This window comes from Trematomus bernacchii, unplaced genomic scaffold (assembly GCF_902827165.1).
Source record: "Trematomus bernacchii unplaced genomic scaffold, fTreBer1.1, whole genome shotgun sequence".
In the NCBI taxonomy this organism is placed as follows: Eukaryota; Metazoa; Chordata; class Actinopteri; order Perciformes; family Nototheniidae; genus Trematomus; species Trematomus bernacchii.
In genome coordinates this window covers 15,127,724-15,271,902 of record NW_022987648.1, presented here as the reverse complement: position 1 = coordinate 15,271,902, position 144,179 = coordinate 15,127,724, and the positions used below count along the sequence as shown (strand labels likewise).

Below are 144,179 nucleotides of genomic sequence, written 5' to 3'. Positions count from 1 at the left end.
GCGTCTGCCCCCCACCCTTCTTTCACATAATGGTATGATCCTAGTGTGTCCTCGCATATGATTGGCCGCATCGTGGCTCAGCAAAATAAAGTCCCGCCCCTGCCTGCATGGATTCTCAGCAAGAGTAGAAGCGGCTGGAGATTCTGCTCTCCCCGACGGGAGTCTGCTCTTCTAGCGGCATCTCGCGATCGGCGTGTTGGAGACCTCTGAATTAAATTATCAAGTCACCTCAAGTCAGAAGGCTCAAGTCCAAGTCAAGTCCCGAGTCATTGGTGTTCAAGTCCAAGTCGAGTCGCAAGTGTTTTGTGATTTTGTCAAGTCGAGTCCAAAGTCATCAAATTGGTGACTCGAGTCTGACTCGAGTCCAAGTCATGTGACTCGAGTCACCACCTCTGCCTACAACTGTTGTTATAGAAGAGTAAGTTATTTTTACCTGTAATAAACTACTACTGTTTGATGAGAAATCAAATCATGGTTGGCTATATATGAATGATATGTTATAGGAGCAAATAATTCAGGGAAGAAAGGATACTAAGTATTTCCATCAAACTTTATTTTTAGAAATGTACAAAATGAACATGTGTAAATATACATATATGCACTGTATATCCCCTTATAGGCGTTTTCGGCATCTTGCCTATCGCAGCTTTGTAACCGGCTGCCGGGGCTTTTTAGGACGAGGCATCAGAGTGGTCATCCCGTGTGTGTGTTGTCCGCCATATACGCCAGGAGTTTTCTGATCTGGCTAGACAAAATCAAATGCAAATCACAAAATATTAGAGAAACTTAGTTGTTTTAGATTCGTTAGTAGTAGTTATGGTAGGAGTGTGTATCTATCTAATCTATCTAATCAACACAGTTAGCTTGCCAGCTAATATGCTAACCTACGTTTGCTAGTTGTTCAGTGTAATATGCCAATCTACTATGAACAACAGCTAGTCTAGGCTAGCAAGAACATGTTTACAATTGCAATCTTATACGGGTAGTCTACGTTCGGTCATTCATTGTAGCTGGCATGAAAACAATGTTTTCCCTAGCATGTCTAGCTCTAGGTAGCCTTGTTGTTTAGCTATGTAGCATACACCCTATGAACAGTAGCTCGGTAGCATACACGCCAGGAACGCCAACTATAATGTACTGACCGTACGGTAAATCACCCGGAGTATACTGTCTATGAGTATTTCGTGTGTGATTGCAGACATTCTCCAGCTATGAGATACAAGGCCATCTGCTAACATTGGAGTTGATATATGGAAACGCTAGCAACTTAGTTAGCCCAGTTAGCATTGCTCGCACACACACAGACACACACACTGCTGGAGGAGCAGACAGGCTTGGCGATACAGCTAGAACAAGCGAAACTCATCCTGAGCACACACAAACACTCACAGCCGAAGTAAAAACAATAGGTGTGGCTTGATATTGAGTAAGAAAAAGGTTTATAACGCTGTGAGCATGGGTCTGTGGAGAGCATTTCAACGTAATAGTCCGAAAAACGTTTACCCATTTAAACAGTCGTGGTAGATACCTTGTTTGTTTTAAACATCATAAATACACAAACAACAATGAATACTTACAGGTTGTGTACCCGAACTCCCGCTGGTCCAAACAAAGTAGGAACAGCATCGTTCTTCAGTGCCCTACGCTGTACATATCCGGCATGAATCCTGAAAGGTTTTGGGAAGCTTTGTTACGTGAAAGGCTGGCAGAGGGTGCGGCCATAGCTCTGGGCGTGGCTACTGGCTATGTCACAATACCCAGGAAGTAAACAATGGAAAATGAGCAATCTCCAACGAGGCGTTTTGGGGAGGTATTTTCTGTGTTAGAGTTTTACTCGCTACAGGGTGTATTTTGAGGGTTTTTGACTCTGCAGACTGTTTACATGCATAAACCTTCATAACACACAAGGGGACGGGTAATAACCGGAAAAGCATGACATGGGACCTTTAAGGGTAAATACTCTGGATTTCCATCTATTCTTACTTTATTTAGTGGGAATGCTGTTATCAGCATTCAAACTATCTGTTCTTCTACGCACGGAATTCTTTATTCTTATTATTCCACCCGTTATTTTGCTGGTCTTCTTCTCCCACATTCCACATCGCAGAAACTCCGTTCAAACATCAAAATGTTCAGCTCGGTCGGGAATCGATTGCTATTACTTTTCTCATTCATAACTTTCATAATTCCAGAGATACATCCCATAATTCATCACATTTTTAACATGGAAGTCAATGGAGAAATTCTTCAGACTTCAACAAATCTTCATGCGACTTCAACTGCTAACTGTGCATTCATACTTTCACTCAGAAACCTCATTCCAACTTTAAAATGTTACACATCTTTCTGACATTATTCGTCTAAGACAACTTTTAAATCTGATTCTTACTTTTAGAGATATTTAACATTGTTCAGACCTTGGTAAAGAGGTCTTCTTCAGATTTTAACATTAACTAGAGTGCGTGATGTAGAGGGACAGCTTGAAATTTGCCTTCATATTTTTTTTTAAACCTGCCATAATTCCCAAACCCTACATTCCTGAGACATACTTTTTCATGACAAACGTAGGAAAACATCTCGTAGCTTGAAAAATGACAAATAATTAAGATAAATAATTAAACTAAATGCCTCTTGAGGGCATGAAGTGACAAAAACTTTCAACATGTCTCCATTAAAGCCCATTGTAATTTCAGGCTGATATTTCCTCACAGCAGCAGCTGCACACCTTTAGTTAATCTGCCAAAAAGGCCACATTATTGACCCGAAAGTACACAAAAAGCACACTTCAGATACTCAAGGTCCTTGAGATGCTTCACGCTTTGAAATTTCACCGATATCTGTTACGGTTCTTCAACAAAACGTTCACATGTAAGAGGTTTATCTCTCATTCAGAACAATGGAAACCTTTGATCTCTGGACACCTCGTTAGCTCAAATTTAAACACCTGTGTCATGGAACACGATGATGTCATAACTCCAACTGACATGCTCAGAGCAGCAGACTTCAGATAATGGTTAATGGTCCTACCCTCAACAGCTCTACGTCAATTATGGGGTGTCATCATATGCCGTTTCCATGGTAACACAAGACTCGCCATGAAACACGGTTTTCTCATAACTTCAGTGAAAATGCTCCAAACGGCCCAAAACTTCACAGGTTTGGTAACGATGCAGCCATCCACACATCTAAGCGTATTATGGGGTGTCATCAAATGCCGTTACCATGGCGACAGATCATTCGCCATCAAGTTAGTTCAAATGTTTGCAGTTCAAATATTCTGCTGCTTTTCCAAGCCTTTTTACTTTCTTTTCTCCTCTCATCACACATTCAAGCCCACAGTGTTCATGTATCATTTCATTCTAAATTATTCACTTTATTCTTACACATTACATTTCAGCATAACAGTTTAGCGTCAGCTTTTCAGCATAAAGCATTCCCACTAGCAATTTCTTCAGGAATTGCATTCTCTAGTTTTGTAATACTGTCCTGTTATGTGGGCTAACCTGCTCAACCCTGGTATGCTTGTAACATTCTGCTGCTTTATTTCCATGTTTTTCAAGTTCAGATGCTGTCGTTTCCCCCCAATTTGTGTCGGCTTTAGAATTATACTTTTTAAATGTTTTATAAGTATAATAACACATAATTAAAGTTCAAACCATATTTAGGTAACTTTTCAAAGGTTTTAATGTTGTATACACAGCTACAGTAGTTGAAAAGACTACAGCTACAGTGAAGTTGTAAAAACTTGATTTAGCGCCGTCTCATATTGGTCTGCTGTAAACATAGTCAACAAGTGTTTTTAACCAACTCACAGAATTATTAACATCACTAAGCTATTTTGCGGTGATACAAATGGCTCCCCAGTATTTGTCAATTAAACCAGCAAAAACAATCTGTAGTGACCAGCCTTTCCTAGGGGGGGAGGTCTTAGTAAATTGTCATTGAGGCTTGATGTAATTTCAACCTTATTGAACTACATTTTTACTCTGTCCTCTTTCAGAGGACTCAGGATTTTATTTCAGGACTGTTTCAGACCATAACTGCCGCAATCTATGTTTTGTTCATTTACAATAGAAAACCAAGACAGATTCTCTAGATACAACTTACCTCTACAGTACATGCCGTTTCTCAAAATACACCCATGCTATCCTTGAATACAACACTGAAGCCAATTGAAAACATGATCAACAATAACTCTATAGTTCTGCTTATTCCAATTGTGCTATACTTCTTATAGCCAACTGCGGAGTGCAGGACAATAGATCTTTGCCACTAAAGCCTCAGAAGAGCCATTAGGCCTCTTCATGGGAACGAAGCCGAGTTCAGAGGCTCTAACTCACCTTGAAATGTCTAAATGGAGACCTCCTGTTGCCAAGCTATCATCAGCTTCTCGACACTTTATCCTTGTGGAATGTCTCTGTTTATTATGAATAAGATGCACCTAAATGCTAGCGTTAATGCTGGCGATTAAAGGATTCAGAAGAAAGCATTGAGCACTTTGTTTCTTTGTTTATGTTAATGAAGCGTTTTATTGCACATCCTGCATACGGTATATGTTTTTAGTTCACTCGTTTTAATTCTCACATTTCACATGGGCACATTGTGGTAAAGCCGAGTGGTTTCTTTATACAATACTCACTTTGCCAACCCCCTATTCCATTCTCTCTTTGTTGTATCCAATTATGTGGCTGAAAAGACCAACTGCCCCCTCAGGGATAACTAAAGTTTCATCTTATCTTTCTCAGAACTCAGTTCAGTAATCTTTCTCAATTGGTTGTGGATCACAGAGATTAGTCTCCATGTCTCAGTGGTAGACGACGGTGAAGACTATCTGTCTGCTTCTGCTCTCCATGTTTGCATACATGTGTGTTACATGATATGGGTGACCATTCCTCATAACCAAGTAGCCTGAGGGCATCATGTGGGAAGACATGGTTTCTTTGAGATTGCATATTATATCATTTTCAATTATTTTAATCACGTCATTTAGGGTTTGATGTTATATCAGAAGCTATAAATAAATTCAAATGATCCGTCTGAAAATCATAATTTTTGAAGGAAAACAGGCTTTGCAGTTATTGTAATGGTATCTAATTAGATTCTTCCAGACCATGAATAGGAACAATGGTTACAGATAATTAATGGAAGGATAAGTGGATTCTAATAAAATGAATAACACCTTAATCTAAAATATATTTTCCACTCTGCATCAAAAGGGATTCGGCCCCGCACATTATCTATCATAATAATCCAAATATCTATTTCCTTAAATGGGAAATTATCCAACATTTTTTGTATCTTGTTCGGTTCAATTTTAAAATAAAAGCTGGGTTGCTACTGTTTAGCACACCATGATCAATATAGTAGGTAAAAGAAGATAGTAGTCACAAACTGTCCTTTTTACAATAAACTGTAGTTCCTTTTTCACTTGACATTTTTTGTTATGCACCTGTCTTCAAGAAATTGAAGTTGTGCATTATGATTTACATTCAATACAAATGTGGTAAAAAAAAGTATATTTGAGATTAGGGCTGTGCAATTAATCATATTTTAATCGCAATTACCATTTAGGCCTGCCACAATTACGAAAAAAACATAATCGAAAAAAACGATTATTTTGCTTTGCTAGGTTGTGACAGTGCACTAGGACATATTTGATCTAATTCATTTTAGTCTAATTTATTTTTATTTATCATATTTATATATGTTTAGTAGCTTGTGGAAGTGCACTCCAAAGTATTTGTTGATCTTGTTTATTGGTATTTATTATTTTGATATTATTTATTTAAATTTAAATATAAATGTATCATTTATTTTATTTATTTTTGTATTGGTTTTTCAGTTGAATTATACGTTCAGGGTAAGTGGGTCAAAAAGGACCTGTATTAGAATAATGTTTTTATGCCATTTCTGTCATTAAGAAACATCACTTTTATAATATTTAGTATTATATTTTGGTTCACACTAGAAATATTTTATATTTCATTTTTCACTATTTATAATTTTAGACATTTTTTTTACATTTTGAAAAAAACGTTTTCCCATAGGATTCCATAGAAAATGCATGCGGTTCATTTTTTACCCACTTATGGAAGCTTGGGGTAGTAATACAAAAACTACAATTTCTTAAAATGTACATTTAAAATTAGAATGGCATGATATCCAAAACATGTTTTTTGAGGAATAGCTGGAATATGAAATGATAAAAAAAATGTAATTACAAAGATACTTCAAGAAAACCACCTCACCGGGTCAAAAAAGACCCACTTATGCATCTCAGGGTTTTAATAATCGTGATATCAATTATTGACCAAAATAATCGTGATTATGATTTTTGCCATAATCAAGCAGCCCTATTTGAGATCCATATTTGAACTTTTTTCTTGTATGTCAGTCACTGATGTGAGGGGGGATTTGATCATTCGTGAGTTAAGGTCACCTACTGTTTTCCTGTTAGCAGTACCTATCACCACACAAGACCCTTTATAAAGAGACCTCTGCTGTCCTTTGAGATCCGTCTGTCCCAAGCAATCAATAGTCCAATCTGAGTCTCCTTGTGGAGGTAGTTTGTGTGTAACCCTATACCCAGACAGAGGCCACCAATAGGGGAAATGCTCCTGTCTGACCTCCAACATGCATCATTTTCTTCCTCCTTTCTCTCTTGGCTTTGTTTCATTGTACATTTCTCCGTTTGGCTCCTCTGATCTTTTTCTTCTATACCCCCAACCGTCCCTTCACCTGTCTTCATGCATCAGCGTGTCCATCTGTCTATCACTCAGTCACAGTCAGTAATAAATTGGTTTGCTCTCCAGAAAGTCTTTCTTCACATTCTGCCCTGATTACTGTCAGTGTATCTGTCATCTTCGGTGTATGTCACACTGATCGATGGAGTGTGTCTTTAACTGTGTGTGTGTGTGGGACATCAGTGGAGCCACCTTGCTGATTATTTGGTTGCTGGATATAAGAGGGTCAGGTCTGATTCGACCTGATCAATGCCTACAGAGCCTGGCTGTCTATTCCTTTATTACCCAAAGAATGAGCACATACACAGACACGCTTTACAGTAGCAGATAAATCGAAGCTCAACGATCAGACACTTAACAAGGAGGTAGGAACTGGAAGTTTTAGGTCACCTCTGCTAAATATTTTAATCATAGGGACCATGCTGTGTATGTGTGTGTGTGTTTTATATGTGTGTGTGGATAGACACCACTGGTTTCCACAAAGGATGAGATCAAAAGTCTAATGAGGCTCATGTGCGGTCCAGCATAATAATATAGCTGCTGCTGTTCAATTTCCATCTTGAGTGGGTATCTGTGGAACGGATTAGACAGAACACCTGCCTCTCGTTTGAATTTGTGTTGTATTTATCTGCACATAGACGAGGACAATTAAATGCCTGCACCTCATCTAAATCAGAGGTCACCAATCAAATGCGGAAAGAGAAGCAGGAATTGACCGGTCACTTGTGTTGCATCTGCAAACCTTAGGGATTGTCTTTTTTGTGTCTGGTTGCGACTACAGACGGTTCTGAAAAGCCTTTTAATTAATAGTCTCATTACCTTCCAATCTCCCTGTGCCCTTTCCTCTGTGTTGTCTCTGCCTCCAGAGGGAAGCTTAGTGATTCTCCTCTGGAGTGAAGGATCACATCCCTGGAAACAAGACCCTGGAGTGACCCTGACTTTGCCAGCTGTGCCAGCGAAATGCAGAGGATAGCAGGTGTCGTGCGGGTTAAGATTCAGAACAATTATGTAACCAGATGAAGAGGAGACAGTGGCCTTACACAAAAAGATGGATGAACTATAATCTTTAGCACAGGCAACCTACAAATACAAACACATAAGTAGATACTGTAGATAACATCTAAATTGTATTTCAAGGTAAATGCCAATACATTTCCTAAATTATTAAAAAGAATGAAAATGCTTACAAAAAATGGTTAGGATAAGAATGAAAACAGAATATAAAATGGTAGGTGGTAGAGGGCAGACACAGTACAAGATGAAGAAATGACCCAAGCTCCAGAATGTATTTCTCTGGGTTCGTGTTAAACCCTCATTATCAAAGCATTGGCAGTCTGAAAAAGACATTCACATGCAAACCTTTCCATTCAAGCTTTTTTCACTCAGGGAATCATACAGGAGGTATCCTGATCAGACGCCTGAACCAATGACATTGACGATCTAAGCTTTCTTCAGATATCTGAACTTTACCTGAGGGGGAGCCAAGATATCCTTCAAACAAAACTAATTTGGCTTCTTGTATCTGTGATGTTCTTCCTCTATTCACTACTTGAAATTATATCAAGTAAAATAAGATATCTTTTTATGATAAAGCATTTTCTCTGTCAAAGCTGAATTAAGGAACTCTTCATCATGGTCTTTGTCCGTCATAGTACTAAACATTTTCTCAGCACTAAATATCAGATCCCTTGAGTAGTTGCCATGGTGTGTACTATAATAAGAAAGTTGACATGCAAATGCGGAAAAGATGAGCTGGACAAAGCGTGACACCTGCTAAACAAGGTAAACGCTAACAACAGCTCTACAGGGACGTGTGTACTTATGTAGATTTGTGCAAATTTGCAAGACAGTTTATGAATCCTAAATTATGCATATTGAGATGCTTTTTACAGCAGACCTGAACCCATCCCTATCCTAATGACCATTGTGGGGGAAACTTCTGAAGCAATTGGAAACAGGACTCAGAGAGACACGAGGAGAGCTGGAGCTTTGATGGCAAACACTGATGGTTTATTTGGAGTTACGGCCGGAGAGTTGACAAGACAGGTGGTGTGTCACGAGTTGACACAGCGGTTGCCAAACCAATTCTGAAGAACTCTTTCTGCAGCTCAAGGTTTTAACTAGTTCGGAGTGTAATAATCAACATTCTTCATCAGTGAGACTAAACAAATATGGACCCTGAATCTAACTAGAGCTCTCGTCCATAAGAAAGAATGGGCGCCTGAACAGTAAACTACCTCATGGCAGCTTGTGCTCTGTCATAGACAACAACAATGCGCCCAAGCTGCCCCTCCTTAAGAGAGATAGCAGCAATACCCAAGGCCGTAGAATTATGCCTTGAGAAAAGAGACAGTAAAGAGAGAAAACGATGAACTGTGTCGAAGGTTGAATACCTAAGCAAATTATTCCTTAACAACCATGACTGCAGACAGTTTCATTAGCGCTCAGTTGGTTTACCATCTCTTGCTGTTTGCTTTTGCTCACTCCATCATCCAGGGCCATTTAGCTTTCATCAGTGTGCCCTTTCTCATCACCTTGTTTTAATCAGACCATTGTGACCTCGAGTAACAGTGGAGCCGTAGGAATTGGGTTGAATCATTAGTTTGATATCTTGTTTTGGCTGTCATGAAACCATATTTGAATCAGTGTTTTAAGTTGCATTCATTAATTAATAACCCTAATATTGTGTTCCTTATTTTATTGCGTTGTTTTTTTGCGTGCACACAAACCGCCCAACTAGACTATGACCACTACCTTGGTGCTGCCACTTGACCCAAATCCCATGATACTCTGCCATTGGCACAGACACAGTTTTCTTTTTGTAATTACAGATTACTGCCAAACTGCATGTGCAATTCATTTTGGCTTCACTTTAAACAAATCCTTATTCTAGATCGATAATCTAACTTGTACTTGCTGCAGGTCAAATGTAACCAAGTTGCAGGTCTTGAAAGGGTTGTTTGTTACTTTTAATGTCTGCATTTGTACACGTTTTCGTCTCTGCCCCTAATGCGTTGAATTAATTGGGCTGCTTGTTTAGCCCACCCACACTTTAGCAGTGCTATGAATTGGGTAGCTGCAAATCTAACAAACGGGAGCTCTAATGGAGTGATGGATAGTTCCCAGCTGTCAATGTGACATTTGAAATGGTCCCATCCTTTGTCACAATGAAGGAGGGGAGGAATAAATGGAGGGTGAGGAATGGAGAAAGAGAAATGTTTCCTTTGGTTCTCTGTGTCTCCATGTACATATTAGGCTGTAAGGAGCAAGACAAGGGCACAGCAGACATGATTCACTTTGAAGACTGAACAATGAATGCAAATTGCAACCAACAGTTGTGCGCTCCCTACGTAAATCTTTTTTTTCTCTTTTTTCTCTGTATGTAACTACATTCCATTCACGTTCCTGAACACAAGCCAGCTTTCTCATTCACTAGCTCAGCAATCTCATTCATCTCGAAGGGTTTATCATTAGAATAAATAACAGTTCAGTTGATTTTTCACAATTTTCTGTTGGTAACAGGTCATGGGGGTTAAGTATGCTTTTCACCTCCTCAGGTGGAACATAGTTATAAGTGATGCATTCTTTTAAAATATACAGAAAGGGCCGCAATAAAACCAATGAATGGATGGCTAACATCAGAGTGTAAAGATACATTTTTGGGGGATTTGATTATTTTCTTCAAATGCTTCAGTACTTCTCACCATCCTATACTCTTCCAGCTTTCCTAAAACAGGCACATGGAAAAGAAGAAAGCTATTTACATTATGCAAAATTAGTTATTAGCAGTTCCTGTTAGCAGTACTTCTATGGATGTACAGTTCAGTCACTCTGTCACTTTTTTTACGAGATAATGAGATAATTTGAATGTGTCACACAGAATTATAAATCAGAAGTGTCTTGTGGTGGTCTCCAGATTTATTACTGTTAGAAAGAGCATATATTTTTGCTGCAATCGTACCAGTGTTAAAGGCTTTCAAGTAAAGTTATCTTTACGGATTGCGTTTTAGTGCTTATTAGAAAATATTAGTGCTCTAAACTTAGATAGTGAACATTGAAAGCGTTATATCTTCTCAACAATGTTATCATTGTCATGATGATAATGTTTAAAATCCTGAGGTTAGTATTTGATAAACCACTGTGCCTCCACTTAATTGAGCTGCTAGCTGTTTAGTCTTTGTTCTGCAAAAGTGAATTTCGTGTGCATTAGCATCATCTGTATTTTTACTGTGTCCGTGTCAAAGTAAATGGCGTAATGGCTCATCAAACAGATCTTCAATTAGTATAATCCATTTGATTATTTAAGAGAGACATTACCTTTTTTGATCTTCAGGTGGACTGAACTGAATTCAAGGGTTTTCCACAAAAAAATAACCCAACATTTAAAAATACAAAACACTATTAGAAGAAGCATGAGATAGGCCAAATAAAACAAATGTTTTCCACAACGATAGAAGCTGGGGGAAAAGCATATGTCATTCACAATTGATCCTTCGGGGAATGTTGATTAATTTATTCCTCATATAAGACCCATGTACTTCTGACTGGGGATTTGATCTTTAAATGTAATTTTTATCGAAATAGTTTTGTTGCCCCGATGGATGGACGGATAGAAAAATAGATACATATATCTCATCTTTGACAAACTTTATCTAAATACAATGGAGTGGTACGGCTATGTGGTTACGAAGGAGCTGAAAGAAAAGATTGCATGTCACAGCAGTATCTATAAATACACCCCGCTTGTTTCACATGTTCCTCAACGTGCGGCTTAACGTAGGAGAATATACATTTTTCGCTGTCGACTGGAACAGGAAAGGGTTGAAAACAACTGCTTTGTCCTTGTGGAGAGGTGTGTTTCTGCTTGCGTTGGCCAAAACCCTCAAAGAGTGTGTGTTCCTGAGATAGCTGAGTGAAGGGCGAGTCAGTGAGGGAGGAGAGGGAGGACTGAAGTGGTAATTGGTGACTGTTGTTTCGAGCTGCTCTTATAAACACTGCAAGAACATATCGGAAAAGATAAATAAGGGTGCAGACCCACAGAGTACATTTCCATCCAGCTGTCAAGTTGGTTTGAGTGGATTCTTGAAATGTAATGATAAGCGTGTGCATCAGATACGTTTAAACCTTTTGTAAAATTCATACACCAAAGAGAAATATATAAACATCATTAAATGTGTGCAAATTGTTTATGTCTGCCCAGGCAAATGTATTCAGGTAAAGTAGCACAATTAAAAACGTGTCCAGGTTTCTCCTTAATTACATCAGATGTGCAGGTAAACAGGTGTAGCGTTTCCCGTCTGTTTCGTAATTATAAAATAAATACTTACACCTCCTCTGCTTAAATGTTCTCACATTTACAATCTGTTTCAAACTCACTGCTGCTAACCATATAATCACAATCATTTAGAGCTATTCAGAAATAAGTTGTACATGTATGTGTGTGTTGCGCTGTGTGTATGACACAACAAGGAAACCTTGGCTGTTTTTAGCAGTGTGTTTGTGTAGCATACCATGTCCAAGCACAAAGCAAATAGGATTTCCTTGCATCTTTCTCTCACTCTGTGTGTGTGTGTGTGTGTGTGTGTGTGTGTGTGTGTGTGTGTGTGTGTGTGTGTGTGTGTGTGTGTGTGTGTGTGTGTGTGTGTGTGTGTGTGTGTGTGTGTGTGTGTGTGTGTGTGTGTGTGTGTGTGTGTGTGTGTGTGTGTGTGTGTGTGCGAGCAGAAAGACAGTTTTCTCTATATTGTGAGGCTTAGTTTCCCACTGTGGTCGTCCAGATTGCCAGTCGCCACAGCCTTGTATACAACATGCTAGATATATCCTGTTTGTGCACACACACACACACACACACACACACACACACACACACACACACACACACACACACACACACACACACACACACACACACACACACACACACACACAAGCGTTCCGTGAGCCAAAATATGTGGGTTCAGCCTAACCACAGTGAACTCTGGTTTGTCAAAAACAAACGAGGAAGGCCATGCAGGGATGAGGATTTGAACAGGCTTGATCAGACTTATATATTCCACTAGTGTAATATCAACTAAGATCTTCCTTCTTCTTAAATTATTAAAGGTTTAACATCTTTTTATCGTCTGAGCTGCATGAGTCAGGATAATATCAGACTGGTGAGAACCTTTCACATGAGCACTGGGCACAGTCAGCAGAAGACACTAAGCTTATTTTTTCAACATCAACAATCAATTTACATTTCTACCAGTTCACACACTGTGTTCAGAGTCAGTGTCTCTCAGCTCCCGTGGCTTATTTAAAAAGTTGGATTGATTTATTTTGGAGACGAGAGCTCCTCATATCAAAAAGGCAATTAGCTGGCTCTTCTGTTGTTGTAGCAAACAAAGATCCTCGTCATTTTAATTTAATGAGCTAAGTCTGGCTCACAATGAGGATCTCTGTTGGAATTTAATAACAGATTCCACTCTGTCTCGCTCTGTAGAAAAAGCGAGGGCTCCAGCCTGGTGTTGTCACAGTGTTAGGTAGCATCCAGGGATATTATGGGAAAACAGACCCAGACAAACTCATTAGGAGATGTCCACACTGGCTGAGATATTAGATTCATGACAATGCTAATACACAGTAAGCCCGGGTAAGATTTCACTTGAATAATGGATGTTCTGTATTAAGGCGAGCAGATGACTGAGAGTTATTTTTTTTCCGCACTTCAACTTTGAAGTGTTTTGACTGATTTCGTTCTTCCAGTTCAGAGTGAGGAGCTAACCATGCTCCCTCAAACAACAAAGAGATAGACAGAGAGGCATGACGCACATAATGCAGCACAGACAGCATTATTCACACAAAACTGACAGACCAGACCAGCAGACTCGCACAACCAAACACAAAAGTACACATTCAGATAGCCAAAGGATATAGGTAGCTTTAGACTCTGTGAAATAACCTCCCCCCCCCCCCCCTCCAATAGACACTTGGTTTCAGACAACGTATGAGAAAAATCACCACGTTTTAGTTTTCCATTCAGGTTTTCCTGTCCAATATGTCCTCATTTACATCGAACTAAAATCAGAACGGTTACCATACTATTGTTCATTCTCGTCTCATGGAAACCCATTCAAATAAACACATGTTGAGACTAAGTGAGTGGATTACTAACAGACTTCTCTGTCCGCAAAAAAAATAGCAGCAAGTTAGCATTCAAACTGAGAGCTTTAGTATTGTGGCACTAATGGAGCATTAGATTGGGGTTAAGCGCCTGAATGGGGAGTGGTCCACTCGCTTTGCCCTGGGGCTACCCATACAGGGCCACTGCTTAGCATTAGCATAATTGCTGGACACCGGAGCACAGCAGAAAGTACCGAGCAATCCCCATTCCAGCTCACCTAATTCTCTGTGATTGGGCTGGGAGGACTGGTGCTGAACTCCATGAATGGCCCTGGGATTGGGAAAGAGGATGGATGGTTCTCTTAGTAAAGCGGTTTAAGAGGATACAGAAGGACAGCACCACTGGTTAGGCTACACTGCAGTGAATGATCTCTTCTTTTATTCAGCGTTGCAGTAAAACAAGTGAATAAAGCAAATGAATAGGGCAACTGTAGAACAACCACACGTCCGCTTCTCATAATTATCCTAATAAAGAGGCTTTACAATGAATGTGACCCTCCCAGTATCACAATGCTTGACAGAGAGAAAGAGAGAGTGGCTGAGCTCAATAGTTGGAAGCAGTCTATTATTTGTATCTCCCTCCCTCTTGACTCCTCCATTCCTTCTGGGATGGGTTCTATTTTTAATTTAATGAAAGAAGAGAAAACACGGCATTGCATGTTACTCATATGGGACACCAGAGATTCCCAAAACAATTTTGTTGGACAATGGCAAAACCAAAACCGGAGATGTGTACACTACTGATGAATCGTTTAGTAGATGGAGGAATAAAAGACAGGAGAATCGGAAGTTTCATTCAGGAGATTTTGGCAATTAGATGGCACTAAACAATCGTTTGAACAGTTTAACACTGATGGAGATTTTTGATAGTTTTTTTTGTCCATACTTGATAAGCAATGATGTCAAATATTGAAACAAGGTGTTTCAGTTTGATATGCAAGCTTTTTGGAGTTTGCTCCAAGGCGCTCCTGATCATGAGCTCTTCTCCCGCTTTGATGGTGAATAAATGGGAGGTTAGCTGTGAAGTGGGATTGGTTTAACACCGTGCCATGGAGCCCCTTTTTCGCAGAACGCCGGCCTCAATGGGTCCAAAACTTAAGGCCAGTGCTCTGTACACACCTCCTGTGAGGGTTCTCTGAACCCAGACAAGCCTTTCTCCACCCACCTAGCGCTATTGCTCCACTCCCCTCGCCTTGGATTCCTATTCAGGCTGTTTACCATGCCACCAGGTCTATTGAAAGCCCAGTCGTCAGGTCTTCCAGAGCCTTACAGAACCAGTGAACTCTCCCTAACCTACTAATCAGACCTCTCCTCCCTTTCAGCCCTTAAACATAAAGCCCCATCTTGACCACCATTTTGTAGGTCAGCCACTGTGGGCTTTGTGCAGGCCTTAGCACCACCAGAGAAAGATCCTCCTATTGATGCATCTTGAGCAGCACCCCGAGCCACCCAGACCCCCCCCCCCCCACCCCCCCGCAGATGGAGGCATTCAAAGACATCCAGTTTATTAAGCTGTCACTGCGCATCTAAATCTGTTCCCTATTGCAATGGTGCAGGCCTTTCCAGAAAGAGAGGGAGAAAGAGAAGGCCTTTGTGTGCCACCAAGGTATTCAAAGAGCTATAAAAAAAAATTCACACACACTAAAAGTAATGCACACACACCGGTGAAATGAGATGCAAATCTGACGATTCACTTGGCAGGGAGAGTGTGCTTTTCTTTGTGTGTGTATATGTGTACTTCTTGTGTGCATGCATGTGGCACCCGTTGTTGTGTGTTTGTGTGTGTGGTGTGTGTGTGTGTGTGTGTGTGTGTGTGTGTGTGTGTGTGTGTGTGTGTGTGTGTGTGTGTGTGTGTGTGTGTGTGTGTGTGTGTGTGTGTGTGTGTGTGTGTGTGTGTGTGTGTGTGTGTGCCTTTCATTCCTGTAGCATGGTCTCAATCTGTGCTGGCATTGCAGGGCCTGTACAGTTGAGCAGCCGTAACACAGTTGTTGGTACAGGGGCATTGTGTGACTCTGGCAGGGAGGGAAATCACTTAAGGAGCCGGGACAATGTCTTCGATTAAACCGGGCTACAGCGAGGGGAGACGGGCACAGAGACTCTCGCGAGGGAGGAGATGAGCAAAAACTGGGTGACAGATAGGGGGAGAGAGAGGAAGAGAGGCAGAGAAAGGGTGAGGGGTGAACTCTATCCTGGTTAAGACTTCCAGCTTCTTTCTCTCCTGTAGACAATTAACACTCACATATTGGATTTGCATGACTAATGGGAGTTTAGGGCTGTTGTTTGTGCAAGGGGGCTTCACATAGGGATGCCCCTGGACCCCAAACCTTCAAACTTAGCATCAGCATAACAAGTACGGTACAGTAGGCCCATTGTAAGACAGTATTTGAATCCCTGCTTGAGAACATATATAGACGTTAATGACCCCTCAGTATTTCATCCTGTATGTGCTCGGTTGTTTCCTGTGAATCTTTTGTCCAATAGTTCACTGCTTGGACGGTGTACTCTGCCACTGACAAAGCAAACAACTTCATAGAGAGGCAATACATTTGTCTTCATACATAAATGGCTAAAGGAGAGTAAAGCAAGAAAAGAGCGTTTGCATTCTCATACAGGTGGTTTTCTTTTGTGAGTGTGTGTGCGTGAATTTGTGTGTGTATTTTTGGCTAAGGAGTGGAAATTAAGGCTCAAGTGGTAAATGCTGGTATTAGGAAGGGAAATGACCAGTGAGCCGTTCAATAACGCCCTCCGTTGTTAATGACCACTGCCAGGGCTCAGACGGGGACACATATGCACCTGAGGAAAAGAAACAGGAAGAGGAAATGAGCAAGTGAGCCACTCCACCTTCTACTGTAAATTCCCACAAAGTTGGAAAGTATTTTCCAAACTTCTCTGTGGTCCAGGTTTAGGCTTGTGTAAAGCTTCAGCAGGTTGTTTTGGACCCAAGACGATCTTTCTTTCAACCAGAAGTTTCTTTTTTTTGGGTTGGGGATACACCTAACACCAGTGAGTTATATGAAAAAATACACATTACTCATGTGCGTTTTAATATCATTAATGGACTGGTTTGTCTACTGTAAGTGTTGAAATATGACCCAATTAACAAGTGCTGCAGTTTTGTTATTATTTCTCCCTGAATGAATCTCATGGAAATAGGAGCTGAGAGTACGGTAGATATTTCCCATGGCGTGGCTCTGTGAAATAGGTTACACATGTATACTCAGCCCACCGCTGCCCTCTCACATCGGCAATCCCTTTCTCTATTAGCTCCCACTCCTTTCTCATGTGACCCTGCGCTCGGTGCGCAGAGACTTGGTCACGGGCTAAACAAACAGTATTGCCTTTCTTCCTTGAGTTTGTCAATTTGGTCTGGTAATAATTTTAGGTGAGAGGACTGAGGAAACAGTGAGCCTGTATGAGCGTTACAGATGGTATTATCACATGAAAATAGGTATAATTGCTCTGCGCTTATAGTGCTGGTTAAGTAAACCTACAGTAGGGATCAGGTTGCGATGCGTGGACCTCCCTCGTGCATCACTGAGTGGTTGGATGCTGTTTTAACTGAGATATAGGAGACTGTATAAATGCCGAAAATTACCTAGAAAGGAATTTGTCATACTTCTGTTTGACACAATTGGTCGGTAGTTCAGAATACAGACAGTGATTAGGAATTTGTAAAGGTGGTTGATGAGATTTTTGTAATAAAATCAAAAATCAATTAATATATTGCTCTTATTCAATGAAGAAAAAATAAGTCTTACCTAAATAACTGTTATTCACAATAACGGCTAGCAATTTCCCATTTTAAGAGCACACTTAAGGGAAAACAGCAGTTCTACTACTTTGTTTGTCTTCAAACGCATACTTTAAGTGCACAGTTTTCAATGGAACAATAACTGTAATGGCCAATTGTTCGGCCTTTTGAAAGATCTATTGCTGCTATGAATCACATCAGGATGGCTAATGTATTAAAAGTGCAAAAGAAGTAGGCAAACAGCTCTGAGCTGCAAATACCAGACACATTAAAAGCTGGAACACTTCCAGGGAAATCTTTCAATTACACAGAGTGAATACCACTCCGAGGGTGAGATGGATAACTTAGAGAATGGGCTGTCAAAGAAGTTAACTACACTATAGATTTAATTAAAATAACACATCTGGGAGCTTATAGCTGCTTGAACAAGGCTGCGTCTTAACGGACATGTGGACGGCAAATCGATGCTTTGAACAGAAAGAAGAGCTGGTATGTATAGAAGCAAGGAGAGACAAAGTGAGATGGAGGGACAAGGAGAGAGGTGGATTTATTGAAAATGGTCTAAAAAGAGTCAGAGTCAGAGTTTCACATAAAGGAGCTGCATGTTAAGTCTTTGCACCACACCCAAATGCCAATATCCAATGTATTTATGAGACACAATCTAATAAAATAAAAGAGATAATTAACCGAACTGCTGACGAAACATCGGTATATAAGGGGTGGATATGTAATTCACTTTTATCCTGGTAAGTGAAATGTGTTTCAATGATTAAACAACAAAAATAACTAAGTATGCCATTGGCCTTTAGGGATGGCAATGTTGGTCCATAATGGTTCAAACTGAAATATCTCTACATCTCTCATCAACATCATTTTGGTTGCTTTGACTCTGGTCTACAGCCAACATTAGATACCAATACTTTGGTTTATGACCAAATTCAAAAACTCACAAGAACCCCACCAACTTTAGCTGTATATGGCTGCGTTGTGTGCAGCTACTACTTGACATACTAGTGTAGGGGGGTGAAGAGAGAGCCTGTAACCATGATTTAAGAGGCACTGGATTATTTAGATTGTATCATGTGTATTATTAGCAAGATGTCAACATTTCATTTTTAAAATGTCACTGTTGTTGTCTTTATGTGAGTGGATGTGTGTGTGTAGGGGTGTGAGCGGTAGCACTTGGTTCTCATAGACTTTCCTTAATCTCTACAAGGCTGGCGTCACTCTTAACAAGATTGCCAAATGTCAAGTTTATTAAATAACCATATCTTTCAATATCTTTGAAAATCTCTCCATCTAAGATTGTCTGGCTTGGCATTTCAGTCTCATGGTGTCCCTGCCAGGTCCTACAACATCCTTTCTATGAAAGACCACTCTGTCAGCGCTCTCAGAAGCACTTTCTGCCAGACATGTGGTTCTTATTTTACAGCCAGAGGAGCAGATTAACATAAAAGAGGGTGTGTAACAGTTCTAGCATTCAATACCCTGCCTGGGGCAAGAGGAGGAGAGGCCACTTTTGGATTACCTCATTTAGGATCCTTTAAAATGCTGTTTACCTTGCAAAGTGTGCATCTCAACCAGGTATTGCCGTGTCAGAAAGCATAACAGGGTCAGTGGCGTTAACAAACATTCCTCTAGAGATGATTACTTTACTCAGCGCTAGGAGACATGCTGGCAGCACATACAAGGCACAGAGTCAATAGGTAACTTATGATATGATACTATGACAATATCTTGTACTTGAAATTAGAGGAAATCCTGAAACAAACTATGTATACCAAGACATCATCTATACAATGTCAGTAATATCTTTAAATGGACAGATGGAAGATTAAAATGTAATTTTTTGGCAAGATTTAGGAGGAAAAACTGTCATTCATTGTAGTCAAATAAACAATCAAACTTTCCAATCTAAAAGTCAATTTTGTGGCAGTTCTTAAGCTTCTGATTGCATCAAATGATGTTCAGTTGGATAATTAGTTTGCTTGGTCGTGGCAAGTTTAGTATTTAGTACTTTGTTGTAGAAGTTGTTAAATGTGAAAGATATACCATCAAATTGGAATTGAACAAGCTATAAACGGCTCTCAGCTACTGGTGTGGTAGTTTCTCAATAGCTGAGAAAGCTGGTTCAAAATATGAGTATCAGTTGTCCCATTACTTCAGTGTTTATAATAACATCTCTGAGCCTGGAAATGGTTGAGGAAGGTTGGTCACCAGCACATGATTCAGTGACCTTAGTCATGCACTGTATCATGAGACATTTACACTTTACATATTCAACGACAAACCAATTCGATATTATAGGCAGGATTAAGAATGGACAAACAATTGCTACAAGAGGGACCGGATGATATTGACACAGAAGTGAGACTTTTTTCCAACAAAAAGTTTATAAAAAAATTATAAAAATAAGATGGTGACAAAGAGAGAAGGTAATGTACAGGTGATTATATAACCACAAAGTCCACATGGAGGTGGCTCACATTAACTCGGGCTGGCTCGGGTTAGATTCCTACCTACAGCCATTTGCTGCCTGTCATGCCCTCTGTCTCCCGCTTTACCTTCTCTCTTCAGCTGGTTTATGACATAAATGCAAAAAGCCAAAGGAATAATAAAAAGAAAAAGAAAATGGAGGAGGTCAAAGTGTAATGGAACAAGTACTGGGACCCGTCACAGAAAACTGTTGTTGATTTCCCCTTTTGTCTACCGACAGCCACAAACGCACCAATTTTAAGTGGTTAATGTATTGACCATGAAGATAATGTTCCCTTATTACGCATTTATATTTCCTTAAGCCTATAGTAAGTTGTTGTTTTGCCTTGACATAACCATTACCCTTCCAGCAGTGATTTGTAATGGTTTTGGAAGGGAGCACAAACAATGTAATCCTGTCGATAAAGATGTCAGACCAGAACATGTCAATTCAGTATGATTATCTGGCTAACTCTGTTCTACTGCTTGTCAACGAGTAAAAATAAGTAGTCATAGAAACTGTACTTGGAAAACAATCTAATCCTTAGGCACAGGTGAGACCAATTTCCCAGCTATTTCCCTCTGTTTGCCCCGTTGACCTGTGCAAGGAGCTACTGGCTAGCTAGGTTCATGTCCATACATATCTAATGCATGTCTGTGTAAATGATTTAAAACAAGGCAGACGTGGCTTACACATTGTTGGCTGAGAAACAGCAGATCTTTGACCAATACTGGGTTTTCCACATTGGTAGTAATAGTAGACGGGTGGTAGGTTCTTTCTTTCTGACATGCTTTTGTGGAATCAGTAAAAATGGGGGTAAAGGACTTCCTTTACATTTTTTCATTTATTCAGTATTTTGTAAATTGAGGTTGGTGGTTTTTCCTTTTTGGTCTGATGTTTGATTTGCAGTCAATAGCTGACCAAACTTACTGATTATGCAAGCTAATACTTGTGTAAAAATGCTTTGGATAATAAAATTCAATCCTTCTTTTTCACCACCTCGTCCAATAAAAGATCCCTCTTCTTCCTGCCACAGACCTCTAGCCATGACCGGAAAGGTAACACAGCTGACCTCATTGAGGCTCAAGGGACAAAAGGCTAGATAAGACGGAGCCCTTTGTCTGGGAAAATTAATATGATTTTGCGCAGTTTGATTAAATCATAATGCGGCAGGTAATTAATCTACACCTCCAATATTTCATTACTGCAGTCATGTTATCAAGGCCTAAATATAGCCTCATTATATATTCAATTTCTACCAGCTAGATTAAAAAAAGAAATGGTCCTTCAGGTGTATCTTTCACTATACTATTCATACAAGGGCCTTTCTTCTCCCTCTCACTTAATCTCTTTGAGTTATAGTCACTACGCACAGCTACCAACTCCAAATGAAGGAGGCCTTTGCGACTAAAATTGCCATTGGAAATAGATGGGAGAACCCCGGTGAAGCACTTGGATGAAAGGTTCAATTATTTTGATGATAGGTTTCAGGAAATGTTTCACAATGACACTCATTAAGTCCCAGTAGTCCTCTCTGGAGACGTACTTGTTGCAAGCTGAAATGCCATCCTCATCTTCGCAGCACACTTTCACTGAAATCATCCAAGCTATACACTAAATGATCCTTGTTAGCTCAGCCAAATTTAACAAATTAAACAAGGTAAATCTGTAATTAAAATGATGCATAATGAACTTGACCCAAGAGGTGGGGCCGATGATGTCCTAATCCGAGTCAATGAGCTAATCTATCTCGACAGAGGGGTCAAAGGCCACAGATGAAGCGGAGATAAGAGATGGGCATAATGAATAACAATAGGTGGATTAACTGGAAGCCAAATGAGAGGACATTTGGCCAATGACGTCCCACAGTTTTTTCACGGTGAGAAAGGACATCATTGTGTGTCTGCAGACTGGAAGACAGTTTTATTAAGTTGCCAAGATCAAAATATTCTTAATAAAAAAATATTCTCGAATGTGTATGCATGTATACATTACAGTGATGTAACGCAGTACCTGTCATATTGATGTAAAAACAACAATGTTTTATAAGTGGAGGAAATCTTAATTTACTGCTCACTTCTCAATGAGAAACATTACATGTTTATTATGTAGGAGATGGAGAATGGATGAATGGTGTAGTGTTTTTCTTTTGTCCAATAAAAGAGCAGCATTCAATTTTAACAAAGGAACACCCGGTTAGTTACCCAGGTAACAGCTGTGGTGTCAGCTACTGGGATTAATTGATGTTGAACGTACTGCTCAATAATAAAACGGGATTTATTTCTGAGCTTCGTGACAGAGTTTGGTGATTTATAGGAATCAAGGAGTGATGCAGTTTGGTAATGTTCAGCCAAGAAAGGTGAATTTTATTTAATAGGATGCAGGTACTCAGTATGAAGATCAATATTCTTCTTTTTTCTTTTTTAAGGGAAATCGGTGTTTGTGGCTTTAACAAGGCCTTAAAGACCGCAAAATATAAACTAAATACAAATGTTTTGATAATAAATTACAATACCAACCAAGTCCATTCGTAAGAAGCTAAAACCCCCTGAATTGTGCTTTTCAGCAGTCATTATTTTTTGGTTATTTTAACACCAATACACCACTCCATATTTTGTAATATAAACTATATATAAACATTCTTTAAATATATATATTTTTTATATATAGTGCATTTGCAACTTTTACTGTTACTTATTATATTTATAAAAATGTTATTGAAATAATTGCAATTTAATTGCACATTTTTACTTATGTTTATTTAAATCTTTACTGTTATTTATGTTTTTATTTTTATTTAAATGTATTCTAAAATTGAACAACCCTCAAGAAAAAAAACGTCCCCACGGCATAAACAAAGTTGAAGTCTCATTTTGATTGTGTGACCCTTATTGATGGTATTTCTGCCACTGAACAACATTAAAAGAGTCAATAAAATCCATTTATATACATAGGCACACCCAGAAAATATAATATTTTCACACCATTTTACAGACTCTATTTACAAATTACCTCCATGTTCTTATATATTATTACAGAGTAGGCTGTCCCTACCGGAGATCTTCCCTGGGGGTCTCCCCTTCTAACCTCTCCAAAGGTCATTGTGGGGGAGGACACCCGCACTGCTTTGACCTACGGGGTCACAGGGGGCCTGTATGATGGAGATAGCAAGAGAAAGTGAGATAATAGAATAACAATATATATGTTCTGTGTTGTGTCCCTTTGCGCCTGTCCGGCACACACGCATGAATCCCCCCATTCAACGTGTTTGCACACTTGGAGCATGCATGCGAGCATTTTGTGCATGCATGCGTGTGCTGGGGTGTTTTCTCTGTCTGTTGGCCCGTGTGTGCATCATGGGTAATGGTCAGCCCAGCATTAAAAGCTGAGCAGTTCCCCCGTGGCTAGGTGCGTTAGCAGCAGATTACTGTGATTGAGTCTCTGTCCCCACAAGAGGAAATCCTTGTGTCCACAACCCAATATGACTTTCTATTTACCCTGTGGATTATACTGTATGGATAATTGGAGATAAAAGGGTTGATTAGAAGCTCTGTCAGTGAAGCCTCCACCTGGTCTTCATTTCATTATCCATCCCATTTGTTATGTCAACATTTGTTTTTTACCTTGGATACGAAGACCTTGCAGCAAACTTATTGTATTCATTCAAATGAAACGGTTCTACTAATTTCTATAATATGATTTCAGCTTTTTCTTTGGTTTGACCTTATCCAGATGCCTTGTATAATACATAAATGATATGTTTGAAGTGAGATAAATGTTTCTCCTCTATAGTTTCTACAGTGGCGTGCAGTTGGAGAAAGATGTTAAAAAATGAAGCTCTTCTGTTTAAGTGTTTACTTGCAGAGAGAGTTTGACGTACAATTATTTTTGTTACTGAATTACAGTAAACTGTATAATTGTCTTTGTCGAGCTGGTTAGTCTCTCTCTATTGTTCCCTGTCATTGCTCTGTTGAAATAAGGCCATGCTAAGGTTAGCTCACTTATCATGAATTAGGTTGAATAAATAATTCTCCATTGAATATAGTTAAAACCGAGCCATTCACTCTTTAGGGGGATTTCCTTCAGGTTGTGACCTTTATTCTGTATTGTAGAATTGTTTTATGTGCAATTTGTGTGTTTTTTATCCTCTCTTTAGATTACAGTGACCTTGGATAAATATTTACTCCAATTACTGCATAAGTAGGCCAAGTTGTAATTGTCTCATGATTTTCTTTGCTTATGAAGCCCAGAGGAGAGACAGGACAGACAGAGTAATCCTTGAGGTCTGCAGGGCTCACGGTGGGCCTCATGACCTAAAACTTCTTTTGTCTTTACGGAGTCCGACAGAAAGGAAGCCTAAAGTCACAATGTTGCATATCAGTACTCCACGTTTCCAGTCATTTTAACAAAGTATGCGCACTTGTAATAGCAATTCAAGTAACACAAAAGGCCTAATACAGCAAAACATTAATACTCCTACACTATGAAAGTATCACAAAATACTCAACCAAAGGAGCCTGCAAAAAAACAATCTTTCTGCGAGACAACAAAACAACAATATATTTTTTAGCTAATTATATTAACTATAGTTAATTATATGAACTATAGTGTTAATATATATTATAACCTAAGAACTTGGTTCAAACCCTGGGAAAACTGCCATGACTCAACTTCTCCCTAAAAGGGAGGGAACAGGGAGTGATCTTAAAGAAATGCCACAATGATTTGGTCACTCTTTGTTGGGTTTGACTGGCGACCTGCACTGGTTCTTGCACCATTATCACATAATGCATGCTGGGACAGGCTGCATTTTCTGTCACTTATAGTAAGCTAAGAGAGGTTTAGAAAATGCACAACTGGAATTGACGGAAGATAAAAAGAACACAATATTCCTTTTTTTTTGCCTTTTCAGTGTTGATAGTAGTAGTCAAGATAGACTGAAAATACTTCATTCAGCCAAGGGTCAGACAACCGCTCCTTCAAGCCCCAAGTACATCGTTTTTGGGTTTGGTTTTAATGGGACCCTATTAAACTTTGTGATTTGTGTTAAATCGCCGGATGTCTTCAATTGTCAATCTCGCAGCAACACAATTGTTCAGTGTCTTCTGAATTAAGTTTGACCCTGGAGAAAGTTGATACAATTCATAATTAGTTTTCAAGCTTTGTTTTGCGAGGAAATATTCAAAACCAACACTCAGCCATTCAAATCGAAACACAAGAACACACTTAGTTCACCAACTCTTTTATCATACTTCCATCTGAAAGTGTGGCTGTATTTATTGTACATGTTTAATCTTCAGCCCAAAAGTTTTGCAGTTGTTTTTTTGGTCTGAAAAAGATTATGAAGAATATCCTTTGTTGGACTGCTTTTCAAAACAGGGTTAGACAGTATTGAATTACTTTTTCCCTCCCCCGCTTCATCTAAACTGGATGATATTTTTTAGCTTTGCTTCTTTTGAGCAATATAACACATTTACTGCTGCTGGATAATACTGTCTAATTTTAAAAGCATCTATTTATTGCAAATTATATTTAATCGGAGTAGTAGCTGACGGCAATTTCTAAGCAGCTAAGATGTATTTATCTGCTTAACACCAACCAACATGTTTCTCTCCTGCTTACCACTTTGCCTGTCAGACACAGATACACAACCAGGCACACATGCTGGACTAATGGAGCCCTGAATCGTCTCTAACACAGTTTTTCAGAAAACTCAATCGTCTGGACGGGCAGAGTGAACTAATTATCTGCACGCTGTTTTCCCAGCCAAAGCTGGTAATTTAGCAGCAATTGACCTCCTGCAGTTTGCCAGCAAATGAAAACATGTAGGCCAGCCTGCTAACGAGGGGCCTGGAGACCCCGGGGTCTGTTGGGGCCCTGCTCAGCACAGTGGACACAGAACCCTGCACTTCACTTCCAATTTACTTCTTGACCATCTCCAGGGGAGACTTCATGGTCCTCACAGTGTGTAATGACTTAAGCTAGCGGCAGCAGGGGAGAGGCCTGTCGGGAGAACAACTCAATACTGCGATTGTCTGGAAAACAGGATGTAGTGCTTTCCAAGGTGTTTCACTCATGGTATGCGGCCTCAATGACTCCAGCTGGACTCTGCCTTTTAGACCTTAGAGTTTAGCCCCACCCTTCACATTTCACATCACATTTGTCTGGTTTAGATTTGTATATGCTACAAATACGGATTCAAGAAAAAAGGTTCACCCCCTTTGGTGGTTTTTTCCTGTCCAGTAACATTCAACATGTTAAGCTCTCACCTTGTTTTTACAGAACAAAATGTAGATTTGCCCAACAGGTAATTCCATGTTTCAAGTATTTTGTATTGCATACGAAGTAGCATGTACCTTCCAAAAGGATCAACAAATTGGCTGTCTGAAATAATCATGTACTTCAACATCTATTAATACAGGGATTGAGCAATGAATACATGAAGCTGAATCACTCATGGCCTTTTTCTTCCTGGTGAGACTTGTTTTTTGCAGAAAAAATCTCTATAAAGGTTTTTGTAACCTGGCTGGCTTGAAACACATTCACACACACTCTAACGGGTATGCCTACATTTGCCCAATGTGACCACACCACACCTCATTTTCCAAATTAATAATCAGCATGCCAGATGTTAAACGCCTCAATCAGGTCTTTGTTATTACTTTATATTTTTAGAAAACATGTCTGTGTTTGCAATGTGACATTTTATCATGTTTGGGATAGAGCCATAGTATCATTTCACTATAACAAATTGTAAAACATTTCAGATTTAAAAAGCCTTACTCTAGCTAGTAATTTGTATTTTGATGAATAACAAGAAAAACTATTTTTGATAATACCTGTTGATATATTTCCTGAAATGTTTTGTGTTTTCGAATGAGTACATTAGTGTGTGCGGGTGTGTTTATGATGGCGACAGACACAAAGAATTGCAGTTAATTTCCCTTGTGTGGTTTCTTAAGAAAACATTGCTGCTTTATGAAGAGTGAGTAACTGCGCCACCATGACGTGTGAATGTGTTTGTATGCATGTGTGTGTGTGTGTGTGTTGCGAGGGTTGAGTAAGTTCACCGCAGATATATGGTTAATGCTACAGTAACTGTTACTTTATTTTATCACCAGCACTTTGTGATGCCAGTAACAGGCTGAGGACATCTGTTGTCAACATGTTTGAAGCACACTAACAACTTAAAAGGGTTAATGAATAACCTGAAAGAGTGGAGAAAGTCCTTCATATCCTGCTGCAATTTACTGCTCCTTCTTAAATAAGCTGTCTCACCAACACCCCAGCTCTACAGGATGCAGCAGACCACAGTGTGACTGGGATTACCAGCAGAACGTACACACCCATACTGTAACTCTGCCAACACGTAATTACTATATTGTTCTAATTACTTCCAAACCATTATTAGGTTCCCACCCTGTTTTATTCCTAAATTCCTAAACCTTTGAGCTTAAAGCACACCCTATCAACATTTCTCCATTCTGATCATCAGAAACCAACTAACAGCAATCTCAAATACATTTTTAGAGTGACATGTATTTTCTTCCGGATTACAATAGCAGTTTTAAACATGTGGTTAACAAAACCAAAATGTATCCACTCATCCTCTGCCTTCTGTGATCTTTAAAAACAAACTTAATTGTGATATGTTTAAAACAAACATTATGCGAAAAAAAAAAATTGCATTTTTATTTTATGGGAGCATTATTTTAAGGAGACCAAGCCGAGGAAAGAGGTCTTCATTGCCCAATTTATTGACTTTTATTTAGCTTCCTGAAACAAGCAGCTACTCCTCACACCAATAGATGAAAAACATGAGTCAAGGAAAAAAGAAAGGAACAAAACATCCTTTGCAAACTGTAAAGGCTGCTGTTTCTCTTTCAGGCATGTTTTGTCTTGACATGACACATAAAACCATTTCCACTTTATTTAAATCTATCCACCTGTATGCCATCTGGAATATGTACCCATAGAAGTGATGATTACCAGCTGTCTTTTGACGGTAATTGACTCCAAAATGAGTCTTGATAAAATCAACACCTCACTCTAACAGTTTCGACAAAAGATTAGGAGGTTTTTCATTACTTTTGTAAAATAGTTTGTAAGCTTTAGGAGTTAATGGCATTGGTATGCTTTGCCCAAAGGCATAAACACGTTATTGTAACAAAATCATCTTTCAGACGTTTAGAAAATACAATTTTCACGTTAAGGAGTTTGGACAGGGATCGTGTAGTTTCTACTGTGAGGACAAAATAATGAGAAGCTGGATGCTTCTGCAGCCACAACACCATGTGAATGTTTTCAATGTCAGCTAAACAGTGTTCATCTATTTCCCATGAAAGTCATTGTTCATCATCCGCTGCTCAAGGTAAACATTTGTACACTGAAGTGAGACCAACGGTGAAACAGATTGTATACAGCATGACAAGCAGCTATTGTAATGAGAGGATGTAGCTGTATCCCCGTCAACCCGCGGACACACTCCTTATGTTTGCCCAGCCTCCGTTGTATTAAGCTGCCATTCCTGATTAGTTTTGATTGGTTTCATTTGTTCCTTTTTTCTGTTTAGACATCAATCATAGCCTGCTTTTACTGTTTCTCTGCGCTCTGCCAGCTGGTTGTATTTCCCGTGTGTAGATGCATGCCTGTGCTCGATTTGTGAGTCTTGCAGGTGGTCCGCTGTAAATCCATAGGTGATCAGAAAAGACAAACAAAAAGGAAACAAGAAATGGCCATGAGCTGTGAAGGTGGGAGTGGATGTATCTTGCGGAAAGCTGTCAAAATGTTGGCTCACTGTTCTGGCAGTCTGCCTGCATGAGTTTTTGGATTAAGCAAACATATCAGTTTGCCAATACATCAAGCAACAAAAATGTAATTATCTTTTTTTGACAAGCCTGACCTGAATGCATTTGTTTCTGGTTAACCATTCATATAAAGTCATTATCTCTGCAATCATTACATTTATTGATTCTGGTGTTGTTATATATTGTTGTAGCTGGAGTTTAAAAGTCAAAACAATAATGAACTGAATACCAAGTTTTAAGAAGACCCTAATTGATCCTTCTTTCAAATTAAAAGGACAAGGCCAATATCTATCGATTGACCTAATTTGTGTTAAGAATCCAGGAGTATGCTAGCGTAATGTTTATTTTATTGGAAATAGAGTACTTTTTAATGAAACACATCGACATGGCGTGATGATGTCGTTCTTTGTATCCTATCAATACGTTCAATAATTAATGCAGGCAATATTTCACTGGAATTTCTCCCATTTGTCCAGGACATTAAACATTTCCCAGATTCCATATGAATCCAAAGGCATCCCAGCTATCAAACGCCCTGATCACAACACAAGAAGGAACTGTACCTCCATGTCCTGCCTCATCCAACACGTGATGTATTGCTTAAGTAAGTAGTACAATGATCCATCTTGAATACCTCTGTTTGGATGATTGAGAGGGAAAGAGAAGGAGTTTTAAGATACAGCTTCTGGCACAACAAAAGAGGGCAACTTTCCATGAAAGCCGATGGGAGGATGAGGGTGTTGGCAGAGAAAGAAGAAAGGGAGGGATAGTGTGTCAGAGTGAGATGTCTGACATGCGGCTGAATCTTCTGACCTGGCAGGGCCTGGAATGGCCTTGGCTCTGTAGGATAGACAGCCGTGAGGGAGGGATGGAAAGAAAGACTGGATAAATCATGTGTTTAACTAAACTAAGGCAGTATTGCGCTTCTTCACATCCAGACAGGTCAATTGAGCACTTTTTTTTCAGTGAATGCATTACAATGCTGTTCTCTCTTGAATTGCCCATGTGGTTGTGCCCCTGGCAAACAATCTACAACGGATGGATGGATGGATGAAGAGGAGGACAGGAGAGATGGGAGGTGGAAAAGGAGGATGCTGGGTGGGTTGGCAAAGTGAGTAGAATCTAAGTGGTGCCGGAGTACCCTGGCAGACAGCATGGCACCTCTAATCACATTCAATCAATCATGGGAAGAAGGCCCGAGCCAACCTCCCTGCTGAACTCCGACAGTCTCTCACCTTATATCATCCATTCCTCCAGTTCATTCAATCTTCCTCCCTATTTTCCACTCTCATAGTACGTGGCCACATAATCCGCCATTTCAACAATTCCCAATCATTGTTTATTAAAGAAGCTGTGCAATGCATTCTAGTAGAGCTGCATTGTGTGTTTTGAAGGGTGTCATGCTGATTTATGCAAATGTGTGACCTGCTGCATCTTTTAACTACCAGAATGTTTTCCAACCAGGAGTTAACATTCTTAAATGATGACAACGCGCTTATTTCTTGCCACAATTGTTTTCAGAGACACTTTTACGGCAGGAACAATCTTTCCGCAATATCAGAAAAATAAGTTTCCAAACAAGCCACCATGTTGGTCCTGTTTAAAAGCCGCCAGTAGACCGTGAGGGACAGCATTTGTTCAATCAGTTTCTTAATAAATATCGGCACGCCCCCTAAGCTGGGACTGCCGGGACCCATTTGGTCCAGAAATGCCCTGTTGGACACTTACCATCACAGGTTCCTGCACACAATCAAGTTCTTGCGTGAAGAATAAATGTTTTTAGACACACATACAAACTGCCAGGTGTAGCCTTACTGGTTGCTAACTGAACTAGCTTACTGTCAAAACTGCTAATTTATGATTGGCTTAGATTAACGGCAGAGAGAGGTTATAATTTGACAAATCTGTCCTGATACATGTTCATAATATATATGTTAAATTATGGTGTAAAGACTTATTGTTACATTTCATTAAAACATTACCTTTTTGAATAACTAAGTGAATAACAAAGTCTGAATGCATTTTTCCACTCAAGACACAATAGAGATATGTTACTGTTTTGATAGTGTTGAAATCTTTTCACTTAAAGAATTTATATTTTCCCGTATACAACTCGGTAGGAGTTCCTGAAAAACGGGTGATTGTAAATACTTATCTACGTCTACTTTTGTGTATTCTGAAACATTTTTTCTTAGGATGGTTTCTTAAGGAAAATACATTCTTAACTTAAAAATGAGTTGCAGACAAGCTTTGGTTACCATGAGTCAGAAATGGCGGTACCATGATAGAAGGTATCTGCTGCATTTTGTGTCAAAGGAATATGGATGAGAAGACTGTGTCGTGCTAAGCAACTGCCATTCATAGTGGCAACTTTGTAACCCAGCATCTTTTTGTGCTGTGACATATCTGCTGAAATGTGCAAAACTGTGAGCGTCTTTATATGTGAATACCATCCCTGGTTAGAAACTCCACTAACCTGAGATAATCACTAGAGAAAGGCGACAAAAGTTAGGTGGCTTGTCGTCCAGATTGTAAGAAAATTGCTCAAGGCCAGCCTAAATTGGTGACAGAAGGACCTAAAAATGTTTCCAAATTATAAATCACACTTAGACTCTGAAAGCTTTTCACCAGACTTTGCCACATGAGGTTTTCTCCACTGCACATTATATAGCTGTCTTGTGTAACTGTAAAGATCAGTAAGGGATGGCCATATGAAGGGAAAAGATTGCGTGATGCTCAGCATGTGAGTCATGACATTGTGCCAATGGGCCTATGTCACAACGCTTTAGACTGTGTAACATGCATGCGTGTATATGTTGCTCGGACCGTACACGCAAGCCAGGCACCCCCAGGCCGCATTAGCGTAGTGTGTGCCTACATATGCATGGTAATTGTATGGTTTTGTATTTGTACATGCTTGCCCTTCTTTTCTGTTGCCCTCTTTATCAACAATGATGCAATGTTGCACTTTGGGACTGCAGTAGGAGTTGTACCGTATGTTGACTAATGCAAACAGTGTACTCAATATGAAAACAAGGTAATTAGTCATATCTTATTGTGGGTTTCCTGTCCCTGATCCTATTTTCACAATAATAAGTTGATAGTTCAGGGAGAATGCGGAAAATCCACAACACTTTTTTTAAGCTAGTCATTGATGCACACAGAAAGAGCAACCTTCAACTTCACGCTTACTATTGAATTAATATAATCAACACTCTAAGCCTACATTTTTATATTGATATAACTCAAATTCCATTCAATTCAAAGCACAATTTGGAGCTACACTTCTGACCTGAACTCTATGAACTTCAGATGTACACAATGGTAACCTGAACAGGCAGCTAATCAACCATAGAGCCACAGAAAGCAACGCAAAAATATCTCCTAATTGGGCACGGTTGCTGTAATTTCCGTGTTTGTTTGCGCTTTGCAATTAGTAGCATTTCAGCTGCCAGTTGGACTGTATAGGATGTTTTTGATGATGAGTGCACGCCTCATAACTTGAATCACAGTCTATTGCAATCATCCATATATTAGAATGGATCAAACAACCTCTCTTCCCTAGAAGCTCAAATATGCAACGATAATTCATTTATGCATTCATTCGAATTCATTGGGACTCAAAAATACCCCTGATGAGCAGCTTAAAAAAAGTTGTGTGATGATTCTTTTCATGGAAATGTTTGTATCGCCATAGGAGGTTATTGCCTGAGTTATGCTTGCTGATGAATTCCAGAAACAGCTTGCTGCTCCGAGTCATTTTCTGTTTCTGTGCTCTTTCACATACAGTGTGCACACACAGAGACATAAGACAGAACAGAGGAGAGACATGAGACATGAGAGTCAAGGTGAAGTTCATCTCTGAAATCCCTCCATTACTGAAACACACTCACACACTGCTCTACAAATTCCTTCAGTGGTTTAGTCTACGGCTATCTTAGCAATTACAGAAGTTTCCCACGGGTTCCAGCAAAGGGCCTGTTAGCTAATATGCTAATGAAGACAAATGGAGGTAATCTCTCTGTTCTCAGGATGAGTCCTGGTAGCAGAGAGAGAGAGATGGAGAGACATACAAGGAGAGAGAGAGATAGTGGCAGTTCAAGACAGACAGAGGATGATATAAGTTTACTCAAATGTCTCTGCCTTTTAGACATGACCCCACCTTGCCCATCAACCCGCGCGTATAATAGCCTGACACAAAAAGCAGCAAAGCTTGCAGTGTTGACATCGTGTTCCTGCGTGTCGGTAAAAGTGCGTTAAGCCCTCTCCAGAATGCATTTAAAAGGTCTGAAAGAAGACAGAAAGCGCATCAGACGCTCTTCACATGAAAGACGGCCAGTGCGACGACTGATGAGGGTTTTGCCATTAAGTATTACACTGTTTCGGGTTAGATGTGGAACAAACACACACTCATCTAAGGACTGAGTGTGTCATAAAGCAAAGAAACATAATGACACGGGCCCATTACACACGGTATTTAGAGATTAGACTAACACTGTGGTTGTGGTGATAAAAGTCATGCTGATGGTAACCATGTGTGCCAGAGGATATACATACTTAGACTACACGGACAAATAATGGGATAATAGATGCCAACATACCTGATCCATGATGAAGTGCCGGATTGTTTTTACGGGAACATGGTTGGATGTGATGAGCAATGATGGAGTCATTGGCTCACTTTGACATTAGTCTTTCCTTCATTCATTCATAAACAGCGATTAAGACAACTATATATATATACTGCAGCTAAGGGTCATTTGGGGCAAGTGGGGCGAAGCAGAAAAAAACATTTGGTTATTACAGTATGCTCCAAATATCTGGAACAAACAAAAAATCTGCCGGTCCGCAGCAACTCTTACTACTTTTAAATCCAGGCTGAAGACTTTTCTTTTTGCTTTTAATTGAACTATTCATATCTTAAACTGCCCTGTAACTTTTATTCATGTATTTTTTCTTTTAATGTTTATTTTATTATCTTTGCTTTTTAATGACTGTTTTTAAATGCCATTTTCTTAATGTCTTTCATTTTTGTAAAGCACTTTGAATTGCCTTGTGTTGAAAGGTGCTATATAAATAAACTTGCCTTGCCTTTAAACTTATTTAGACATTATCATAACCCTGGATTAGTACACAGCATAACAAATCCTCGATGTCTGCTTTTGTTTATCATTATACAATGTAAGGTCAATTCATGGAAAGAATACTTTTAAGTTATGTTTTTAATGTGCTTTGCTCAATAGAAAGCTACGTGGGGATAGCTTATAGTGTTAAGTGCCCTGAGGGGGGCTAACCAACAATAAGCACAAATGCTTTGTCAATGAAAGCAGATGGCACAGATTTGATGCCAGGTGGGACGGATTGTCTGTTGCCCCCCTGCAATTTCACTGGCTACTTGCCAAGATGTCATCATTTGCTCATAGTTAGGAGAAGAAAGTCACCACGGACAATGTGGTTTGTCTTTTACAGCTAAATGTTAAAGTCTGCCTTTTTAAAGAAAACTTGAGCCTGACCTCTAGCCTGGGAGTATTGTTAAAAATCAAACCACTGGCAAACAAAAGCAGTTGGATTAATAGCTGAATCTCCTGCTCGAGCACCATTGTGTTCTTTTTAACCAAATATCTCTCAGAGGGGTGTGGGGAGTGGCTCCTTATTTTCATCTGAAGTAACAGACAGAGAATCAGCACTTTTGAAACAGGGCTGAAACAGAGGGGATTGTGGGATGCTACAATGCATGATCTGTTTGGTATTTCAAGCCAAACACTTCAGAGACATGTTTTGTATATATCTGAGACCTATTATATATTGATGGAAAACAGTATAATAGGGGACCTTTAAATGCGCCATAAGCCAAATCGAGATATATTTTCCCTCTCCATTAATTTGACTGAGCTGAGAGGGAAATCAGAGGCGGGGCTTAAGCAAAACGCAAGTGCAAAATATCCATGGGCTACTTTTGCTCTCGATAGTCAGGCCAGTTTGGCTTTATGCTATACACTGAGCAACTTTCATAGGAATGAACGGTTTCCCGCCTCCAACGCTCTTGTACAAATGTATGTTGTGCTCGACATCTATCAAGTGGTATTGTTATAGTTTGTATGGCAAAGTGTGGCTGGGAAATATTAAACACATACTGCCAACCAACTGTATGTAATAAAAAGTCAGCCACACACAATGCTTCATACATGCCGGTTTTTGTCCTGCTGTGCAAGTTAATTTGATGAGCAAGCACGCTGAGCATTGTCAGCAATGTACAATCACTAATGTGACAGCCTCTTATTATGAATCGCTGTGATTATTTTCAACGGAGCAAATATAATCATTCGCAGTCCAAGAAGCACGCATAATTGTTCCCTTGCTCACATTGGCAACTCAGCCTCACTTTTCCTCTGACATTCTACTTATTTGGCAGAGTTTTGTGTGATATCCATGCACAGTGTCAACTTTCTAACAATTCCTATAAAGATTTTAATGCTCCATAAGCTCCTTGTAAATGCATGTTTATTACTGTAGCACCCAACATGTAAAAACTAAAGGTTTCTTACTTTTTTGGCTGACGGTACGGTTAAAGATGATAATAAATCTAAAGTTACTTATACTGTAGTTGTTGGATGATGATGGTGAGAAAAGTATATATCTGCTCATGATGGACTACTCATCTTCTTTTAAACACATCACACATCAAGGAACGCAATCTTGGCACTACTTTACAGTTCACAGCAGTTAAAATGCCTTTTGGTTGAAATGTTTATCGTGTGACGTTTGACTAATTAATAGCATTATTGTAAGGATTGTTTATGGATGTTTCCAGTGGGTTTGTAGTTTGCATGTTATGTATCGTAGCACGGTTAAGAGTGTTGCCACAAACACATCCCAGAAATGCTTCCTTGTAAGGATTCAGCCAGGCCACTGATGTTGCAACCCAAAGTTTTGTTAACTCAGTTGGGATTACATTTGTAGATGTGCACCACACCCATGGCCTGGGTTTGCACCATGCTTGCCAACTGTTCACAGCTCCACAGGCGGGCGTAGGAGCAGATGACAGAAACACAGAAATCCACATTAGTGCGGTTTACATCGGCAAACAAAGAAAAGTATTAAGACGTTTGCATAACATCCTTTTCTGTTTAAGCTTTTGCTAATACTTTTCACATCTGCAAAATGTAGTTCTGTATCTACAGTATATGCTCCCGTGTCTCAGCCGTATACGTGTCCTTTACAAATAAATAAGCCATAATGAAAATACTCTCTGTTGGCCGAGAGTGTAATTTAATGAGTAGGTGTTGAAATAATCACATTAATGTAATATAATTAGTGCGTAAGGAAAGCTGTTCAGTGTAACTCAGTGACCCCCTCAAGTGTGTCGCTCAGGTAACCTTAACAACAGCCATGATTAATGAAAAAGGAACACCTCATTTAGTAGCTTTGGCAGGAAGCAGGCAGTGTGTGTGTGTGTGTGTGTGTGTGTGTGTGTGTGTGTGTGTGTGTGTGTGTGTGTGTGTGTGTGTGTGTGTGTGTGTGTGTGTGTGTGTGTGTGTGTGTGTGTGTGTGTGTGTGTGTGTGTGTGTGTGTGTGTGTTTCCTGACTCCAGTGTCTCCCATTTTGTCTAATCTTCCTCTCCCGCAGCACCTTAAGTAAACACAAAATAATAGATGTTTTATATTTATGTGTGTGTTCACTGTGTTGCATATTTATCTTGTGCAAAGATACATACCTGCCTGTTTATATCTGCACATATAGTGTGTCTCTTCAGGAAATAAAAAAGTACGGCAACAGTCTAGACAACACAGATGCACGCAATGAGAGTGAGAGATCTGCCGAGCCATAGGCCAATTGGATGCTATTATGGAAGCTGTGTGATACTGACACACTCAAACACACACACACACACACACACACACACACACACACACACACACACACACACACACACACACACACACACACACACACATGCAGACACACACACGACTGCAGGGCCTGTACTCCATCATCTGTATAATTAAGGTGCTTTTCTCCTGAATATTTTAGTAAAATGTCTCTGCAACAGCGCAGCAACATACCTGACTGTCTTCACAACAAATGCTGCTCCGAGAGTGAACGTGTACAGGCATACACACACACACACACACACACACACACACACACACACAGACACACAGACACACAGACACACACACACACACACACACACACACACACACACACACACACTACCACAAACACGCACAAATCTTTACCATAGCATGATATCACCTTTTGATTGTTGTACAGAACTTCCTGTTCTCACGTTTGGAACTATTATTATAGACATTAGCTTATATGGTTTAATACGTAATTCCACTTAATGTGCTTTTAATGACTTGACTGTAAAGTTTCAACATTGTTTATTTGTATTTTTCTTTGCCAGTTATTCTATAACTGAGGTGTTCATCCATTATCCTCATTGGTTCGGGATATATCATTAACTCAATTTTATAAATAAAATGCAAAAACTGCATGTGTCCTGTAGATATTTTTGAAGCAAAGTGCATTGCTGCCAAGATCTTATTTGGCCGACAGTGTGCTAAAACGTGAGTTATTGTGAGTATCTGCAAGTGTGTGAATGGCAGATGGAGGAGAATAATATACAAGACAATACTGGCATGGAGAACAGCAGAGAGAGAGAGAGAGACAGGAGGTAAGAGGCTGTTCTTCAAAAATGTATGCGAGCTGATTCTATGATGGGTGTCTTCTTGTATCTGGACATCACTATTTCCAAGAAAACAATAATTCCATTCACTTTGGCTAATTATCTCAAGAAATGCTTGGCTGCGAATGTTATGCTGCAACACCATGAAATTAGTTATTATTACAGTCAAATTAGTGATTCATTATTCTCCTTCTTATAATTTGTTGTCTCAGTAAAAACGATTCATTTTCCATACATCAAGATCCAATATTCCTGCTCGTTTGAATACTTGTTGAGTTGTGGGACAACAATATTTTTGACAAAAGAAATGTAAATGTTTTGGATTATTGTCTAGAATAAATTAAATCCAGGATAGGCCGTTTATTTTTAGTTGAAAACATAATATTAAGACAATTAATATTAACAAGAACTTCTTTGTTCTGTTTTCTGAAAATCTTTTTTGTTACGCAGACTTTGGCCAATCACAGGTGAATTCAGAGAACAGTCGTTCCTATTGGCTATTCTGTAAATGCAGATGCATGTGTGCAGCCCTTCAGATTGTAATAGCCTGATTTAATGGCATAATATCCTGCTCCTATATGCCTCCATCTCTGAAATACCAACATCGTCGCTAGCTTCAGCCGCAAATCACAATATGTCATCTCAAAGGGCTCCACTGACCCTGACATTTGCAAAGAAAACACGACAGTTATTCTCATATAATTGCTGCTAAATAATGACATCTGGATCACAATCGCAATGATATTTGAAATAAGTCGAGGTTAATGTGTAAATGCATGCCTATGTGGGGGAGGGGCTTAGAACAGAAAGGACCAGGCATAGGGACCAATGGGAGAGCTGCAGGATAAAGAGTGTTATTTACCTTTTTTAAACTTTTCCACTAAACTACCTACCCTGGGGTACCACTTGAATTACAATATGCTGAAAAGCTATTACGACATTTCTACCCAGTAACACCAAAATAAACTGCCTCCCCCAGCTTAAAGGTAAATGGATCATTATGGGTTCAATGATTTACAGCCATCCAAATACTGCTCTCCAAACTTTACTCTTCACAAGACTGTATTGTGTTGAGTGTGTGTGTGTGAGAGAGAGAGAGATAGAGAGAGAGGGAGGGTTTCTGTCTGCTTGTTTTAATTTCTGTGTGTCTCCTTGTAACAAAACCTCAACGCCATCAAGGAGACCAAATGTTGTTTCCTCCCTCTCTAATTACCAGCTCTTATGGTTTAGCCTTGTTTAGCTGTCCTCTGGTAAATAAACCCTCATGTCAGACTGTTTTGTTTCACGGCATTTCTCATTCCCATGGAGTTAAACGTCTGTTATACTGCTCTCTGCCGCTAACATAAACTATAGATATAAGTAAGTAGTGATGTAACCTATTACCAGTCCATAAAGCCTTTAGTGTCCTGTCGTTCCCAGGAAAAAAACATCCTCAGGAATGTGGGAAGTTACGTGTCCTACATTTGACTGGTTAATCAGTTTGAACTGGTTGGTTTGCATGAGCAACAATATCCACCCTGAATAGACAAAGAAAACAGCATCACCAGAAATTCCAACGACTTCCATAGGAGAGAAATCACCCTGGCTTACACACTGTTTAACTGTCTAACTAGTGAGGCACAAAAACAATTTAGCACGCAGATGGAGGAGGTTTAGCACGTTTAGCATGTCTGGATTTATTTATTCCAGACAAAAGAAATACTTCTGATTGCTGAGGTATATCTTTCTCCAAGTAGAATATTATCCTACTACTATTTCCTTCTTTCCCCTTTCTTTCTTTTTCTTTGCTTCCTGACTTGATTTGAAATGCATAACAACCTCCAAATGGAAGAATATACTAGACTCTACTGTTCTTTACTATAGATACTTTAATGCACTACATCTTCTTTTCAAATACACTATTGTGAAGAAGTATTTCACTGAAGTATTCAATTTAAGTTAAACCCTTGAGTACTGCTTTCATTATAGTGTTGCTTTTCACAATACGCCAACTAATTGCTTATGGGAAACTGAGGCCTACTGCATTTTTTTCCCAAGCTAAATGACATATCTTCTTCAGTCAAAAATAATTTAAAGAGTGGGAACGTTACTTCTTTAACATGGGACAATAATCCTAACTTCTGTCTTTTATCGAGAAAACAAATCCATAAACATACTTCCATAACGATTTATCCTCTCCCCTCGGCCAGCCTCTTTGCACTGTAGCCGTTTGATGGACATTACTGTGGCTGGAAGTGGAAAGAGAGAGCGAGTTGTTGGCAGCTCTTTGCAGCAGCACCCTGTTATGGCAGTCGGTCAGTCCCATTAGAGCCGTCTCTCTGAGGGTGACGAGGAGAATTTGCCGCATGAACCATGACCCAATTAATCATGGGTGCAAATACAGGAAATGGGGGGGGGGGGGGAGCACTTGATTTCTTTGTGTAAACATCTAGACACACTCCACTAGACACATTCATCATAAATGGGCCGCTGACATTAGCATGTTTCAAAGGCAATGCCCTATGCCAAGTCACAAACTTTAATTTCAATTGGTTTCAACTCTTTGAAAAACACAGTAATTCTAATCAGATCTCACTTATTTTGATGTGTTTAACAATATTGCTGAATTATGAGTAGTACTAGGACCATCTCTACTACTTTAAATGGTACTGACTAGTACATGTTGCCGGGTATATCCTTTAAACAATTAAACATGTTTGTTTCCCATTCCATATTTGGAGTTGTAAAACAAATGGTCTCACAACAACAACAACAATTATAGTTTTATAAGAATTATTACTTTTCCTTTTAAATGGATGCACATTATGTTGTATTCTTTTTGCTATCACTGTATGCACATGTGTTTTATATACACTCAAAAGAAAAATGATTGCGCTTTACAGAGCAATAACCACACTATTGCAATTTTCTCCAGATTTAGAATCCCCCGTAGGGCTGCAGCAAAATAAAAGGAGGATGGAAAGGGTGCAGAGTGGTGGTGCTGCTGGCAGTGGTAAGAAAGCAGCCCTGCTATGATGTTTGGTGTGGGGGGGATAGTATTACATGCCAGCAGCCCGCTGGCTTCTCCTCCTTCTGTAGGCTGTGAGTCTGGAGGAATGTGCCGCCTGAGAACCACAGGGAGGAAGAGGGTACTGACAGCGAGCAGTAAACACACTGTTTGTTTGTTTGTTTGTTTGTATGTTACTGTGCATGAAGGCCCGTCCATGGCAGCTTCAAAGAGGCTCCTAAACAACATCTGTTCTGAGATTTCGGAGCCCTATACCGACATGTCGGGACACATCGTGATTTACAATCCAGGCTCTAAATCAATATTTTCCTCCATCTCATACTGGATTGTTCCACTGGCAAGTGTTCAAGAATGGACAAGCGCTCATTGAGGAGAGGGAAAAAATGTTGGAGCGGATAGATGGGAGGGACGCATCGCATTTTTCCAATTCACCACAATCAGAAACAGATTTCCAACAATTAGTCTGAACTAAATTTATAAGTTTATTCACTAAAAACGCAGTGACAGCGCCTTTTAGACGACCGGAGGAAAACAATTACTACTGATTGTGTTTGACTGTCTGCAGGAAGTTGTTTTGTCACAACATGACCAAGTGTGCAATGGGTGTGATCACTTTTGTCTTTGTTAGTTGTCAGTCTTTTCTTTTGCCATTTTCAACATTAATTGTATTGTTAATTTCCAATTTTTATGTAATTTGAATTTACTATTCTATTCAAATAAAGAATAAAAAAATATCATAATTCTTCAATTTTTCCTTTATTTTCCTACGTCCAGTATGTTTATACTTCTAACACTTATGAAATAACCTGTTATTTTCTCAGAACCTTCTCCATTGAAACGTCTTCCTCCTATCTGTAAACTACAAGTCCAGAACGACCAGCCTCTGAATTGATTGTTAGCTGCGGGGGCCTCGAGTATTAATCTCTTTCAGTGTGTAATAAGTGAATTAGTGGGATGTAGAAGATGATGTATGACGAAGGCTGGCATGTCTAAAATCTGCTGTAAATCCACATGCCACAACCTCTTAATAATGTGGCCAGAAAACTCCCGGCATCATTCCTCACTGTATCCATCGACAACCTGAGACTAATAAATCTCTCCGAGTTAGACAGTGCTCCGGGTTCGCTGTTGAGTCATTTGTTCTAAAAGAAAAACTGCGTTAAATGCATTGTAAAATTCCCCGGTTAATTTTAAAGGACTTTTGAACAAACTGCCTGCTACATTATATCCTAAGAAAGAAAAATAATGAGGTTTTCTTTCTGAACATGCAGCACTGTGAAGTTGTGCTCCTTCTCAAAAGTAATTAAGTCCATTCAGTTGGAGCAATTGTATTAGCATTAGTTAAAATTAGAGTTTTGGCACCCCCATGTTTTTTTCAGATTTGGAATAATCCCAAACATTTAAGTAATTTCAATTAATTAGTTTTTCACAACATGAAATATGTTGCTATTCAAAGTAGGATGAATTTTTTGACATTTATTTTGTATCCCCTGACTGTGACCTCCTGCTGCAGCCCACATAAATTACATTGAGGGAATTAGAAAGTAATTAAAGATTGGTAGCCGTTTCTGCAAATCCAAGTGTAGCTGTGTCGTTGGCTTGGGTGTGCTGTGTGCTTTTAACTTTTCCCATACGTCAGATGCCTTCCCAACCTCCAGTCTCCAACCCCCCACCACAACAGCTGGCGTCTCAGCGAGGGCCCCGGCGTTACACTGCCACCCCAGCCTTTCAGTGCAGATCAAGTATTGTGGTGTCGGGGGCCCCTAATGGCCCTCTCAGAAAAATGCACACACTACACCCATATGCAAGCAAATTATGTGATCCTTCATACCATGATGAATACACCTTTGGAAACATGGGAAAAGTATATCCACATGAATGCAAGTGTGTTTTCTTTTACATAAACATCTTAAATGTGTCATGAAAACTGATGTTTTGGAAGAAACATTAAGTTAATCATTCATGACTGAAATGTGTGATTTTTTAATGCACACCCTGTAACATGAACAACAAATAATGCTTGGAGATGTTTGCATCTCCAAGAAACTCACTGTTGTATAATGTGCATCACTTGTGACAGAACAAAACAAACAACTGGGTTCTATTCGTTCCACGATAAGTTTAAAAACTTGTCCCTGTTGTTGAATTCAAAGTCTGGATTAAAGGATTCTGCTGGCTGTTCCAGTTTATTGATGTAAAGCAAGTGTTCAATATTGGTTCCCTCCATAGTCTAAAATAAAACCAAGATGTTCCCTGTGTAGGATTCAAAATCGCAGGCCACCTTTGGCTTTTTTATTAAAAACATCAGGTTCTTATTGACTGTCCCGAAGACTTGTTTAAAAAATAATTTCTTATTGGCTGTTAAGTAAACCTGATTTACACTCACTTCTAATAAAGCCTTGTGTTTCCTGGAAGGAGCTGCTGTATTTGAAGTTGGGCCAAATAAAGCCAAGGTGATACTCTGATGTGATAATTGGGCACATATTTTCTACTCTTAGTCAAAGCAAATTTTATTTTTAACTAACTTCCAGTTTGACATTAAAAAAATAAATAATACTGACTGGAAATATTTTTGGTAAATGTGATTTCACGTCACAGGAATATATGGTGTTACCCTCTTATTCCCAGAAATATTCCTCCTTCTACCAAGTCCCTGCACTCGATTTTAGTGAATCAAATTACACTTTTGCTTTGACTCAGGCTGAAAGAAAATGCTGAATAACTGAATTTGTCAGGAAGACGCCCGTGGTAGAGGATCTAACGTGACCTGTGGTGAACTTGAGCGCTGTGTTTTTGCTGTCTGTCAGACTCTGTAGGACCCAGCGGAAAAGGAGGGAGCCGGAGCATGGGAGAGGGAGAAAGCTGCGTGGAGAGGAGACGCTCTCAGATCAGTCAGTGGCTTCATGGAGTTATGTACCTCTGATCCGCCGCCATGGATTGCAATCCGCGATCACTCCTTTTCATTTTACCTCTTTTATTGTCCTGCGTTATTTCTACGTGTGCCGTCATCTACGCTCCTAATGAAGGTAAGTCAGCTCTCAGTCTGCGGTGTTTACGTGTGTGCAAATGGTGCGCTATATACGGCACACATCGCGGCCAGACCGTGCGCTCAACGCGGACTTCAACTGTCTAAATTATACTGATAACAATAACAAGATGAGAGAAAGCGCGTGGGGGTGACCGAGGTTTCACGGAGAGCCAGGTTGTAAACACTAGTAGACAATAATTAGATAATAAACTTAAAAGTAGATCTTAACAAGGCAGACGGTGAAGCCTGGATACGGATAATCTCGCGCACGGGGGGTTAATAGTTGTTTAAATGGGGATGAGTGAACTGAGCGTTGGCGAGACAGCGAACATCGCAGAGTTATTATGAAGCGTAGACACGGAAAGAAACTCCGTTTCCGTGTTTCCATTTGAGGTGCACGTTGGTCTGTTTTAGCCAATAATCCATTTGGGGTGGACGCCCCAGTTCCGCTATCAGTCTCGCCGATTTAAAGGCAATACATAGAAGATGAGCTCAATCGCATTGTGCGTAAAAACGTGGATGTCTGTTTTTACGTATTTTACCTGAATACATCCAAAATAGTTGACTCGCGGGCTGCTATGTAAACCGTCTGTCGTTTGAAGTGGTGTTATACTGTGTTTGGAATTATATTTGAATCAGAGGTTACATAAACTTACATGTAAACGATGAAAAATGACGACTGCGCACACGACTTAATTTCTTCTATTCCCATTGCAAGTTTCGGTGATTCTAAGCATGTGGCAATATTTTTAAACCCACAACAAGACAGACCGCTTTAGTTCCAACAGCCGCTTCTCCAAACACGTGAAACTGCGGGGAAAACAAGTCAACCGGTCTCTTTCTTTATTTGCTCCACTTTCTTCTACTTTTTAATTCTTTACATTGCTACTTTCACGCCCTGCCCTGCATACTTGTCATGGTGTGTTTTGTACCCGGGTCAAAGTAAAAAGGAATGGCACACGAAGGTGTCCTGAGTCCTGTAAAGGTTAAAACTGCCCACAGGGAGGGAGGAACACATTTTTGGGGAAGATGTGGGTCAAGCTGTCTAAAGGACTACATTTAATTATTCCCTGTAAAGAATAATATAAAACGAATAAATACAATCCTCCCTGACATGAATGCATATCTCGTCCTTATTTGAAATCAGTTAATCAGTTTGGACGATACAAAGTCATTCAATCGTTGAGACCAATAAAGTAATTACATTAATCTGAATGAGCCTTTAGTAGGCGTAATCGACGCTTCTCTAATTCAATGAAGACAATGAAGGCACTGAACCATGTCCCTATAAGAATATAAGTAACTCTGGTGTCTGTAGCTACAATAAGTTTGTAAAGTTTTAGACTGTAGGTCAGAAGAGCAATCTTTGTCTTATAGAAAGGGAAAGTTATCCAAAACATGCTCCTTAGCCAAATAAACCATCGACATTTGAGTTAGTTTATAATCAATACGAAGTTTAAACGTAAACATGATTACGTCTTCTCAACGAAAATGTTTGTTGTATGTTCATCTGACATAAGAAAAATGCCTTGCTTACACTTCTATCGTTTGTTTGCCACGTTATAAAAAAGCATCTGCTCTGCGTAAATGTGAATGGAAGATATCAGTAGGCTACATTTCATGTAAGATTCTATAGACATGGAAGCATTGGAAATCTTGAAAAAAGTGTGTTCAATTCAGTAGAAGTGACCATGTCAAGGTCAGCTGGCCTACAGACAATCTGTTCTGTGAACTTGCTTTACCCCGAGATAGCTTTGGTTTCTTACAGTTAGTTAGGTGTAAGTATAGTTTAATGAGGTATAAAGCTGATGGATATAGTAGCAGCGACTCCAGCACTGAACAAAGAAACACAACCACATAAAATACACATCACCCCTGAGAAAATATACACTCTGCCGGTGTGTGTGTGTGTGTGTGTGTGTTTGTGTGTGTGTGTGTGTGTGTGTGTGTGTGTGTGTGTGTGTGTATGTGTGTGTGGGTGTGTGTGAGAAAGAGAAAGAGAGAGAGGGAAAGAGAGTGGAGAAACTTGTTATAGGCTACAGATAAAACAAAAAGAAAACTAACAGTTTGCAAGTTATTAAAACGTAAAATTGCTAGCTTTAAATGTAGAAAGTACCATATTAGGTAATTAAATGCACCTTCCTTACGACGTAAATCTGCCAGAGAGTGTCAGTATCGAGCCACTGCGCCTCCATATTGTAGCCTATATAAATGAATACAGACTGCTACACCGCAAATATTGACCCTGTAAAAAGATAAAGCTGCTTATCTTATAGGGTTGAACTATTTAACAGTGTTGTTGCAAATGGATCATCCCGCTCTATAAATCTGATTATGCTCCACTTTCCAGCCTCAATCACAGGTCAGATCTATCGTCGTTGTCTTCACTGAAGCAAGAAATCATAAGGCAGATCATAAAGTTATAAACTTTCTGAGCTGGGCCACATTATCCTCATGGAACACAGTAACAAATAGAACTTTCACCACCACCGTATACCAGATTTTGGATTGATTCACTACTTTCTAAAATTCACTTTAAAAGTCACTCAACGTGCCATGGAGTGTGCATATTCTTCTTTTTATAGTAATAATTATTTTTCTAATATTCATATTTAGACGACTGGCTCGAAATCCTACGTCAGTGTTCACACGAGTGAAAATAAAAAGTATACTGGATTTCATTTTTATACCGACAGTCTGCTGCCGATTTAATCTCGCCTGTAACGCGCAGCGGATCATGGAGGAGTTTTCAGAGTTACAAGGAGGACTGTTTACAAAGTTGAAAATCGATAATCATAAAAAAAATCTTGTGTAAATTACATCTATAGCCTTTATTTAATTGATATCACTAATTTAGAAAACCAATTAAAGACCGTCATTTTTCAACTTGGACTTAATGAGACTTTTCAGAGACCTAACTTGGAATACTTTAATCATTATTTTACATAACAAGTAAAGAAACATACATTAAATGGAAAACAAACCTCATCTGTGAACGGGATGCTGGGGAATTCGTCTAATTATTTTTATTATTTCCTTTCCCATTTATTATTAGCAACCTATAGAGGTTATGTATCTTGCAATCTCGTGCTCGCTCTTGGCACCGTGCCTTCACCAACATTTAAAAAAAAAGAATCTGTTTGGCTTTCATGAGGTCGTTAAGATCGTATATAAAACTTTGGGGGAGTGTTGAAGGAAATGCAGAGGAAATCCCTGAGAATATCATTTGTTGGCGCGGGTGCATTAGCTAGAACTTTGGGGCACATTTGACATATCAGATATTATCTGAAAACATTTTCCCACATATTTAATCGAACAAATAAATAAATAACGTTGTGAGTTTCCTTAGCTGTAGTGCAGCGAGTTCCCTTTGCGTGCCTTGGTGGTGTGATGTTGGCCCGCTGCGGGGCGTCGGGAGGCCTCGGGTATTTTTAGCCGGCTGTAGGGAGCCTTGGCCCGGAGAGCCCGGCGCTGCAGCTCCGCTGGGACGGATGGGCTTTCGTGAGCGATGGTACCTTTCAGAGGTGCTGGAAATGTGCTTACACATGCCCCTCCTTTAAAAATAAACCATGTCTTCTACAGTATATCCCTGTATTTGTTTGCCAAACATTGAGCTGATGATGGAGAGTGTCATCTTCAGTTTAACAGCATCTGTTTCAGGCTTCACATTTAGACACAAAAGAAGGTTTGTGTGTGTTTCTGTTTTTTAGTGTATATGGGCTTATTTGTAGAGATATTAGATTATACAGAATGTGTGCAGAGGTGCTGTATGCCCTTATTTGAGTCTTGAAGTCTATGTGTTTTAATGCATGTATGTGAGAAGGTATAGGGGTATAGAAGCAAGAAAGATAGATAAATAGAAAGAAGGAAAGACAGATACAAAGAAAGAACGAAAGAAAGAAAAGAAAGAAAGAAAGGGGAATGGGGGCAGAGGGGTTGGGCGAGCAGCAGCAGCAACATCAGACAGAGCGACTCTGCACTTGAATAATTCATAATGGGAGGTGAACACTTCACCCTTTAACACAGACACAAGTCGCCTTGCTTTGCCTGCACTGCGGCCTGCCAACCTGCACACAGCCAGGCTGCAGCCCTCAACACTTTGTTCACAGCTACAGGGGCGATATTACTCAAACATATGCATGCAAGTTTTTTATTATAGCCCCCATCTATTCTGAGTGGAGTGACTTAGTCCATATGGAAGGCTCTCCGCTTTACTGATCAAGCCATGTGTTGATTCTAGCCCATGCGTCTCTGACTGACAGCTTCTTCGTCTGCTCATCCCACATTTTAATTGTGTCTGTGCTGTGGCTGAGGATTACATTTCCATCTGCTGTGAATCGTTTTTTCCCCTTTTCTTTCATATCATCATATTTTACTGGAGGTGAGGGTGTATTGAATTCAAGTATCTGCTACCCATTAATGGCTAACTTAGCTGTTAAATTATGAGAACATAGACATCAAAATAGGCACCCTGTAGATCTCTGCTCCAATGTTTCCTGTTAATATTTCAACATATGCTATGCCAAGCGATAGTAGGTCACTAGCAATTGGAAAAAATGGCATAGCTACGTGACGTGTCTCTTAATCTATTTGCAAGGTGCTCATTATATTTACTGGCTGGGTGATACAGTATACAGCATGCATTCCCATCAGTTTATGAAACCTCTCAGGACATTTTAGCTGCCTGTGGCATGGAGTCTTCTCATACTTAAGGGTTTATCAGGGTCAGTTTTTGTGTGTGTGGGCGTCTTAATGTTATTGGCCTATGGGTATGAGTCTGTGTATTGATTCACCTGTTTCTACCTCTGTGATGTTGTGCTCCCTCCCAGACAGGCTGGTTCAGTTTGCTATTAATACTCCTAGTTCCCGTTCAGAGGCACTCCCTGATGGGGCAGGGGCTATATGCTTGGCTGACGCTAGCTTGCTAACCGACTGTGTGTGTGTGTGTGTGTGTGTGTGTGTGTGTGTGTGTGTGTGTGTGTGTGTGTGTGTGTGTGTGTGTGTGTGTGTGTGTGTGTGTGTGTGTGTGTGTGTGTGTGTGTGTGTGTGTGTGTGTGTGTGTGTGTGTGTGTGTGTGTGTGTGTGCGTGCGCGCGTGTGAGCGAAAGTGAGAAAGACTGTTTGTGTATGCTCTTATTTTGTGCCTTCTTTATGTGCGCATGTGCGGGGAAATGTGTTTTGGTGAGCATCAGACGTAGTATATACATACAGTCAATGTGTATTTGTGTGTTTTTATGTCATTTTCATTGTGAGTGGAAGCTGGTTCTTCTATTTGGTATCTTAGCACACATTTATGTGTTTTATTGTGTGTTAACTGCTCTAGTTTCCTGGATGGGGCGCATCCTTTGGTGTGTTTTTAGTGTTTTTAGTGACTGTGTAGCAGTGTTTATGCATGCATTTGAGAATGTGTATGAGTGTGTGTGTGGGTGCTGATTTCCCCAGCCAAGTGCAGCTGGAGGGGGCTTTTTTTTCCTCCTGCGATATGAGAGCCGTCTAATTTTCTGCTCTCAAATTCCCCCGCTCGGCTCAATTTGAGTGGTGGGCTCGGCTCGTTGAGAAATGTAAATTGGAAGCAATGGCCCTGGATGCTGAGCTGCTATTATCTGACATGAACAGATAGCTTCATTAGACTCTAATAGGAACGTGTCTACTGCCACTCAACTGGCTGAGTGGCTCAGCATGGATTCAGCACAGGTGAGCTTCAATTCAGAAGGTTTCTCAGTCTGGAATTTGATAATAAGTCTCCCTGTGTGTGTGTGTGTGTGTGTGTGTGTGTGTGTGTGTGTGTGTGTGTGTGTGTGTGTGTGTGTGTGTGTGTGTGTGTGTGTGTGTGTGTGTGTGTGTGTGTGTGTGTGTGTGTGTGGTGTGTGTGTGTGTGTGTGTGTGTGTGTGTGTGTGTGTGTGTGTGTGTGTGTGTGTGTGTGTGTGTGTGTGTGTCTTTCAGGCTCTTTTCTGGCCACACTGGCTGATAGTTATCAGACTTGCCTGAAGAACATTTGGATTTCTATCTCACCCCTTGTTCTAGTGTGAAACAACAATTACTTGGACTGGCAAATTCACTTTTCTCTGGAATTGTAGTTTTTGTTGCTGTGAGGGAGTTCATTTTGTTGGACTGAAATAGTTTTCCCAGTACAACAGGAATCCTTCATGACCCACAAACACTCTCTTTAGCTGTCTTTGGAGATATGTACGCTCCTGCTTAGTGAAGCTTTGAATGGGAGAGTACAGGGAGATTGTATTCCTCATATTTTACAGTGAATAGAGTTACAGCTGCAGGGCCTGACTGCACTGCTGCTTCACTTTGTTGTGTGTGTATGTACTCGCTTGGGTAAGTGTGTGTAAGTGTACACTTGTTTGTGTGTGTTGAGCTGAGGACTGAGTTGCTCTCAGCAGGATGAGGAAGGGGCTGAGTCAGTTTCATGCTCAAGCCTAAAGGAAGAGACCTTTGGAATGGTGGAACTATATTGTTTTACCATCTGTTTACTGTGGCGGGTTATTTATATTCTGCTTTTTCATGCAGGTCACTCGGTGTGCATGTTATTAATCCCACTGACATGGAAATTCGTGTTTTTTATAGTGATTACAAAAAAATATGGTACAGTAAATAAACATGAATCACTTTAGCATACCCTTTAACAATTTTTACCAGAAAACAGGCTTTTAGGAAAACATTAAAAAAATTAACAGAATATCTTTATGGTATACATTTTTTACAATTCCGCCTACTAGTTTATTTGTTCATGTCAAACTAAAGCAAGGCATCATATAAGTTTTGTCTGGCTTCTGTTTGGCAGAAATAATGACAAAAAATAACAATAAAAACTCAACATAGAATTGATTTATTATGAATATTTCCAAGTTACTTCCACTAGTTTTTTGTAGCAGTATAAACAGTTTCTGTATTCTGCATTTAGCTTCTGTTTTATGATGATCCCAAACAGTATCTGGGGATAATATGCAGTTTTTCTTCTAACGTGGGGAATCCATACAGCACCATGATGCATTTACATTCCGCTCTCCCTATAACACTACTGACAGTTGTATACAATGACAATAATTCACACCACTGCATGTGAACATACTAAAAATAGAACATTTTGTTCCTCATTAATTCTATTCTTGAGGAAGACTATCTATGTTAGAGTTTTTTTAGCCATTGTATATAAAGGGTTGGTAAACATAATGTAAATTAGCCCCAAACAATTCCTCACCCTAAATCATATCATGATTTTACTTTGGCATATTCACCAAATGTTCACCATAAGAAACCCAAAGCCTTAACTTGTTTCATCACGCTTTAAAAGCTTCGGATTTGTCATGTTCCATCTCTTACAAACGGATTTCCATCCTTCCATCTTGGTTTCGGTTTGATGTGAATGAATTATAGGTGGGACTCGTATTTCCTTTCATTATAAATTGAGTTATACTTTGTTTTCAGTATGACCAATCGCATTTCTGACGACCTTGGAAACTGGCGATTGCATCGGAAATTGATGAAGTTTTGCTTTACCTGGTAACAGTCCAATCACCATTGGTGTGTGGTGTGTGTGTGTGTGTGTGTGTGTGTGTGTGTGTGTGTGTGTGTGTGTGTGTGTGTGTGTGTGTGTGTGTGTGTGTGTGTGCGTGCGTGCGTGCGTGCGTGCGTGCGTGCGTGCGTGCGTGCGTGCGTGCGTGCGTGGGTGCGTGCGTGCGTGCGTGCGTGCGTGTGTGCGTGTGTGTGTGTGCTTATAAGAAACTGGTTTAAAACTATAAGACAAATAAAATTAAAATAATGGTTGTGTATTTTCAAAAATGGCTCTACTTCAGTTCAATGTTACTTCAGGATATCTGTGTTGTAGCCAGAAAACCTCCGCTTCGATTCTTCACAAGAAAGCCGCTACATTTTCTCTAGCATGCGATATGGGTGGCGCATGTGTGTGTGTGGCAGCTGCGTCAATAAAGTCATGATCAATGCTCGTTGGTGATCCCCCCTGTGGGAATAGAAGAAGACTAATTGGGGCTAACAAGGACTAGATATTCATGTTTTCTCTTCCTCTTCTTCTCCACAGTCAACCTGTTAGACTCTAAAGCAAGCCAAGGGGAGTTGGGATGGATTTCCTACCCACTGCATGGGGTGAGTATCCTCTGTCTCTACATCAACCCACATCATTTCTGAACATGCTTACATTTGGGTGGGGGGGCAGATCCACCAACACGCACTGGATGTTGGATTCAACGTCACACCACATGAAATCCGGATTTTCAAACTCCTGTGGTTCTCATTATGTTATGTTGACCCAATGAGCCAAGAGCAGATTAACCCACTTCTCTTTAGACATTTTTCTGTCCATTCTCCGTCTCTTAGGTTAAGGGGTTAAGCATTCGGGGCTCGCCATATGGTCAAGATGCTTAAGGGAAAATGTACTCTGTGTTTGTGTGCTTGAGTGTGCGTGTGTTTTAAGTAAGATTAAGGCATTAACAGATTTGAGGTTGTAGACATAAAAGCATACACACAAGAATGTAGATAAGCCCCTTTTAAGTGAATATAACATCAACAACTGATATAATTTGACTTGTGTTGCATGACAAAATAATGGTGCCATTGTTGGGATTTCACTTGTTAATCCATTTGTTCTACACAACACGCACAACCTCATTCTGTCCGTCACACATGCTGTAACACAGTTCATTTAACACACATTTTACAAGTTTGTCAGTGTCATGCGTTGATACAATTAACTTTTTTTATTCACTATACTGTATATATTTTGGTGTTGAAATACTATTTCTTTTTTCCACCGCAACAAAACAATACAATAACATGTGAGAATTGTACAGCTTTTTTTTAAAACAGCTAGCAATGTTGCAGCAACAAAGTTCCAAACATTTGAAAAAAAATCTCTGCAGCCTCATCTATCAGCCCCTCTCTCTCTGCTACCCCTTCACTGGGCTCTCCCTCAGTGTTTATTTGCCTAGCTAGTTAGACTACTGTGCCTTAGGGCTGGCCCACTGACACACACACACACACACACACACACACACACACACACACACACACACACACACACACACACACACACACACACACACACACACACACACACACACACACACACACACACACGCACACACACACACACACACACACACACACGCACACACACACACACACACACACACACACACACACACACACGCACTCACACACACACACACACACACACACACACACACACACACTTCCTATTTTTTTTTTCTTTATTAAGTGTTAGAATTACTCCTTGGCAGTGGCTTAAGGTAATCCAGTCATTTGTTCCGTGGAGCTGCCAAACCTTGTTTCCCTCGGCCGTATACAGCGCTGGTACCGTTTCTGTTTGAACCACAAGGAAAAAAAGGACCCTATAGAAGAAAAAAAAAACAGTGTGCTCTTTAAAGTCATTTAGTCTGAAAACAATTGCAGGCTACAAAACAATAGCGTGACTATTTGAAAGGAAGAGATTGATGTTGCGCTGATAGAAGTTATTCACGTGTAGGAATATCCGTATACCAATATCGAGGACTTGATCCAGCGCTGGACGTAGGAATGTGTGGCGGAGGTTTTGCAGTGTTCACAGTGAGCTCTGCTTTATTTCAAGTGATTTGCTTTGAATGAGTTCAGATGAAAAGCGTGTGGTTATACAGTTCATGAAAATGCGGCAAGAATAGAAGCCAATGTCAGCCTTCAATGAGAATGACTCCAGAAAGAGAGGGGATAGGAGAGGATCAGAAAGAGGGAGAGAGAGAGAGGAAGAGAAGAGGTAAGAGGGAAGGACAGCAAAGGCTGAGAGAGAGAGAGAGATATTGCTGATGATCAAGTCCTCAAGGTGAATCATCTGTAATTACTCACGTCATCCACTGACTGCACTCCGATAAGCAGCCTGCCCTGGGAGACTGCTGCTCACAAATGATTTCTCATAATGTGGCTGTGGCACTGAGCCCTCACACACACACACACACCCAAAACACTCATTCACATTGATGGAGAGGCCGCAGCTATTGGCCTACCGAGACACACCGTGCTCCGGTCAGAACAAATTAAGAGCTTAGCTTCCCCAGGTTGTTCACTCCAGGGCCACAAGCAGACTGACAAGTGTGTGTGTGTGTGTGTGTATGTGTGTCTGTGTGTCTGTGTGTGGAGTGTGTGTGATCCACATACCGTTATCTGTCTGGGAGGCAGGCTGATTGCTGAGAAGTGTCCAGGGGGCTTAGTATTTCACAAGACTAAAGAGTGTTAGAGATTACATTCTTGTGTTCTTTGAGAGCATTCTTCAGCAACAAACCAACACCCCAGACACGGGCTGTGCATACCAAATAGAATTATTGGGCAAAACAAAGTAAAGTCAATTTTAATAGGAACCAATAGGAGGAATAGAGTTCCAAAGCTCTGGTGGCTTAGTCGTAATTCACAATGTGCAGTTTGGTTTGCTCACTGCCATCCTTGTAAGAAAACATTTTTGATGTTGAATAAAACTATAAAATCTTCCATATACTGTAGGCTTCAGTTTGTCTGGCTTTAACTATTTGATTGGCTCATTTTATTGAGTGATTTGATTGCATTGGACTTTTTTGGATCGCCTGATTTGATAGGCCAGATGGATCAACGATTTTAGTTGGATTTATCATTTTTATTAGCCATTTGTATTACATTATTTGATTGGCCCATTGGATCCAGTCATTTGGTTGGGCAATTGGAATGAGCAACTTGATTGGCCTATTGGATGGAGCCATTTGATTGGCCCATTGGATTCAGCTAATTGATTGGCTCATTTGATCAAGTCATTTGTTGTCCACTTGGAACAAGGCATTTGAATGTCCCATTGGATCAAGTCATTTGATTGGCCTCTTGGATTGTCAATTAACTTTTTTGTTCATGCATAGGCTCAGTCTCCACAGGACTGTAGTAAAGCTAAGTAACAATGGCATCGACTGAGCTTTTGTGTCTTCATAAAATTGATTGACATCTATAGAAAAAAGCCAGCAGTCTCAGTGTGTGAACTCTGTTTAATCTGTCAGCAATAATAAGAAATATTTAACACAGACATTCACATCTAACAATCCAATTCTAAGGGCTGGAAGAGGAGAGTGGGGGGCCCATACACAATATAATAGCATGGCTTTTTATATTGTGGACTATGTCCACCACTTCAGTCAGGCAGCTTTCTGTGTTTAAGTGTGCTGTCAGAGTACAGATTTCTGTTTCAACTTCTTTAGTCACCCATGGGCTCTTAAAGCCCCCCATACACTGCTGCTACCCCATCTGGGAAATCAGCCTGACCAGCATAAAACGCATCCCCTGCCCCCCAGACAGAGAGAGAGTACAGAGAAAAGCCCTTCCATAAACGAGGATTAGTAGGGAGGGCAAGGGACCATAGAGGAGGAAGACGAGGGTGAAGTTTAAAGTGTATTAGTAGTTACTTTTCTTCCTGGTAAGACCAGCTGATGCAAAAATGTTGATTGACGTAAAGTCTACAGCATGACAACACATTGAAATTGTATCAAATACACCTGTTAGTACCAGAAATGCGTTGATATTCCCCCCTAACAAAAGAATATGAGACCTCAGCATAACTAAAAAGCACAAACAAACTACAAAAAGGCAAAGTTTCTTTGGAATGTATTGTTTCCAGAATTATTTATTGTTGCAGATGTGTCCTTGAGCAAAGCATAGACAAGGATTAGTAATGCAAGCTTGACGCCTTTTACAAAAACAATAATAAGAGGAGGAATGAAGTGTGCGTTCAGTGTTCCTTTTGTAAGGCCGGCTGATGAAATGTCCTCTGACAGATATGCCACAGTTGTCGTGCCAGTGACCCCACTGACCTTTATGGAGCCCAAGAGCTGCACACTTGTTGGCCCCTACAGTTTTTATGATTTACCCCTCTCCAGCTGTAGCTTTTTTAATGGACACTTGTAAATACTGCAAGTATTCTGCCAATATTTTATTTTAAAGCCCCATATAGTATCTCAATGTCCAAAAGAAGGACAACAATCTAACATCTCAACTATTTAATAATATTAAGTGGTGTAACATATTCTGAAAAACTCACATTCATTAAAATAAAACAATATAAACATATTTTCTATATTAATAAAACAAATTATTTTCCAACCCAGAGCTTACTTCTATACAAATTATTGTTTGAATATATATTTAGCCTCATTCCCATCCCAAATAACTTGCTAACAGATGACAATTGCTAGAATAGAGTCCAGTAAGAACGAAAACCTTTTGATAAGGGTTTAACCAAACCTACTGACACCCTCTTTAAAAATATAGCTAACTTTTAAACCTTAGAGAATAGGACACCCAATTGCAATCTTCCTTAAATATGACTAGTCTTGGTAAAATGCATTATTAACCTATACTGGTCAATATACTGGCCCATTAACTCCTGTTGACCTGGGTGTCTTTGAAGTGGGTGAACTGGTGTGCTGACTTGGTGCCTCTGAGACGTGCCTGTTGTAATGATATGAGCAGATCAGGTTACAACACTCCATTTTACTGTCCCTTTAGCTGCTTCACCTACCTACAGCACAGCATCAGAGAAACCAGTGGCAGGATCACACCAAACTACGCCCCGACGGTGACCATCAGGGTTCGGTGTCAGAGGTCAACAGGACTGGTGTAGGGTCCTCGTGCTGTTATATATCAATTAGAGGGCACGGAGAGGAGAGTTACGAAAAGAACAAACTGACTTTAGACCTTTATTTATGCTGGTAAACACATACACTCTTTCACAGATTCACAGTGGGAATCGCCTCTGGTGGCGAGAAGTTATAATGCTAAAAATGTTGCCTCTGGATTTTCATTTGAGATAAGAGAAGTCAAATACAGATCCACCAAATGATTTTGACTACCCAAATTTGCTCGTACAAATCCCTAAACCCATCTAAGGACATGTGTTTTGCAGTGTGCAACTATGCTTGCACATGCCCAAACAAAGTAGATATTTTGGGAACAATTTATCTAAATAATTTCTTTAGCCAACAAACGTAATAATGCATTAATTAAAATAACTAAAACATGTACAAATCCAAATGTGATACCATGATATTCGTGTTTTATCGTGTTCCTGAAATGTTTCGACTGTCAAATTATTTTATTTTAATTTATTTTAATTTCGGTAAGAGTGTTCTCGACCAGTCTTACCATTTTCTCTCACATAGGGGTAGGCAAAAATGAGAGTATACATGAATCCAAGAGATCACTCTGTAGTAAGAAAACAGGAACAAATCCTGGATACGAACATAAATGAGAGGTTCAAATATAACTTCCTGTGTGAGGCCAATTGTCATCAAGTAATCTGGCGTTTTGCTGAACAGTCCAACATGTTTTCCAATTCGCCAATGTGCACAGAACATGGTAAACCTTGAATCTACTGTAATATACATACATACATACAATTGATACCCCTACAGTCCGTCGAGAACTCTCCAACATGATATTTTTTTCTGGATCTGGATTATAATGTTGAGATATTCTCTGTTTATTCCACACTCCTTTATCCTCCTTGTCAAGTAAAGGACAGAACACAAGTCTTAACTAACACACCCAGGGAAGTGATTCAAGGTTGTTCATTCTTATGATGTAATGTTGTGTATGATGTGATTGGGAAGAGGATAGCTGCATGTAATTGATGCTATCCTCCAGAGTGGCATCCTCACATCATAGCGGAGGTCTGATTTACTTTGCCAGAGACTTTTTCAAGTCAAGTCATCTTCTCTGGAATAGGATATAGCATGCCTAACACACACGCATACATACGTGAAGACGCACACACACACACCTGGGTTTGGTTTTGAACCGTGTGTGTTTGGGGTTCGGCAAACTTCAGACCCCTGCCAAAGACAGCTTAAAAGCAGAGAGCAATCACTCGCAGTCACTTTAGATTTAGGCCAGTTTGCATCATATTGCTGGACATGAAAGTACATAAAGGGATAAGACATAAATCCTGCAGCTCTCACAGACATCTGCTTACAAAGACTGGGTATTATGCACATACACACACACCAATCCATGCAGAAACACAGATGCACAGATGCACACAACATGTTCATACTCGGGACGGCCTGTGAAGCGTAGTTCATGTTCAAAAAAACACACACACATACACACACACACACACACACACACACACACACACACACACACATACACACACACATACACACACACACACACACACACACACACACACACACACACACACACACACACACACACACACTTTTGCAGTCGATACAGACATCTAGACAGTAATGCACACACACTGTGCCCTCCACCCTCAGGCCACTTGTTCCGTTAGAAACCAATTTTGCCAGAGTAGCTCACTTTTTAGGGTAAAGGAAAATCAAACTAGGTAAAGTAAATATAGCAGTGATTTTTTTCTAATAAATGGGGAAGCAAGGGTGGACATTCCAGAGTATTACATTTTGGAGAGTTGCCTGGATTATGTTCGGCAACAATTTTTTTTTTTTCACTTTTAAGTAAGTGCTGTGGTCAAAGTGCAATACTTTGGCACCAGTGTTGCCTGATGTACTAAACAATATGTTCCTGCAACAAAACTGCATTGTCAAAGTGTTGATGTTCACGCCCTGTGTGAAACAACAACAACACAACCGTAACTCATTTTTCTTAATAACGTGACTTATTTTCATTATCTTCTTTCTAAATAAAGTAGTTCTGTGGACTTAACATAATCAAGTATTTTTTGCATTTTTGTTTAGTTTTGTTTCAATTTACAAAGTTAACCAAGTCTTTAAAACTGCCACTCTAACCCAAGATAAAAACGAATTTGAGAATGCAGTTTAGTTGTATTGGAACGTTGAATTGTTGGAGTAAGGGTTGCACATTTTGAGCAGACATAAGACACTTTGCTGACTGGGTAGCAGAAATAGAGAAATACATAACATATTAGGATAATGATAAATGGTAATGCGCTATGATTTAGATTGAACCATTTGGGGGTTGTGGACTCTGTGTTCATATTTACAATCCTCAACAGATAAAGGAAAAGCTGTTATTTAGCCTTTTTTGTTCAGGCTTTGATGGCTCTGTATATTCACCCTAGGGCCATGGGTACAAACAGACTGTGAGCTGGGTGGGTTGGGCCTTTTTGTGTTGACGGTTAGCACACACCGTGTCCAAGTGTGGGGGCACAGTTCCCACTATCTTCTGTGCCGTTTTTACCATTCAGACCAAGACATTCTCTGCAGTGCAGCTGGCGTTGTGGAACAGTAGCAGAAGATCTAAAGTGTTTCTTTAAAAGTAAACTAAAGCTGAGAGTTTAAAGGTATTACCAAGGTTTAGGTGAGGATTAGGTTTAGAAGCACTTTAGTTAGGGTTAAGAACAGTTTGTGAGTTTGGGGCGAAAATAGAAATGTCTTTATTGAGTACTTATTAGATATATACATTTAGATATTTATGATATTTTAAACCATCACCTCTGCGCAAAAAAACTAGATTCATGGTTGTGCTGCTTTCAGTCCTAGCAGGGAGACATTGTTTAACCAAGACAGACATTATAAATGTGAAGCTGAAGCAGATTAGGATGTTATCTTTTCATTTAGTTCATGTAAGTACATTGTCTTATCAAACATCATGTCAACACAATCACTAATCATAGTGGCAGCTCTTCTCCTCCCGCCCCTTCAGGTTGTGTCAGGGTCTTTCACCAAATCTCTTTGCACGTCATCACATCATTATGTCTGCATACATTTTGCGTCAAGCTATTAAACTCATGAGTAAATTGAGGTGAAATGTTAAGATTAGCTTCATCTCCTTTATTTTTAGACCCCACTACATCCCCCTGTTATTGTTAGAGCTACAGAGAGCTTGGACTACACTGATGAATGAGGTGACGCCAAGAAAAGCATGACGGGGGAGACTAAACACCAACGGAATCTCTCCCCTCGATTTTTCTCTCACTTTGTCTCACCCTCCTTCTTCCTATTGCTTTTTTCCCAGCTCTATCTCTTTTACTTCCTCTACTTCTCCATTCTTTTTCTCCCTCTCTCTCTCTCAAGGGTGTTTCATTAACTTTACTGTGAGATGAAAAGCAAGTGGCCATCCTTCAGACTGAGAGCCTCTTGAACGCCTCACACTCATAGATGTGCTACACACACCACACACACACACACACACACACACACACACACACACACACACACACACACACACACACACACACACACACACACACACACACACACACACACACACACACACACACACACACACACACACACATGTAATGGAGAACCTAGACTTTCTTAGCTCGTCATTAATTTCTGTGTTCAGGCTGAAAGCACCTGCTGTGTCCGCCTGCTACGGCACTTTAAACACTTCACATGAGCCCTATGTTAATGTATATGTGTGTGTGGGTTTATGTTTCCATTAATGCTTGTGTGAAAGGAGCGATAATTCAGTTTCACTTACCCAGAAAGCGTTTCTCTTTCTCCCTCTCTCAGAAGAAAAGCATTCCGGCATACATTCATTCTGAATTTTCACGGAAAAAAAATAGAAAAAGCATCCATTTACACATTAAGGCTCATTCGTTCTAATGACTGTCTTAACCACAATGAGCCCAGTGTTTCAGGTGTTTGCCCATTCATCATCACTCCGATTCATTGTTGATTTGCCTGGACTGCGAAGCCAAAGCGCATGATCAATGAGTCTTCCCGCTGTGTCCAATTCAAAAGGAATGACCCCGCTTTCTTTTTCTCCTCTCCTCTCATTGCTTTCTCCCAGTGGAGGGAAAATGTAAGATAGACACGAACGTTCCTGGTATACACTCACATCTGTCTATACTTCGTAGATTCTTTTGTTTCATAGTGGATTCAGCACGTTTCCTTCAGTAGCAGTAGTACTGTGATGCAATTAACCAAGACTTGCAGCTTGAAAGTCCTCACTTGTAGAGAAAAAAACATGTTAGTAAAAGGGTGGAAAAAAACACTATAAGATTTCTGCTAATATTTAAAAGCAATTAAGCAGCTTCACACACATTTACGATGGGAAATCACACTTTATGGTTTTACTCTGAGATGTTTTCACAGCACGCTAATCGAGAACATTTGGCTAATGCAGCAAGTTTGCTTTTAATTAATTTGAGTAATTTACTAGAGATCTTGTAGTGCGATTTTTCACCCTTAAGTGTTTATTAGATGCTTAGTATTCAGCAAGAGTGAATCTGTATCTAAATAATTCATCTGTAAATGCTTACAGGCTAGAGATAACTTTATTTTTTTCTCTGCTATCCCTCCTTTCCCCTTTCTTCCTCCTTCTCTGACTCCAAATTTCCCTTTTCCCGTTCCCTCCTCTTCACCTCTCTCCTATGCCTTTGCTACTTTTTTCTTCTCTTTTGACCCCAAATCCTAACCTCTATATCTTTGCTCCACCTTAATTTCTCCTCTTATCTTCTCACATCTTTTTACCTACTTTTCATCACTTCCTTTGTGATGAAAATACATAATACCTTTCCTTTTAACTGTCTGCTTCCTCCAACCCTTCTTGTCTTTTTACCTTCAATTGTTCCCTCTTGCACGTGGTTCCCTATCTCTCTTTTGTTCGTTGCTCCTTCGTCTTCTTCTGTTTTCTCTCTTCCACCTCTCCTTCTCTCCATTCTTTTTTTAGTGGGAGGAGATTAGCGGGGTGGATGAGCACTACACTCCCATCAGGACCTTCCAGGTGTGCAACGTGATGGAGTACAGCCAGAACAACTGGCTTCGCACCAATTGGATCGCTCGCCAGTCGGCCCAGAAGATCTACGTGGAGCTGAAGTTCACGCTGAGGGACTGCAACTCCATCCCGCTGGTGTTGGGTACCTGCAAGGAGACCTTCAACCTCCTCTACCAGGAGACGGACGACGACCAGGGCACCCACTTCAGAGAACACCTGTACACCAAGATCGACACCATCGCCGCTGATGAGAGTTTCACCCAAATGGACCTCGGAGACCGCATCCTCAAGCTGAACACTGAGGTGCGCGAGGTGGGTCCCATGACCAAGAAGGGCTTCTACCTGGCGTTCCAGGACGTGGGCGCCTGCGTGGCTTTGGTTTCAGTGAGGGTTTATTTCAAGAAGTGCCCGAACACTGTGAGGAATCTGGCCTCTTTCCCTGATACGGTGCCCATGGACTCCCAGTCGCTGGTGGAGGTCAAAGGGTCATGTGTCAATCACTCCAAAGAGCAGGAGCCTCCGCGAATGTACTGCAGCACAGAGGGCGAGTGGCTCGTGCCAATCGGGAAGTGTCTTTGTAACCCGGGTTACGAGGAAAGAAGCAACACCTGCCAAAGTAAGACAGCTTTTTATCTATCCGTTTTATTTCCTAGTCTCTCATACATTCTTTGTCATTGTTTGAAATGTGATACAATGCAGCGTTTGCAGAAGGGTTGGATGAAAAGACCTTCACACTTCATGTCTGTCAGCCAAAAACGTATAATATATTTTGCCTTACCTATACATATGTGTATATTCTTCTGTGTATGTCATTCTGTACCTTCAAAAGAACCCAACAAATCCCACAGCGCTGTCGGAGAGTATGCATGTGTGCAATGTGCAGTAGTCCAATAGTAATCTTCTGTGTCACACATCATTAGCAATGGGAAGCTCTTGACCAGAGTAGCAGGGATGGGACTGATAACCCAGAAGAAAGGAGTGGGCAGGAGTGGATGGTGAATAACGGAATGGTTGCGGTGGTGGTTGCGGGTGTTGGTGGAGTCATGAGTGAGTAGACGTTGGAGTCTGGAGATACTCGATCTCGCCCCAAAGTCTGTTGTCGCCTCCGATGTGGTTGAAAAAGCCAAAAAAGTATACGTCTGGCGGCCTGGCTTTGCCTTTTTATTTCAGACTGTCTGCGACATCATCATCACACATGCTTTGCAGGGCGACTGGCTTGAGTTGTTGCCAGCTGGTTATTGAAGAGAATCACAATTTATCCTTGACTGAAGTCACTTAATATGTTTTTGGGTCCTTGTGCTGATCCTTTGGACATATTTCTCTTTAAACGACACACAACCTGAGGGTTTTACTCGCAGATGTTTCTGTTTTCCATGTTTATTGATTGTAATTGTCCATTGAATGTCCTTTTCCCTCACCATTTCACTTTATTTCACCTTAAGTACTTGGACATTAAGTAAATAATGCCCCATGGTAACTTTTATAGCCCCTTTGGGATCAAGCAACCAGTGGGTTCAAAGGTTAAGTGTCACAAGGAGCCTTTCATTTCAGCACACAACCTCCCAATGGGATTAACATTAACAGTGTAATGGGTTATAATCCCCCCAGAAGTATGTTTATTTTCTAACCTTTTATTTATAAAGGGTTGCATGTATGCGCATAGACATAAGATAACTATATCATTTAACAAACTTAGCTAAATTGAATTTCCTGTGTGTGGCTTCTGCGGCCGGCGTAACAGCTTTCATCAATTACAGTTGCAGTACTTCATCAGCGTTTCCCTGCGACAAGATGTTTTGCATCTGTGCAGTAGCTCATCCAGTGCAGCGGCTCCATTAAAGGGATGCCGTAGTGTCCCATAGCTTCAAAGAAAGTAAAGCAGCGAAACACTTTTCTACAGTACGTAAGAGCATATCATCTTTTGAAATACTATAGAGTAAAGTAAATGAACAGAAGTGGTATGTACTTGTTTACTTCAGACTTGAGTTGTTTATGTATCTGTAGATTTGTTTGCCCACTCCAAAGAGAAAGCTGAATCACTAGTGGTTTTCTGGTATTTACTCCATTAAAAGAAAAAGAAAAGAATATTAAAACCATTTATATAAACATAAGGAAATGTAAACAGGATCAAATAGAATTACAAAAAATGTATATGACATAAGAGGTTAAAGAAAAAAATGTGCACATTGTACTATAAGATAAATAAAAAACACTAATGAGTAGCTCCATCTGCATGTGCAATGAATCTCCAACTGTCTTTTATTGTGGCTACTTCCTGTGTGTCCATATCACTAGATGTGCTGGTCTTTTCTCAGTTTTTAGCAAGCTCCTACCTCTGCTTCAGAATTCACATGCAGCAGCTATTTGAAAGCAGCCACCTCTGCACTGCGGCTGTTCCACAGTGTCTTTAAAGTAAAGTGTTGGAGGTTTCTAGAAGAAGCTGCTTGTTGTTAGCCTTTGCAGTCCTAGTCATTGTCCCTGGCCCTAAATGCTCCCATGTTCATCAACTCTCTCCTCTCCAGGGCCATAACCAGTGTTAATTAAAGATCAAAGGCAGGCTCCCAGGTCAGGCCCCTGCTGTCAGGGCCAAGGGAAGCTCTTTTTCTGGCTCTGTGGACCGCAGAGCAGCCTGTCTCACTGTCCAGATGCGAGGACACTTTGTCGCAGCTGCCAGGTGATAAATGTAAATAGTAAACAGACTGAGGGGAATGTGAAATGGAAGCCGAAAATGACAACAAAACCTGATGCCCTCGTCGTTTTAACCTTATTTTTCCCTTAAAAGAGGGTGTTGAAAACCTTAAAGTCATTAGAGTATCTCTTAATTTGAGTTGTCCCATGTCTATATTCAATTTTGTTTTAATCTTTATCCAATAGACAAGAGTCGAGAAATCAATATTTAGTTTTTTTACTAAGGCTTGCTTGAATACAGCAATTGTATTTTTGCCCCCAACTTTGGGAGTGCAATAGTAATATGCAAGAACAGGACCTTATGCTGACAAATGGCAGACCCCTGCCCCCCCTCCATACCACCCTCCATTTACTTCCTGTCTCTCTGTGAATTGTGTGAATGTTTGGATGTATTTGACAATCTCTTATTAGTTTCCGAGAGGTCTAATGGACTCTAATAAGGTCTTATGTTACCCTGGAGTGGGACAGCTGCACCAACAGGCCCCCGCAGCCCCCGCGTGCAGCCGTCGGGGGCCCCAACACGCAGCTCGCTCTCCAGGCCCTCTGTGTTAACAGATCGATGAGTGCATGCGGGTTAGGTCACGGTACAGGCAGATAGAGAGAAAGATGAAAACATATTTACAGCGCTACAGCCAGATAAAACAGAATGGAACAGATGTATAAGTATTTACATTTCCTAGCCACAAACTGGGCCCCAAAATATCATATTTCACCCCACAGAGAAGGTTGTTGGTTCATTATTAAACCGGCTGAACAAACAGAACTCATTCATAATTGGATACTTTTCCCTAAATTGTTGTTTTACTAAAGCATACAAACAAAATGTGATTGAGCAGAGGCCACAAATGAATAATGTGGTCATTAAATATGCAGGCTGTCAGGAAGCAGCCGTGAGGTAGATTCAAGACTCAAAATTAAGTGTTTGTATTAGGTGTTGTTGGCTTTGACTGTTCTAAATCAGATGTGGATGGAGCACCTTCACTGAATATTTCATGCTTTGTTTTATTTGCCCGAAATCCCTCCGAGAAGCATCTTCTGTTTACCTAATTTCTGCTCCGTGTGTGTGTGTGTGTGTGTGTGTGTGTGTGTGTGTGTGTGTGTGTGTGTGTGTGTGTGTGTGTGTGTGTGTGTGTGTGTGTGTGTGTGTGTGTGTGTGTGTGTGTGTGTGTGTGTGTGTGTGTGTGTGTGTGTGTGTGTGTGAGCAGGGGAGGAAGCGAGAGAGAGTGTGAGAGCAGTTGCCGTTGTTTACACAGACTCCAAAGTGTGTTTAAGGGCTTGAATAGAATACCCTCTAGTATTAGACTGTCATTATCTTGCTTGGCGGTGTATTTGTGTGTTTGTGTGTATAGCCAGACATGTCTGTGAAAGCGAGGATGTTTTTTCGGTGTGGCTTTGGCAATGGGACAACGTATGTGTGCATGCCTGTGTGTGTGGCTGCATGTACGTCACAGGTTTCAGTCGTAATTGCTGTGAGCACATTTTGATATTTCATCATCCATATCAGTGCAGATGTCATCGGATCTTTTGTCAGGGAGAATCGTCGTGAGTGGATGTGGCGTTTTTTTCAGAATTTACGAGGTGAATGGACGCGTCACTCATCGTCTGGATTACTGTATGTTTTGTGAGCAGGCTTCGGCCTTTCCACGGAGAATGTGAGTCCAGATCTAATCTCGCTAAGTCAGTCTTTCATCCGTCATTAGAACAGACTGGAGCAGGTGAACCAGCTCCTATCTACCAACAGTGTGAAATTCCTGCGACCCTAATTTGATCCTAAAACAGCAAACGGATGTCTGTCCGTCCAGTTTGAGTGAGTGTGTGTGTGTGTGTGAGTGTGTGTGTGTGTGTGTGTGTGTATATATTGCAAATGCACGCAGCTGTTCCGCTGTACGTTGCGGCAGGTTTACATTCTTACTGGATTTATCAAGACACACAATCCTCAAAGTTGCCGGTATCAAAATGCTTATTATAATTACATATACAGTAAATCAGTAAACATAGACACTCACGGATAAACTCCAGCCTTCTTCAGCCTGATTTTCTGGTTTTGCATGGATTACTTACCATATCTTAGTATACGTGGAAAGGAGAGAAGTTAATTTGGCCAAGTTTGAATGAACTATACAGATTAATATGATTTATTTTTGATCATTTTGTACTGATGTTACACCGGGCTGGGCTTTATATCGATATTATATCAACATCGTTAGAAATTTTAATATTACAAATATTGCCTTAAACTGGTTTTAAAGGCTGCATTCCAATAAAATAATGTACTTTTCTGGACCACCAGACTTAAGTCAGTAAATCTACATTACTGATGGTTATTCATCAAAATGCTGATTGTGAAAATATTTTGTGAAAGCGCCAATGGTCATGGTCATAACAAATGAGTTTTGAGTTATATGGTAAAACCATATTGTATTATTTGATTTTCTTTACTGTATATGGCTCAGCCCTGTGGAACACGTTTTAAAATTATTGAAGAGACCGCAATGATCTCAGCATTTCCAAATGACAAGGCCGTTCTCTCCTTGTTTACTTCCTCTCTTCCTTTCCTTCTCTCTCCACTCACCCTTGTGGCTGATGGTCTTGGCCGCCGGTTCAAAGCCCGCTGTCCATCTCACATCGAATGTTTTATATCACTCTCCACTCTCTGGCTTAAGTGATTTAGCTGCTGCCCTCATGCACACACATACTTCCAAGCAGACGCGTTATCATCTTTCATTGGCTTTGTCACGCAAAACCTCCATCAACCTGACCAGTGCAATGATTCAGCATCCATTTCATCATTCGATTGGAAGCAAAGCTGTATTCAGCCTGAAAGATGATTCAAAAGATTCCATGTAATGTCATTGGGGGTTTCTGGAACTGCCAATGAGTCTCTTTCCCTATTTCATCTCATTATTTTGGTCTGCTGGTCCCTTGGGTTGAGGGAAAATGGTGGAGCTCCAGTGCGGCTGGGGAATAAACTCATTTATCTTGCTAAATGGGAGCCCGCATACTTTTAAGAGAGGTCGGACCACCCCGGAGCTAAAACACCAGTCACAATTAAACTTAGAGTCATCAAGTTGGGAGGACCCATTAAAGGAATGTCACTGTTTGCTAGATGCTTTATTTGGAGATGGCTTTGGAGCCTTTCTGCCCCCTAGTGATCAGACATATTTGAAAGCACTTTATTGAAGACACTCCCCTATCAATTAAAGCTTATCTTTTTTTAAATATGAATTTATTAAAGATGTTTCACGTTTGCCTCCCCATTATTTTACAGTTATACCAAACTCTTATTTCTTGAGGATAGTCAAACGTAATGCTTACTGTCTTTGCTTTGTTTACTACGTACATACATTACAAATAGTCCCAATCAAAACCAATTTATAAAAAGGAGATACAGCATTACTGTAGAAGTCCCACGGATATGCTTCGTTTCCCTTCTTATTTCTTTTCTCATCACCCACATGTTTTCTGTTCTGTGTTTTTCTGTATATTTGTCCTGCCAGACAGTTGAGGCTGAGTGCAGTGAATTCATGAAGCCATTGGCTCTCCTCCGTCCCTTGGAAGGACTTTGTTTGTTTGTGTTGGCCGTTACATAACTGCCTGGCTCTCTACAAGAACATGTCAGTTAAACACACACACACACACACACACACACACACACACACACACACACACACACACACACACACGCACACACACACACACGCACACACACACATAACACCACATCCTTTAAATTATAGCGACAGCATATTGCATATTCTTCTCTTATTTTGACAAATATGTTTTTGCATTATTACGTTTGTTTCTTTGTGTGTTATAGCCATTATTTATCCAGTTCACTGAGTCCTCTGAGCCATTGTTCTTTTCCCCAGAGGCCCCCTTGCTACACATACACAATGGGAGCTGCACAGTTTAACAATAGCCTGTTACTGTTGTTGTTCCTCGTGGAGAGGCACCTCCATCGTTGTCCTTGCGAGCGGGTGTTACTCATTTGCTTCCGCCACACACATTTTCAAAGCCAATCCAGGCAATCACATCACGTCGTGCTTTCCTGCGTGTGTGTATGAAGTGTTATACTGTACATTGCTCTGTGCTAACTCTAGTGTTCCATTGCATCAAAGTCCTCCTCTACTGTCAGTTCAGCTTAGTGTGGAGCCTCTCTCCGCCGCAGCCTTTTGGCTGTGAGCTGCAATGGCATTTCGCCTTTAGGAGCTCAAAAAGAGAGGAGAGGCTGGAAGAAAGGACAATGCCTTGATTTAGTGCTCCAGAGAGAAAGGTCTTGAATCATGATGTTAACACCAACGATACAACGAATGCTGGATGTAAAAGTAAAGCCATCTTGTTTTCATTCCTGGAATCACAGTTGTCTTATTCCAACTAGCACAGACTATTATGCTTTAGCAACTGAGCGCTCTCTCCAGGGAAAGTTGGCGGCAGAAACCTATCAGACATTTATTTGTTGGAGTCCAACACCCTCAAATGTGTCCAGTTTCAGTGGGTCATGCTATGTTTACCCTCTTTTATTTACTTTAAAGCAACTGTGTTGTAGCTTAACATGGAGTTACAGGGGAATCCATACACATGCATTTATGTATCACTGTATAAAAGTGAAATCTTAGTTCAAGCAAAATGTATGTTGTATTTCATACGTTTTCCCTCGCCGTTTAAATGTGCAGTCCCTCCAGTGCTGTTTGACTTTTTGAGGATCTTCCATAACCTTGATGAACAAAAAACAAGAAATGCTAATTAATGCACGCCGAGAAGCCTGCAGCAATCATACTGACTCCCACTCCATAACAGCAGCCGGGAGGGAAATCTGACTGGAGGGAGGGAAACAGAGGAAGGGAGAGTTAGAAAAAAGAAAGAGAGAGAAGAGAAATAATGAGCATGGCGTTAATTAGAGACACCATACAGCTGCAGTCCAAATGCAAGAGTTACTCACTGAGCAAGCAAACTCAGCAATAATTTGATATATACTCATACGGAGTGCTGCAGGAATGACTATAAAACTGAGAATCGTGAATTCTGAAGCTTTTACGTGTCTTCAAAAGGCAGTGGCTAAATGAGACTGTACAGAAGTTGTTGGGGACAAAACACCATCACTCCAAAAATGGAAACTCATATTTACTCGTACGCCTTTACAGCCTTATTGTATCCAGGCAGCGCTCTTGCAAACTGTTCTAACTCAAACTTTCCAACTTTTACAATAATCCATTTATGCAGCAAGAGTAAAAGCTTTTTTCAAAAAGCTAAGTGCATGAAATCAAATTACAATATGAAAGCTTAGTGAGGTGGAAGTTATGCGACTGAGGTTTGGTATTTTAATGTTATACTTCTTCCGAATGCATAGAAATCATCAAGTGGTGTTCATTCCTCAAGATGTTCTTGCTGAACAAAATGTGGAAGCAAAAGTTTGTTTGCCAAAGGGCTAATTTCCTGCAATGATCCAAAATCCAATAGAAGAATCCCATTGGCTTTTTGTCAAGGGAACAAGTGAGATGCTAACATTTGGGTTAGCCAACACAATATATTGTCCCTACAGCACTCAACAGTATACTGTGTAGCATATACACATATATCAGTGTGTTTCATATTCTCATCAACTGCTGTATATGCAGATTTATACTGCATGAGCAAATGTCTGTTTGTGTCTCAATCCCTGCGTCTGTATCTCTGTGCACACCCATATAGTGTTCTGATGCAATGTGTGCGTGTGTGTGTGTGTGTGTGTGTGTGTGTGTGTGTGTGTGTGTGTGTGTGTGTGTGTGTGTGTGTGTGTGTGTGTGTGTGTGTGTGTGTGTGTGTGTGTGTGTGTGTGTGTGTGTGTGTGTGTGTGTGTGTGTGTGTGTGTTTCTGGCACGCCGGGCCATGGCGGATGCTGCAGCCAGAGATGGAGGAAAGGTTTGTTCATTCGGGGTATTATTGCTTGTTTGCTTTTCTCTTTATGGGCCTTCCAGTGCAGGCTGGGGGTGGCGGGCGAGCCCATCACCCCGGGGCCCTGGTGCTGTTAAGACTTCAAAGCTGTTGGTAACCACAGGCTGAGGAATTCAACTTAACACACACACAGACAAAAACACCCACATGCACACACACACACACACACACACACACACACACACACACACACACACACACACACACACACACACACACACACACACAGCCAGGCCTAAAAGAGAAACGCAAGGACGGATAGATGGGGTGTTTATTTGTTAGTGAGACCCCTGCCAGTTGACAAGACCACTTCACAGTGGTCGGTCTTTGTGTGTGTGTGTGTGTGTGTGTGTGTGTGTGTGTGTGTGTGTGTGTGTGTGTGTGTGTGTGTGTGTGTGTGTGTGTGTGTGTGTGTGTGTGTGTGTGTGTGTGTGTGTGTGTGTGTGTGTGTGTGTGTGTGTGTGTGTGTGTGTGTGTGTGTGTGTGTGTGTGTGTGTGTGTGTTTACAATACAGAGAGGAATGGTTATCATGAAGTATGCACAAATAACACACATAATTGATCTGCATATGGGGATATGTTTATTTCTGGGCTTCTGTGCATGGACGATCACTTTACGTGTGTGTGTGTGTGTGTGTGTGTGTGTGTGTGTGTGTGTGTGTGTGTGTGTGTGTGTGTGTGTGTGTGTGTGTGTGTGTGTGGGTGTGTGTGTGTGTCAGGTAAGGAGAGAGGGATGCACAAAGTGGGGAACGTCCTGTTTGACGGACACAGTGGATGTTTGGATACACATGTAATGTAATAGGGGAGGGAGTAGGATGGAGGAGTCACTCCATCATTCCTGATAGATGAGAAGGAGGGAGGGGAGGGTGGAGGCAAGAGAGAAAGAAAGCGAGCTGTCACTGGGAAACAGACCCCCGCTGAAAACTGTTTGGCGCAGGGTGTCTGTTTTGTGATTTGTGACGTTATCGCTATCAATTCAACATCCACAGAGCTGTCTGCCTTTTTTTATTTATAATGTTTTGTTCGGCAATGCTCCATTAATCCTTTTCCTCAGCGCTTTGCTCTTAAATGTTCCAGTCAGTTGGCTTATGAACATATTTCCAGCACAACTTGGAGACACAGAAGATGAAGTCAATAAAAAATACTGATTTAAATCATAACACTGTTTTTAAATGCGACAGATATCCTTTTACACAACTGTTTTGATTGATTGGTTATAAACATTATTTGTAGGTCAAACAGCTCTATTATTTATTTTTGTAATTACTCCTTCAGACTTTGGCATTGTAAGCAGATCATTTGCATGTTTACCTTTTGTCTACTCACTTTCCATGAACACCTTCTCCTCCTATTAGGGTATTCCTTTACAACTTTCAATCTTTAATCAGGCACTTTGCTTTGATTTCTATTTTCAGCAGGGGATGTCATTCAAACAACTGAACACAAAGCAAATAAGAGTGCCATTAAATGCTTCTATAACATGTCAAAGAGTCATTCAATAATACTGCTGCCTCTCTTGTTCATAATACACAGCAACACAGTATACATTCAATGTAAGCTTATATGACATTCTGTTTAACTCATGAATAAAATACTAATACTGTTAATATATGGTGTGTGATGTCTGCTGTCCTTGGTGCTGAAGATGCCCTCAGCCGTAACCTCCGACACATCTCGGGGGTGCGGCTGTCAAGTGTCTCACTTATCTAAACACATCCTGTCGGCATGCGCTGTATGGTGACAGAGCGGGAAGCTGTCAGAAGCGTCATCTTGTGCTACAGCTGCGATGCGTTCAGTGCAGAGAGGACTCTCATTGTCATTTCAGTTTGAAAAAACCCCAAACGTCACCGCATAAATGTCTGTCTTCCAGCAGCTGCCTGCTCTCGCTGCGCTGCTACATCACAGATGTCAGCATAACAACCTTTCCGTTTCAACAAACACTGAATTCTTTAATGGCAGCCAAGCAAAAGAAAGCAGTGTCTGTTTTAACGCTTTTGAGAGTCGGGGCACAGCATGGATGTCTTGTGGTAACTCTGCAGGCCTTAGCCAGGTTTCCTATACACAGAAACCAGAGATGTTGTGACACATCAGAACTGCTGAACTCATGTGTCCAAGAACTCAAAGTGTTTCTTTACCTTACAGATGTCTGATCTATTACCTTCTGCATTGACAGCACTAACACTGCCTGGACTGATATGTATCACATCATTGAGCATTATAGCAGTTACCCACATACAAAGGGGCCCTATTTTACTTTTTGGGGGTTTTACCCTTTCCTGTAGTGTGTGGTTTTTGTGCATGTAAATAATCTGCAACGATTAATATCCCAAAGTTCCCTGCAGTTTCTCTCCCACACACTCCCCCCCCCCCCAAGGCCTTGGACTATTTGTTTACTTCCATAACATCACTGTTTCACAATCACGCTTTTATTGACTAGTGCTCCAACACATTGTACATGATAGGCGAAGGGGTGGGACATCTCTAAGCGGTTGACCAATCACAACAGAACCGGCCAGCTAACCAATCAGAGCAGACCGGGCTCTGGTTTCAGACAGGCAGTATGAGAAGAATCAAGCACTTTTGAACATTAAGGCATACAAACATGACACAGTAGAGGCACCAAATTCAAATATGAACCTGAAAATAATCATAATAGGGCCCCTTAATCATTCCATGATGAGTTTTGGGTCACTTTTCCTGCACATATTTAGCAGAATTACTAGACACCACAGATTCGTACGTTGTATTTTATTTAAGAGAGCTCTATATTTTTTTACTTCACTGAGCCTACTGATCCATGAAAATATGTTTGTGTGAATTCATGATTTGTTAATGACTATAAACAAACATCAATGTGTATTTTAAAGTCATAGGTCTCAATAAGATTTATAAACCTTCATTATAAGAAAGATCTTCTTTAACTGATCCATGGTTATCCATGGGCTGCTTTTTAGTATTTGTTTTCGTTGTGTTTATTTCCTCGTACCTGTATCAGCTTCTTTGTTCTTGACCTTGCTATGGTAACCTTGGTGTTTTGAATGTTTGCGTCTTGCATTTTAATCAGTTTTGAAGAAAGTGAGGCCTCAGAAACCCTCTGGGATCTGTGTGTGCATGTGTTTTTGTTTGCTTGTGTGTGTGTGTGTGAGAGCCTGTCTGTGCTGGAGAGACAGAAAGAGGGAATAAGTGCAAGACATAAGTGTGACTGACATGTCCGTCAATATATACAGGTCATTAGTAAACCAAGAGTGAGCAGAGGTGAGGAAAGGAAGACAAAGTGCTTACCACAGCAGGAGCAGCTTCTGTCTGACACACACACATAAACAAGCATACACACACTCGCACACACACAATTCCTTGCATTCAAATGTGGTCCTGCCTACATGTATCCCTTTTCTTCTTGACTTCCAAAACTGTGTGTACATTTTGCTCTGACTCAGCATTGAGGTGGAGTGGCTGCCTGTCAATAGTCTCCCTTGTCTGACCCAGAGCAGGCTGTATGGATCAAAAGAAACCTGAATACAAACCCTGCATTTTAAAGGAGTGGAATGAATGAAAGGCTGTGAAAAGGCTGCGCTTGAATTTTCAGGTCCAGTCACAGGTCCTGAGGTTGTCAAATTGCTATTGCACTATTTTCATGCACACCATGTCTGAGCTTCACATCGTATCGTGTAGGAGACTGACTCTGGACTTACAATACAATACAGTCAAAGTAGCAGAGATTTGTGGCTCAAGATGCACCTCGTACCTTTCTGTTTGTACTATTCCTTCAACAGATCTAGACGTTGCAGTTCTCTTAAATGTGTCATACATGTCTTTGAGGCTGAAGCCATGGTTCTCTACAGGAAATAAGGTGCACTGCTGCAGCTGCTACCTGAAATTGTGTGCATTAACGCGACAATGTGAGAACCCAGCGGCTATTGGGCGAGTGTTGAGCCCCACTTTAAGGTACATTTTGAATCTGACAATCACATATAAGTACTGGGCACAAATCACTGGGAGGGCTTGTCCAAAACTTAAAGGGACATCTACATACACTTCAGAAATGTGTTCTAGCTTGGTCAAACATATATCCCTTGTATTAACCTTTTTTCTCAGCTTATCCCCCAGTTAAAGACCAAAAAGTCCTGTCTTGCTAAAATGATCCATAGACTCAGACATCATGCATCCTTGACTCTCCCTACTCCCACATTTGATAGAGATAAAGGAAAAGGTCCCTGCACTCATTTATTGAATACTCCAGCACTCCCTATCCACTCACAGGAAGCAGAGTGGTGACATTTTACCTACAGCCTCGGCGGGTGACTGACAAATGGAGTCAGATGGAAAGACCTCTGGTGTGTCGTGTATGTGTGTGAATGCGTGCATCTGTTAGAGGGAAGGGGGTCATCTGCGTGTGAGATATGTACCACTGTTATGTATGCATATGAGTGTGTGTCAGGGTGTGTGTGCTGATTGAAAGCGGTCAGGCCTCAGTGATCAGGCCTTTAGCTGTACCTGCACCCTGAATGCCAAACACAACAGAGCATGCCCAGAGCAGCCAAGCATGGAGACTGAAGCGCAAGACCACACCGGGCAACCTTAACGGCCTGTGTGTGTGTGTGTGTGTGTGTGTGTGTGTGTGTGTGTGTGTATATGTGTGTGTGTGTGTGTGTGTGTGTGTGTGTGTGTGTGTGTATTCCCACTGCTGTGTTTGTCTTAATGTCTTTCTTTGACCATATCAAGTAGTCTAGATAAGAACCTTTCATATTGAATATTTTCTTAACTCCCAATGCCTATTCCCACTATATTAACTATGTGTGTTTAAAGGCTTCAAAACTGATTGGAATTCTTGTTGACTGATATATTGCAATGATCATTCAAGTCATTCTTCAAACATATTTAAAACCTTTATGGGTTTTTTTAGAGGATCTGAACACGATTTTTTTTCATTAAGTCTGCACAATGCCTTTTTGGCCAGGACTTCTCTGCAGGACAATAATACTTACATTGTCCACAATATTTTCACCTAAAACTCTCTTAAAATGTTCCTTTACCATGAGGACTTCTTGACATGTTTAAAAAATGTGTTCATATTAGAAGGAATTCCTTTAATTGTTTTCTAAATATGTTGCTTATTACTTTCCTGCATGGTTTTAGAGGGATATTGGACTCTGTTGAACGCTCAAGTACATGTAGTTTGACCTGTGTAATAAATGATATTGGGTATGAAATAAAGTTCGAATTTGAGTAGCTCTGCTCATGATGTCAATGAGTTTAGGTGTAGAATGAGCTGCATGGCAATCCATCTTAATGCCCACCAAAGTGTGTCAACAAGTGTTTGCGCTGCCAAAAATGTTTAAGGGTACTGCCCTGAAACTAGAGGCCTCTCTCCGTCATTGTCCAAAGTCTCTCCTCTTGAATAGGCTGGGATAAAGTGTCACTTATACCGGGATAAAGGATCCAACCTTTAAAGGTTGAGGGATACTGTGGAGATGAGCACTGACCTTTCTTACAAATTACACTCCTTTACTCATGCATCCTCTTTCTCATACACACACACAAATATATGTATGGAAAGTTAGAAGCGGTGTGAGGACAAGCAGAGAGAAATGGCAGACAGCAGTGTCCAACAAGATTACTGTACTCATCATCCACAGATTTCCCACCTCCTCCGATTCATTTCCTTTCATCTCTCCCTGTTCAAATGGATGGCACCAGGCATTTGTCAAGGTGAAGGAAGCACGGCCCACGCCTAGCGATACAACCGACCAATTTTTCCATTTCTTCCGCTCTGTTAGTCTTCTGCTATTAAGTGTTCAATTTCAGCACCTGGAGGCGATGCTAAAGTGCACAGCCTCAAGGAATGTTAGAGACATCTCACTGATGAATGCAAAGGCCTATGCTCTGACTCTGCTGATTACCTGCTATCCTGACAGCCTTTGTATCGCTGCTGAGGCAAACAGCTTTATTGATGTTCGGGGGCTGATGCTACCCTTTCATTAATACCAATATAAGTTCTCCAACTTTGATATGTAATATTTGGTTTTCAATCACCACACAACTTCCCGAGGTGGAATGTAATGGAGAAAAATTACACAAATAATGTACTTAATTATGGCATTGAGAATATTTGTTGTATTTTTACTTAATTACAATTTAAAATGCAGAGCTTTCGCAGAGTATTTTACAGTTAAAAATGTCTACTTTTACTTAAAGGGGACCTATTATGCAAAATGCACTTTTGTATGTCTTTTATACATCAACATGTGTCCCCTCTGTGTAAAGAGATTCTGAAAGTTTCAGGAAAAAAGATTCTCTCTCTTTTTGTCCTGATCCATTTATATAAAAACCTGTCTGAAAATGAGCTGATCAGATTTTGGCCACTTTATGATGTCATAACGATTTTGTGGCTTGTGTAACCATTAGCCAATAACCAACCAAGGTAACCCCCCCCCCCCCCCCCCCCCTTATCACCTGAATCTCCTCCTAGAGCACCATTGTGTTCTTTTTAACCAAATATCTCTCAGAGGGGCGTGGGGAGTGGCTCCTTATTTTCATCTAAAGTAACAGACAGAGAATCAGCACTTTTGAAACAGGGCTGAAACAGAGGGGATTATGGGATGCTGCAATTATCTGTTTGGTATTTCAGACAAACACTTCAGAGACATGTTTTGTATGTATCTGAGACCTATAATATATTGATGAAAAAGAGTATAATAGGGGACCTTTAACCTGTTTCACGCCTTCCCCCCGGTACCGGGCGGATAAACGCGTCATTTGCAGGAAACAACGTCTAAGGAATCTTAATATTGAATAAAACTATGAATGTGTTATATCCATGTAACGGGAAGAAACTCAGCTAACTGATCTTTTTAATTTTTTTTTTCAAAAAAAACCCCACAATGCTAGCACTCAGCCTCTGGATTAGCCTCGATCGAAAAAACGGGACCTACTAAGGCACTTAAACTCACTCATAACTCCCTTATTACTTATCCTAGATGCACAACCAAACACTCTTTTTTGGTGTCCTGGAGACACTGAATCTAACGGTGCCCACCTCAACACTCAGTGATAAACATTCGCGACGCTATCAACGAAAGCGTACATCATCACATGTGGAGCAAAGAAGCTAAACATGTAAATATGGCTCACCTTGGTCAAAAGTGGTCTTCAATGGCATTAAAACGATAAAAAAACGATGCTGCAGTTAATCCATAGGTTCATCCTATGTGTCTGTGCCTTCTTTGAAATTATTTCTGATAATCCATAAGCAATACAACTACGTTTTAGTTTCCAAACTCCAGAAGGAGACATTCCTCCAGTTTAGTTTCGCTTTCCACACGCGAAGCGGCAACATTTTTTCTTTACAACCTGTCTGGGTGGGAGCCTCCTCCTTCGATTCTATTGGCTCTAACGGTCACAAGGGTATGTCAACCAACCAGATCGAGCAAGGGGGGCCAGAGATAGGTCAAATCCACCCATATGACCCCAGATGGCCCAGTTTTTGGCTAAATCTCTCTAAAAAGGTCAAATTTCACTTGTTTTGCATCAATCTTGTTATACTATTATACTTATTATATGTTGTACTTTGGATTCCTAAAGCTTTTAGTCTACTAACCCATCATCCAAGGGTAGTTTTCACTATCTGTAAAAAATAATTTTTGGACGGACACTATAATTTACAGTTTTTTACTATGTAAAATCTGAATTTTCTTTAAAATAAAAAACATTTATATTGATTCTGACACTTCTACATCCAACTCACAGGTTTATCATTACTTTGAGAAAAGATTATTAATTTAACCCTTTTAGAAGGGAAGATATGGTCATTTGTTCTGGGAATGTCATTTTCGAGCCTGAGACCTGAAAAACAGGCTCAGAGTGGAACAGGTTAAGTAAAATATAGAGTACTTCTTTAACCATTGCACAATACACACAAATAGAAAACTGTTTGAATTATTTGTATTGTGTAAGTTCAAATAAAAAAATAAGTTGTTGGATGATTGCACATTTTGGCTAAAGAGTCCTTATGCACACCACTGGTTATTGCGTGTTGGGGGGGGTGGGGGGCTTGATGTGGGGGGTTGGTGGTGGTGATGACAGCTCAGTGCCAGGGGTAATTGTGGGGTGTGGTATCGATGAGACCCACTATAATCAGCTTTAGCCAATTAATTCATCGATTAACATGGAAATGGCTCCTGAAAGGTTACAGGCGGAGGCTGCCATCTGCATGTACTTACCATGCTAATGTTGCGCTGAGTGACACAGTCAACACACATGCAGGAGTTTAAGGGTTGACAGACGGAAAAAGAAGGAGCGAGAGACATGACTGCTTGATCGTTAAAAAATGGCTCTGCATCTCATTAGCGGCAAAATAAGGTGTTAATTACAGTGCCATGCGGCAACCACAGGAGTGCACACCTTTTAATTATCAAGCAAACGTCTTTCATCTACTGGGGTGTCAATCTCCACTAACTTCCCTGCACATTTGGAACAAAAGAAAACGTATTTACAAGTTACATTCTGGTATTGCAATGCATTTCTTCCTAGGGAATATCAATTGTCGGGAAACGGCAAACTCTAAAAGGCCAAACCTTTATAAATGACTTTGGAAGTGTATTGGTCTGTCAGCATCTTAGAAGCTTAAAATGTTTATCAAATGTGTAAAATCACGTATCACACGGACCTTAAGTAAAGGAAGAACTAAATATTTGGGATATCTGTCAGACATTTGTCAGTTTTCACATATTAAACCAACTATAAATTGCTTTAATACAAACAGAGTTGCAGACTTTGGAAAATGAGAAACTGATAGGAATGAGGTGTTTGGTAGGGAGCTGGAAAGCTCATGGCTCTTTAAGTGCATTCTAGTTTTACAGTAATCTGCCTTCCACTCTGCATGCATTTAAAGTTTTTCCTTCTATTGTGAGGATGCCGCAGTGATGGATTGCAGAAAATGGGCCCTGTTAAGTCTTTCATCTTAAACAATGTTGGTAATGCAGCCAGCCAGTTCTGCTATCAGCCAGCCAACTGACTCAGGTTCAGTGTTAATTAGCAGTGTGCTCAGCCTAACTGAGATACTCAGTAAATTGTCCCCAGGTGGGTAAAGAATAGGCTATCTTCATTTCACATAGCAGCAGTTGAGCTAATTATGGTGGTTTGTGTGTGTGTGTGTGTGTGTGTGTGTGTGTGTGTGAGAGAGACAGTGAGTTGTTCATAAAAACGTTTATTTGGTTTATATTAGGTGTAGTGTTTCTTAGCATGAACTCATTCGTCCAGCTTGCATATAATGTGCTTGTCTGTATATATATATTTGTGTGTGTGTGAATAATGTGCATCAAAGAGCTTCGTTAGCTTTGTCTACTTTGTGTGTGTGTATGTTTGTACATTCAAGCAAGGCGAGACAAAACTTGGCACATGCTAAAACATGCAACATCCAAAGCCAACAGTTCTGTTAAGTGAGATGTGCTGTGTTATAATGATGCCATCTATCATGCCTTCATCTCTCCATTCCTTTATCCCCAAACCCCTCCATCACCATCTCTGTGGCCTCATTAATTTAGCCCGGACTATTTATGGGCCTATAAAAACAATAAGGAAAGAGAAGAATTGTTTCACTGGCACGACAGAAGTTTCCAGAGCATGGGAAAGATGAGGAAGCCTGTGGAGCTAGATGGAGCATACCACATGACTTTCAGTTAATTGCACTAGATTTTAAACATCTGGTGAGATATGTTATTTGACATATCACAGCTAGCGTGTCCCATATTTTAGAATGTATGTACAAAATAAGAGATCCATGCGGACTGACTTTTAGAAGAGACCAACATGTGTTCACCAACATAGGATGTAGATTATTTAAGATATCTATTGTAATAAAGTTATATAGAGAACTGTAGCACCATGTACAATCATTATCAACAGCTTGTACTATAAAGAGTCTCAATGGATTCATTGGTCACATTTCAGATTCCTGTACTCAAATAATCAGGATTAAAATGTGTCAGAATATATCCAAAACCTGCCTCCTTACCTTCAAACTCTTTAAAAAAAAAACTGAAAGGGTTAAAAAAAAAGTGATATAACCTTTTTTTTAAGACAAATATTACTTTATTTCTGAAATAGTAGTAGTGTCGATGGTCTGTAAAGATGAAATGAATGAATGAAGATCCCGATTCCTTTGGATCTTATATTGCTTGTATCAAAATGACACTGTTATCATGTCATATAATAGAAATGGCCTTGCCTAAAAAGTTGATGTCTCAACTTGTGTCTGTAACTTATAATAGGGGCAGCTTTTACTGTGTTATCAAATTGGAAAGCAAATAATGTCATGATTGTCTCAATTTTACATACATTATTTTGATTAAATGAGCGGTATTGTTGTGGCATTTCAGCTAGCTATGTGTTATCAAATGTATCCGCACGTCCATTCTTGACAGCAATTGGTCTCTATTACCTGTTGCCTACTGGACTGTCCTTCATTCACTGTGTCCTACAGAGGATTGAACCTCAAGGACTTCCAACTGCGGGACTCTTCTCAGCCAATGAACTATAGTAACCTGTTGCTGATGTCAATAAAAAGTATGTAACAGACACTATAGACTAGTCTATATGGGGTTGTAACATGCTGCTGTTGGTTCCATTGAGGCTTATACTTGGGGCCACATGAGGCTGCATGGAGCTCAATGGGAGGCCACTCACAACGCAATGGAAGGCTGAGTTTGAGATACAAATGTTGGTTCAGGAATTTTGTAAATGGATCAATAGGTTCTTTTCGAGGGAGATCCAAGATTTTGTCATCAAGACACAAAAAATAAGTCATCAATCTTAACAAGAGCAAGGTCAAGTGCGCACGTCCATTTTCGATGGGTTGGACAGCGTCTTTTAAGATTGTGAGTTCTGTACATCTTTCATATGTTTGCGTACATGTAACCATGTTCTGCATCTGCCCGCCCTTCATGGTTTATAGGATGGACTGTCTCTGGGTGGCTGTTGCTGGTGAGAGTGGGGGTTATCATCGTTCTGCAGAGCGAAATACCATGTGTGCGCCCAGCAGGAGAACATTCCTTCTGGCCCCACGATTTCCTCAGGTCATTCATGCAGCCCTCATCCCCACTGTAATGGCATTGTCCTGGGGCTCAGCCGCCATCTCCAGGCCCCCCCACGCCTCAGCCTTTGGCCTCCCTGACAGCACTGCCCTTCAGCTGCCTGTCCACAGCACCGAGCCCTGGGTGGTTGAAGGGAAAGTGGGAGGGGTCAACAGGCTGGTGTTGGGGTTGGGTTGGGGCATGGGAGCTGTCTGTACATTCAGGTCATTTCCTACTAAAAATGAAGTGTTTATGAAGTATAATATGAATTTCATCCATGCCTGATGTAAGCTAAACTTCTCAAAGCGTGCAGGGCAATTTAGTAAATGTGTGCTTTGATTTCAATAGATGCTAAGAAGGAAATATTTTACAGGGTAGCAGTGAAAGGAAGCACTCAGTTGCATTCACCCATGAAATGGTAGAAAATGATTAACTGTTGTGTTCAACGGGAACTTCACTTTTGAGTGTCGGCAAGCTTTTCACACCTGAAGAGCTGAGAGCACCTTTTAGCATTCACAGCATCCTGCACTTAAAGTGGCAGTATATGTCCGCCTCTGCTTTCTATAGTAATGTGGAATTCACATTACAAAACAACACGTCCTTCCAGCAAACGCTTAGCTAGATAGGATAGCGCCTTTATTTAGTTAAGATACATGGATGAGGAACACAGTAGCCAGCACCTTGTAGAAAGCGAATCTGCTGCATCGACTAAGTGGATTGAAAGCAGAGGAGAAGGGACGGCATCTGTCATTACTCAACAAAGAGTATGCATCTTTTTTCTCAAAGCTTCGCCCCCTCTTTTTTCCTCTTTCTCTCTGCATTCTGTGCCTGTAAAAGAGGCTGTTCATCATTATTCAAGGACGGAGCTGATTAAAGGTGATTAAGCCCTGCCTATCCATCACGCTCGCCTTTCAGCCTGTCACTGGCCCCGGTATTAAGGGGGACACCAGTGCATGTCTGTGTGTGAGAAAGAAACCGTCCATACAGTTTTGTGGTTTCCCAGATAATCGCCATTACACTAATTGCAAATAATTCCTTGAATAGAAAATAAACAATATGCTTGGTTACTTAATAATGCACCTTCTCGCTAAAATAATACACAAAAGCATTCAAATTGGGGTTGGAACTTCAAATGGGCCGTGGCAGTCCATTCTTTACAAGACTCTTTGGCAACCCTATGATGAATGTCTGCTTTCTCCCTTGATGAATGGCGGCAGTGAGAGCCTTTCTTGCTCTCACCATTTCTCATAACATTAACCCACAGTTAGGCTATCCAATGAGGCTAAAACAGAATGATCATTTTTCCTGAACAAGCGTTAATTGATTGGTTTTGCAGGTTTCCAATTTGTGTTCACAGTTAGATGTGCCGATGGTAAGCCAACTGTTTAATGTTGTGGGAAACAATTTATCTAAAAATAATTAAATCGTAATAAGTGTTCCTGCACTTTTTGACTCCTTCTGGGGCACTGAACGCTTCTGAAGCGGCATTTAGACCATCACTGGACGCTATAACTCTCCAGCTTTTTAAGACAGGGTGAGGCAGGTTTCATTGCAGCTTTTACAGAGTGTTGAGTTAAGTTTCACTAGCTGTGGTCAGGGAGAAGTCCGTGGACGACACACACTGGCCGGTATCTGATTTCTATTAAAAGGCCAATATCATCTTGACAATGTGAGTCAGTGTGGGTTTCTGTGAGTGCTTCTCTGATTGATGGTCAGATCTGCGTGTGTGTTTGCGTGCATGGATGTGTGTTTTCTGAGTGATGCTGACTTGGCACAGATGCACTCTGTAGGCTTGGTATTTAACTCAGTTTGTATTGCTGACTCAATAAATAATAGCTTTAAAACAAGACAATATGTGTGGCCAACAGTCTTCGATGTGTTTGCTTCAGTGTATTATTTTGGGCACAGTATGGGTGTGTGTAAGCAAGAAAGGTATAGTACAGTATACTGTATTTGCACATAACAGCCACTCTGGTGAAACCTGTAAGCATTGCTCTGGGAGGATGACGACTCAAATCTGCTTTCTAACTCATGTTTCTCACTGCGATGAGCCGGGGCTCCACAGACTCTCACTGACGTTAGCTCTGCAGGGTGCCACGCAGGAAATACACTTCTGCTGAACCCGCACTTCTACAAGTGTCTCAACCCCAATCCACCGCACCCCTAGGGCACACACTCACAGAAATGAAAGTTAAGAAAGTCCTGACTGAGTGAATCCCAAGCAACAGTAATGCATGATTGTGATACCCCAAGGATTCTTTTATTTAGATTTTCTAATGCCAAACCTTTTTCGTCAATTTGTACCAAAAATCTTTATTATTATCTCAGTTTGTTCAACGTTCCTTTTGCAAACCCATTATATGATGTTACATTATTCTATTTGCATTATATTATCCTGGTCTCTCTGTAAAGATGAACAATTCTAAAACACATTTTAATTGTAATTGTATGTAGGTATACTGTCCACCTTGACACATCAAGTGTCATGGTGTATTGGAGCGAAGCTAGCACTCTCGTTTCTACAGTTGATTGTTGAGGTATTCTTTATTAAGTCAAGATCATCCATTCAATACAGGCCACTCATTCATTCATTAGAAGCAATATGTATGTAGTCATAAAGCATTACACATGCATTTTAATTCCCCAATATTTCCCTATTATGCTCTATAGATGGGGTCTTAATATAAAAATGTTATTTCTATTGCCCTCTAGTGCATTGTTTCACAAAGCTCTGATGGATCTCCATGTGATCCTTCTTGTTGTGTGTGTGTGTGTGTGTGTGTGTGTGTGTGTGTGTGTGTGTGTGTGTGTGTGTGTGTGTGTGTGTGTGTGTGTGTGTGTGTGTGTGTTCTAAGATTAGTACAGGAAATTTGTTTTGAATGGACCCATGTGAATACTATCTATGCTCGTGTCATCAATGATGACTCATCGCTTCACACACACCATGCACACACATGCTTGTTTACACTCTCAGTGGGATTCTGTGCATCTGTGCACAGTATACTTCAGTGTGTGTGTGTGTGTGTGTTTAATTTGATTGTGGAAGGTGTGCATTTCTGTGAACATATGGATTCAATGTAACGTGCAACACATAAAAGTTTACTGCTGGTATACAACATACAAGTAAAGACAAACAATCATACTCATTGGCACATGAATACACGTTTTGCACACTTGCATGTGTTTTGATTGTCTGTGTGCGGCATACGTTGCAGCAGCTGGGGATGATGGGAAAGGACGAGCCAGAAGGAAGTTGGGGAGGGGGGGGTAAGGCGAGAGTCTTGATGTGTTCTTGGATCGTGCCAGGATGTCTGGCTCTGTCTGTAGTTCACCTGCGCTGGTCTGTCACACACACACACACAAACACACTCACACTCATCCTTGCAAAAACAAATGCACACATGCATACAGTAAGAAACACACACACTTCCAAGGGCATAGCATGTAAACACACATTCTCTGATGTGTCTTTGTGTCTACCTCTATCCCATAAACATGCATAACGTACACCTACATCTCAAGATGATGATTTATAGCAAGGTTTATCTCTTTCTCCCTCTCTGTGACCCAGTAACCGCTACCCCTGGGTGCCCCCCCCCCCTCCTCCCCCTCTCAGCAGTAACACATGGTGGGACACCCCATGGTGAGGTGTGTCAGTTGCGGAGTGATTTAGCGCTCCTTTGCCCCAACCACTGCTGAGACACCTGCCCCAGGAATCCACACACACACACACACACACACACACACACACACACACACACACACACACACACACACACACACACACACACACACACACACACACACACTTTTATGCATGTATGCATTTGTACATGTGCACATAGCGGACACACATTCACATAATTCCTCACTACATTGACCTCCTAATACGAAGATAGGGTCTATTGCCTGAGGAGACCCCATTTTAATGTTTCCGTGAATCATGTGAGCTCTCAGTGGATCATGGAGTAAGAGGTTCAGTTATTAATTCCGGAATTGTTCTCGAGCCACCTAATCCTTTCCAGAGGGATGCACTGCATGCTAGGACTGGACACTGTCCCAGCATGCATTGGGTTCAAATGAGGGAAACACCCCGAAGGGTTCACCACCACCAACACCGCAAGATCACATTCTCAATAGATTCCAACCATAACATAGAACTCATTGTATGATCTATTACTGTACAGACCCAATACACTTCACAGTGGAGCCAAAGCAAATCCCAGAACCTTGGAAAGGATATTCCGTAGACCATGAATTACTGCAAGATCAGCTTATTTCGGTTATGTTCAAATTGCTAAGATTCAGCCACCATGACATGTTCTAAAATACATTTAAAATACTTCTTTATGACTACTCTACTAGAGTTTGGGACTTCCTGTGTCTTGATCTTTCAGAAGTCTTGTCTCATAAAAGAACATCACAGGTTAGTAGCGTCACCAAGAACATAACACAGATGGCTTGAATTCTCATCACTGTGAGCGGATGGGGGCTCTGACATTGGCATGAATCTGTGAATGTGATTATTATTTTGTGAAACGAAACCTTGATCAAATTGCGTCTCGTTTTATCCCCGCGGCATGCACGAGAATCCTATTAGCCACCTCCGGCATGGGTTACACAGAGGAATTCTCAGACCTTAACAAATAGATTCTGACCTTCCCTCGTTTGTCATAGAGATTCTTAGGGTGTTGTTCACTTTCAAGGTGAGAATTAATGAGGTGAATGGGAAATATTTGGTTATGCGTGAGTTAATGAGATATGGTCAGGAAAGCTGTTTTGAATATGGTGTTATATGGTTGCGAAATGAAGTGGATTTAGAGGAATATTTTGGATGATATTATTCCACCCTATGCCACTCCTAACATTTCTGCCTACATTGCTGATTTCTATTAAAAACCTGTATGCACCACCAGCAGATGCATCCATTACAGTGTTTTTTTAAATCTAAGAAATGTACCTTTCAATGAATGAACGGAAAGTAAAAAGTATTTAAAAGTGGAGAAGTAAAGTTTTAGCTACAGTGGAACAGTGGAAACTAACAGTGGATAAAATCGTTATGGATCATATCCCTGTTTTCATGATAGTTTATGTTGTCGCCCGTAGCAACAGATGTAAACCAGATGTCGGAATTTTAGACCGCAGAGCAACAGTGTAGACGTTATTCTTCAGCATTAAATCACCTGTATTCCTCATGATATTCAACAAAAAGTATGTGTTTATCAGATTTGAGTTCAGGAAAGCACATCCTAACTTTATCGCTAGGTAAGGTAATAGAAAACAACAGCTAGTTGTCATTTTGAAACAGTTTAGTCCCAGCTTCCATTCTTCAGTGTAGTGCAGATCCCACTGAGAGTAACACGGTGGGTAATATGAAATCCAGAATGTCATGTTTTGTGAAGTGCGAGGAGCCTGGAGGCTCTTTAACATATGGCAGCAGCAGCAGCAGAGGCTTGTGTGTAGGTGTCTGTCAGCGTTTGCATATGCGTATGTGTTTACGTGTGTGTCCTTCAACCGTCCTCAGGTGTCCCAGCAGTAAAAGTGGTCTTCCCTAGTGGGCTTTTCTACAGATCTCCACCCAGACCCCAGCAGGCGGTGTAGCTTCTCCCCGGCTCAAAATCAGCAACCATATGGACACCTCTTCATCTGTATAACATTGGACACTAGAGAGACCTCAAAGTTGAGTTAGAGCGCAAGTCCTTTTTATAAGAGGTACAGTTGATGATAAACAGCTGCACTTACATTAAGTGTTGCTTATGTCTAAATACAATATCTTTAAAATAAAAATAAAAGCAGAACTATATGAGTGTAATGATGTAATCCTTTCTCAAATAGCAGTTACATCATCTCAAAAAACTTTAACCTAAAATGATACATACTTTAATAATACTTTCAGTTTGTTTTTCATCAAAATGAAGTCCAGACACTTCACCTCACTGTCAACATTGACTTCCATTCTAGTCTTCATCAGTTTTATAATAAATGATATTGAAACATACATAATATGAGAAGTTTAGAATAGTGTAGTTGCCTGTGTTTGCCTTACACTACTATGATTATAAAAGAGCCTAAAATCAATGTTTGTATTTAAGTCTTGCCTGCCGACTGAGCACATAGAGTGAAGTGGGTCACCACCATTGTGTGGCTGTGTGTGTGTGTGTGTGTGTGTGTGTGTGTGTGTGTGTGTGTGTGTGTGTGTGTGTGTGTGTGTGTGTGTGTGTGTGTGTGTGTGTGTGTGTGTGTGTGTGTGTGTGTGTGTGTGTGTGTGTGTGTGTGGCTGTGTGTGTGTATGGGTCCAGCAGCATTGTAGGTGGCCTATTTTCTCTTAAAGTAGAGAGCGTGTCCTCTCTGGCACTGGTCAATAAAGCTGTCCTGGGGCACATAAAGAGGACCTGGCCCTCACACACACACACAAACACACATATTCACTTGTCGTCGAAAGATGCATATGGAATTAGAATAATTACCTAGAGCTTTTCATACTTGTTTACCATACATTTATTCCTCTCCCACTCTTTCTTTCACCCTTTTATTTCCCTTTTGATTCATTATAAAGCCCTTTCTCTGGTTATACATAAGTCAAATTTAGATTTTAATGTAAAGAGATTACATTTTTTTATTACTAAAATAAGGTAAATGCATTCTGAAGGAAAACGTTCACATAACTTTAGAATTGTATTCAATAACATCACTGACTTGTCAATGGAAAACCAAGCAAAGGAAATCTGTCAACATCAACGTTCCCATATCAACCTGGAAAAGGAACATGGTTGCCATCGGCTACTATTGTCACTCATGGGATTATGGCACAATGGTCTGTCCTGCTCTAAATCACCCAGATGACGACAGCTAGTGTGTTTGTTGTGTGCTCGGTGTACATGGCCGGTTATCTGTTGCATTCAATGCAGTACAATTGTGCTGTAAAGGATTAGCAGAGGCAGATGGGTTTAAGGACGGTTAGCGTGTTTCCAAGGAGCGTAACAGTGGTATGTGCATGTGTGTGTGTGTGTGTGTGTGTGTGTGTGTGTGTGTGTGTGTGTGTGTGTGTGTGTGTGTGTGTGTGTGTGTGTGTGTGTGTGTGTGTGTGTGTGTGTGTGTTTGTCGAAGTGAGAGAGCATTGAGAGGTCAGTGCCATCTTCAAATACACCACAATGCATGCATACACACACACAGATACACACGTATGAGTGTATTTGCTTTGGGAAAAACAGTGAGATGGGTCCAGACAAATAGGTTTATTGTTGGTGTGTGTGCACAGTGAGTGTGGGAATGTGCAAATGTGTTATTGTCATTTTGATTGGGGCTTCCCTCTCTTTCCCTGTCTGTCCCTCTATGCTCAAACTCCTCCACCCTCTCTTCCTTCTCCATCTTCCCATCTATTACACTCACACATCTTGGGGTAACAAAGCGATCAATATGAACAGCAATGATAACAGATACATGTGTGGTAAAGTTGTGAAATGACCTCAGTGTGTGTGTGTGTGTGTGTGTGTGTGTGTGTGTGTGTGTGTGTGTGTGTGTGTGTGTGTGTCTGTGTGTATGTGTGTCTGGAGGTTGTGTGTGTGCTGCTTCGTCCTGGATTTTCTTACTGACCCGGCTGATCTCTGAAGTGTGGAGGGTGTATGAAACAGTTATTGCATCCTTGATGGATACAGCGGGGAGTTGATCCATGCCTCTGCGTGTGTGGGGTTTGTACAGTACTTGCCCTGTCTTGCCCCAGTTTATTGTCCTTCACAATACAGCTGCTTGACACACACACACACACACACACACACACACACACACACACACACACACACACACACACACACACACACACACACACACACACACAAGCGTGCTTTTTTAATAAAAGCGCTGTTTTCTCTGTCATGCTCCATTTATTTAGTTTTAAGGAGAGGTATAACATGCAGCATCCTTCTATAATATAATAATACAGTTTCATACACTAAATAGAGACACAGTAGTAATTTCCAAAGTGACTTGCAATTTAAATATCACTTTGTTATTTGTATGAACAATTAAAATGTGAGTAGTTATAATGGAATCATTAAAGGCATTCAAAAAAGTGACATTATACTGTGAACAATTCTCCGTTTACACAGCTGTGCTTTCTTTTGTTAGATTTAAAGGGTCTCTGGCTGACAGTGCAGCAACTGCAGCAAACAATTCAATTCATTATGTTACATTCACATCAGATATGTTGGTTGTGCTAACTTCCCCTTGAGCGGAGCTTTAAAAGAGAGAAGGGAGGAACAAAGAGAGGTCAGTTTGAGTCTGTTTTATGAACGTCGTACTGCAATATGATGGCCAATATATGATACAATTAAAATGTAATTTAAAGCAGGCAGCACACTTTGGCTAAACTGCCTGTTTGATGATTACATAACATTAATTACTAACAGACTTCTATTCTGCTGGAAACACAGTAAATGTGCTTTTATGTGCTCCAGTAGTTTTACCTTTGGACAATGAAGTAGAAAAGATGTACTATGACACACAACATCGCAGGTGGCTTGAATCATAAAAACCTGAGGAACACACACACACACACACACACGCACACACACACACACACACGCACGCACACACACACACACACACACACACACACACACACACACACACACACACACACACACACACACACACACACAAACAGTATTTGGTCTGTTCTTATGATAATGTGACTTTTTGGCTTGGAGTGTTTTTACTTCCAAACACGTGTGTCCTGTCTGCTACAATACATGTCATGCAGCCCTTCCTCACCTTGCATTTGTTCCTCCTCCTCCACCTCCTCCACCACCTCTATTTCACCTACTCACATCCTCCCCCTCTACCTCCCTTCATCCTCCTCTACTTCCCTTCGTCTTCCTCTTATCCTCCTCATCAGTCCGCTTTATTATGCAAATCAGTATTGGATCAGATCACTTAATTAAGCTTCACCATGCCAGCACACCCACACACACAGAGTCACACTCACACTCACACACACAAACACATTTCACACAGATACAAACTCCTGGTGGTTGTGTGGTATAATGATTAGTATTCTGGACTCTGAATCACACTCACACATACACACGCAGACACACACACACATACACACGCAGACACACACACACACACACACACACACACACACACACACACACACACACACACACACACACACACACACACACATACACACACACACACACACATACACACACACACACACACACACACACACACACACACACACACACACACACACACACTGGTGCATCTAGGCAGCAGAAGAGTCTCTTTGAGTGTGCAGAGATAAGCAGACTTGAATAGCGGGGTCTCTCCAGGCCATTAGCCTGCAGTTAGCATCACAAACTCAGATCTGGCCCTCCACATCCTCCCAGCTGAAGGAAGCCAACTGCTTAATTTATATTGCTGCTGAAAATGCAGCCTATGAGGTCATGGCAATGATATAACTGAAAGAGCAGGGTCAGACATTGATTTGGTGTCTCATTTTTGGATTCTCTGGAAAAGCTAGATGCGCACTGTTGCTAGTTGTCCCATCACTGAGCTGGTTTATTGCTAGTTTTAGCGAGACATTTTAACTAAGATTGAGTTTATTTAAAACAAGGTGTTTTCACAATCAAAGGATCAGTATTTCCTTATTGTTTCATCTTTTGCCATGTCCTTTTAGATTTTGCTCGGATTAGATTGTGCTTAGATTTGCTTCCTTAGATAAAACAATAATTCAAAATCACCATTTATTCACTATTGTATATCCTTAAAGTGTTCAAGAAATTGAAAGGGCACATTTTCTTTGAAATGTGTCAATGGTGAGCTCACTCAGTGCCAGATTTGTCTAAGATCATAGACTTGATTCCTTCATCATCTACCCTTGATGTACAGAGTTCACCCATTTCATACTATTCCAGCGAGAAGTGATGAAGTTGAACAGTAACTGGGACAGACATGCAGATCAACAAAGAAACCACTAAATAGTGCTGATGTTGCTTCTTTATCCCATCTGATCCATCCTTTATTTCAGTCCTGTGTTGACACAGCATGAATTTAAACACAATATATTTTTACACAATATAATATAATCAGAAAATGCAACAAAAAGAGCTGAGAGCCCATTGCAGGCTTTTGTTATATTATGATTAGCTTTGGCAGCAATCATCAGAATAACTTAGGTACAAGGTTTGGTTTGGAAGCGTCGGCAGTGGCTCTGGGAATTTGTAAAAGAACGTAATCACTATTCCACTCCGACTGGCCAACAACAGCACATCGATCCTCAAAAAAACTGACATAAGAATAAAATCCATTGTGTTCCCAATGTGGTTATCATTGCAAATCATTAAACATAAGAGAGATGGAAAATGTAGCAATTTGCCGCAAGACACAACCTATCATTTATGATGATTGGTGTCATTTTGATCTCTTACAAATAATGAGTTAATTGCATTAGGTTACGGACATATTAGCTTTAGCAAATTGATTGTAATTTGGCTTAAGTGATGTCTGTGTCCCTTTGTCTGTTGGAGAGAACTGGAGCCATTATTACATTAATGTGATAGACCTGTGCGTTTGTTATGAAGACGTTCTCCGGCTTAAGTCTTCCAGGTTTTAATATATCAGTACAGATTAAAATGTGTTATACCTGCTGATCTCTCATAATCCTTTGGTAAAATGAAGTTCCTTTAGAATTGTAAACATGCCATAAGTCTTTGATCCAGCATTTAACACACCTTAACTCTCCTGATGTTTGAATTCATGGTGATAAGATCATCATAACTGCATTAGTAAAGATGTAGTTATGATTATATTTGTATGTATTTTCTCATTAGCTAATATTATGCATGTGTCATACTATGATACACAGTTTTTAACAATTACTCAATTATACGGAAACGAACATTTCCCACCAAAATTTGCCGTGGTTCCATAAAAGACGTTGACCTTTTCCAGATTTCTGTGGCTGGTTGTTTGTTGGCCCAAAGCGGGTTAGCATGGCAGGGGGCGAGATGTTTACTGTTGCCATGTTTCCAGTAACAGTACAAGTGGCTCCGGATAAGACCTCCAGCCAAATGCCTAAGCTGTCAAAGTAAATAACTTTTCCATTTCAAAGAGAGCTATTCCAATTAGGTTAAAAAGCAAAAGAGCAAAAGAAAGAGCAGGGAAAGCCACAGAAAAGAACCGGAGAAGGGTGGGCAGGAGGAAAGGGAGGTTGAGACGGAAGAAGATGGAAGGGGAGGAGAGAGGGAGGGAAAGTCATTGGGATCTTGTCGGATTGAAAAAGAAAAGAGGCGGAGGTAGTATGGAAACAGGAAATCAATTGTTGGGTCTGTGTTTTGCTCCAGCTGCAGCTAGACTAAACCTCTGAGTGTGCGTGAGAGAGAACGGGAGAGAAATGAAGATGAAAATTGAAGATTCTGACGGGGGGGAAAAAAGAGGTCAAGAGAAGATGTGGAAATAATCAATGTACCAGTAACCAGGGAGGTCAAGGTCAGAGGGACAAAAGTCATGTGAGAAACTTGATCACATTTTTCTGATGATTACGGTACATTTTACTAAAGGCTTATCAATTAAAATCAATAGATAATGATGGAATGGATCTGTAATTCTTGACTTGTTTAACTGCAATCACAAACCATTCCATTTATCTTTGAAAACTAAAACTGTGATATATCTTTGCTTTAGAACCACCAATTTAAGTTATCTGCGTTGTCTCAAATTCACAAAAATCCGCCCCATTCCAAAGAAGCATCGTAACAAAATCCTGTCTCACCAAGGTCAGGTGGGGTTGTCAACACGTAGTAAAAAAGAGGGAGTGCATGTGACCACTACACCACCCAGCAGTCACGTTAATTATTGATGATGGTGTCCCATGACCTAGGCTATTGATTGAGCAAATTGGTTATTTTACAACCTCCATATCATGTGGCAGCTGCAGCTGCATGTGTGTCTGTGTGTCTGTGTGTCTGTGTGTCAGTGTGTACTTCTCTTTCAAAGTGAATGAAGAGATTGTGTTTCGGCTGTCATTATGTGGAAAGTAGCAAGACATTGTGTTATACCCCTGTGAGTATGAAGAATCTCAACTTGTGTGTGTGTGTTAGATATGTGTGTATAACAAAAAACGACTTACAAGTGAACAGTCGTCCTTACATGCTGTCCCTGTTGCTGATATTGATTTGAAAATAAATAAAAGATGATTCCACGGGGATAACCTTGATATTTTTAATTAATCACACACACTCTGTCATCCGGAGAGGTGCTGCGTTTCCTCTCCTGGGGCGCACACACACACACACACACACACACACACACACACACACACACACACACACACACACACACACACACACACACACACACACACACACACACACACACACACACACACACACACACACACACACACACACACACACACTGCTGGTGTATGTCACTGTAACACTTCTCAGTTCTCCTCTAGATGAGTAGTTAACCTCCTGCGAGCTGAATCTGATTTAACCATCAGCCTCTGTCAGAGCTACCCTGGCAGAAGAAACGGGGCCTGTATTATCCTTTTCCAACTGTTATAAAAATACTTTTAGGGTTTGCGGTCAAGCATATACAACATATCACTATACTGTCATATGAAAACCTCATACCGTAAGTGCAGCTTTGGTTATTGATTTTTTACATTGAGAGTTTATGGGATCCTCTCAGTGCCTAATAAGTTTCTCGGCTGTGTTAGACACTTAAAAGTCCCAGTGTATTTTTTACTTGGAAATGAGGCTGTTTTTCTTACGCTCGTGGAGTGTTGACTTGCCAAAGTCATTCGTCCATGTATAGTATGTTAAGTTCCCCCAGCATTAACAGAGGGCCATGCTTAAAGGATAATGTGGTGATATTAAATATTTTCCATAATATTAACAAATGGATCCTACTAAAAAGTATATTTTGGCCTAGCTAAAGAATAACAGCACATTACTTCTTAAATATATTACAGTAAAACCATCTAATGAGGCACACAATTGCACAGAATGACTTGTTCCGTCATTGAAATAAGTATGAGTTATGTAGTTTGATGTTTGCCAGTCCTGCAAACTCTCAGTACCACAACTAATGCTCAAAATGCATATTAATCCACAACTGAAAATAGTCCCCGACAAAAGCTGCCTTTTTCCTGTGTGAGTAATGTTAAAAACTGTAATGTCCTGCCGTTGAAGGAAATACAAAATATATTTCTGTGACCTTATAAGAAATGTTTATTTTTTTAATTGGGCCTAAACTATAGACAGATTTGGAAAGTCCAAAAGTACAAAGCCTACAGCCTTATATATGCAGATGCATACAAGTTCTTGTTCAGTCCCATTTGTCTCAATCTGTTATTATAGCAGAACAAGAACTTAAATATTATCCACATTGTTATCATAAATATGATTAGGGACTTTGGAATAAGAAAGCCAAAGATGTATTGGCACCACATTTACCTGTGAATATGAATAACTCCATAATTGATTAGTTTCTAATCCGCAGTGAGATCAATGCTGGGAGTTCATACACAAGAGTATATACGGTACCTAAATGGAAACAGATCCAGTTGGACTGGAGCCCAGTGCTTTAACTATCCAATGAATACAGTGAAAGGATCTTTGTTTGGTGTTATATAGGGGTGAACTGTCAGGGGCATGTGTGCTCTGTCAGAGGTTGTTTATGGATAGAGGGATCAAATCTCAGTCTGCCACTGTTATGAGATTAATTCATTCTAACTTTTGTCTTTTCAAACACACTCCTGTTTTATGTTCTCTGTTCATTTCTGCTGACCCTGCGGCTATCTCGCTGCTTCTCTTACCTGATTGGCTGGAGCTGCTGGCTGTCACGTCTAATTTCCTGGTGCGTCCCCCAATCAGGGTGGTCTGTTTTGTGTGGGTCAGCAAGTGTTGTGGTTGTCATTCCATCAGTATGATTATATTGGGCTGTTTAAACCCGCTTCACATTCTATTACTCTCTCCCCCACACACACACACACACACACACACACGCACACACACACACACACACACACACACACACACACACACACACACACACGCACACACACACACACACACACACACTGAGTTAAGGGGAGGTAGAAGAGTGTTTAGTGCAGCATGGGACCTTGGTGTGCCGTGTCAGTGATGAATATGGCTTTTACAGAAGTGTGTTGTCCACCACTGGGATCTGTCAGAGCTGTTCTGCTGAGCCCACACATTCTGCTGGCTCAATGCTGTTGGGGCAGGCCATTTCTTTAATCTAGAGTGTGTGTGTGTGTGTCAGTGACAGTAGAGAAAGGGGGGGATAGAGAGACCGCTTGTTTGTCCGTGTTCAACAGTCTCAAGTTTGCATTTTAATGAACACTAGGTGCTTGCTTTATTTATTGCATAATGAGTCAACACTAGCCTGCTTGCCCAAGCCTTTTTGCAATATGTATGTTTCATAAAATTATAGGCAAATGCTGCTTAAAATCATTTGACCTGTTTCTTGATGTTGCAGTTACTGTGTAGAAGAAATACCTCTAGTTCTTGGAAGAGCAATGCTGTTGGTCATGGGCAGTAAAAATGGACCTAACCATCACGGATATAGGTTTTCTTGTCGGCTTCAATGCTTTGTTTCCCATCAACAAGTCTACATAAGTTGACAATGTTTTCAACATGTGTGAGAGAAGAACTAAAGAGGACACAAGAGTGCAGTGGAACTAAATGAATAGAGAAAGGATAGAAGAAAAAAACAAGGGGAAAGTTGTGTTTGATCTTCTTCCTACACACACACACACACACACACACACACACACACACACACACACACACACACACACACACACACACTAACACAGATACACACACACACACACACACACACACACACACACACACACACACACACACACACACACACACACACACACATGCAATATACTTTGCACAGGTGGAGTGTCACCCCACTTGCACATATTGCAACAGATTTGTGTGTGAGTAGGAGTTAAAAGAGCTGCTGAGTGCAGATTTAACACCAGCGATATTTAAAGAGAGCAGCCCTTTTATCTGAGGGGACAATTTGCATTATTCATGTTACGCCTTCTGAGAGATGAAGAGACCGAGAAATAGAGACAAAGCAGAGAATTATTGTTTCCTACCAGCAGTCAATGGCTTCTTCTTACATTAACAGAAGATTTACATGCAGTCCTCTACTCGCAGTTTGCTTGTGTGTGTGTGTGTGTGTGTGTGTGTGTGTGTGTGTGTGTGTGTGTGTGTGTGTGTGTGTGTGTGTGTGAGTGCATTAAATAACCCCTATCTTTCACTTCTTACTTGTTGTAGGTGCTCCAGGGGGAAAGAACGCGGCTATTAAAAAGGTATCGATGTGCTGCTTCAGCATGACACTCATGCATCTGTCTGTGTTCTTTTGTGTCCAGTGTGCAGGGCGGGCTTCTACAAATCGAATCTTGGAAATATGGAGTGTTCCAAGTGTCCACCTCATAGTTTCTCTCACCACGAGGGGTCGCTGCACTGTGGCTGTGAGAAAAACTACTTCCGTGCCGAGGGAGACCCTGCATCCATGGCCTGTACCCGTAAGTGTGCCTTCATATTAAAGTTATGATTTCAGCAGCATTTGGAACCATCTGATATATCATGTGAGGGGTGACATCCTGATACAGTGCAGGTTCCTCCCTTGCTGCAGATACTCGTGTACTTTTTCTATGAGATAGCCCCGAGACCAGAGGAGCCCTCCAATGTGATATGGGAGGATTTTTCTCATAGCCCATATAACATGCTATATGAATCATATATTAACATTAAGCCTTTAAGAGATGTTGAAACCCATTCATTTGGCTGTCATTGTGTTTTAGATTATTTTCACACTTTGCAAAATAACATTTCTGTCCAAATCAAATTTATTTATATACCCCAACATTACAAATTACACATTTGTCTCATACAGCATGCGACACCATCTGTTCTTGGACCCTTGCAGGGGAAAAAGAAAAGTCCCTCCAAAAAAAACACAATTAATGGGAAAATAAATGGAAGAAACCTCAGGGAGAGGAGGGATCCATCTGTTAGGATGAACAGACATAGTATAGATGTTGTGTTTATGACAAAATAGACATTAAAAATGACAAAAATAATAATGGGAATGGCACTGGATGGACAAGAAAGAAGATATCTCATGAAAAACGATATTGCGTTTATGCATTTAATGTGCAAATTGAATCCAGAAGCTTGTACTGGTTCTGATGGAAAGAGCCTAACAGTGTTTTCAGGGTATTGTTCTACTCAGCGGGATTTCATTTATAGTTGGAATTGTACGGATAATCCAATTGAAGATTCCCAATTCACCAGTAAAATATATTACAAACAGACCAAGAGCATTCTTTAACATTCCTTATTTATTTAAAGGTCACCAAAGCCATGATTGCTCAAGAACATTTGATCACCTTTACAGCTCTCTACATGATTCTCTTTTGTCCTCCTCTGATGCAAATGGACTGCAGATGCCTCCTGCAGCAAGCTTTCCAAAAAGCATTCCCTGTAAACCGATAAATCACTGCATTCCCTGATGTCAGGTTATGGAGATATCCGTTACTAAACGGGCTAGGAAGAAGAAGAAGTGCTTACACCGTGTGGAGGACAGTACAACATGCAAATGGACGCCCTGAGACAGAGACAGGCTCCTAATTAGAAAGGCAGTCACGGCATGTCCCTGTTGTGATTATCTCGACGCCATCTTGTCAACTAGGCAAATTCCACCTCATTGGGACAGATTGAGCGACGTGGGGCCTGCAAATGAATAGATAAGTTCTTAGGAGATAATGATCATGATTATACTGTTAGCGGTGGGATAGAGGTTGTTTAGAATTGACTCTGGAAAACTGAAAATGTTGGCAGGAAGTAAGAGAACTAAACTCTTATGACGAAAAATGAAGAAAAACACACTTGAATCCGTATGGTATTTTCCGCTGTATTCAACATGGGACACTTATGAAACAGCTGTTGTAGCAGTGTATAAGGTATGTCTACTCCCAAGAATTCTGTTCCACCAATTAAAAATGCATCAATACACCCCCTCCGTCCCAGAGCACCTCCTTCAATTTTAAACAAAAATGTGCTGGTCTTCCTATCTGAGCATCACCAACAATGTAACTTGTAAACAAACTCAGGGAAATCCCTTTTTTTAAGTAAGGCTGGAATGGGCCTAAAGAGAATTACCAAAACACACATCCTCGGGTTTTACGCTCCGTAACTCATGTCACATGTTAATCTCGATGTCGATGTATTATTTTGACGTTTCGGAATTAGTGTATGATTGGCTGCATGTGTACATGTGCATGCCTGTGCAGGTATACCTTGTATGCATTACAGGGCCAAGAGTTTGATGTGGTCAGGAGAGTTAGCTGTGTCGGTGAGCCAGAGGACTGTCAGGGTTAGTGTTAGTTTAGTAAAGAAAATATCATCTCATGATTACCGATACACAAAGTAGGGTGACATATACATACAGTTGGGTGCAATAATTAGTTGTTTTCTCTCTGTTAGTGGAAGGAGTAATAGTTTTTAATAGTTTATCTGAACAATTCATTTGTGATTATTGCGAGAATTCCCTTGATTGTTTGTTCTGATGGTCAATAGTTGAGAAAGATTTCACATGTATTATGAGATACGCTGCCTGTTGTACTTTTAATCAAATGTGCCTCATTAAATTGTGTTTAAATATAGAAACAGGACATATTACTCTTAAGATTTGGTGATTTCGATGAGGCTTAAGAACAAGCTTTATAGTTCTAAAACTATTCATAATCATAAATCGTGTTGATTTGCTATTTAAATGAAACTGGTATCCAAAAAAGCCTAATGCAATAGCCAATACTTAGATTGCTCCTCCAGTATGATCTATTTGTGTATTTAACTCATTTTATTAAGCTTTTTCAATAAGAAACCTGCTTAGGGCAGATCAATCAGTCCAGGAGCTGCAGAAATGAGTCATGCTGACATGACTTCTTAAGAAATGCTCAATTTAGTTCTGAGAGAATTTCAAATACCCTGACGTATTTTCTGATTTTGGTATATTTTCTTCTGATTTCTCTCTTGTACAACACAATTACAGACTGTAATGCAGATTACCAGGAGACAGGAGCTATGCATAGTTTGAGAGTGAAGTCATTTCTTGTCAAATCAAACAAACCAAACAAAGCGTTTTATCTCAAGGCACAATCCACTAAGCCCATTTCCCTCCTCTCCTACTGCAACTTCTCAACAGAGTAACTTGGCAGTTTTGTTTTGTTCTCCATGTAATTACAGCCATAGCTTTGATATACAAATCTGGAAATATTCAAAAGGGATCTGTTTGTAATAAGACGTTTTTACTTTTATATGTCAGTCTTTTATATGTTAGAGTTTGACAGTCTGTTTTTCTGTCGAAGAGGCTGTGTCATGCCATTTTCTTCTTTTACTGAACGAAAAAGAGGAAAACAGATGCATACACACACTCATATTCACTCAACCATGATATCACCGTAATTAAACTACAATAACAGAGGTTGAGAATACATTGTGCAGCATTTATTGCAATTTTCTTCAGTAAAGATCTCCAAGAAGGTACACTTCCTTTGCACTCTAAAGACCCATTTACATGGCCAGTTTCTTCCTGGAAAACTCACTTCCTGGAAAAAACAGCAAACCTTTTTAACACACGCACTTTATAAAGCCATTACATTGTTTTAGAGGAATCCTGCCCCTGTCTATTCTTTTATATAATCCCTTGTTTTTAGTAGGCTTCATTGAACACCTCAACAGATGACTTTGCTGTTAAAGGTCCCCTATTATACTCTTTTTCATCAATATATTATAGTTCTCAGATATATACAAAACATGTCTCTGAAGTGTTTGGCTCCAAATACCAAACAGATCATTGTAGCATCCCATAATCCCCTCTGTTTCAGCCCTGTTTCAAAAGTGCTGATTCTCTGTCTGTTACTTTAGATGAAAATAAGGAGCCACTCCCCACGCCCCTCTGAGAGATATTTGGTTAAAAAGAACACAATGGTGCTCTAGGAGGAGATTCAGGTGATAAGGTGCGGGGGGGGGGTTACCTTGGTTGGTTATTGGCTAATGGTTACACAAGCAAAAAATCGTTATGACATCATAAAGTGGCCAAAATCTGATCAGCTCATTTTCAGACAGGTTTTTATATAAATGGATCAGGACAAAAAGTGAGAGAATCTTTTTTCCTGAAACTTTCAGAATCTCTTTCCACAGAGGGGACACATGTTTATTTATAAAAGACAGGAAAAAGTGGATTTTGTAGGTGACCTTTAAATCTTATTCCATCTAATGTCAGACTTCTGTTTGAAGTTGATACTATTTTCCACCTCGCCGTTATTTGCTTTCTCCTCTTTCCTTTTCTACTAATTACCTTGCTTTCTACCTTATTTTACTATCCAAACCAAACGTTTCTTTCATCCCTTAATGACATCATCCTCCTTTTCCCACCTCCTCTCTTTCTTTTCAATGTCTACCAGGACCCCCTTCAGCTCCTCGAAATGTCATCTCCTCCATCAACGAGACTTCGGTCATCCTGGACTGGAGCTGGCCTGAGGACGCCGGCGGCCGCAGGGACATCACCTTCAATGTCCTCTGCAAGCGCTGCCGGGGGGTAGCTTCTAACGGCACTAACGGCGGCAACCTGCGCTGTGAGCCGTGCCGGAGCAATGTTCACTTCCTGCCCAGAGCCGCGGGCCTCCACAACACCACGGTGACGGTGGGCGACCTGTTAGCCCACACCAACTACACCTTTGAGATTGAAGCGCTGAGCGGGGTGTCATCGCTGGCACCCAAGATGAGACAGTACGCCGCTGTCACCATCACCACCAACCAAGCTGGTGAGATGTCACAACAGATGGATACATGGATGAAGGCATACACTCAGAAAATCAGATAGATATACTCTAAAGCAATCTTTTTAGACCAACATTTTTCAAATCTCAGCTTCTTTCTCCTCTGTTTGAGGTGAACCAACCACTGAATCTGAATGGCTCATCAAGCAAAAACTTTTTTTAGATGAAAATCTCAAACTTGCAACATTTAGTCTGGCTTTAATTTCAGTTCAAGAGGTTTAAGTTTCAGGGTTTACACCATAAGAGTCCAGACACTAGGTTTATATATGGGTGTGTGGTCTTAATGCATGAAGAAACATGTATTTAAAATATCACTGATTTTAAAACCACAAATGTATAACTAAAAAAAGACGTATAGCTAACACATGGATGATACAGTATACAAGTGTCTTTCTCTAAACTACGCCCTTTCTCCCTCTTAATATTTGTATCATATAGTACAGTACACTTCCCGAAGTCCATGTGCTCCAAACACATGCACTCCAACCATCAGCCCTGGACATTTACAAGGCGATCCCAGACCACTATTCTCTAGTTTAACAACCAGGATTATATTTCTTCCTTCATCCAAAAAAGACATTCTCATCCATTTAACAGTAACTCCTAACTTAACGGTTGGGCACCTAAAAGTCCCATCAATCTTTAATACAAATATCTCTCCACACATCCAGTCCTTAGACGAATGTGAGGTCAAATGGAAGTGGTGTTTTGAAATTCCAAGAGTAAAACAAATCTAGTTGCAGTAGAAAGCGCCAAACCTCAGAAATCTCTAACTCGATCAAGGAATGCGCAAAGGACTGGCTGTACTACATCCATGTATCCTTTTCCCGATCCCTCACTGTTCTCTTACAGTTTGCCTTTGTGTTGGGTAATGTTTCTGTGTCAACAGTTTAACGTTTTGTTTTGGATTTCCTCTCAATCATTATCTCTCTCTCCATCTAGAACAGGATCTTTATTTCTACCTGTCCCTTTCCAAACCCAGCCTGCTGTTTTCTTCTTCTTGTGGGGCATTTTTTGTTCTACTTCCAAACCTTGGGAGGTGGTTTAGCACTTGGGAGTTGCTCTCCTTGGTTGTCATACAGCGAGGTCAGGCACTATATAACTTTTTTGATGATAGGCAGATGGCAAGAGCTATGAATTTAAACCTAGTGGTCAAAGCAGCTATGTCGAGAAGTATCGTGATTCAAGACTATTGTTTGTTTTCTTTTACATTTAGACATGGAAACTCCTTGAATCTGCTTTATGTCATGATACTAGAGCTGCTTTGATTTACAATATCAGTGAGGCAAGACACCTTTGTCCAAATCAAGGCAAGACTTAGAACTTTATTATTTCTGCGATCAATTTAGCATAGTGTGTGAAGAGTGTGCAAACACATATGTACACGCACTGTAAGGGTAGATCATACATGAGTAAACTCCCAGAGGAAGACACATGTCAGGGTGATGAATATGCAAATGTGAAAGGTTGTGTGTGAACACAATACAAACACAGACAGATATAGGCAGTGTTTGCTCTCTGTTGACAAACCTCGACTGTATTAGACATGACAAGGTTCAGACATGACCTCTTTAAAGTGACAGGGCAGCGATGAGAGGTAAATATAGATTGTGTGCTTGTTCACATACAGTACGTGCACATGTCAAGCCTGAATATTAGTCAGGACTCAAATCATATGTCGCTATGAGGGGAAAGGGAAATGCAGATTTAAAATAATACTAATTTCACGTAAAATTGGTTTTCTCTACATTACACCTTTATTATACATTAAAACATCCATATTACAGAACTATTAAACTGTAATTACACCCGTGTTACACCATTATTTCAGCCATACTGAACCCATTTTAAACTGTTATTACATCCATATTAGACATTGATACATCCCGATTACAGCCCTATTTTACCGTAATTACACCACTGTTACACACATATTATACCCATGGTACACCCATGGCATACCCATGTTAGACCCATGTTATACCCATGTTACACACATGTTATACTGTTATAACACCCATAATTCCCTGTTTTTAGACACATATTACATCCATGTAACACCAATATTACACTGTTGTTACACCCCTTTTACACCAGGACACACCCTGCCAAATGACTGTACCCCAAAGGGTTAAAAGGAAAAAAAGTGTAGCAAAGCTTTGAAGTCTTTTATTAGTAGATGTTACAATTTGCATGGTAACTCAAGGGGTTTCTTCTTGTGATCGGCATATATATTACATTAGAAGAGGGCTTATCAACACTAAGAGGGCAGTGTGTGCTCTGAATATTGAAAACCATATTTAATGTTAAAGCAATCATCATAGAAGATGAATCCTCGACTTTGCGTATCATAGATCTAGCAGACACACCTTACCACCATACCCACGTTCACCACACACACAGCCCTCTCCCTCTCTAACCAATATATCCGCCTGCAGCTGCACACTCTCCATCAGCCCTGAGAGTTTACAAGGATTAGGTATGTCAGTGCGCCAGCAGCGTACACTTTCTCTCACATAAACACACACACACACACACACACACACATAGACGTACAGATGCCAATGCTGTTAACAGCTGGATTAAATGTGTCCCTGGGAAGGTGCTGTCTGTCCTGGCTGTGCTGTCAAGGTGCTGTCAGGTAGCACCTTCCACATCCTTTGCCCTACACTCTGTCATGAAATAAAGAGTGTGTGATCTACATTTAGAGAAGTGTAATATCAACAGTTTAAAAAAGTGGCTGCACTTCGCCAAGGGGGTCTAGCAAGAAAAAGATGCATGCGCATACAGGACGCTTGCTTTTAGGTGATCATATTTAAATGTTGCGAAACAATGTGTCAATACTTCATCCGATTTGATGATCAATAAGATGACGTTTCAAGGTGGTAAAGATCAACAGCTGTGCAGTCCAAGAGAATGTGCACCAAAATGGTTTCATAAGAAAATGGAGATGCAAAAATAAAAAGATAACAAGCAAACACAAAACAAGAAGAGATGGATAGCAAAGCTGTTTCATTGGATAGCCTCGCTTTACATTGAGTTCTACGTTACTACCAATAATCCCCCCCCCCAATGGTCCGCAAGTGTTGTAGAAAATTCATAGATGTGCTTCAACCAGCTGCGTTGTGTCCCTTGCATCACAGGTGAATGATGCTGATGGCCACTTTTTAAGGCCATTACGGGCTTGGTTTGCTGTATCAGTTTTACGGTTATACCACGGACCGAAACCGAGAGTGACAGCAAATGAAGTGCTCTGCGATAGACATGCAGAGGGAGCGATAGAAGGAGAGAGGGAAGCAAGGAGAAGGAAAAGGAGGAGGAGAGGAACTCCAAGCTGCCTCCAAGCGGCCCAGACACAGTAAATCATTACCACCATAAACCACAGAGCCAATAAAAAGCACAGCCTCACCCCGTATCAACCAGAGGGAGGGGAGGAGAGGAGGAGCAGGGGGTATAGAAACAGATTCTTCCCATCTGGATTCATTACAGGAGAAAAAATAACTTCCCGCGGAAATAAGCGCGAGTATACACAGACGCACACTCCGCAGCCATATCATCACAATCAAGAAAGGCTCGAACATTTCAAAGACAAACATGTTTTTTCCTGTGGTCTAATAAAATGAAAAGTCGATGCCTCAGATGCCGAGCTGGAGCTGCCTGGCAATTAGAGAGCAGTAAAAAAGGAAATGAGAAAGGGAGTGAAGAGAGAGAGAATGAGGGTGGGATGCAGGGCTTGATAGAGACGTGCTGAATTACTAGATTGAGACCATCTGAACTCCCCCAGGCAATGCATGGTGAGGATGGGTGAGGAATATCAGTAAGAGCGTCTTACCAAAAGGGAAAGGACTTGGAAAAGTATTTCAAAATAAAACACCTTTTTGAGAAACGCACACAAAACATTCTACGCAACAATAAACACGAAAGGACACACCAGTGTACTTCATTTGAAGTTACGCAGTACGAGCAGGAACTAAATGAATGATGGAAAAGGACTTTGATATTATCATCAGATCCACATACTTACTTTGATAGCCAAGCATAGCATTGCTTTTCTTCATTTTAATGATATTTATATTTATTTCCAAGTGATTCCTCCCAGAATGAAAACATTTAAAAACATCCAATCCATTACTTCATACAGCAATCGACTGTCTAAAAATAAATATTCCATTTGAAAAGAAACTCGTTTTAATCTGTTAAAGTGCTTTCATGCCCAAAAGAGAAGAGACAACACCACTGACACAGTCTTCTGCTGCCACTAGCAGTATTGACCACAATATAAAACTCAACATTTGATTTCATTATTAAAATGCATAATGTTTTGTTTTGATGAGATAAAGCTGAATCATGTGACCTAAGCACTATCTCTCGCAGAGGGCTACTGAACGTGACTGATCTCAATATCATATTTCTATGACCAAGTATTCACGGTGTGTGTGTGTGTGTGTGTGTGTGTGTGTGTGTGTGTGTGTGTGTGTGTGTGTGTGTGTGTGTGTGTGTGTGTGTGTGTGTGTGTGTGTGTGTGTGTGTGTGTGTGTGTGTGTGTGTGTGTGTGTGTGTGTGTGTGTGTGTGTGTGTGTGTGTGTGTGTGTGTGTGTGTGTGTGTGCACCAGCCAGTGTTTGTAGTAGTGTACATCGTCTCGTCCCACCCACCATCTCCAGGCCTCAGCCTTTAATGCGGCCCCACTGGGCAGCAAACTGAATTAGGCTAACAGGAACCATAGACAATTGCCAGGATGCAACACCGGGGGACTGAACTTCCACTGAACCTCACTCACTCTCTCTCTCTCTTTCTTCCTGTCTGTGTGTGTCCTTGTCTCCCACCCAGCTCCCTCCCCGGTGACAGTGATCAGAAAGGAGAAGACGTCTCGAAACAGCGTCTCCCTGTCCTGGCAACGGCCAGAGAGACCCAACGGCATTATCCTCGACTACGAGATAAAATACTACGAAAAGGTTGGTGCACAATATATCACTGTTAATGCATTGCCTCGTGTTCCTTTGAGCAGGGCAGCATCACAAAGTGGAGTTCTTAAAGGCATAATTGTGGAAAATATGCTCTTTTGCAACTTTGGTAAGAACATTTAAATCATTGTGATATCTGCCTGGTACAAATAAGGCTAATGCTAGCATAAACTTAGCATGTGTTGATAAGTTAGCTTTAGAGTTGCTCGTTGGTTGATTTTGTTATCATTGGATAGAGTCAGGCAAGCTGTTTCACTTACTGTAGATGGAAAAACATTCATTCCTATGAAATGTGCTTCTTTGGTGCACACGGTTGAAAAGTCTTAAGAATTCCTTCTTCTGCATTTTTAGGCCCATTGAGCATGTTCAGTAGGTTCCTTCTTCAGGCATGTTCAAAGTTTCCTCTGGCCCTGAACACATGAATTAGATGAAATAATAACTTTCCAAAGTCAATGTTTACAGCCGCTAATTTTCTAATGATTGTGCATGGGAAGTTATGCTTCAGATGTAGCAAAACAAGTGTCACTACCCAAAAATGCCCTTTTTGCTAAGTCTAACTGTGTGATTAATTACCAGATAAATGTGAGAATGGTATGGTATGGGAACTGTAGTGTTATCCCTTAACACTACAGTCCCTTATTCCCTCAAACATAAAAAAAAGTTGGGGTTAAATCTTTAGCATGAGACTGATGTTTTTTTGTTTTTTTTCTCAATCTGCATCCCATAACTCCCTTCTCCTTTTCTTACCACCCCGCCACTCTTTTCAACTTTTTGTCTCTCTTTCTTCATTCCCCTGCCTCATACTCTTCCCCTCCTCCCTCTGTGTTTACCTCGCATCTCTCTTTTTTTCATCTCCCCCTCCTCTAGTTCTCATCCTGTCCTCCTCTTCTCTCCAGTCCTCCTAATGGAGACAAGTTTTATGGCAGACAGTAAATGCGTCTGTGGGGTCGCTCATTCCTCTGTGAGAGAAATTAGTGCAGAACGAATTACACTGGCTTTCAGCACCAATGCTGTGCTATGGCTGACATTTGATGGTGAAATTAGCCGTGGATGCAAGTTTAATTACTCTGGCAGATTCATGTGTGTGTGTGTGTGTGTGCGTGCGTGCGTGCGTGTGCGTGTGTGTGTGTGTGTGTGTGTGTGTGTGTGTGTGTGTGTGTGTGTGTGTGTGTGTGTGTCTGTGGGGGTATGTGTGTGTGTCCCAGATCACAGTTTGCTTGAATGCCAACAGTGGCCCCTAATCTCTTGATTAGTAGGCCGACAGAAGCAGTTTCCTCTCTAAACTCTGTTCCCTGCTCAGCCATCCCTACCTAAGATGTTAAAACGGAAAACAGCGAGAGGAGAAGTTAATGACTGATCCTGGGTCAGAGCTCACTGCATGTCTAATTCTCAGCTGTGTTCTTTCAATCGCACACATTCTCACACATTACAAATGCATATTCATCGGGACAAGATAGGGGAATGAATGAAAGGGTGGAGTTTAAGGAAGAGTCTGTGTGACACCGTTTTGTAATGAGGAATCTCTTGGCCTTTGCGCTGATCCACGTTAATCACATTTTCTCTCAGGAGTTACTGGAGACACTCGGAGACAGACACACAAACAAATACGTTCCCATAGGATTCTCCACAGCAGCCATACATCCCCAGGGATTTTAAACCCCAGACAAAAGGCTCTTCCATGCAGAAGAGCAAACTGGGACAACCAGGGTAGACCCCCATAATAAACCCAGGATAGAGGCCTCTTCTGGTGGCAGGCAGAGGGACGCTGAGCGCCTCCAGCTTGCCAAGGGCCGAGGCCGTAAGAGGGCAAGAGTTGGAGCACAACTTCCCATCACCAAGACCACACCATGACTCACTTATGAGCCAGAAAGAGGCTTTTAGAGACACATACTCAGACACACACAGATATAATTGCATGAACGCATAAACAGGATGGTAAAATAGAACTCAAAAACAGACTGAGAGAGATTATAGCAGAAGCTTTTAGCAGGAAGATGTTCAGATCTGCAGCATCAGCCAGACTTTCTGCTTTTATGTGTTTGTGGTTTCCTTCTTCTTTATTTACACAAGACATACACAGTGTACATTATCATGTAACCCAATATCAATATACCGATGACTCCAGCTTCTCTTAGAAAAATGAACATTTCGCCAACAACCACACAACATAATTCTAAGCTAAAATATATCTGCATGGTAGAAGAATTATGCTATGCATGGACCAAGAGACTTCTGGAGAGAAACCGATGGCGGACATGGAATGACCTTACAGTTCTGTTTTTCTTTGTGAGGTCTAAAAATCAAGATTTGTTTTGTCCTGTGAGCCGAATGAGGACAATTGTGAGATGACCATTTTAGTTAAGTTGTGTATTTCATTGGTATAGTTAAGGGCTTTACAGTGTGAGGCAGAACCCAACAATTATTATTAAGTCATTTAGTATCTAAAATGTAGATACTAAATTACTTGAAATAATATGCTATGTGCTGATTGGACGTCTTATCCTTAAAGAAAATTAACCAGTTTTGCACAACTTTTCTGGCAAATGTTGAAAACATGGACTTATAATTCTCCCAGGGGTTTCCCAATCGATCATGTACTGTAACACATACAGTAATTCAATTCAATTAAAATATCTTTATTGACATGACCATAATGACATACAGTATTGCCAAAGCTTTGTACAATTACGACATCTAAATATTTGGAATGTAGGGTTATGTTCACACACATTTAAGAGAACATAAAACAGACTCATTCGAGGCAGTAGCATTAATAACCTTTAATGTACATGGCACATGCTGTTTCTTAAGTTACACAAAAGATATTAATAATTTTGAACAACTGGAATCTTCACATATTCATTGCTACATGTTTAGCCTTCAGGGAAGTTACATTTGTTCTACAAAATACTCATACCAAATATTTCATAAACACTATGTTGAGTAGGTTCAACAAAATGTATGTTTTATACCCAAAAAAAAGGTAAACAGTATTTTTCCCCTCCCTTTCCGCTAACACATACCACTCTGTCACACGGTCGTGAAACCAGAGGCTCCAGTTTCCAAAGTGCAATGGCTGATCCTGAACTGTGTGTCCTATCTAGTATGGGAATTTTTAGAGAATGTTCGGTGATATTCTTGGGAATTCCCAACCAAAAAACTTCCCAGAAAAAGAGAGGTGTTTCATCTAGCTGCGTGATCTTCTTGTCGCTTACACCGGCTAAAGGGGCGCTCCGCAGCCAATAAGGCATTTTCAAGTGCACTTTGTCGAAATAGAATTTGTGGGAATACGCTTTGCTGATTGTTTTTTCATGTTTTATCACAGCAATCTAAAGAGCAAAGAGAGAGCTTTCGATTGGCTTCAATTTGGGCTGTTTATTTAGTCTAAGAAGGAAGGAATGCTGCCTGAAACACTGTATTTACAAGACTTCTGCTGTGCATCTCCTGTTTTCGGGTCTGAAGGAGTTTGCATCCATGCATGTGCGTATGTGCGTGTGATACTGTGTGTGTGTTATACAATCTATAATTTGCTACAGCTCTGTTTAGATTGTCGAAGCAGAAAGCAGCACAGAGGCCGTCTTACATTCTAGCAGTGCTCTGGTGACACCCACACAAACACACACACACACACACACACACACACACACACACACACAGAACTGGATGGTTCAGAATCGCAGAACTTGTCGGGCTGCAGTGAAGAGACGTGTCAGACCCATGTTTCTTTCTCTGTTTCCACACACACACACACACACACACACACACACACACACACACACACACACACACACACACACACACACACACACACACACACACACACACACACACACACACACACACACACACACACACACACACACACACACACACACACACAAAGGTGCTCTAGCCACACCTGTGTGTGATTTCCAGGGGTGCACATGCTGTCCTGAACGAGGAACAGTGACAAGCTGCGAGTAGATTTATAGTTGTGATGAAGAGTTGTCCCAGCGCTGGTCTGGAGTATCCGTTACCTCCTCACACATAGAGCAGTTTATAAAGCTTTGTGCGCCATAAAACTCTGATCCGCTCCATTAATTGGCCTGAAGTTCCTTTTGGACGCTGCTTGTGTGAATGTGTGAATGTGTACTTGTGTTTATGTTGTTGCCAGTACCAATGAGGGCCTATTTGTAACTAGGCCTATAAAATAAGGTTTTTAGTGTGCGTGCGATTCGGCCTTGGATGATTTTTATGAGACTGGCTATGTTGCAAAACATGTAGCTCATTTTAAGGATTGTTGAAGTCATCTCTAATAAGTTGTCGTTAAAATGTAAGATCGGCACAGTGCAATTTTCCGTCTATTTAGCAGTTTGTTTCATAGCATCGAATTGCTTCCATAATTATGTGATTGCAAATCTCTCTGCAGCACGGATTAGTTCAGTTATTTCCACCCTGGAAAATTCAAACATGCTATGAACCACAAAATAATTCTTCAAATGTTGTTGAAGAAATAATAATAATTGTTTAAAACGTACTTATTCATTCACGCTCAATGATGGTGTCCTTGAAACAGGCTTGCCTTGTGTAATGTACAATTATTTTACTTTCCAATCATGGATTTTACTTGACATTTCTATTAAAACATTAAATTGAAAATATAATTGAAATCATACTTAATATAATGTTTCTTTAATTTTCTCACACACACAGTACATTTAAAAAAAAACTGTCTTTCTCTTTCCTTTTCTCCATCCACCTCCTCTCATCATTTCTTCAGCGTTTTTCTTCCTTCCACATCTGGAAACAATAATCTGAATGCAGCCCCGGTGTGTAAATCCCCCTGTTGTTTATCAGTGGAGATCAGTAGGAGAGAAGCCATAAAATAAGGAGGACATAATTCATCAGATAGCTGTCAGGGATATTTGGGAGTGGGTGTAAGCATGTGTGTGTAAACGCACATAACGCTTCTATTGTATGGCAATCATTACTAGTTTCCAACACAAATTGAAGTATTTTTCTTAAAAGGCAACTGTCTAAATATTTATAATTTTAATTATTTAAACGGTATCCGCCTTGTGTTTCAGGAAGAGCAGGAGACCAGCTACACCATCCTGCGTGCGCGGGGCTGTAACGTGACTCTGAGCGGTCTGAAGCCCAACACGGCCTACCTGCTGCAGATCAGGGCGCGCACGGCAGCCGGGTACGGAGCCAGCAGCCCCAGCTTCCAGTTCGAGACCAGCCCCGACTGTAAGTGCAGCTTATCATAATGATCATTTTACCTTTGTTAGTCCCACAGAGGGGACATTTACATTGTCACAGCAGAAAAGAGCCGAAGACAGCTTAATGTTACCTAAAAAAATATTCAAGATAAAAGAAAAAGATTATAATAGAAAAAGTTACACAATTTACAAAAAAACACATCTTGTAACAGTTCTGAAAGTTTTCAGTTGTTGTTGAAAATAAGGAAAAGTAGAAAAAGGAATACCCTGGCCATTTTCCTTTTGCGTTGGTCTTTTAATATGTTAATCGTATAACCTTTATTACAATTATGACGTTTTTATTACTATTATCTTTTTAATTTTGTTGTACCTATATGTTTACTTTATTGTATAGGGTTTTTTATAGGGATTCTATTGTATTTTATTTCTATTATCATACCTTTTACCTCCTCGTGTCTCTTAACCTGTTCAAATGTTATATTTGGTTGCTATGCTGCATGTATCTGTAAAGGTCTTAACATCTGATCTGAGGGGAATTTATTGTTGTTTTTTTTAACTTGTGATCTGTGCCATTTTGTAAAGCACTTTGAGCTGCACGTGCTGTTTGAAAAGTGCTACTGTATATAAATAATTGTATTATTATTATTAAAAATGTAAAGGTTTTGGTTATTTGAAACTAATGCACTAGGATTCCTGCTGTTCTGAATTCTAACTTTCTGTTAGCCCCTTTGGGTTTCAACAGCTGCAGTGTGATGTCTCTGAAAGATAATTGTTTTCTGTATTATTTAACGAGTATCCTTAATCAACTTTTCATCACCTGTTTCTCTCTGACTTTCAGCAGCCTTCTCCATCTCCAGTGAGAGCAGCCAGGTTGTTCTGATCGCCATCTCCTCCGCCGTGGCCATCATCCTGCTCACTGTGTTGCTGTACGTTCTGATTGGCAGGTCTGTCCGCCTGTCACTTCACCTGATTGTCAATGAGTGTTTACTCCTCCAATCACAGTAATCCTGTTGCTCTCCATCCCTCCAGTTGTACCTTAACGTCGATTAGATGACTAATGACTGCAAACTTTATTTTAATATTTCACCAAATAAGATTTGTTCTCCCTTATAATTCCTGTAAGATATACTGTAACAGCTGTACATACGTTTGTGTATATAAGAGAAAACTATAAATTGTGTGTTAATGTGTGTGTGCCTACAATTGGCAGTCACTACTGTTCAGAGAGAGTATAAATCCATGGCTCATTATAAGACTTACTGATCCTCTCTTGGTTTATAAGAGCTGGGATTACACACACACACACACACACACACACACACACACACACACACACACACACACACACACACACACACACACACACACACACACACACACACACACACACACACACACACACAGGTTGAAGTCTTATTGGGAGATGTGGCACTGCTTATGACCTTTGTTCTGTTTGGTTTGGCAGGTTTTGTTGCCACAGCAAATCCAAACATCCTGATGAGAAAAGACTGCACTTTGGCAACGGCCACTGTAAGTACTGCTCTATGTTCTCGTCAGTTTTTGGGCTGTTATCCATCCAACCCCGTCTACACTTATTTATTGGTGGAGTACAAACACAACTAGGTAGTTACATTATGGTTTGATAGGGGACATGTCTTTCTTGAGTGTCTTTACCCACAGTGGTGGTTTTGGAGCAGCTAGTTCCAAACTTGAAGTGGTTTCCCCTTTACCTCGGTTCATTTGGTCACATTAGAAGACAGGATCCAGACTGGAACCATGCTCAAAAGATGGTTTCGTGGTCCATTTACAAATCAATCCTGAAAGCTTCATTTGGATAGAGAGCAAGATCACAGTGTTGTCTTTGACCGCCTCGGATAAAAGTCCTTTCCAATTGAAACATGACCAATGACAAAAGAGTCTCTCTCATAGCATTTTGAAAAGCTGTCTGTGAAGTTAGACCAATCACCCAAAGTAACAACTTTTGATGTATACATCCCAAGGGAAAACAGCTTAATAATGAACTCCTATATTTGTGTTCCTTTTGTGTTACGTATTCTGCTTTATTCCTGTTATTTATTAGTAATGCTCCTACCATTAACCTTGACCCAGGTATTAGCCCCCACGACTTTACACTGCATCATGAACAGTTTGGATGGGTCAGATGTAAAGCATCAAATACCCAACAGGGACTAATAAAGCACAACTTTATTATTTTAAAGTACAGCTTTATTACTTAATGGATAGACAAGTCTTTCTCAAAACATATACTTGGAGAAATGCCATATACTAAAAATGTTGGTTTGTTTCGCCCAGTGTTTGTTGAGTCATCACTTACCATTAATATGTTTTCTGTTTTGCTTTTCAAAGTAAAGCTAAGCACTAGCAAGTGATATAACCTTACAAAGTCGTTAAAATGTTTGGGGGAATTGTTTATGTAAGTACAAACATAAGGACCTACAGCAGTACAGATTTCTGGTCATTAACTGATGCAACCTGCTCTCTCCTGCTGCAGTGCGTCTGCCGGGCATCAGGACCTACGTGGACCCCCACACGTATGAGGACCCCAGCCAGGCTGTGCACGAGTTTGCAAAGGAGCTGGACGCCTCCTGCATCGCCATCGACAAAGTGGTGGGAGCAGGTGAGAATGGACTAAGGGAGATGCTTAAGTGCACTTTGCTACACTGAACGACAACATACAGATTATTTCAGGCAAGAAAAGACAAAAGCTACTTTACAAAATGACAAATTCAGTTCATCTCATATGTAGCATTGACCCACAACAAAATAAAACATGACCTTTTAACAAGTCTGTTCAAAGGACAAACTAGAAAGAAGATCAAGAGAGAGAAATGGTGTCTTCCTCTCACCGACCTCTCCTTTCCCACCCTCACCTCACAGTTACTTCACTTTCTTGCTCTTTTTCACGCTCTATTTAAATGACAAAGAAACACAGAGTGCTCAACCACATATAGAAAGAAATGAGGTGCATATAGAGTTCCCATATATCTACATTTTCATAGCAGCAGGCTAGTTTAACTGTGTGTCATATACTGCACAGCTGGGATTGAGAAAGCATTTAAAGCCACAGCTTGAGGTCCCTTCTTCCCAACCCTCCTCTATGATAGAGGGAGAGATGGTGAAATCTAAAGTAGTTCTGCTCTCCTGCGGTTAGTCTTCCTTTTCACTCTTCATTTCCTTCTTTTATTTACATTTCCTACAGGCGATTGTCTGTTAATCGTATTCTGAATTTAGTCTAATGAAAGCAACCGTAAAACAATCTTCCTCTCCTCTCTTCTCCTCATGTACTCCCTGATAAGTTGAGCAGGAGTGCAGACGGGAGGGTAATGCATTGTGATTCATGTGGAGTAGATGGAGAGTAAAGCACACAGCACATAAGGGGGGGGGGGGGTCTCCAGAGTCCCTGCAGCCCCTCTACACTGTAAAGCTGTCAGGACGGCCTGAGAGTCTAATACCTGGCTCCACACTGGACTACAACACACTCCACAATGCATTTCTCATAGTACATAGCAGACATAAAACATAGGAATATCTCAGGCTAAAAGGACACATTGGTTCATATTGGTTAATGTATTGGAAATCAGATATTGAAGTCAGTGTTATCCACTTCTTATATTAAACATGTTTGTATTGATTGTAGAATATATCTACTCTGATACTCGGGATGGCTTCTTATTAGTTGCTTCTACACATAGGTACAATTTTTTGAAGTACCTGCGTTACTTAAAAATGTAAATTATCTATTACTTCATTCTTCTATGCAGAGCCAAATATTGTACTTTTTACTTCAATAAAACTGCTGCAACATTAAAGTGATGAACAGATTAGTGCATCAATAATTATAGTCCAATAATATGATATATGAATGTTATTCCTCAACCTCAGTTGTCAGTGTGAAATCATGAGTACTTTTTTTTTACTGAATAATTTACATTTTGTTATCATGTTTAATTAGATGCTTATACTTTTGTACTTTTAGTTTGGAAAATGTTAAATGCAGGACTTCCATGTGTAGCAGAGTACTTCTTTACTGTGGTATTATTACTTTTATTTAAGTAAATTATATATGTGTTCACCTATGAACATATGTCATGCACGTTTAATAAATGTAAATTACAAGCAGGCATATAAAAGAGAAAAATACAATACATTTTCAATATGAGGGAAAGTCTTTTATTAATAATGTATTTATAAATACTGTCATGTGTATCATCATATAAAACCAATATCAGTTGATCCCGAAAAACCCTGACACACAGTTGAGTTCACCCTGAAGTATATACTATACATATATATTTTGTAACCATGCTGCAAACCAACTGTGAAACATATTTGCCTGTCTTTCGCTCTACAATAAAAAAAAACGTTAGGTGTTGGAGGATTGGAGCCACTTGGGGCCAATTCTCTTGGCATAGTCAAATGCTGCACTGAGCTCGATAATCACACAATTGTAAATTTAAACCTACAAGGAAAAATATATTTATATTATTTTGTTGGCATTCAGCAAGTAGCTCCCTCGAGGCCATGACACTAATTGCTATCGGGACAAACTGTGTTGTTGCTTAATGTGAATTCTAATGAAATAATTTTACAGTGACTAAAACACCAACTTTTTTGTAACCAGTACAGTTGTAGACATAATGTTAATATAACCAGGCTACCCAAGACACATTTTAATTCTTTAAAATAAGCCTCTATGAGAATCCCATTGATGCTATTGGAGCACAGGTTGTCTATATGCTTGAGCTCTCTACTCTAGAACTGTTGTAAAACGTGTATGGGAAGTGAACATCAGAGCTGCATTTTAAAGCTTTAGCCATGATGTAAACCTTTTTTTTCCATCAGCTTAAATACAACCGTGTACCTTAAAGGAAACCATATTAGCACCATGAACAATACACAACATACAGTACCTATTCTTTCTCCATTCCTCCCTCAATCCCCATCTGTCTCCATTACACATGTTAACAACACTTTGATCTTCTTGCCAATCTGTGATTGTGTGTTAAAAGACAGAACACATGCTCCGCTCTGCTAACATGGGTCAGACTGTAACATCAAAGCCTACCTAGCTCCGCTCAGAGCAGGAAAAGGGTGAGCGTCCCTAATCAAGACTTATTAGAACAAGATCTTCTTTCTCAGAGTGACCACATGAAAAAGGTGCTTCGTCCTGGCTCGTCCGTCCCCTGCTGAAGGCCAGGAGAACAGACATGCGTTTGGTATTTAGACAGGGTGTAATTATTCCGGCTTAAGTTCTTCCAGACCCTCTTCAAGTCCATTGTTTGACCCATGCTCTCTGATCCAGAGCTGCTATGGGAAATGATTGTCCTGGACTCTGAGACAGATCTGCACATGTCTTTACTCTGACATCACCTTGCATGATCACACTCAATTTCATATACAGTAAAGGGTAAAACACACACACACACACACACACAGGCATACTGTATACACATTCTCATCTTCTAGTCTTCTTCGAGCCAAATCCCCGTCACCAGCTGTGACATGGCTGGCTGCCTTTGAAGTGGCCAGCCTGTCTAGAGAGCTTACAATACCTGGTGAAGCTCACAAAACACACACACACACACACACACACACACACACACACACACACACACACACACACACACACACACACACACACACACACACACACACACACACACAGACATGGTCTGAGGTAAACACACACACGCTTATCCCCTCACCAGAGAGGAATGCTAATTGAGATTTCCCAGAGTGTATGTTGAGTCATGTTGTGTTTTAATACGATACTTGAGGAAAGTTGAAAGATCATTTTATTTGGACTGTGCTATCGAGTGGATCAGTTTCAAAGTTTACTACAGCACATGGTGTCATTACTGTAATTAGTGGTCGTAACACATAATTATCCCGTGATCTCTCTCCAAGTTCAATAAATACCAAGCCTGATTAATGAGAGTTAAGTAATGACAGGGTAATCATCAAGATCTTCTTTGATCGGCATCGTTGACTCTTAAGTGGTCAGTGCATCTGTTCAAACGTAGTGACACCTCAAACTGTCGACCTGCTTTTCTAACTCAGTGCAAACACACTAATGCTAATTGCTAATGCTAAACCATGTTAGATCCATGTTAGAAAAACATAGACAAGCACTTTAGTTACATATGAGGTTGTGATGAAGTAGATTCCTGTTTACTTAGTTTCACCGGCTAATTTCAGTTTGTTATACTTCTGGTTCAATTGTTGAATTGATGTGAAAAGTTAAATATTTTGGAAAGTTGGACTTCTTTCCCTGATATAGGACTGTACTGATTATACATAATTGCCTTCAATAGATGGCACGTTTCAAGTTAGCATGACCAAAAGTCTGATTAACCAAAATTAACTATTTCGAATAAAACCCCACTTTTCAACTTATTGATTCAATTCTGCCTTTGAGCATAGATAATTATATTCAAATATCATATATATGTTGTATGGGAAGTATAATTAGAATCTTCATATTAGGGATACACGACATATATCATTTTAGCATATGATATTTATATGTTAATATACCTTTTCTCACAGATATATGGCAATAAAGTATATCTGAATGTGTATCACCATAGAACAATACCAACATTATAGTTTATAGATAGTAAGACCCCAGAGATGGTATTTAGAGAAGTGTTATCCTGCTGTTATCAGTCTCGTTCATATATTTTACATTTAACCGTATTGCATCTTCCATTCTTTTGTCTTTAGGTGAGTTTGGCGAGGTGTGCAGTGGTCGCCTGAAGCTGCCCAGCAAGAAGGAGATCTGTGTGGCCATCAAGACTCTCAAAGGAGGATACACTGATAAGCAGAGGCGGGACTTCCTCGCTGAGGCGTCAATCATGGGACAGTTTGACCACCCCAACATCATCAGGCTGGAGGGGGTGGTAACACGCAGTAAGTGCTTCCATCAGTTCCAACTTAAAGGCACACTGAAGGGATTTCACTTTGTACTAATCTAATCATATAGGGTATTGCTTCAAGGTTCTTTAAGTGATCCCAATGTATCAAGATGTGTAATAGGTATTATGGTAAAATGTCATTGGTGATTTGATTGGTCCGTTTAAGCACAAAACAGCACAGAATAGTGTAAAATATGGAGGATAGGATGGAGTAAGAAAGAGCCGAGTAACATTTGCATTCACATTTTGTCACAGGTTTATTATCTTTTACCGATTCCAGATTTGCAATTGTCATGACAAATGGCTCTAAAGTGGCCTACACTTCTGTAAAGGAGCACAGGAGTTTTATTGAGTTGCAGTTGTGTAAATCTCTGCAGATCAATGTGCTCTGATCAAAGCCTGTGTCCAAAGCGAGCATAAATCCATAAATCCATATCTCTGACTCGCTCCCCTCTGGGCCTCTTTATAAGACTATCATTAGCACACAGAAGGCCTCTTTAAAAAGGAATGACTGAAGAACAAAGGAAATAATGAGACTGAACTTTGTCGCTGAAACGGGCCGGGCCCCTATCTCTCCCCGCGGCACCAGGCTTGTTAAGTAGTTCTGCCAGCGAGCTTATTCTAAAGAGTAGAATGAAATACATTTAAAACTTCTCTTACTTTATCGTCACAATGTTGGGGTCCTCTTATTCATTTCTTCTTTTTCTTCTTTGCAATCTCATTGCCCTTATTGCTCAATGCTTTTTAAATTGCCGTCATTTAAATTGATAAAAGTGACTTACCAGCACGATTTACACTAATCAAGAACAGCGTCGCCGATTAATCTAAATGTAATGTGCAAACAGCAACGGGCAAAACATTCAAACCATATTGTGTTGATTCATTAATGGTACTTTCTTCTTATGATTCATTGTTTTGAATCACGACTAACAGAAATCAAGCAGAACAATTATAATTCTTGGAGCTACAACATAACTTTCAGTGAAAATAAGCGTACTTTGGAAAAAGTAATGTCCAGCTGGGGAAAAATGCTGCAATAACAGTTCACTGTGGTTTCACTTGCTGCTTTTAGACTAATAGAAGAAGCGCAATATTCAGTACTCTGTTTGTGTGTGTGAGTGTGTGTATCTTGCATGTGTGTGTGTACATGGCATTTGGAGGGATACCCAGAACAAATGTGCGTGAGCTGGAGCAGCATGAGTGCGGGGCATAGTTTTAGGAGGTCGATTTGATATGCTCTCACACAAACACACACACACACACACACACACACACACACACACACACACACACACACACACACACACACACACACACACACACACACACACACTGCCGTAGGGTGATTTATTAAGCTGCTCCTGTTAATTCTTAATAATCCTGAGACTTTCACACCCCATTTACCTTGCTGCTTTTGGCTGATCCACAGGCTGCATATTTGCAAGCGCGTTCACACACACACACACAAAAAAAAACATTCACTCAAACTTGTGTTCACAGAATACAAGGGGGCTCGGGGGCCTTTATCTTTGCTGCCAATGTTGAGGAAAGAGAGAAAGAGGGAAGGGAAGAGGGCGGAGGACAGGAGGGAGGACCGGGGGTGTGTGTTCCTGAGACTATAAAAGCCGTCCGCTGGTAAACGGAGCCATCCATCACGGCCTTTTAGGGATGGGGGTGTGGGTGGAGGGTGTTTAGCTGTGACTGTGTTTAAATGATGAGAAATTGTTTACTCTAATTGTAAGAGAAAGTGTAGCAACTATATTTAGACAACCCAAGCTGTTGTGAGTGTAACATCGAATTTCCTAAAGTGGCGAAAACGCACAAAAGCGTATATAAGAGGGAAACCTTACATTAAGGGGAAATTGAGAAGCCAACAATGTTTGTTTAAATTAGGGTGTACTTTATGATTCATGATGACGATCACGAACTGGAAGTCATAGTTTATTTTTGTAATCTCTCCGACCCTGACTTAACTCAAGCACACCCTCTGTCTTGGCTCATTTGCTCTCCGCTGTTTGTTGTGCCAAATAGGACATGTTTAGCTGATTGTCTGATTGACTCATAAGGGCATTTTTAATGTTGTAACTCACACCAGATTGGCTTTGATTTAATTAAAGCTATTGACTCAATAGAACATTTATTTTTCTTCCGGTGAGACCAATTTATTTGTTTCTTTTAAACAAATGATTCCATCACCCTCTTCATGCAGCCTGTGTCACTGCCGGAAAAACAAGTCTGTGTCTCGCCAGATGTGGGGAGGGGTCGCTTTAATACATGCAAGAGGGGAAGATGTAAAAGGAAAGAATGGGGTGATGAGGATGGGGAAAGAGAGGCATGGATGATAGAGAACAGGTAGACGGGGAATGAAAGGGTGCCAAGGGAGGAGGGGGGGGGGGGAATGTGCATTAATCAGAATAAAATGGAGAAGAAGCATACGGCTGGTGGGGGAGTCAAGAGGGGAGCAGGGAGAACAAAGCCATCTGGGACACAAACAAGTCCTGACAACGACTGTGCATTTAACAATGGCTGATTTAAAGGTTCCTTAAGAGTTTCTTCCCCTCTGTAATAAACTCGTGTTGGACCGTAGTCTGATCAGGTACAGATGATAGCAGGCGGGGAGGATTTACAACCAGATCCTCCACAGAAATAAAGATGTCACACTCTGACAGCTGACCTGCTGGGGCCCTAAAACTCTGACTGGGATCATTTTATTTCTGGTGTGTGTGTGTGTGTGTGTGTGTGTGTGTGTGTGTGTGTGTGTGTGTGTGTGTGTGTGGTGTGTGTGTGTGTGTGTGTGTGTGTGTGTGTGTGTGTGTGTGTGTGTGTGTGTGTGTGTGTGTGTGTGTGTGTGTGTGTGTGTGTGTGTGTGTGTGTGTGTGTGTGTGTGTGTGTGTGTGTGTGTGACAGACAGGAAAGAGCTCAACCTGGTCCCTATCAGGGCCCATGAACGTCTGCTTTAAGTCAAGTTACAGTCCCCCCCCTTTTTGACTCTCTATGAATTTTCCAATTTCAGGGAATAAATCTGAAATGAATATAACGTTGGGCTACATGAGTGTCTTGTATTTGTGGTTGCAAACAGTAGTCATTGCTCTCACTATATTATGTTAGTGATACAACTGATGATGTAACCACAGATTGAATCCTCTCTTCTGTCACAGGTAAACCCGTCATGATTGTCACAGAATACATGGAGAATGGATCCCTGGACAATTTCTTGAGAGTGAGTATTAACTTGGAAACACACACAAACATGTGTAGAATGGATGGATCATGATGCCTCTTAGTGGTACACAGAGGAAGTTGGGGAATCACATACTTGGTGTCAATCTGAGGATTAAGAGACACTGGGGAACATCTTCAAAAGGTGGATAAAGTGTCTTGCACCTGTACAAACCATAGTCACACGCCAGGTCACTATTAGGTAGTATGTATGTTTCGTCCTTCACATTTTTTGTATGACAAATTTCTACAGCGGTTGCATTTATCACATTCTGAACAGTGACATTTGGTGTTTGAAAATTCTGTAAAGTTGGTAAGGTAAGAGAGTATTATCAGAGTGGAAATACAATTGCTTAGGAGTCTAAACTCCAAACGTTTCAAAGGTTGTCTTTTGCTTTGAGACTGTTTCTCTGCATGGATTTCATCTTTCTTTCTTAGCTCTAAAAGACAAAGCATTAAAAATGTCATCTCAGTTTCATGCGACCAAATTATGGGATACAGTAATGTCTTCATTAAAAAAGTCAGTTTTTGAACATATAGCAGTTATAGAGTAAGACCTGATGGAAATATACTAGTATATGAATTGTGTTTGTTGTACTTTTACTAAAAAGAAACCGACAAATTAGTTCACAAGCAAAGTTCTAGACTAGCTTTGAGACAAACACGTTCAGGCTTTTCTATACATTCCTGGAAATGCCTTGTGGATGATTTAAGCAGTTCTGACTGTTTCAGCAAAACTTTCCATACTGGGCTTATCAAATGACAAGGTTTTATGAACTGTATCCCCGCTGCTCTTCCTACCAGGATGGAATTTGATTCTTGCCATGCCCCAGTCTCTTAAAGCGGAATTGACCTGCCTCACTGAGAAAAGCCAAAGCACAAAAGCCTCAACACTGGCATGAAAGCATGTGCACTGATTCTTGTTTTAGCCCTTCTCCACATGTGTCTGCACAGTATCCTGACACAAGAAGGAGGAGTAGCTGTTGTTTCCTGACATTTTCCCAGAGTCCTGCACTTCATCATAGAAAATGTGTCATATGCACTCACACACAGACATGGAAACACACAGCTCATGCACTGTATGTCTGTGTTCTGAATCTGCAAAGCTTTGAAGTGACTAAGCCAGGTGGTCTGGCCACTAATTGCTCCAGACCAAAAGGGAGGCGAGGTGGACCCAGTTGGTTTCAAAGGAAAACACACTCATCTTACACTCATCTCGCAAATGACTTGGTCTTTCACAAACACAGAGCAAATCAGTGCAAGCGGATGTAGACGAATGACTCCCTCTCATGCTACACTGAGTGCAAACCCTGAGTAAAAAACAGATAGATAGAAAGAAGAAGATAGATAGACAGATGTGTTTGCTGGTATTTTATTAACTTGAGCTCTTCTTTCCATGTATTTCCTGTTCATACATACAGAGTTAAATATAAACGTTTGCAAACATAAACCAGACTCCCGATTGCCCATGCAAACACACCAAAAGTGTTTTAGTATTTATAACTGCATCTAACCAATTTCCCAATCTAACATTTATTTGTATTCTTTAGGCTTTTCCTGACATGGCTTACTGAAAACCAACACCCAAACACATTTAAATACTGTAGTCCCCATATGGATAGTTATGAATTTAACTATTTAAGTGAATTCAATGTGTGTTTAAAGTATAAAAGAACATTTTAATCATCAGTTTTTCTCCAACAAAAAATTTTGTTAGAGAGGAATAGCATTACAATATAATTATTTTTTAGTTCTGGACTAATAACTGTTTTTGTTTTTATTATTCAACCAAAATGTCAAGGTCAAGGGTCTTGAATTTGCCACCACATGGGCCATTATAACATTGCACCATATCCAAAGTGGACAGTAACCAGACTGATTGAAATAAATAAATATCCTATGTACTTATTGGTCCTAATGTCCATACATTACTGCGTGTCTGGCTATGGTATTTCACAGTTTAGCTGAAGATGAGGTACGGAATGTCAAAGGTGGTTTTAAAGGTTAATGAAAGTGCTGTGGACACTTATGTAGAAAGGTTTCATTTCATGCAAATAATCAGAAAGGTCAGGCTCCCTTTGTGTTCTGTATGTAATATGTATGTAGATGATAACTTTGAATGTATATCATTAACACCGAGTGTGACTTCTCTTTCCTTTAGAAACACGACGCCCAGTTTACGGGGATCCAGCTGGTGGGCATGCTGCGTGGCATCGCCTCGGGCATGAAGTATCTGTCAGACATGGGCTATGTTCACCGAGACCTGGCAGCTCGAAACATCCTGGTCAACAGCAACCTGGTGTGTAAAGTGTCAGACTTCGGCCTGAGTCGAGTTCTGGAGGACGACCCGGAGGCTGCTTACACCACCAGGGTGAGCGAGCACACACACATTCCAAGGACAGAAATGACAGTGTGATACAATATGTTCGCAACTGTTCTGGGACACACAATTTTTTTTTTTATCCAGGAATGTGCTACTTAAAAGGCAATGTCACAACAACTCCCTGAATGCAACAATGATATATGGTACTCAATACAAACATTCTCTCAAACTGGCAACAATATCTTCCTTTTTAGTTCGAATAATATGAATATACCCCTCCAGCAAAACGATTATACGATACAATACAATGATACCTTATTGTCAGTCTACGTCTACAAATCAACAAGGACATACATTAACATTAGAAACAGGGGAACAGACATTAGATTATTAGAGACAATATTTGCATGTCTTTTACGTACATTTAAGAAAACACAACAGCAATGTTCTTATTATGAAATTGGTTCCACATTTATGCCATTTCTCGCAAACACACCCGCTTTATACTCAAGGTAATCTCAGCAAACAGATACAAACACTCTTCCTCTGTCTGGCAAGGGTACAGAACACATAAATAAAGGCAGAGCTTTGTGGTGAGATTGACATGAATCCACAGAGCTTTGCCTCTCTCGATCACAGTACAGCTATGGCATACATATAACAATGGTGGAGGTCATGGAGACACTTCAAGCACCATGTGCCCAGAAGGGACATATTACATTGATAAGAAATTCTGTTTGTGTGGTTTAGTGCCGGTTGTTATCCATCCACAACCCTAAGATTTTCACCACTAAGTGCACTTAGTTTCTTCTTACTTTCAATGACAACATAGAATCTGTTTTACAAGATGTGTTGTTATGAAAATGAATGCAAAAATGGCAGTTTGACATGCTGAAAATAATTTTATTTTTTGTATTTCCTTGCCCTTTCAGCTTTGCTCCGTGGCCTCAAATATCTTAACTGTTTAGATGATGCACTTATAAAATCTCTACCACAACAATAGTTTGGGTATAATTACTTTGATGTCTAGAAAACATGAGTGGGTTTTAGGATATGTCTTGCTAAACAGGTAATGCTTGGGCAAGGAAACATGTAAGAGAATCCTTAAGAACCTAAACCTCAGTAGTGAGATCAACTTTTTTTAGAAACAAGTGTAAACATCTTCGAGGTAAGAATACTTTTATACTTCATGTCAGAAATGAAACATTATCAACAGGCACACCCCACCTTAGACATCCATCAGTGTGTGTGTGCGTGCACGTGTGTACGCGTGTGGTCATTTTCATCATGGGATCCTGTGGTCTCGGCCCATGCGTGCAGCCCCTTTAAACACAGTATAATTTGCTGGCTGAGAATTGCTTGTCAAATAAACAGTCAATGTGCCGTTTGCCTTTTTCCCAGAAATACATAATCTAAAATAATAAGACAGAATAATAAACTCTCCAGTGATGCAGTAACTGACAACGCTCTGCACATGCACGCAGATTTCCATCCGGCCCTTAATGTCTTCTTTTTTGTACTTCTCTAGCCTTGAATCTTTGGCATTTGGAATCTTTGTGTTATGTTCCTATGCATGTAGGTATGTACGTTCATTGTTGATGTAGTGCTCAAACATGTTGCTCTTTATCTAGGCGAGCAGGTGTGTATAGTATGAATGTGGAAGCAGAGGCTGTGTGTGTTTTCCTGTGTTCATTTCTGCTACCATGTGTTATCGTACTACAGAGTTTCATTACTGATCATGCAGTATCAGTGTGTTTTCTAGAGGGCGCGTGTGTGACAGCACTGGGCTAGACGTCAGTGGCTTGGCCGATGTCTCTGTTAGCTTTGGCTGCTTTGGCCTCTTTTCCCCAGCTCCGTTTTCATCATTAGTCCAGCTTCTGAGCTAGAATGACAAATGCAACAGACATAACTCTGCCATGTTATGCAGGAAACTTTAGATTAGGGTTTGATTAATATGTATTTTCTTTCATTCTTTCTCTAAGGCTGATGCCAATACTTTTGATTAAAGCTGAACCTTACATTTTTTGTTACAATGGGGTTCAATTTCATTTCATATGAATACTTTAAAACCCAATTTCTTGGGAAAATATTTTGGTATCTTGTGTCTTTGTCAGAATGTTTATACTTGCAATTGTGGAAGAGTAAATTAATCATTGTGAAATGTAAAGTCTCCTTGGTAGGTTGCAATGCAGATTCCTTTTACAGTTGAGAACATAATGCTTGGTCCAAACCACTGAGGGTTTAGTTTCAGAACAGCTCATAAATAGTTTAATTTTTTCAGGGCTTTGTATGTGACATAAACCTATTACACAAGATATTAAATATCCTGTATGCATCATTCAGTATTAACTTGCGGACCTTTTTTTTTATATGTATACCATTAAATGTATATCATAAAACTGACAATAACACATGTCTGACAATCCAATAACCAAATATACATTTGCAGAACAAACTGATCAGCCAAGTTTCTAACTGAATTCACTTTTTTTAATTTCCTGTCTCTCAGGGAGGTAAGATCCCCATCCGGTGGACAGCTCCAGAGGCTATTGCCTACAGGAAGTTCACGTCAGCCAGTGATGCTTGGAGTTATGGCATTGTCCTCTGGGAAGTGATGTCATACGGAGAACGACCATACTGGGAGATGTCCAATCAGGATGTGAGTACTGCCATGATGCCAAGTTCCTGTGTGTTTACTGATGGGAAGTCAGTGAAGGTACCAGCCACTGATCTAGAGGAGAAGTTTATGTTCAAGGTTGTGTGAAAACTGTTTTGGCACAGACATGGAAATAAGGGAATATAGTCCCACAGAGGGAGTTGAGCATATTAGATGTTGTTTGATGTTTGAAGTTGTTTCTGAATCATTTTTATTTTCCTCCCTAACCCTAGGTAATAAAGGCTGTAGATGAAGGATACCGCCTCCCCCCACCAATGGACTGCCCGGCCACCCTCTACCAGCTGATGTTGGACTGCTGGCAGAAAGAGCGGAACAACCGGCCTAAGTTTGAACAGATTGTCAGCATCCTGGATAAACTCATCCGCAACCCTGGTAGCCTCAAAATCACTGCCAACACCACATCCAGGTACCAGAAGTATATTCCAGCTTTTATCTGTTGTGTTTGTTGTTCAGTAGCACCTATTTCCTGCATGGAAAGGTATTTGGATAATACAATATAGAAGATATGGAGGTAGATCTTAGAATGTGGTGGTTGTTTTGCTCGCTGCTTCTTTCTCCTGATTTGGTTCATGTTGCTGACTGACAGACCCCTGGCTTCAGGCAGTCCAACACTGGCAGTAGTGCCCAATATACCTTCGATGCACAGCATTATGGGTTATGGTAGGGAAATGGAGTATTTGCTCTGGGATCACAAGCCATTGTGAAGGCAATAGCAGTTGCAGTTTTATTTACCATGAATGAAACACAATTCACCATGATAAGTAATGGACAACCGAAAGACAAAGGGTATCTGGTTGATAAAAAAGTAATTTGTTGTCATATAATCCTATTTCAATATCCCTTGGTGCACGCCTTGTTTGTTTGTTTGTGGAACCAGGAACCAGACAGTACGAGGGAAATAAACATTGGCTTCCTGCTTCCTGTGTTTGCAGGTAGTTACATGAGAATTAGCTTGACTTATCACACTCATCTTTCCCTTTTCCATGCAGTCTAATGTCAAATTCCTCTCTACTTTTCCCCTTGTTGTTAAGTTAAGTTTCCCCCTCCTTTTCCCCTCCCTTGTGCATAACTCCTTTGTTGGGGCCACCATTCTCTCCCAGGGGGCCGAGGGAAACCAAGGCAGCCCATGTTCAGTTGTCAATTCTGTGCACAAGCGCTGGGTCTGAGGCAGACGGCCGTGGTATTATGGAGACGTCAAAGCTCATAACATTGACTAATGATTTCTTAAGAAAGTGAAAATAGGTCCCTTGGAGTTTGCATGTAATTTCCCTGATTGGCTTTTAACACCGGGCGAGCAAAGGCTGGCCGACAGAGGCTGCTGCGTTGATTTATGAGACCTGGGTGTGTATAAACGTGTGTGTGTGTGTGTGTGTGTGAGTGCGGTGGCGGCAGTTGCGCAGCGGGAGCAGCAGGAGCAGCTGCACTCAGCTCCACACACCTCGTTTGTCTCAGGGCTGCCCTGGCTGGTTAATGGAGCACCCCCCTCCTCCTCAGAGCCCAGACTAAAGCCTGGGACCTGAGCGGAGCATCTGGAGGCTTCAGGGGTGGAACCTGGGCAGAGTTTACTGTCCCTGCCTGTGGATGGAGAGACACTAAGGTCAGCGGGCCAAGGTTGGCTGTCAGAGACTAATTATGGGCCAACAGGAGCCCAGACAGGGTTAGGGGCCACTGTCTGCCCAAATGGATTTACTGGGTCTCTAAGACATCAGAACAGTTTCTTCGTTTTCCAAAACATTACTGTTGCTGCAACCAAAATGCTAAAATACAACTACTACTTATTCTGAATACGTGACAATCAGCATTCATATGAAATGCACTGCTACATGTGTAGATGGTTTGGGCTTTTTACAAAATATCCTTTTTTTCCCTAAGCCTCACAAAGTAAAATGAATAATGACAAGCCTATGTGAACCTGTATCAACAAATCAAACCAATTTTATTACTCCTTACTGTATTTATTTTTCCACCAAAATCTATCTGGAGAATAAGGATATTTCATTCTTTTTCAGTAGTTATGGCCGGGCTGGATTTGGGGTTGGGTTGAAACAAGAGCTGAGCCCTTCCATGATGAGGGGCTTGGGAGAAAGTAAACTAGGGCCGGGGGCTGCCGATGGAACCGAGCAGAGATCCATGTCGGTGTGGATCTTGGCCAGTAGGGTTAGTTAGGGACTGGGAATGGAAAACAAGTTTCTATTGGTGAAAATAAACCACTTTAGGGTCGTAGGAATGCAGATCAGTAATAACCACTACAAGATAAAAAAAAAGTCAGACAAGAAGTTTAGTGAATCAAAAATGTCCAAATGTGTCGATTGACATATTGACATGAGTGTATAGGAAACTGTATGGGGGATACAGGATTGGTAATGGGCATGGTAGGTGTTTAAACTTTACTCTGAAACACTGGTGAGTCAAATAAATTAAGAGTTCAGAGTAAGAGCCATGCATGCTTGACTGGAATCAAATCAAAATGTCACACTTGAATCAATTCAGGTTAATAGCTTTCTTCACCACCTGAGTAGTATTGATTAAAACTACAACACATCCATCACATCCTACAGAGGCAGAGGATAACAAGTGGCCACATATCAAAATGTATATTCAAAGGGCTAATATTAGGCCTAACAGTACATCAGTCTAACCTCTCCACAATGCACCCTGGGAATTGTCCTAGTAGCACAGCGAGAGGTGAATTCCTCCCCCCCTGCCATGCCCACATGTATCTGTTGAAGCTCTTCTCCTCATCCACCTTTCTGCTCCCGTGAGAGCTCTAAAAACAAGAGACAACGCAGTCCTGGTTATTTAGAGGTCAAAGGAATGAAAGATAGAGCAGAATAGAGGAAATGGAAATAAAAACGACGATGGGGGTAGACTTCATTTTCTCTCTGGTGTATTTATATTTCCTTCTGTTCGAGCTGGTGTTTTCCACAATCTTATATGGTGTTAAGTCCAGGAGGGGTTTCAAACCCCCCTCTGCCGTCAGACAGATGCTCTCTTTTCTTTCTATTTTCCCCTTCCTAGCATCTCTCTGTTTCCTCTCCAATCATATTGTCTCTTGAGCAGCCGTGAGATGTTGCTGAAAATGTAACAACAAAGGAAACAAAGAAAATGATAAGGGAGGGGAAACAAGGTCATTTGCAGTTTATCTCTCGGCGGAGACAGGAGAGGGGGGAAAAAGCCGAGGATGAGATCAGAGGAGAAATAGAAGAAAAGTGGTACAGGAAAGGAGAGGAGAGGAAAGGATCAATAATCCTGCAAAACAGCTTAACATTCTTATCTTGTCAGCCTAAAAGTTCTTATCTTAACACATTTTGGATACCCTTCTTTCCTGAAAGAAATCAACAAATGTGTATTGGCGTACAATCAGTCACAACCATCACAATGAGCTCCTTTAAAAAAGTAGCTATTAGCATTTGTTTGTTCCTTTCACTCAAAGATTTTCTACAGTCTACTGAGATTCACTTCCCGCTTTTCCCCACACACAAACCACCCCCACCTTCCAGGAGTGGATTCCCATCTTTTTTCCACAAACCGGTCTCTCCAGGGGGTCCTGGGGGACCCTTAGCATTTTGACAGGCCTCTGATCTGGCAGGAGAAGACTGCTCAATCATTTTAACAACACCCACTCATCTGGCACAAATGTATTTTTCACCTTTTTCCTTTCTGCTTTAGTTGTCATCATCTTCTCTCTACATACAGCCTAGTATGGTTTTTTTGTCTATGTTGCTTGATGGTAGTGTTATGGTTTTCTATTATTTAATTATTTAAATCACACAATATATCGTGTCAACATGAGATAGTCAAAGGACATGTCTAGTTTGTGCAACAAATCACTCATCATCTCTGAGGGAGAAACAACTACCAATGAAGTATACTCACCACTAATCTGAAGGACATATCATTCACAAGTACAGCATACATACATGTTGAGTTTCAACTGAGAGCATGTGTGGCTATGCCAACTTCCAACACTAACTTAATATCTATTCGTTACATTAGTAAATAAGAAGATTATCCCAACCACATAGCTTTTGATTCATTTACAATTTTATTCACAAAAGTGTAAAGGAAGTGCTAAATTTGAATTGTTTTAAATATATAAATATACATACATAAGGTTGAATTTGAATGTCCCTTGATGCATAAGAAAATGCAGTCTCACACACAGTGGCTCCAAACCTCTTTGCCACTCCAAATCAGTCAGACGCAGGTTGACTTCCTGGCCCATGAATAATATTCCCTGTGGGTGAACTCCTGTCCTGTTCTGCCCTGTTCTCAAGGCTCTATTCCCTTGTGTGTGTTCAAAACAGGTGCAGCACGTCCTTATAAAGAAAGAGTGCCTTTGCAACTTTTAAAAGCCACTCACACATTCAGTAATAAACACACACCATGTTTAAGGATATCGATGAATGTGTTTCAAGTCCCAGTTGGACCTAATGTGTTTGACCTGGTTTCCCATTTCCTGCTTTGGTGTGATCTGTTTTCACAACAGCAAAGTGATCCACACTTGTAAAGAAAGCATCAGCAGTGACATTAGAGAATGGACAGCTTCCTCTCCGCTCTCTCCTCTTCCTCTCTGCATGTCTTTCCTCCTCACTTGTCCTTCTTCCCCCCGTCTTCAGCAACCATCAATCAGAGCGAGTCAGAACAGCGCCTGCAGCCATTCCTTCACCCTCTGCTGTTGAATGAGCGCTCTAAAGCCCAACGCGGTGCATTTAATTTGATTTGATCCAATTCAAACCATCAAATCTAATCAAATCTAATGTTGTGTTTTGCAGCATGGTACATGTACAGCAGGAACCGGTAATGACATTAGACAGAAAACTGATGCCGCTTTTGTTAGTAATCTTGTTCTTGAATATGTTAAATACATTATGGAAATATTTTGTGTAACGGCCTGATTTCCCCTCTGTATTTAAAGCCCAAAGGCTCTGTGCAGGTTTACTGTATGCAACAGACACATATGGTGTGTGTGTGTGTGTGTGTGTGTGTGTGTGTGTGTGTGTGTGTGTGTGTGTGTGTGTGTGTGTGTGTGTGTGTGTGTGTGTGTGTGTGTGTGTGTGTGTGTGTGTGTGTGTGTGTGTGTGTGTGTGTGTGTGTGTGTGTGTGTGGCTCCCTGATGAGTGCCGCTCAATCAGATCAAGAGGCCTGGCTTACGTTTAGTTCGGTATAGGAATGCAAGCGCGGAGAGTATATAATAGTAAATATGCATGTCAAATTGTGTATATAACCTGTTCTAAAACTTTTTGTTATGAATAAGCAATGCTATATAATCAGGACAGGCTGTTCTCAACACTGGTCATAGCGTTACCTACGAAAAATAATGCTCTGTAATTCATTTATATCCCACAAAATCAATTCATATGCATTTCTTAAAATTGTGAACCAGGAAGTAGAAAGAGCCACAAAGTCTGCACGGTGTAGAAATCGATGTGTTTGAGTAGTAGCTGAAACACCAGACTTTCATTCAGGAGATAGCTCTCCATGTCCTGTCTGAAACCAAAATTAAATTATTTGTCACGTCTCCTGCGTTTTTTCCATTACCATTTAAATGTAACCCAAACCATGATTTCCTCCTAATCCTAACCAACGTGTTTTCTGTGACGACATCCTTATTTATAAAAGACAGTATGCATGAACGGTATGATCAGATACATCCTGCAGGGCATTTGTGGAATTTGGACATTTAGATAGCGTGACAAATGAGTGAGAACCTTTCTATGTTAACCATGTATGCCAGTACATTGGGAGTGACATGATGAGAGCTATATGCCAATGACATCATAATACATCCCTACCACAACAACTGATGGTGTGGGTGAGGCCTTTGTGGTCCTGGAAATGCATAAACTTAATTATATGTATCTGAGTCGTTTACAGGTCATTACCCAAGGAAAAAACGTGTGTATTCAGTCTTCATTAATGTTGTTATGTTCCTCCCGTGTCTCCTCAGGCCGGCCAACCTGTTGCTGGACAGGAGCAGTTCAGAGGTCCCCTCCATGGGGACGCTGGGGGACTGGATGGATGGAATGAGGACTCTGCCCTGCAAAGAGGCCTTCTCTGGGGTCAGCTACAGCTCCTGTGACACCCTGGCCAAGACCTCCACAGAGTAAGACAACCACACACACACACACCCACACACACACACACACCCACACACACACACCCACACACACACACACACACACACACACACACACACACACACACACACACACACACACACACCACACACACACACACACACACACACACACACACACACACACACACACACACACACACCAAGCTACTCTGCCTATTCATGTCAGCAGTGTTTACAGGCTCCCAGTACCCGTGGCAGGGCCCAGGAATTTGAGGGGCTTTTGGTGAAAAACACACACACACTCTCACAAAGTAAAGAAAGCTAAAGAGCCCTTACTAAAGGTGTCCAGATGAGACATGGTAATTCATTATGACAGGCCTTTAGCCATGCTCATGATGTTGCAAGTATGACCACAGAGGGAGAAGGTGAGAGCGTGAAAAGAGAGAGAGATAAGTAGACACGGAAAAAGAAAGAGAGGAATTCCATAAGGAGGATAAGAGAGAAACTATTGAGGGAGGGAGTGAGAGAGGAGATTTGAGAAGATAAAGGGGAGAGAGAGAGAGGCCTTTTAAAAGAGAAGAACCTGTCAAGTAGGTATGCATGATGCTCTCTTAACTGCGGCGCATTCAAATGCAGAGAAAAGATCATGCACTAGCCAATTCTACATACATCTGATTTGGATAGCACACACTGTAGGAAGTAAGTATGTTGAGTATGTTGACCTGTGTCAAACTGACCAATCAGTAAGACGACAGTAGGGTCAGTTCTCAATCCATGTCGCCACATCTTCTTAAAAAATGTTTTCGTAAATGTTATCCCAGCGATATATTTTAAAATACATGGTGTTACAGATACTGAATATAGATATTTATACTATACGTATATTAACTTTTCTTTCAACATTAAAATGTGTTTATTGTTTTTGGTTTGAAGGAAGCACTGACTGAGTATGAAAATGTATGTATGGATATGAATGTAATCCAGCCATTATTAATCCTCCAAAACACATTTGGACTATGTTTTGTATACAAATAATATGCAAGTTCATGATTGTGCTATGAGTAACTTCACGTGGAGAATGATCTCAGAGGGGATTTGTCGCCGCAGCGGCTTTAGTAAATCGATGCCTCTGGATAAAGGAGAGGTATACCACAGACAGAGATTATAGAACTGACGCTGCTGGCAGGATCCTCACCTGACAAATGGTTCTGAGATAGTGGATTATGTTCGGGCCACAATCCAGATACGGAAAGGAATTATAAACCTCATGCACAGTGAAAAAATACTGAATGTTATTCTGGTTAACAAGCAACCTTTAGACTTTTAGGTTAGAGTGCATCTATCTGAGAAAATAAAGTATTCTCCTTTTCCTTTCTCTGTCTGTCCCACCATTGGTCAGCATCTGGTTTAATTCATGTGGAATATGACCAGATTAATAATCGTTCATTTATTATCCTTGTTATCAAAGCAGCAATTCACTATGGTGATGGCAGCAAAAAGGTGTAACCCGTGTCAATAACCAAACCAGATAGTCATTAGCCCTGACAGGCTTGATCATGTAAAAATAAGTAGTGTCTTATTGGTGCCCAATAACGATTAATTTGGGAGTTAATGTCATCACTTACAAAGTTGGCAAATATGAAATGCAATGTCTTGTAAACGTATCAGAACTTCATTTTCTACAAATATTGTAATGCTGCTATTAGCCAGGTCTGAAGGGATGCTTTAGACCACACACACCAGTTCTTTAAAGAGAGACATTTTTTTATGAAAATTAGTTTCTGTATTGATTTTCTCTTTTATTATTTTTTGTATAATTTTCTCTTAGCTCCTTTCCATTATCTCAGGGGTGTCATACAAAAGATACATTGACATTTCTCATGCCTTCTCGCCAATGAATATGTGTAATTGATAAAAGGTTTAACATATTACAAGACAAAAGAGTTTACGCTACAGACACTGGGTATTGACAATATACCATTAATCTCAGATAACCCGCTCTGTAGTAACCTCACTAAAGAAATCATATTGGTCCATTTTATTCTGTAGCTAGATGCTCAATTGGATCACTGCAGTATTAATCCACTGAAGGCTGGGCTAAGGCACTCAAGGCGAGCGCAGCTTCACGTCTGGCAGCCTTGGCTGAGACTATGCATTGCTCCGTATAGATTGCTCTATTGATCTGTACAGTCTTAATCTAGTCCTTGATATTCAGCACCAGGCTTGGCAACGCTCTGACCTCTGAGGGAACAGTAATCATACTGGGCTGCAGAGTGCTGACTCATCTTCTGTGGTAATAGAGGAATACCTTTTTTTTTTAGACGAGATGGAATACATTGATTAGGAAATACAGCATCATTTAGATGATTGTCTTCATCTACTGAGAGTGCATGAAAAGTTCATATCAGGTATTTGATTGAGAAAGAGATGAACTTAACCCAAACTCCCAGACAATGGGCAGCAATCTAAAGTGAGTAAAGTAGTCTACACACAAGAATTAAAAGTAGTAATACAACAGTCTAGAAATACTTTATTACAAGTTAAGGGCCTGCATTCAAAGTGTCACTTAATAAAACTACACAAGTATTTTTATTGAAATATATGTAAAGTACCCAAACTAAAAGTACTCCGAATGGCCTTTTACAGAATAATATATATTATATTACTGGATTTAATGTATGATCTATTCATGTGTAAATTATTTTATCAGCTGGTAAAGGTGGAGCTAACTTTAATTACCTTATATACTAAATATCATAAAAGTATATCAGTAGTAGTTCATGTATACATTTTATATATAATACCAACCTGCAGTGTAACTTAGGTATAACTGAGGTTGTCAAATAAATGTTAAGGAGTAAAAAGTACAAGTCTCTTGAATATAGTGGAGTCGAAGTATTTTGTAACGTAAAATAGAAGTACTCAAGACGAAATGCTTAAAAAAAAAAAATGGTAAGTACAGTAGTTGAGTAAATGTACTCTCCACTATTTCCCAGCATTCTCTTTGTTTCAGCAATACAAATCCTGTGTTAATAAATGTATAATAAAATAAAAGCTTATTTTAACTGTGTACACTAGATGTTCTAAACTAAAGGGCAACATGTTTTCAGTATAAAGTGATGCAGGGGTTACATTCTGTTGGTTTCGTTAATAATATATATATAATAACATCAGAATTCACTTATACCTACAGTGAACAAAGAATACCCTCCTCTTTAGACTCGGGGAGGATAGGGATTTCTGTGTTAACACGATGACACGCTGTGGAAAGACACTTTTAACTGTTAATCTTTCTCATGTGATGTGTGTCTGTTTCTTTGGCTTCCAAATGTTTGATTTATATCATACCACATGTGTTTCATGTTGAACTGGTTCAATGTATTCTTTTTTCATCATTGCCTTGTCTTGAGGTGAGACATTGGTATTCCAGACATAAAACCAAAAGAATGATTTAGAAGAGAAAACCTTTCGTCTACACACAATGTTATAGACGGGCACGTTGGCTTAAAAAATGCAAAATGTCGCTTTTGTTCTTGTTGATTTGGTAGTTTTTATCTTAAATTAAATATGTTTGCTGAATGTTTAACTGGTGACAAAAAGACTGGAATCAGTTTTCACTTCCTTTCCTGACTGCGACATAGATGTCTGATTTATCCTGATTTATCGCACCCAAAATCAGATCTAATCTAGAGAAAGCACCTATTTATGATATGCAGTTCCATGTGTTAATGTTGCTGGGCCTGGCTGTCTCTCAGTAGAGTGGTCCTGACGGAGGTCCACGTCACACCGGCCACTTGCCCAGAATGGGAGCCGTCCATGGGGATCACCACTCTCTAACGCCCAGCTCCTCTCCGCCTCCTCAGGCTCTGGATGGTGGGTGGAGGATGAAAGACTCACGCCCCACCTGGGAGCAGTAACCTACGTCCAGTATCACTGAATAGATTCACCTGTCTGACTTTGAAAGGGATAGTTAGTTAAATGTTGACTTAATAGCAGTTTTTCCATTCAGCTGTTAAATGTAATACAAAGAAAATAGACTCAGCATTCTACAAAATGTAACAACATAAAAGCATTGTTTGTAACTGCAAAAAAAGGCAAACACTTTGTTTTCCGTCAACTTCATTAAAACACATGACGTTTATATTTATATCATTAGTTAATGTGATTGAACTATCCCTTTACATTGTTGTGCAGAGTGAAGCAAAGTTCTGGCTGATCAAGATGTTTCTGCTAATTATGATGCGTTGGACAACTAAAATCACTGCTTGCATCTGAATAATACAACCTTTATTGTGACCATTTTTGAATAACACACACATGTGTTAATGGCTGCGAGTGTGTGACTGCAACTCCTCTGCTTTACTAATATGATGCTATTGTGTTAACTCCAAGATGATGAAAAGACTAGAGTGGTAATGTGTGCTGTGACTTTTTCTGTATATCAACAATGTTCAATGTACAGCGCTCTGCATTTACTGTGCGTTAAGAGATTGTTACTATGGGTCTGAAATACTAATTGAGCTCAATAATAATTGTGTGTGGTACGTGCCTTTGACATATAACACATCAAACTGACACCAGCTCTAATGTCCTATACAAATGGTCTTTTCTCACACTCGAATGCATGAAACTAATCTTTTTAGATGATCTAACAAGTTAACAAATGTATCAGAGTATAATATCCTGCACATGCACCAGTGCTGCTCCTCCCCACACACTTATCCCAACTCTGTCAAAAATATACAGTTCAGTACCATACAGGAAACTACATATTGTATGCCGTCATGTCCCTCCCATGCCATTTCCTCCACTGACAGGGTCATAATGGCAGCTGTCAGTGTAGCCCCATAGGCCCACCTCCCTCTTTGTTAGTAATAGAAAGTGGAGGCAACACCCCCTCAACCCCTAGACCCCCCCCTTCAGAGATTTGGCAGCCCAGTGGCCTTCTGGGAAATGCAGTCCTTTGTGAATGACGGATTCATGGGAAAGTGAAGGGAGCAGCACTGGGAGCATGTCATTAAACGTCACATGGGGTGTGACATCCTCCATTACTAATGCACACTTTCCATCTTGTTTTTTTTTCCTTCTTCCCCTCTGTCACATCTCCCACCCTGATTGTGTCTGGTGTTCCTCCCTCCCCATTTCTGTCTCCCCCACCCCCCCCCCCCCCCCCCTTCACAAACTAGGGATCTGAAAAAAGTTGGAGTGACTATCGTAGGACCACAGAAGAAGATCGTGAGCAGCCTCAAAGCCCTTGATTCGAAGAATGGCCCGGTACCTGTTTAAGAAATGAACCCAGCGAGTACAAACACCAGAGACCTGTCTGCCGGTGTGGTTGCTAATCAACATTGAACAAAGTGGCACATACGTGGAGACATACGGAAATGGAGGGAAAACATGATTCTTATGAGGGCTTTGCTGTTTCGTTGAAAGACGATTATCAAGTCAGAGAAACGGGAAATGAGTTAAATGCAGACTTTCGACCCTCCATCCCTCCATGCCCAAGTTGAGATGCCTTACAGACTAAATGGGGGTAGAGAAAGCAGAGGAAAGCCATGGAGGTCAGGAGGACCTGCCCAGAGATATAAACTGGGATTGGACTAACATAAAGACGGAGCTCTCCATTATTGGCTAATCTCGATACCTTAGCCTTCCCTTTACAGCTCAAAAGGGGACGGGCATGCTCTTAGTCTCCTCCCACCTCGCCTGAGCAAGAAGCCTGTGGAAACACGGCGGTGAAACGGCTGAAACGCCTCGTATAGGAGAGCATGGCAGACAGCAGCCCCTCACCCGGATTTGGACCCTTCCTGGACAAATGAGGTCTGAGGCGTGAGATTGTGTTTCAACGACCTACATTTACTGTCTCTATCCATGAGAGAACGGCGCTGGTTATGGACACGCCTAAACCGAGCCATTTTACTCTGTAGCTCTAACCTATAGCATTTGCATTCAGTAGACCTGTCACATTAAAGCAATAAGTATGATAATCAGTTAAATATTCTCAATATATGGAAGCCTTGAGTCTGTCACAATGTAATGAACGCTGTGCTTTGAAGGTACAGGAGCCATAACACACTTCACTCAGATTTTTCTTTATCATGACATCTATGTTCTATGTGCTTATGAACAGATATTGTACAGTTATAGTGCCGTTCCCTCGACCCAATGCCCTTTGTGTGAAATCTCAGGATGTATACTTTATACCTTCTCTTTTCGCTAAGGGGAAACAGACAGAGGGGATGGAGCAGTGACAGGGATAAGAAAGGCAGAAAAGGGGAAACAGTAAGAGAGATTTATAAGAGAAAAGATAGAACTTTTATGAGATGACGTGTCATGCAGGCCACGTTCTTGTTGGGTTGCGGAAGTGTCGGAAACTTGAAGCCAGTTTCAAGTGCTTGAGGTTCTTCTTCAGGTAAAACAGATTAGCATCATCAACCCCACACAGCATCAGGTATCAATTTTAAAAGGAGTGGGATTAGTTTTGCGCCTAGTTCAAAAAGTTGAGATCTGATCTGAGGTGGGTTGTAGTCTTGCTTTAGTTGAAGTTTACTAACAAGCCACGCAGGGTCTAAATTAGCTGTTAAATGAATCCATGAATCCTGCAATGTTTAATGCAAATAGTAGAGTGCCTCCTCTAGTCGGGTGGGATCATGGTGGGATCTCTAAGCAAAAAGCTCCAGTTTCAATTTGTTTTCAACGAAAGTTGAGTTGATGTTCTTTTCTGTGTTCTTATCGGGGCATGGGGTTTTCCAATCATTGCCCTAAACTATCAAGGTTTGAAAATGCCCTGTCTGAGATGCAACACTTCCAATAAATGATTGCTTTCTGAGATAGTACATTATGTCCAGGATGGGATTTCCTAAAGGCACCTTAGAGTTTACAGTAGATGATCTTTGAACAAAGATGAACAGACTTCAAGATGATAGTCCTCTGCTTTGATATCACCGATTGTATCCCTCAACCAAATCCAGTATTTTTACTGAAACGTTGGTACTGTTGGATGGGTCATACTTAACCATAAGGGGTGCTATCTTTACGCTTCTTCCAAGCACTTAGTAAACAATATTTGAGCACTTGTAATGGATATGGTATTGCCTTGGATGGAGACTAAGCTTAACTAATGGAAAGGAGTGATTCTGGTGCTTTTGGGAAACCCATCCCTGTTCAGAGCGTCGGGCCGTCCTCCGTTGCCCGGGCTACCTGTGGATGCTGCTGTTGCTGCTATGTGTTCTAATTAGCATGTACATAATGTAAACCATCGTAAGGATAGCAACTAGCGCTACAGACCCCTCTACATGTACATGGCCATCCCTCTTTGTACAAATGTTTGTATGTATAAAAGAATAAATAAAAATGGTGCAACATTTTTAATTAAAAAAGAGACAAAATCATCTGTATTATATGTTATGTTATTTTGGATTTTATTTGTCTGCCTTGTTTTTTTTTTCTACAATAAAAGGCGATCATGATTACATTATTATTTATTTGTTAACATTATACAGCGCAATGTTGATGGGTTTTGTAGCATACAGTAAATTATGTGTCAGTGCTTTCTCTGTTTAGATTTTTGACTTACTTTATAAACCTGGGACATCTGAAAGAGCAATACTGTTATGCACCCTATATCCAGCTCCCCCCCCCCCCCCCCCCCCCCATTCTCTGTCTCAAGACTGACCCGTGTGTCTGTGTGAGAGTTTACGTGTGCAAATGTAGATGGCCTTGTCTACTAATGTAAAATGATTTGTAGTGGAAACATTTATATTTTTATAATAAATATTCGCAAAATATTTTCCAAAAAATGGATGACAATAGACCTGCTCCTGTGTTTTTATTCTGTAATGTGATTATGTGGCAGACCAACACATACTTTTCTTTCACTTCAACAGTATTTCCATATGTTTAACAGATCACAAGTGGAAGTGAAACACTCATAACCTAGATCTTTTTTATTTTACATTCCATATAGTCTTTTGGCACATCTTGCCTTCTTCAGGATAAAAGTCAGCAATCATCTGACTGACATATAGTGTATAGGACATGTGTTTCAAATCACTGAGTTCACAGGGCAATCCACATGAACAGAGAGAAAGGAGTCCATAGAAAGGACATTCACAGCCAGAACAATCTTCACCATCAACGTCCACACAGTAAGAATATAAAGACATATTGATGGTAAAGATTAGAAAAGCATTATCTAAACAAATTTCATCAAATTGAGCAATTAGTTCACAAAATACTATAAATATACATCAACTTAATTTTCAAGTAAAACATAGATAGCTGTTGAAAATAAAATTGTAGATTAAAGAACATAAAGGTTAGGTATACAGTATAAACAAATGTATTATATTTAGCTACAATGTTTTGCTTACAGTAAATGACAGGGTGGTCATCTTCGTACAGCATCTAGACTACAGTACATTTTCACCTACATTTCAAACCATCTCTGATTGGTGCATTTCAGATAGATGTTATAACCTTGATTTTACCAAAGGGTTTCTGAAAGAATCCTGCTCCTTTAAATATGACCGTGGAAAATGGTAATTGTGTTTAATTACAAATTAAATTAAAAATCATTAAACAGTCAATTTGCATTTTCCAATGTTGAATTATGTTATATTGTGTAATAATATAATATATATTGAAGAGAAAATAAATATTGTCAGGCCAGGACTTCCACAGAGAAACTTCTTTATTGTACAAACCTGATCGTGGAGTTATTGTTTGAAAACTGCATCCAGTGGTTTGTTTTGTTGTTCATTTTCCTTTTAACCCTTGTATGGTGTTCGGGTCTGTGGAACCCGTTTTCATTATTTAGCTAAAGAAAAAGGAATGTTCAATTATTTTTTCAAACTCACACTCAATGGCCTTGGCTCATTTTCTGTGAAGAATATATATTACATTATATATATATATATACGTTGCATTGTTGATAAATTCTAGCACGGACACCTGTCTGCTCTCACATTCCTGCGTTATGTTTTGCGGGAGCCAATCTTTATTTTTTTCACATTCTATACCAGCTGGGGCAATTTGGGGCAAGACACAATAAATAAAGCTCCTCCAGTTTGGGTCCTTATCACAACTGATCAAGATGGCCAAAAGATTCTCTGCTCAGAGGGCTTTGCAAATGATTTTGGATGAGAGAGAACCATTTGATGATGATGTAGAGGAAGAGGAAGAGGTTTTATGTGAGGATCACATTTCTGAGAATTCTGAGTCTGACAGTGACTTTGAAGAAGAGGATGAGATTGAGCATCAGCTAGTTACAAAGAAAAGACGAGCCACAGGACCAGCCGGTCAGCGGGCAAAAAAACAAGTAGCACTTTAATTCATGAATGTGATCTAACAAATGTAAAAGGGCAAATATTAACCATATGTTGTTTATATTGCTTGTAATTGAGATGAAGTAAACATCTGTTGAGTATTTTAACATAAAATAGTTTGATTGTGTTGAATTGAAGCCCAAAAAGGCAGCGGGTCCACCAGACCCACGAACACTGGCTGAATAACAAAAATATGAACACCACCCAAGGGTTAAATGAAACAAAGGCACCCTATTGTTGTTGTTTTATAGACAGCCTTAACTTTTGTTGCAGAAGATTTTATCAAAAGCGACTTACACTTTTATATTGTACACATTCCCACAAGAATCAAATGTTTATGTGATTGGTAGACGTACGCACCCATTTAAGAGATCAGGCGTGTTCAGGGTGGTATACTGTAAGTAAAATGTGAGCATGCATAATTTATTACTGTTAAAACGCAAATGTAGGTTGTTTCCCACTGTAGTTTTTTATACCACCCGTAGTGTTCTCAGTTCTTTAGTTCCAAGTGTAGCTTTTATTTGGCCCAAAATATACGAAATACTATAAAAATGATTATTGTCCTCCGAAGCATACTCTTTCCAATTGTAATGAAATATGTCTGTGTGGCTAAGGCTCAACTGGTAAATTGGTGTGTAACAATCAGACGGTCAGTAGTTCGTTCCCCGGCATGTCGAAGTGTTCTTTGGCACGACAGCAACAGAAAGCCCTACCGCAACAGAATACTGTTGGAGCTGCTACAGTGGCCAGCCTTCCAGGTTATTCTTTGCCTCTTAGTGGCGGCGATGGGCTTTTATAAAGATGAGATGTGTCAGCCGAGAAAGAGTGATGGTCGCTCTGCTCAATGCTGAAAGGCTGACACCTTCCAGATGTTCTAGGCAGATGTGCATGAGGATAACAGGATACTGCCCACACTAATTCAGGAAACAATGAACATCGTATGCTTGACAATGCCACCAATTTGGTCTTGTTTATTATCTAGAAAACCTCCATGGTACTGACACTGCTGAAGTGATGGGAAAGATGGAGGGAAGATGAAAATGAGGGGGGGAGAGAGGTGAAAGATAATAAGAGGGTAGAAGGCAGGTGGGCTGGTAGTGTCATGCATGTGGCAGCTCTGTCCAAGTAGATAAGAACTTTTCAAAAAGTCGCATAGGATAATGTAATAATGCAGGAGAAGATTAAGCAGCACCATTCATCATCTTGTTGGCAGCGTGCTGCTGAAATGTGCTCCCCTGAAGCTGCTACACATACTCAAAGCAGGGTTCCACTTGGAGAGTAATGATAATGAGAAAACAAAGTCATGATGTGTAAAATTCATTTCCCATTTTGAACAGGGGTAATATGCAATCATCAAAAAATAAAGCTCTGCCTTTTCCAGACTTTTTACTGTTTCTATGTTGGCTTGATCATCTCAGGACTGTCACTGACAGTTCCGAGATGCTGTTTCTTTTTTTACTTGAATCGTATTTGAGTTAAGAACCGATGGGCCACGACATCTAGTAAGGGCTTTTCACACGTGCAAACTAAAATGTGAGTCAACCATTACCTTCACAGTGACTGTGGGTCCATAGTTTGAAGTTGAATTTCAGTCTGTGCCTTCATTTGTTCTGTTTTCTTTTAGACAGGAGGACATTACAATGAACAGTAACTTCCACCCAAAAGTTGAAAGAATTTCACAATTTCTAAGTCATGTCACACTCGGTATTTTCTAAAGCAACATGAATAGAGCTGATGGATACCCTTAATTTTTGTATTTATTTTGGGATAGCAGGAAAGTGGCCCATATCCCACCCTTCCCATCTCCTCTCTCTCTTCCATCTTGGTTCCTGGTAAACTGGCTTCCAGCTGAGTGCAGCTGCTCTGCATGGCTTGAGGCCATGTTGCAAACTCATCCTGCTCCATTCAGCCGCCCCTGTGACCTGCTGTGAGAATGTCATCCTCCCAAAATCACTTCCTGGGATCAAAGTTTACTGATAAAGAACCTGGATGTCATGTGTTAATTATCTTTGCTGCAACCATGTTTATCTGTCCGCAGTAGTAGATTGTGAGAAAATTAAGGCTTTTCCCTACCGCACACACAAATTGAGGCGATACTGACACAAAGAGGGTCTAATATGTACACATGTACACTGCAGGGAGCACTAAGCTGTCACAATACTGTCTCCGCCACACACACACGTGCACAAAGATAGATGGATTTTAGTTGCTGGCTTTGTAATGCCTGTGCTCTCTGTGGAACCGCAGCACACACTGCCTCTTCCATCATTGTATCACCAAAGTAACATGCAGTGGTATCATCACACACACATATCCCAGGACTGCAGTGCTCAGGCCGCCTCTGTCACTTTAACAAATGGTCTCATCACAAAGGGAAGTGGAGCTATCATCGCAGCTTCCTCACCAGTGTTGGAACGTACAGGTAGGAGTGTGTTTTGATCAAGCTACACCCAAGGTAAAATCCCTGTCACCAGGGTGTCTCAAGTGCTATGAACTTTTAAA

At 40.5% G+C, this 144,179-nt stretch overlaps 1 protein-coding gene across 6 annotated transcripts; it reads left to right on the top strand.

Moving 5' to 3' along the window:
• Positions 1-43,467: 43,467 nt before the first annotated feature.
• On the top strand, positions 43,468-139,821 carry epha3 (eph receptor A3). Of its 6 annotated transcripts, none has more exons than XM_034134386.1 (18): positions 43,468-43,660; positions 51,710-51,774; positions 61,312-61,972; positions 96,474-96,629; positions 100,575-100,934; positions 105,778-105,902; positions 110,978-111,140; positions 111,951-112,056; positions 112,578-112,642; positions 113,625-113,750; positions 117,860-118,045; positions 121,209-121,270; positions 123,431-123,640; positions 126,102-126,251; positions 126,482-126,675; positions 132,220-132,375; positions 136,110-136,224; positions 137,538-139,821. In XM_034134386.1, the coding sequence occupies exons 1-17, from the start codon at positions 43,567-43,569 to the stop codon at positions 136,186-136,188; spliced, it is 2,958 nt and encodes a 985-aa protein (XP_033990277.1). In that variant the 5' UTR covers positions 43,468-43,566; the 3' UTR covers positions 136,189-136,224; positions 137,538-139,821. The 6 variants fall into 6 exon arrangements, with proteins under 6 accessions (XP_033990277.1, XP_033990275.1, XP_033990274.1 ...); XM_034134384.1 differs by having other exon boundaries at positions 136,107-136,224; XM_034134383.1 differs by lacking the exon at positions 136,110-136,224 and having other exon boundaries at positions 111,954-112,056.
• The last annotated feature ends 4,358 nt before the right edge of the window (positions 139,822-144,179 follow it).

Bases quoted from the DNA above. Each gene is read 5' to 3' on its own strand.
- epha3 (XM_034134382.1), top strand. From the start codon at position 43,567: ATGGATTGCAATCCGCGATCACTCCTTTTCATTTTACCTCTTTTATTG. The intron at 112,643-113,624 runs GTAAGTACTGCT...CTCCTGCTGCAG, and splicing joins GCACTTTGGCAACGGCCACT to TGCGTCTGCCGGGCATCAGG. The intron at 113,751-117,859 runs GTGAGAATGGAC...TTTTGTCTTTAG, and splicing joins CGACAAAGTGGTGGGAGCAG to GTGAGTTTGGCGAGGTGTGC.